This window comes from Kogia breviceps, chromosome X (genome assembly GCF_026419965.1).
Source record: "Kogia breviceps isolate mKogBre1 chromosome X, mKogBre1 haplotype 1, whole genome shotgun sequence".
NCBI classification, from domain to species: domain Eukaryota; kingdom Metazoa; phylum Chordata; class Mammalia; order Artiodactyla; family Physeteridae; genus Kogia; species Kogia breviceps.
In genome coordinates, this window is record NC_081330.1 from 139,093,007 (window position 1) to 139,237,185 (window position 144,179).

Below are 144,179 nucleotides of genomic sequence, written 5' to 3' on the forward strand. Positions count from 1 at the left end.
AACACAGAGAAATTCTTCCAAAATGCGTTCGGGGACTGGCATGCAACCAGGATTGACCACATCTACAGCCCCAGCGGCAGAAGACATAAGGCTGGACACTCTTGGGGCTGAGACGATTGGTGAGGTTGGGAAAGCAAATGCAGACCCTTGAAAGGAATCCTGCGTGCTCCCCATTCCATGGGTCCCAACTCTCCAGGTTCAACGCAATCTTCCGACAGCGAAAGCACTCATTGGAAACCCAGCGGATGCTACACCCTGGGATCGGGAAAGCTTTCTGAAACTCACCTCAGTTTTCATCTCCTGGTGCTCGTGTTCTCCATTCAGGCCCCCTTACTAACAATCTCCCCACTTGGAGACTCGGCGCCTTTCCATGCCTCTTTCGTACCGTCTGCAATTTGTCCGCAGGATGAACTGCAAGAGGGGGAACCAATGAGAGACTCGCTGGAGGTGTTTGGTCGGGCACATGTCACTCTCATTTCCCATCACGAAGAAGAATTCACCAGAGGTTCAGCCTGCCACCGCGGATCGACAATAGGGCGTGAAGCCATCCAGCCGTGTTGCGACCCACTCACAAAAAAGCGACTTGGGAAATGGAGCTCAGGGGCACTGCACTTCCCAAACCTGCAGAGTTCTAAACGATAACTATCGCCCCAAAATATATTGAGGTCAGGCTACGAAGAGGCGCTGAACGCAAGGCAGAACTGCAGGAAACGGATGTCAACGGGTACATCGGAATGGCCCCGATAGCACACGAAAAGCGCCAGAACGTGGACAATGATGCGGTTGGCCAAAAAGGGCGTATGCGTTTTTTCCTGAATATATTCAGGAAAAAACGCATACGCCCTTTTTGGCCAACCAAGCAACCTGGGAGAGCAAATCAGCACTACAAAGAAATCTCTCGCCCCCCACCCCGGGGCAAAAGGGCCAGGCGAAAAAAGTCTAAAAACCAGAAAGGCAGGACAGGCCACGGAGTCAAGGGAGCCTTGTTAAGCTGATGGGCGGGATGTCAATGGCCAACAGCCAATCTTCACAAGTGTATCCTCTTTCCCAAACCATGGAAAACACAGAACCACAGAACATAGGGCACTTCCATACATGGGCGTTGACCTTGGGAAAATGAAAAAATCAACCAGACACAGGGACCCCAAAGTTGAGGGCTGCTGTCTTGACAAGAACCTCCACTCCGGTACACGTTTCATATCCCAGGAAAGAGCCAAGTGGACAGAGACGAGTGGACAAGTGGACAAAGACAAGTGAACAAGTGGACAAGTGGTGCTACGTAGGTCCAATGGAGTGTCACTCAGCCATGAAATCCACGTCATGAGGCTGGTAGCAGCATCCTGAGTGGATTTAGGTACGATCATCCTCAGTGAAATAAGTCCCACAAAAAAAGAAACTTATGATATCACTTATCGAGGGAATGTAAAAATCGCTCCCCATGAACGGAATCCCCAAACAGAACAGAGTCACGCTTTTAGAAAACACACTTATGCCTGCTTCAGGGGAAAGCTGAGGTGGGGTGACGCATAAAACTCGAGTTTGAAATGAGCACAGATACCCTTCCGAAAACCGAATATGGAATGGACACGACCTACTCCTTGCTCAATCAACTGGACTCACCAGACCCTGTTCATCGCACAAGTATCTATCCGACTAGTAAGCATCTTAAAAGCTAAGTCTTGATATCTCTGTGTAAGTGCATCAAGTGTGTGTAAAGCGGCCTAAAACCAGCAGGGAAAATCAGCTCAGACCCATTCTGAGGATACATTTCCAACATAAAGAAGAAACAAGCAGGGCAAAACAGAGAGAAATTCTTCCAAAATGCGTTCAGGGACTGGCATGCAACCAGGATTGACCACATCTACAGCCCCAGCGGCAGAAGACATAAGGCTGGACACTCTTGGGGCTGAGACGATTGGTGAGGTTGGGAAAGCAAATGCAGACCCTTGAAAGGAATCCTGCGTGCTCCCCATTCCATGGGTCCCAACTCTCCAGGTTCAACGCAATCTTCCGACAGCGAAAGCACTCATTGGAAACCCAGCGGATGCTACACCGTGGGATCGGGAAAGCTTTCTGAAACTCACCTCAGTTTTCATCTCCTGGTGCTCGTGTTCTCCATTCAGGCCCCCTTACTAACAATCTCCCCACTTGGAGACTCGGCGCCTTTCCATGCCTCTTTCGTACCGTCTGCAATTTGTCCGCAGGATGAACTGCAAGAGGGGGAACCAATGAGAGACTCGCTGGAGGTGTTTGGTCGGGCACATGTCACTCTCATTTCCCATCACGAAGAAGAATTCACCAGAGGTTCAGCCTGCCACCGCGGATCGACAATAGGGCGTGAAGCCATCCAGCCGTGTTGCGTCCCACTCACAAAAAAGCGACTTGGGAAATGGAGCTCAGGGGCACTGCACTTCCCAAACCTGCAGAGTTCTAAACGATAACTATCGCCCCAAAATATATTGAGGTCAGGCTACGAAGAGGCGCTGAACGCAAGGCAGAACTGCAGGAAACGGATGTCAACGGGTACATCGGAATGGCCCCGATAGCACACGAAAAGCGCCAGAACGTGGACAATGATGCGGTTGGCCAAAAAGGGCGTATGCGTTTTTTCCTGAATATATTCAGGAAAAAACGCATACGCCCTTTTTGGCCAACCAAGCAACCTGGGAGAGCAAATCAGCACTACAAAGAAATCTCTCGCCCCCCACCCCGGGGCAAAAGGGCCAGGCGAAAAAAGTCTAAAAACCAGAAAGGCAGGACAGGCCACAGAGTCAAGGGAGCCTTGTTAAGCTGATGGGCGGGATGTCAATGGCCAACAGCCAATCTTCACAAGTGTATCCTCTTTCCCAAACCATGGAAAACACAGAACCACAGAACATAGGGCACTTCCACACATGGGCGTTGACCTTGGGAAAATGAAAAAATGAACCAGACACAGGGACCCCAAAGTTGAGGGCTGCTGTCTTGACAAGAACCTCCAGTCCGGTACACGTTTCATATCCCAGGAAAGAGCCAAGTGGACAGAGACGAGTGGACAAGTGGACAAGGACAAGTGGACAAGTGGACAAGTGGTGCTACGTAGGTCCAATGGAGTGTCACTCAGCCATGAAATCCACGTCATGAGGCTGGTAGCAGCATCCTGAGTGGATTTAGGTACGATCATCCTCAGTGAAATAAGTCCCACAAAAAAAGAAACTTATGATATCACTTATCGAGGGAATGTAAAAATCGCTCCCCATGAACGGAATCCCCAAACAGAACAGAGTCACGCTTTTAGAAAACACACTTATGCCTGCTTCAGGGGAAAGGTGAGGTGGGGTGACGCATAAAACTCGAGTTTGAAATGAGCACAGATACCCTTCCGAAAACCGAATATGGAATGGACACGACCTACTCCTTGCTCAATCAACTGGACTCACCAGACCCTGTTCATCGCACAAGTATCTATCCGACTAGTAAGCATCTTAAAAGCTAAGTCTTGATATCTCTGTCTAAGTGCATCAAGTGTGTGTAAAGCGGCCTAAAACCAGCAGGGAAAATCAGCTCAGACCCATTCTGAGGATACATTTCCAACATAAAGAAGAAACAAGCAGGGCAAAACACAGAGAAATTCTTCCAAAATGCGTTCGGGGACTGGCATGCAACCAGGATTGACCACATCTACAGCCCCAGCGGCAGAAGACATAAGGCTGGACACTCTTGGGGCTGAGACGATTGGTGAGGTTGGGAAAGCAAATGCAGACCCTTGAAAGGAATCCTGCGTGCTCCCCATTCCATGGGTCCCAACTCTCCAGGTTCAACGCAATCTTCCGACAGCGAAAGCACTCATTGGAAACCCAGCGGATGCTACACCCTGGGATCGGGAAAGCTTTCTGAAACTCACCTCAGTTTTCATCTCCTGGTGCTCGTGTTCTCCATTCAGGCCCCCTTACTAACAATCTCCCCACTTGGAGACTCGGCGCCTTTCCATGCCTCTTTCGTACCGTCTGCAATTTGTCCGCAGGATGAACTGCAAGAGGGGGAACCAATGAGAGACTCGCTGGAGGTGTTTGGTCGGGCACATGTCACTCTCATTTCCCATCACGAAGAAGAATTCACCAGAGGTTCAGCCTGCCACCGCGGATCGACAATAGGGCGTGAAGCCATCCAGCCGTGTTGCGTCCCACTCACAAAAAAGCGACTTGGGAAATGGAGCTCAGGGGCACTGCACTTCCCAAACCTGCAGAGTTCTAAACGATAACTATCGCCCCAAAATATATTGAGGTCAGGCTACGAAGAGGCGTTGAACGCAAGGCAGAACTGCAGGAAACGGATGTCAACGGGTACATCGGAATGGGCCCGATAGCACACGAAAAGCGCCAGAACGTGGACAATGATGCGGTTGGCCAAAGAGGGCGTATGCGTTTTTTCCTGAATATATTCAGGAAAAAACGCATACGCCCTCTTTGGCCAACCAAGCAACCTGGGAGAGCAAATCAGCACTACAAAGAAATCTCTCGCCCCCCCCCCCCCGGGGCAAAAGGGCCAGGCGAAAAAAGTCTAAAAACCAGAAAGGCAGGACAGCCCACGGAGTCAAGGGAGCCTTGTTAAGCTGATGGGCGGGATGTCAATGGCCAACAGCCAATCTTCACAAGTGTATCCTCTTTCCCAAACCATGGAAAACACAGAACCACAGAGCATAGGGCACTTCCACACATGGGCGTTGACCTTGGGAAAATGAAAAAATCAACCAGACACAGGGACCCCAAAGTTGAGGGCTGCTGTCTTGACAAGAACCTCCACTCCGGTACACGTTTCATATCCCAGGAAAGAGCCAAGTGGACAAAGACGAGTGGACACGTGGACAAAGACAAGTGGACAAGTGGACAAGTGGTGCTACGTAGGTCCAATGGAGTGTCACTCAGCCATGAAATCCACGTCATGAGGCTGGTAGCAGCATCCTGAGTGGATTTAGGTACGATCATCCTCAGTGAAATAAGTCCCACAAAAAAAGAAACTTATGATATCACTTATCGAGGGAATGTAAAAATCGCTCCCCATGAACGGAATCCCCAAACAGAACAGAGTCACGCTTTTAGAAAACACACTTATGCCTGCTTCAGGGGAAAGGTGAGGTGGGGTGACGCATAAAACTCGAGTTTGAAATGAGCACAGATACCCTTCCGAAAACCGAATATGGAATGGACACGACCTACTCCTTGCTCAATCAACTGGACTCACCAGACCCTGTTCATCGCACAAGTATCTATCCGACTAGTAAGCATCTTCAAAGCTAAGTCTTGATATCTCTGTGTAAGTGCATCAAGTGTGTGTAAAGCGGCCTAAAACCAGCAGGGAAAATCAGCTCAGACCCATTCTGAGGATACATTTCCAACATAAAGAAGAAACAAGCAGGGCAAAACACAGAGAAATTCTTCCAAAATGCGTTCAGGGACTGGCATGCAACCAGGATTGACCACATCTACAGCCCCAGCGGCAGAAGACATAAGGCTGGACACTCTTGGGGCTGAGACGATTGGTGAGGTTGGGAAAGCAAATGCAGACCCTTGAAAGGAATCCTGCGTGCTCCCCATTCCATGGGTCCCAACTCTCCAGGTTCAACGCAATCTTCCGACAGCGAAAGCACTCATTGGAAACCCAGCGGATGCTACACCCTGGGATCGGGAAAGCTTTCTGAAACTCACCTCAGTTTTCATCTCCTGGTGCTCGTGTTCTCCATTCAGGCCCCCTTACTAACAATCTCCCCACTTGGAGACTCGGCGCCTTTCCATGCCTCTTTCGTACCGTCTGCAATTTGTCCGCAGGATGAACTGCAAGAGGGGGAACCAATGAGAGACTCGCTGGAGGTGTTTGGTCGGGCACATGTCACTCTCATTTCCCATCACGAAGAAGAATTCACCAGCGGTTCAGCCTGCCACCCCGGATCGACAATAGGGCGTGAAGCCATCCAGCCGTGTTGCGTCCCACTCACAAAAAAGCGACTTGGGAAATGGAGCTCAGGGGCACTGCACTTCCCAAACCTGCAGAGTTCTAAACGATAACTATCGCCCCAAAATATATTGAGGTCAGGCTACGAAGAGGCGCTGAACGCAAGGCAGAACTGCAGGAAAGGGATGTCAACGGGTACATCGGAATGGCCCCGATAGCACACGAAAAGCGCCAGAACGTGGACAATGATGCGGTTGGCCAAAGAGGGCGTATGCGTTTTTTCCTGAATATATTCAGGAAAAAACGCATACGCCGTTTTTGGCCAACCAAGCAACCTGGGAGAGCAAATCAGCACTACAAAGAAATCTCTCGCCCCCCCCCCCCCCGGGGGCAAAAGGGCCAGGCGAAAAAAGTCTAAAAACCAGAAAGGCAGGACAGCCCACGGAGTCAAGGGAGCCTTGTTAAGCTGATGGGCGGGATGTCAATGGCCAACAGCCAATCTTCACAAGTGTATCCTCTTTCCCAAACCATGGAAAACACAGAACCACAGAGCATAGGGCACTTCCACACATGGGCGTTGACCTTGGGAAAATGAAAAAATCAACCAGACACAGGGACCCCAAAGTTGAGGGCTGCTGTCTTGACAAGAACCTCCACTCCGGTACACGTTTCATATCCCAGGAAAGAGCCAAGTGGACAAAGACGAGTGGACACGTGGACAAAGACAAGTGGACAAGTGGACAAGTGGTGCTACGTAGGTCCAATGGAGTGTCACTCAGCCATGAAATCCACGTCATGAGGCTGGTAGCAGCATCCTGAGTGGATTTAGGTACGATCATCCTCAGTGAAATAAGTCCCACAAAAAAAGAAACTTATGATATCACTTATCGAGGGAATGTAAAAATCGCTCCCCATGCACTGAATCCCCAAACAGAACAGAGTCACGCTTTTAGAAAACACACTTATGCCTGCTTCAGGGGAAAGGTGAGGTGGGGTGACGCATAAAACTCGAGTTTGAAATGAGCACAGATACCCTTCCGAAAACCGAATATGGAATGGACACGACCTACTCCTTGCTCAATCAACTGGACTCACCAGACCCTGTTCATCGCACAAGTATCTATCCGACTAGTAAGCATCTTAAAAGCTAAGTCTTGATATCTCTGTGTAAGTGCATCAAGTGTGTGTAAAGCGGCCTAAAACCAGCAGGGAAAATCAGCTCAGACCCATTCTGAGGATACATTTCCAACATAAAGAAGAAACAAGCAGGGCAAAACACAGAGAAATTCTTCCAAAATGCGTTCAGGGACTGGCATGCAACCAGGATTGACCACATCTACAGCCCCAGCGGCAGAAGACATAAGGCTGGACACTCTTGGGGCTGAGACGATTGGTGAGGTTGGGAAAGCAAATGCAGACCCTTGAAAGGAATCCTGCGTGCTCCCCATTCCATGGGTCCCAACTCTCCAGGTTCAACGCAATCTTCCGACAGCGAAAGCACTCATTGGAAACCCAGCGGATGCTACACCGTGGGATCGGGAAAGCTTTCTGAAACTCACCTCAGTTTTCATCTCCTGGTGCTCGTGTTCTCCATTCAGGCCCCCTTACTAACAATCTCCCCACTTGGAGACTCGGCGCCTTTCCATGCCTCTTTCGTACCGTCTGCAATTTGTCCGCAGGATGAACTGCAAGAGGGGGAACCAATGAGAGACTCGCTGGAGGTGTTTGGTCGGGCACATGTCACTCTCATTTCCCATCACGAAGAAGAATTCACCAGCGGTTCAGCCTGCCACCCCGGATCGACAATAGGGCGTGAAGCCATCCAGCCGTGTTGCGTCCCACTCACAAAAAAGCGACTTGGGAAATGGAGCTCAGGGGCACTGCACTTCCCAAACCTGCAGAGTTCTAAACGATAACTATCGCCCCCAAATATATTGAGGTCAGGCTACGAAGAGGCGCTGAACGCAAGGCAGAACTGCAGGAAAGGGATGTCAACGGGTACATCGGAATGGCCCCGATAGCACATGAAAAGCGCCAGAACGTGGACAATGATGCGGTTGGCCAAAAAGGGCGTATGCGTTTTTTCCTGAATATATTCAGGAAAAAACGCATACGCCCTTTTTGGCCAACCAAGCAACCTGGGAGAGCAAATCAGCACTACAAAGAAATCTCTCCCCCCCCCCCCCCTGGGCAAAAGGGCCAGGCAAAAAAAGTCTAAAAACCAGAAAGGCAGGACAGGCCACGGAGTCAAGGGAACCTTGTTAAGCTGATGGGCGGGATGTCAATGGCCAACAGCCAATCTTCACAAGTGTATCCTCTTTCCCAAACCATGGAAAACACAGAACCACAGAGCATAGGGCACTTCCACACATGGGCGTTGACCTTGGGAAAATGAAAAAATCAACCAGACACAGGGACCCCAAAGTTGAGGGCTGCTGTCTTGACAAGAACCTCCACTCCGGTACACGTTTCATATCCCAGGAAAGAGCCAAGTGGACAAAGACGAGTGGACAAGTGGACAAAGACAAGTGGACAAGTGGACAAGTGGTGCTACGTAGGTCCAATGGAGTGTCACTCAGCCATGAAATCCACGTCATGAGGCTGGTAGCAGCATCCTGAGTGGATTTAGGTACGATCATCCTCAGTGAAATAAATCCCACAAAAAAAGAAACTTATGATATCACTTATCGAGGGAATGTAAAAATCGCTCCCCATGAACGGAATCCCCAAACAGAACAGAGTCACGCTTTTAGAAAACACACTTATGCCTGCTTCAGGGGAAAGGTGAGGTGGGGTGACGCATAAAACTCGAGTTTGAAATGAGCACAGATACCCTTCCGAAAACCGAATATGGAATGGACACGACCTACTCCTTGCTCAATCAACTGGACTCACCAGACCCTGTTCATCGCACAAGTATCTATCCGACTAGTAAGCATCTTAAAAGCTAAGTCTTGATATCTCTGTGTAAGTGCATCAAGTGTGTGTAAAGCGGCCTAAAACCAGCAGGGAAAATCAGCTCAGACCCATTCTGAGGATACATTTCCAACACAAAGAAGAAACAAGCAGGGCAAAACAGAGAGAAATTCTTCCAAAATGCGTTCAGGGACTGGCATGCAACCAGGATTGACCACATCTACAGCCCCAGCGGCAGAAGACATAAGGCTGGACACTCTTGGGGCTGAGACGATTGGTGAGGTTGGGAAAGCAAATGCAGACCCTTGAAAGGAATCCTGCGTGCTCCCCATTCCATGGGTCCCAACTCTCCAGGTTCAACGCAATCTTCCGACAGCGAAAGCACTCATTGGAAACCCAGCGGATGCTACACCGTGGGATCGGGAAAGCTTTCTGAAACTCACCTCAGTTTTCATCTCCTGGTGCTCGTGTTCTCCATTCAGGCCCCCTTACTAACAATCTCCCCACTTGGAGACTCGGCGCCTTTCCATGCCTCTTTCGTACCGTCTGCAATTTGTCCGCAGGATGAACTGCAAGAGGGGGAACCAATGAGAGACTCGCTGGAGGTGTTTGGTCGGGCACATGTCACTCTCATTTCCCATCACGAAGAAGAATTCACCAGCGGTTCAGCCTGCCACCGCGGATCGACAATAGGGCGTGAAGCCATCCAGCCGTGTTGCGACCCACTCACAAAAAAGCGACTTGGGAAATGGAGCTCAGGGGCACTGCACTTCCCAAACCTGCAGAGTTCTAAACGATAACTATCGCCCCAAAATATATTGAGGTCAGGCTACGAAGAGGCGTTGAACGCAAGGCAGAATTGCAGGAAACGGATGTCAACGGGTACATCGGAATGGCCCCGATAGCACATGAAAAGCGCCAGAACGTGGGCAATGATGCGGTTGGCCAAAAAGGGCGTATGCGTTTTTTCCTGAATATATTCAGGAAAAAACGCATACGCCCTTTTTGGCCAACCAAGCAACCTGGGAGAGCAAATCAGCACTACAAAGAAATCTCTCGCCCCCCCCCCCCGGGGGCAAAAGGGCCAGGCAAAAAAAGTCTAAAAACCAGAAAGGCAGGACAGGCCACGGAGTCAAGGGAGCCTTGTTAAGCTGATGGGCGGGATGTCAATGGCCAACAGCCAATCTTCACAAGTGTATCCTCTTTCCCAAACCATGGAAAACACAGAACCACAGAGCATAGGGCACTTCCACACATGGGCGTTGACCTTGGGAAAATGAAAAAATCAACCAGACACAGGGACCCCAAAGTTGAGGGCTGCTGTCTTGACAAGAACCTCCACTCCGGTACACGTTTCATATCCCAGGAAAGAGCCAAGTGGACAAAGACGAGTGGACAAGTGGACAAAGACAAGTGGACAAGTGGACAAGTGGTGCTACGTAGGTCCAATGGAGTGTCACTCAGCCATGAAATCCACGTCATGAGGCTGGTAGCAGCATCCTGAGTGGATTTAGGTACGATCATCCTCAGTGAAATAAATCCCACAAAAAAAGAAACTTATGATATCACTTATCGAGGGAATGTAAAAATCGCTCCCCATGAACGGAATCCCCAAACAGAACAGAGTCACGCTTTTAGAAAACACACTTATGCCTGCTTCAGGGGAAAGGTGAGGTGGGGTGACGCATAAAACTCGAGTTTGAAATGAGCACAGATACCCTTCCGAAAACCGAATATGGAATGGACACGACCTACTCCTTGCTCAATCAACTGGACTCACCAGACCCTGTTCATCGCACAAGTATCTATCCGACTAGTAAGCATCTTAAAAGCTAAGTCTTGATATCTCTGTGTAAGTGCATCAAGTGTGTGTAAAGCGGCCTAAAACCAGCAGGGAAAATCAGCTCAGACCCATTCTGAGGATACATTTCCAACACAAAGAAGAAACAAGCAGGGCAAAACAGAGAGAAATTCTTCCAAAATGCGTTCAGGGACTGGCATGCAACCAGGATTGACCACATCTACAGCCCCAGCGGCAGAAGACATAAGGCTGGACACTCTTGGGGCTGAGACGATTGGTGAGGTTGGGAAAGCAAATGCAGACCCTTGAAAGGAATCCTGCGTGCTCCCCATTCCATGGGTCCCAACTCTCCAGGTTCAACGCAATCTTCCGACAGCGAAAGCACTCATTGGAAACCCAGCGGATGCTACACCGTGGGATCGGGAAAGCTTTCTGAAACTCACCTCAGTTTTCATCTCCTGGTGCTCGTGTTCTCCATTCAGGCCCCCTTACTAACAATCTCCCCACTTGGAGACTCGGCGCCTTTCCATGCCTCTTTCGTACCGTCTGCAATTTGTCCGCAGGATGAACTGCAAGAGGGGGAACCAATGAGAGACTCGCTGGAGGTGTTTGGTCGGGCACATGTCACTCTCATTTCCCATCGCGAAGAAGAATTCACCAAAGGCTCAGCCTGCCACCCCGGATCGACAATAGGGCGTGAAGCCATCCAGCCGTGTTGCGTCCCACTCACAGAACAGCGACTTGGGAAATGGAGCTCAGGGGCACTGCACTTCTCAAACCTCCAGTGTTCTAAATGATAACTTGGTCCAAAAATATATTGATGTCAGAGTATGAAGAGGATTTGAATTCAAGGCAGAATTGCTGGAAACATCCCTTTAGAAATCGCTACAGATCAACTGAATTACAATATAGAAGAGAGTTAAATATTTGAAAACACACTGATGCCTACTTTAGGGCATTGGTGATGTGGGGTGATGCATAAAACAAGAGTTTGAAATTAGCACAGATACCGTTCCATAAACCAAGTATGTAATCCTCAAGACCTACTCATTGCTCAATGATCTGTACTCAACCCACCCTATTCACCACAGAAGAATATATCTGAGTTGTACAAATATTAAAATGTATTTATTGATATCCCTGTGTAGGTGAATCACGTGAGTGTAAAGCGACATAACCACAGCAGTGAAAATCAGCTAAACCCCATTATAAACATAAACATATTCAGGCAAAACCCATACGCCCTTTTTGGCGAACCAAACAACCACGAAATGCAAATCAGCACTACAAAGTATTCTGACTTCGCATTAGTCAATAGTGCCATCTTGGAAAAGTGTAAACCAGAAATGCAGCTCAGGCCATGGAGCAAAGGAAGCCTCTTTACCCTGATTGGGGGGATGTAAATAGTCAACGGCCACTCTGGAAAAGTGCATTCTGTTTCCTTAACCTTCTAAAAAAATAGAGCTACAGACCATACGGCACTTCCAATCTTGAGCGTATATCGTGGTAAAACCAAAAGTCGACAGGACACAGGCATCCCTACGTTTAATGCTGCTCTGCTTAAAATGCCTCAACTTGGGTACAACATACATGTCCTTGAAGGAAGAAATGGATAAAGAATTTGTGGTACTTATGTACAATGTAATATTCCTGAGCAATTAAATCAATGAAATAAGGCCAGTTGCAGCAACTCGTGGAGACTCACGTACGATCATTCTAAGTGATGTAAGTCATACATTAGTAGAGACTTATCATAAGGTATCAATTATACGTGGTATCTAAAAATAGCTACACATGAACTCACTTACAAAACAGAAACTGAGTCACACATAAAGAAAACACATTTATGACTTCTAAAAGAGAAAGGTGCGGTGGGGGTGATGCATAAACCAGGAGGTTGGAATTAGCATAGATACGGTTCCATAAACAAAATACGTAATCAACAGGACCTGCTGAATAGCTCAAGTAGCTGGACTCAGCACACTGCTGTCACCGGAAAAGCTATATAAGACTGTAAGAATCTGTAAAAGAATTGATTGGTGTCTCTCTTTAAGTGAATCAAGTGGATATATGTAGTGCAGGAAGAATCATAGTATTGAAAATCAGCTCTACCCCATTATAAAATTAAATTAAAAGAACAAAAAAAGACAGTGAGAGAGAGAAATTCTTACAAAATGTGTTCAAGGGCTGTGATGCAACCTGGACTGACCACATCTAGACACACAGCTGGATGGGACCTAAGGCTCTACACTCGTGGGTCTGAGAGGCTTGCTGAGGATGGGACAGCAAATGCAGTACTTTTACAGTAACACTGCCTGGCCCCCATTCCATGGGTCCCATATCTCCAGGTGCAGAGGACCCTTCCTCCAGGTAAAACATGAATGGGACATCCAGAGGATGGTACACCGTCTGTTCGGGAAGAGTGAGGAAGCGGTATCGCTTTGCACCAGTCAGAATGGCCAACCTCACAAAGTGTAAAACCTGAAATGCAGGACAGGGCGTGGATAAAAGGGAACCCTGACAAGCTGATGGTGGGAATGTAAATTGCTAACAGCCACTCTGGAGAAGTGGGTGGTGATTCCTTAAAAATCTAAAAAGCAGAGCTTCAGAGCATATGGCACTTCCACTCCTGGGCCTGTATCTTGGAAAAAACGTAAAGTGACAGTACCCAGGCACTCCAAAATTTATGCAGCCCTGTTTACAAGAGCCCCTACTTGGAAGCTACGTAAACGTCCTTGGAAGGAAGACTGGATAAAGAAATTATGGTAGATATGTACAGTGGAATATTACTCAGCCACGAAATGAATGAAATAAGGCCATTTGCAGCCACTCGGAAGGACCTAGATGCATTCATACTATGTGGCATAAATCAGACAATGATAAATATCATATGATATTACTTATCTGTGGAATCTACATATTGATACAAAGGTACTATCTTACAACACAGAAACAGAGTCCCAGGCTTAGAACACAAACTTATGGTTACCAAACTGGAAAGGTGTGTTGGAGGCACAAATCATGAGGTTGGAGTTAGTATATACATATTTACAGAGAGAAAACTTGTCATCAAACTGGATCTGCTGTAGAGCACTTGGAACTCTTCTCAACACCCTTTAGTAACCTCAATGGGAAAATAATTCCAAAGAGAATGTATAGTCATCTCTGTATAAATGAATCATGTTGGTGTATATCAAAAATGAACACAACATGGTAAATCAACTATACCCCATTATAAATTTAAAATTAAATTATAGAAAAGAAAAATGATCACTAAATCCATTTAGTCACGGTGGACGTGCTAGTGTCACATCCTTGGACACAGACACAATTTGATCCCAAGGCTGGACTGTTGTGGGCCTGAGGACCTCGGAAGGATACGCCAGCTAATTCACCCCCCTTGAACATGTAGTACTTGGTCCCCTCTGCATGGGATCACAATCTCCAGATCGAAGTGTGCCCTCATACTACTAAACCAACCCTCTGACACCCAAAGGATGGTGGGCTCTCTGGGCTGCATGACATTTGGAAAATCACCTGGTCTCAACATACCCTGGTGTTTGGGTTCCGACCTTCTGACTCCTTCGTTAGGGTCATCAGACTCTACACGACAGCCCCCTCAACAGGTGACTCTGCAGGGGTTTATGCTTGTTCGGGGGCTGAAGGGGAAGGGGGAAGGAGGAATGGGACGGAAGCCCTTACATGTTTGGTCAGGCACATCCCGCTCTAAGTTAAAACCCAGGAACAGGACTTTCCCTACAGCTAAGGTTGTGTCATTAACCAGAGAGGGACAGGAGAAATCCTGCCGCCTTCTCTTTCCCATAACAACAATTCTAAACCTGGACCTTATAGGCACTTCATATTCACAATGCCTGGGAAGCTGTAAGTGACAACAGCCCTCAAAAAATGTCTTGGTGGGCTTCCCTGGTGGGACAGTGGTTGAGAGTCCTCCTACCGATGCAGGGGACATGGGTTCGTGCCCCTGTTCAGGAGGATCCCACACGCCATGGACCAGCTGGGCCCGTGAGCCATGGCCGCTGAATCTGTGCATCCGGAGCCCGTGCATCCTGAGCCTGTGCTCTGCAGTAGCAGAGACCACGGCAGTGAGAGACCCGTGTACCACACACAAAAAAAATGTCTTGGGGTAGGTAATCGAAATAGACTTCAAAACAAGGCAACCTTTCAATAACCCTTTTTCAAGGGGTACATTTTACTCACACTGTTCAAAAAAAAGCACACATGAAGATGCTCACCATTGCTTTATGTCAGACAAATGCAAATCAGATGTACAAAGAAGTATCACCTAGAACCACTCAGAATAGCCATCCTCACAATGTCTAGAAACAAGAAATGCTTCAGAAGGTGTGGAAAAAAGAGAAACCTTCTACATATTATTCGTATATTTTAATCTGCTTTGGGTCCCCGTTGCTGCATGCGGCTTTTCTATAGTTGCAGCAAGCGGGGGCTACTCATCGTTGTGGTACGCAGCCTTCTCTTTGCGGTGGCTTCTCTTGTTGTGGAGCACAGGCTCTAAGCACACAGGCTTCAGTAGTTGTGGCACGTGAGCTCAGTAGTTGTGGCTCATGGGCTCTAGAGCGCAGACTCAGTAGTTGTGGCACACAGGCTTAGGTGCTCTGCAGCGTGTGGGATCTTCCTGGGTCAGGGCTCAAACCTGTGTCCCCTTCACTGGTAGGCAGATTCTTAACAACTGTGCCACAAATACTTCACTATTGGTGGCAATGCCAATTGGCAACAGCCACTATGGAGCACAGAATGGAGGTTACCAGAGTAAGGGGAGGCGGGAGGGATAAATTGGGATTGACATATACACACCACTATATATTTTAAAAATAAAAAATACGGGCCTACTGTATAGCACTTGAGGAACTCTACACAATACTCTGTAATGACCTGTGTGGGAAAGGAATCCAAAAAGGATTGGATATATGTATAACTGCTTCACTCTGCTGTGTAGCAGAAAGTAACACAACATTGTAAATCAACTATACTCCAAAGAAATTGAAATGAAATGAAAGAAAAGAAAATAAAATAGAGCTACCGGATGATCCAGCAAGTTTACTCCTGTGTGCATATCTGGAGGAAAGCATAAATCGAAAAGACACATCTTCCCCAATGTTCACTGCAACACTCTTTACAATAGTGAAGACATGGAAGCAACCAAAATGTCCATCAACATACGAATATAGGTAAAGAATATGTGATACATATATATAATGGAATATGACTCAGCCATAAAATAGAAGAAAATAGGGGCTTCCCTGGTGGTGCAGTGGTTGAGAGTCTGCCTGCTGATGCAGGGGACACGGGTTCATGCCCCGGTCTGGGAAGATCCCACATGCCATGGGGCGACTAGGCCCGTGAGCCATGGCCGCTGAACCTGCGCGTCCGGAGCCTGTGTATCCTGAGCCTGTGCTCCGCAATGGGAGAGGCCACGACAGTGAGAGGCCTGTGTACCGCAAAAGAAAAAAAAATAGAAGAAAATAATGTCAATTGCAGTAACATGGATGGACCTAGAGATGATTGTACTAAGTGAAGTAAGTCAGACAGAGTAAGACAAATATTGTATGATATCACTTCTAGGTGGAAACTAAAAATTGATACAAATGAACTAACTTACAAAACAGAGGCAGACTCACAGACTTGGAAAACAAAGTTATGGTTACCAAAGGGGAAAGGTGGGGGGAGGGGTAAATCAAGAACTTGGGGTAAACATACGAATACTACTCTATATAATATAGGTAAGCAACAAGGACCTACTGTATAGCACAGGCAACTCTACTCAATATTCTGGGAATATCTTTATCAGAAAAGACTCTGAAAAAGAATGAATATATGCATATGTGTAACTGAATCACTTTCTGTGCAGCTGAAATGAACACAACATTGTAAATCAATTATACTCCAATAAAATTTAAATTACAAAATAAAGAAAATCACCTCATTTCAAAAGAAAAAAAGAATTCCCATATATTTTTATGGCTTGATAGCTTACTTTCTTAGTGCTCAATATTATCCCATTCCCAGTATATATTAATACTATATCATTTCATTCACCTATTGGAGGACACCTTAGTTTCATTCACATTTTGGCAATATTGAATTAGGTGCTATAAATATCCATATGCAGGTTTTCATCTGGAAGTATGTTTTAAACTACTTTCAGTTAATATCCATGAGAACACTTGCTGGATTGTACAGTAATGGAATGTTCAATATTATAGCAAGTGTCAATCAGACTACCAAAGTAGCTGCATTATTTTTCATTTCCATCAATAACAAATGTCATTTCCTAATGTTCCGCATCCGCTACAGAATTTGTCCTTGTCATTGTACACATTTTAGCCATTCTAAGTGTTACATAGTGGTATGTAATTGTATTTTTAATTTGCTTTTTTATGGTAGCATGTAATCTGGATTATTCTTCTGTATACTTATATGCATGGTGTCTATTTTCTTTGGTGAGGTGCCCATAAAGTATAATGGTCCACATTTTATTTAGGCTGCTTTCATTTTTTTCTAACCAATCTGTACTGTTTTATTTCTTTTTATGCCTTATTGCATTAGTAAGGACTTGGAGTAAAATATGGAAAAGGAGTCATGAAAGGGGACATCCTTGTTTTTACCTGAACTTAGTGACAAAGCTTCATGTTTTTAACCATTAATCATGAGGTAAGATCAAAGTTTCCTGTAGACCTTTATTATCAACTTGAGAAACTTCCAGTCTATTTCTTTAACTAAGAGTTTTTATGAAGAATGGGTTTTAGGTTTTTTCAAAGGTCTTCTGAATCTAGTGATATGTTAATGATTGTCTTTAGGGTGTTGATATGATGAATATAATTATTTGATTTCAGAATGTTGAACAAGCCTTGCATAACTGGGATTATTCCTTCTCATTCATGATATAAAATTCTCTCAAAATATTGTTGGATTTGATTTGTTAATATTTTGTTGACGATTTTTGCATTGATGGTCCTGAGAGATATTGGTCAATTTTCTTTACTATTCATATGTTTCTCTAAGTTTGGATGTTATGGATTTAGTGTGAGACATTAATTTGGGGAGATTCTCAGTCATTTTAAAAAATTCTTTCTGTTCTTTGTTACCTTTATTTTCCTCCTGCTATATCCATTATGTATAGGTCACAGCATTTTCACTGTTCCACAATTATTGATTACTCTGTTCTGCTGATTTCTTTCCTGCCCATTTTTTCTTTTGAGATTTAAAGGTTTCTCTTGATATGTCTTCAAGCTCACAGATATTTCTCCTCAGCCAGCCCCTTCACTGCTAAAACAAAATACGAGAGACTTGGTATTTTATAAACAACAGAATATTTTTGTTTTCTCATAATTGCTGAGGCTGAAAAGTTCAAGAACTAGTTACCAGGGGCTTCCCTGGTGGCACAGTGGTTAAGAATCTCCATACCAATAAAGGGGACACAGGTTTGAGCCCTGTCTGGGAAGATCCCACATGCCATGGAACAACTAAGCCCGTGCACTACAACTACTGAGCCTGCACTCTACAGCCTGCAAGCAATAACTATTGAGCCTGCATGACACAATTACGAAGCCCATGCACCTAGAGTCCATACTCCACAACAAGAGAAACCACTGCAAGGAGAAACCCGTGCGCCGCAACGATGAGTAACCCCTGTGTGACACAACTAGAGAAACCTTGTGCAGCAACGAAGACCCAATGCAACAAAAAATAAATAAAATTAAATCTTTTGACTTCTGAGATGACTCACTCACATGGTTGTAAGTAAGAGGCCTCAGTTCCTTGACACATGGATCTCTCCTTAGGGCTGCTTGAGTGTCCTCATGACATGGAAGCTGGATTACCCCAGGATGAGTGATCTAGCAGAAACCAAAGCAGAAGCTGCAATGTCTTTGATAAACTTGGAAACTGCACTTTGTCATTTCTGCAATTTCTTACTAGTTAAACAGTGAGCTTTTTTCAAGTGTGAGGAGACACACAGGTAGATGAAGACTGGGAGATAATTAGGGGATAATTAGGGCCATCTTGGAGGCTGGCTACCAAAGTGGCTGACTAGACGAAGACTGAATTTTGTTTTCTTCACGTCTGGGGAGAAAGTGGTCAGTGAATCCCATTGGTGGTCTTTGAGATGTACCAAAGCTACCTCTTGCTCTCACCCCCAGCCGTGTGGCTGACAGGATCTTGCTGCTCCGGCCATGTGTCAGGCCTGTGCCTCTGAGGTGAGAGAGCCAAGTTCAGGACATTTATCTACCAGAGACCTCCAGCACCTTATAATATCAAACGATGAAAACTCTCCCAGAGATATCCGTCTCCATGCTGAGACCTGGGGCTCCAGTCAGAGACCAGCAAGATATGGTGCCGGACATCCCATGCCAAACAACTAGCAAGACAGGAATGCAGGCCCACCCATTAGCAAAGGGGCTGACTAAAATCATAATAAGGCCACAGACACCCCAAAACACACCACCGGATGCAGAATTGCCCACCAGAAGGACAAGATCCAGACACACCCACCAGAACACAGGCACCAGTCCCCTCCACCAGAAAGCCTGCACAACCCACTGAACCAACCTTAGTCACTGGAGGCAGACACCAAAACAATGGGAATTACGAATCTGCAGCCTGCAAAAAGGTGACCCCAAACACAGTCCCCAAAGCCAAATGAGAAGACAGAGAAACACACAGCAGATGAAGGAGCAAGGTAAAAACTCACCGGACCAAACAAATGTAGAGAAAACAGGCAGTCTACCTGAAAAAGAATTCAGAGTAATGATAGTAAAGATGATCCCAAATCTTGGAACTGGAATGGAGAATATACAAGAAAAATTTCACAAGGACCTAGAAGAACTAAAGAGCAAACAATGATGAACAACACAATAAATGGAATTTAAAATTCTCAAGAAGGAAACAATAGCAGAATAACTGAGGCAGAAGAATGGATAAATGACCTGGAAGATAAAATAGTGGAAATAACTACTGCAGAGCAGAATAAAGAAAAAAGAATTGAGGACAATCTGAGACACTTCTGGGACCACATTAAACACACCAACATTCGAATATCAGGGTCCCAGAAGTAGAAGAGAAAAAGAAAGAGACTGAGAAAATATTTGAAGAGATTTTCATTGAAAAGTTCCCTAATATGGGAAAGGGAATCATTAATCAAGTCCGGGAAGTGCAGAGAGTCCCATACAAGATAAACCCAAGGAGAAACATGCCAAAACATATATTAATCAAACTATCAAAAATTAAATAACAAAGAAAAAATATTAAAAGCAGCAAGGGAAAAACAACAAATAACAAACAAGGGAATCCCCGTAAGGTTAACAGATGATCTTTCAGCAGAAACTCTGTAAGCCAGAAGGGACTGGCAGGACATATTTAAAGTGATGAAAGGGGAAAAGCTACAACCAAGATTACTCGAACCAGCAAAGATCTCATTCAGATTTGACAGAGAAATTAAAATCTTTACAGACAAGCAAAAACTAAGAGAATTTAGCACCACCAAACCAGCTTTACAAGAAATGCTAAAGGAAATTCTCTAGGCAGGAAACACAAGAGAAGGAAAAGACCTACAATAACAAACCCAAGACAATTAAGAAAATGGTCATAAGAACATACATATCAATAATTACCTTAAATGTAAATGGATTAAATGCTCCAACCAAAAGACATAGACTGGCTGAATGGATCCAAAAACATAACTGGTATATATGTGGTCTACAAGAGACCCACTTGAGACCTGGGGACACATGCAGACTGAAAGTTAGGGGATGGAATAAGATAATCCATGCAAATGGAAATCAAAAGAAAGCTAGAGTAGCAATTCTCATATCCGACAAAAAAGTCTTTAAAATAAAGACTATTACAGGAAACAAAGAAGGACACTACATATCATCAAGGGATCAATCCAAGAAAAAGATATAACAATTCTATATACTTATGCACCCAACATAGGAGCAACTTAATACATAAGGCAAATGCTAACAGCCATAAAAGGGGAAATAGACAGTAACACAATCATAGTAGGGGACTTTAGCACCCCTCTTTCACCAATGAACAGATCATCCAAAATGAAAATAAATAAAGAAACACAAGCTTTAAAATGATACATTAAACAAGATGGACTTAATTGATACTCACAGGACATTCCATCCAAAAACAACAGAATACACTTTTTCTCAAGGGCTCGTGGAACATTCTCCAGGATAGATCATATCTTGGGTCACAAATCAAGCCTTGGTAAATTTAAGAAAATTGAAATCATTATCAAGTATCTTTTCCAACCACAATGCTATCAGACTAGATATCAATTACAGGAAAAAATAATCTGTAAAAAATACAAACACATGGACACTAAACAATACTCTACTTAATAACCAAGGCATCACTGATGAAATCAAAGAGGAAATTTAAAAATACCTAGAAACAAATGACAATGAAAACATGAAGACCCAAAACCTATGGGATGCAGCAAAAGGAGTTCTAAGAGGGAAGTTTATAGCAATAAAATCCTACCTCAAGAAACAAGAAACATCTCAAATAAACAAGCTAACCTTACACCTAAAGCAATTAGAGAAAGAAAGAAAAAAAAACAAAGTCAGCAGAGGAAAGAAATCATAAAGATCATATCAGAAATAAATGAAAAATAAATGAAGGAAACAACAGCAAAGATCAAACAAACTAAAAGCTGGTTCCCTGAGAAGATAGACAAAATTGATAAACTATTAGCCAGACTCATCAAGAAAAGAAGGGACAGGACTCAAATCAATAGAATTACAAATGAAAAAGGAGAAGTAACAACTGACACTGCAGAAATACAAAGGATCATGAGAGATTACTGCAAGCAACTATAGGCCAATAAAATGGACAACCTGGAAGAAATGGACAAATTCTTAGAAAAGCACAGCCTTCCAAGACTGAACCAGGAAGAAATAGAAACTATAAACAAACCAATCCCAAGCACTGAAATTGAGACTGTGATTATAAATATTCCAACAAACAAAAGCCCAGGACCAGATGGCTTCACATGCAAATTCCATCAAACATTTAGAGAAGAGTTAACACCTATCCTTCTCAAACTCTTCCAAAATAGAGCAGAGGGAGGATCTCTCCCAAACTTATTCTATGAGACCACCATCTCCCTGATACCAAAACCAGACAAAGATGTCACAAAGAAAGAAAACTACAGGTCAATATCACTGATTAACATAGATGGAAAAATCCACACCAAAATACTAGCAAACAGAAATCAACAGAGCATTAAAAGGATCATACACCAAGATCAAGTGGGGTTTATCCAAGGGATGCAAGGATTCTTCAATATATGCAAATCAATGTGATACACCATACTAAAATACTGAAGGATAAAAACCATATGATCATCTCAATAGATGCAGAAAATTCTTCTGACAATATTAAATAACCATTTATGATTTTTAAAAAACCCAAGAAAGTAGGCATAGAGGGAACTTTCCTTAACATAATAAAAGCCATATATGACAAACCCACAGCCAACATCATTCTCAATGGTGAAAAAGTGAAACCATTTCCACCAATATTAGAAGCAAGACAAGGTTGCCCACTCTCACCACTATGATTCAACACACTTCTGGAATTTTTAGCTACAGCAACCAGAGAAGAAAAGGAAACAAAAGGAATCCAAATCAGAAAATAAGAAGTTAAGCTCTCACTGTTTGCAGATGACATGATACTATACATAGAGAATCCTAGAGATGCTACCAGAAACCTACTAGACTTAATCAATCAATCTGGTAAGGTTGCAGCATACAAAATTAATGTACACATATCTCTTTCATTCCTATACACTAAAATGAAAAATCTGAAAGAGAAATTAAGGAAACACTCCCATTTACCGCTGCAACAAAAAGAATAAAATACCTAGGAATAAACCTACCTAAGGAGACAAAAGACGTTTACTCAACAAACTATAAGACACTGAGGAAAGAAATCAAAGATGACACAAACAGATAGAGAGATATACCATGTTCTTGGATTGGAAGAATCAACATAGTGAAAATGACTATACTACCCAAAGCAACCTACAGATTCAATGCAATCCATATCAAAGTACCAATGGCATTTTTCAGACAACTGGAACAAAAAAAATTCACAATTTGTATGGAAACACAAAAGACTCTGAACAGCCAAAGCAATCTTGAGAAGAAGAACAGAGCTAGAAATATCAGGATCCCTGACGTCAGACAATACTACAAAGCTACAGTAGTCAAGACAGTATGGTAGTGGCACAAAAACAGAAATATAGATCAATGGAACAGGAGAGAAAACCCAGAGATAAACCTATGCACATATGGTCACTTTAGTTTTGATAAAGGAGACAAGAATATACAATGGAGAAATCATGGCCTCTTCAGTAAGTGGTGCTGGGAAAACTGGACATCTACAGGTAAAAGAATGAAATTAGAAGACTCCCTAACACCATACACAAAAATAAATTCAAAATGGATTAAAGACCTAAATGTAAGCCCAGACACTATAAAACTCTTAGAGGAAAACATAGGCAGAACACTCTATGACATCAATCACAGCAAGATCCTTTTTGACCCACCTCCTAGAGAAATGGAAATAAAAACAAAAATAAACAAATGAGACCTAATGAGACTTAAAAGCTTTTGCACAACAAAGGAAAACGTAAACAAGATGAAAAGACAACCCTCAGAATGAGAGAAAATATTTTCCAATGAAGCAACTGACAAAGGATTAATCTCCAAACTTTACAAGCAGCCCATGCAGATCAATATCAAAAAAACAAACAACCCAATCCATAAATGGGCAGAAGATCTAAATAGACATTTCTCCAAAGAAGTTATACAGATTGCCAACAAACACATGAAAGAATGCTCAACATCACTGATCATCAGAGAAATGCAAATCAAAATTACAATGAGGTATCACCACACACAGGTAAGAATGGTCATCATCCAAAAATCTAGAAACAATAAATGCTGCAGAGGTGTGGAGAAAATAGAACCCTCTTGCCCCGTTGGTGGGAGTGTAAATTGATACACCCACTCTCAAGAATAGTATGGAGGTTCTTTAAAAACCTAAAAATAGAACTACCATATGATACAGCAATCCCAGTACTGGGCATACACCTAGAGAATACCATCATTCAAAAAGAGTCATGTTCCATAGTGTTCATTGGAGCTCTATTTGCAATAGCCAGCACATGGAAGCAATCTAAGTGTCCATCAACTGATGAATGGATCAAGAAGATGTTGCACATCTTCAATATAAAATGGAATATTACTCAGCCATAAAAAGAAATGTAATTGAGTTATTTGTACTGAGGTGGATGGACCTAGAGTCTGTCATACAGAGTGCAGTAAGTCAGAAAGAGAAAAACAAATACTGTATGCTAACACATATATATGGAATCTAAAAAAAAAAGAAAGAAAATGGTTGGGAAGAACCTAGGGGCAGGACAGGAATAAAGACGCAGACATAGAGAATGGACTTGAGGACATGGGGAGGGGGAAGGGTAAGCCTTGACGAAGTGAGAGAGTGACATGGACTTATATATACTACCAAATGTAAAACAGATAACTAGTAGGAAACAGCTGCATAGCACAGGGAGATCAGCTCAGTACTTTGTGACCACTTAGACGGTGGGATACGGAGGGTGGGAGGGAGACGCAAGAGGGAGGAGATAAGGGGATATATGTATATGTAGAGCTTGTTCACTTTGTTATAAAGCAGAAACTAACACACCACTGTAAAGCAATTATAGTCCAATAAAGATGATAAAAATAAATAAATAATTTATGCCCCCCCCAAATTAAATATTTTTAAATAAATAAATAAATAAGAGCACTCAATAACATGGTAACTCTAAACCTAAGTGTTTTCAGTACTATAGTAACTGTAAATGGATTAATATCTCCTATTAAAGTATAATTTTTATATTATGTGCAACTACATTTTTTTCACAATATACAGGTAAAATAAAAGAATTACATTAGAAAGGAGAAAACATTCCATGTATTTTAAAACAATAAAACAATAAGCATATATCATGCCTATAATAAGAATATAATAAGCATATAATAAACATATATAATATATAAGCATATAATATCATGCTTATAATAAGCATATAATAAGCATCTTAGATAGTCTTTTTTTGTGTGTGGTAGGCGGGCTTCTTACTGTTGTGGCCTCTCCCGTTGCGGAGCACAGGCTCCGGACGCGCAGGCTCAGCGGCCATGGCTCACGGGCCCAGCCGCTCCATGGAATGTGGGATCCTCCCAGACCAGGGCATGAACCCGTGTCCCAGGCATCGGCAGACCAGGGCATGAACCCGTGTCCCAGACTCGCAACCACTGCGTTACCAGGGAAGCCCAATAAAGTAGTCTTTAAGTTCAGAACAATTTGTCATTATTGTAATTAGCATTATTATCCCAATTTCTTAAAAATATTTCAATACTTTTTCTATTTGAAAAACTGTTTTAATATTGTTTTCTTCACTCTTTTGTGGTCTAATACATGGTAAGTATTTAGTTGCTAAAATTACGTTAAAATATATGTTGGTTTTTTACAGCCAAACAAAACTGAATCAAGAAGAAATAGATAACTTGAACATACTGATCACTAAAAGCAAAATAGAATCTGTAATTTTAAAAAACTCCTTACCAACAAAAGTCCAGGATCAGATGATTTCACAGACAAATTCTACCAAATATACAAAAAAGAACTTACACTAATTCTTCTCAAACTCTTCAAAACGATTGAAGAGTAAGGGATACTTCCAAAGACATTCTATGAAGCCATCATCACCTTGATATCAAAAACAGGTGGGGTGACTTCTCTGGTGGCACAGTGGTTAAGAATCCATCTGCCAATGCAGGGGATATCGGTTCGAGCCCTGGTCTGGGAAGATCCCACATGCCATGGGACAACTAAGCCTGTGTGCCACAACGACTGTGCCTGCACTCTACATCCCATGAGCCACAATTACTGAGATTGATAGCCACAACTGCTGAAGCCTGCACACCTAGAGCCCATGCTCTGCAAAAAAAGAAGCCACCGAAATGAACAGCCTGCACACCACAATGAAGAGTAGCCCCCGCTCACCACAACTAGAGAGAGCCCGTGCACAGCAACGAACACCCAATGCATCCAAAAATAAAGAAAGAAATTTACTAAAACAAACAAACAAAAAACAGATGAGGACTTTTCTGGTGGTCCAGCAGTTAAGATTTCACCTTCCAGTGCAGGGGGTGTGAGTACAATCCCTGGTGGTGGAGCTGAGATCCCACATGCCTCACAAACAAGAAACCAAAACAAAACAGTAGCAATATTGGAACAAATTCAATAAAGACTTTCAAAAAAAAAGCACAGAGAAAGACACTATCAAAAAAGAAAATTGCAGGCCAATATCTTCGATAAATTTAGATGCAAAAATTCTCATCTGAATATTAGAAAACCGAATCTGACAACACATAAGAGGATCATACACCATGTCCAAATTTGATTCACCCCAGTGTCACAAAGTTGTTTCAACATAGGCAAATCAATCAACATGATACACCCCATCAACAAAGGAAAAAAACAAAACAAATGATCATCTCAATAGATGCTGAAAAAGCATTTGAAAAACTTCAGTATCCATTCATCATAAAAACACTTACCAAAGTGGGTATAGAGGAAACATATCTCAACATAATAGAAGCTATTTATGACAAGCCCACAGGCAATATAATACTCAATGTTCCTAAGGTGAAAGCCTTCCCGCTAAAATCCGGAACAAGACAAGGATTCCCACTCTCACCTCTTCTCTTCAACATAGTACTGGAAGTCCTAGCCACAACAATCAGACAAGAAAAAGAAAAAACTCTAACCAAATTGGAAGGGAAGAGGTAAATTTGTCATTATTTGCAGATGACATGATAATATATATAAAGGAAATCCTAAAAATTCCACCCAAAACCTACTAGAATTGATAAACAAATTTAGCAAAGTAGCAGGATACAAGATTAACATACATAAATTGGTTGCATTTCTTGTTTTTCTTTTTTGTTAATTTATTTTGGCTGCATTGGGTCTTCATTGCTGTGCACAGGTTTTTGCTAGTTGTGGCCACTGGGGACTAGTCTTCATTGTGGTGCACAGGCTTCTCATTGCAGTGGCTTCTCTTGTTGCAGAGCATGGGCTCTAGGCATGCGGGCATAACTAGTTGTGACACACGGGCTCAGTATTTGTGGCTCATGGGCTCTAGTGTGCAGGCTAAGTAGCTGTGGCACACAGGTTTAGTTCCTCCACAGCATGTGAGATCTTCCTGCACCAGGGCTCAAACCCATGTCCCCTGTATTTGCAGGCAGATTCTCAACCATGGAGACACCAGGGAAGTCCCTGGTTGCATTTCTTTACACTAACAATGAAATATCAGAAAGGAAATGTGAACAAACAATCCCTTTTTTAAATGGCATCAAAAAAAATAAAAGACTTACAAATAAAACTCTCATCAAGGAGGTGAAAGATTTATATGCTGAAAACTACAAAACATTAGTAAAGGAAACTGAAGATGATTCAAAGAAATGGAAAGACATCCCATGCTCTTGGATGGGAAGAATTAATACTGTTAAAATGGCTATACTACCCAAAGCAATCTACAGATTTAATGTGATCCCTATCAAAATACCCATGACATTTCCCCCAGAACTAGAATAATCCTAAAATATATCTGGAACCATAAAAAGTCAGAACTGTCAACACAATCCTGAGGAAAAAGAACAAAGCAGGAGGCATAACCCTCCTAAATTTCAGACAATACTACAAAGTTAAAGTAATCAAAGCCGCATGGTATTGCCACAGAAATAGATACATGGATCAATGGAATGGAATAGAGATCCCAGAAATAAACCCACACACCTATGGTCAATTAACCTTCGACAAAGGAGGCAAGAATATACAGTGGAGAAAAGATAGTCTCTTCAGCAAGTGGTGTTTTGAAAGTTGGACAGCCATATGCAAATCAGTGAAGTCAGAACATACCCTCACAGCATACACAAAAATCAACTCCAAACGGCTTATATGCTTAAATATAAGATAAGACACCTGCAAACTCCTAGAAGAGAACATAAGCAAAACATTCTCTGACGTAAATCATACCACAGTTTTCCTAGGTAGTTCTCCCGAGGCAGCAGAAATACAGTAAGTCACCTACATACAAACTTTCAAGTTGAAAACTTTCAAAGATGCAAACGTCCATTCGCGTGTCAAATCATGTAAGTTAGTTTGTGTATCTGGCATACATTGTCACGTGCATGCATCCTCTATAAGTGGTTGTGCTTTTGTGTGCTTTACAGTACTGTATAGAGTACAGTAGTACAGTACCTTTATTTCAAGGCCAAGATGTCTGGAGGCAAGTGTAAAAGCAGTGGTGATGTAGCTGGTACTGTTAAGAAGCGCCAAGCGATAATGATGGAAAGAAAAGTGAAAGTAATTGAGAGAGTGGATCGAGGCAAAAAGATGTTAGACATCGCTCATTCTTATAACATGAATCATTCAATCACTGGCACAAATCTAAAGACCAAGGACAAGATCTTGGAACATGTGAAGTCTGCTGTGCTGACGATGTTGACAAAATATCGAAGAAGCATGGAAAAGTGGTGGAGGAGATGGAGAAACTTCTCAGTGTGCAGATGCAAGACCAACATCAGCGCTGAGTCCTGCTCAGCTTAATGCTGATTCAAGAGAAAGCTAAAGGCCTTTATGAAGACTTGAAGAAGAAACACGGAAAAGAATCAGAGGGCACATCTTTTAATGTCAGCCATGGCTGGTTTCATCGGTTCAAGGCTAGAGCCAAATTTCACAATGTAAAAGTAAGTGGAGAGGCAGCAAGTGCATATAGGGTAGATGTCCAGGAACTTCCGGAAACACTTTAAGAAATGATTGATGATGGTGTGTATTTACCCGACCAGGTTTTTAATGTGGATGAGACACAACTGTACTGGAAGATGCCAGACCAAAATTACATCAGTAAGGAGGAAAAGTTGATGCCGGGCTGTAAAACAGCAAAGGATAGGCTAACTGTTGTTTCGTGGCAATGCTTCTGGTGAATTGAAGCTGAAGCCTCTCTTAGTTTATCATTCAGAGAACCCAAGAACCCTTAAAAACATAGCCAAGGGCTCTCTTCCTGTTGTGTGGAAGCATAACCCTAAATCCTGGATTGCACAGGCCACGTTCCAGGACTGCTTTTACCACCACTTTATCCCAGATGTAGAGAAATATCGCTTGGAGAAGGACATTCCAGCAAAACATTCTTTTGCTGCTCGACAATACTCTGGGCCATCCCCCATCGATGAATGACTTTCATCTCAACGTCAAAGTAGTGCATCTGCCACCGAATACTACATTGCTCATTCAACCTATGGACCAGGGAGTTAAAGTGACTTTCAAGAAATATTACTTATGTCCCACTTTTTGTCAGGCAGTGAAGGTAAGTGACAAATCAGGAACAACCTAGGGACAACTTTGGAAGGACTATAACATCCACAAGACCATAAAAAACACTGACTTTGCACAGTGTGAGGGTATGGTGGGCACCGTGGATGGAGTTTGGAAGAAACTTTGCCCACAGTTTGTTCGTGATTTTTGTGGATTTGAGAAGGTAGATCAGAAGTCTGAAGAGGTCTTCAGCAACGTAGTGACCCACAGCGAGAAGCTGCAGCTAGATCTGCAAGAGGACGACTTCATTGAACTCCTTGCTGTGCAACATGAGGAGCTTGCTGATGGAATTGGAGGTCCAGAGAAAGGATGAAGAGGGACAGGAGGAAGAAGAGGTAACAGAAGAACTGAAGAGATTCACAACACAGAGAATGGCAACGGAATCTTCTTTATTTGAGGAAGCACTGTTCGTTTTTGAGGTATAGGACCCGAACCTAGAATGGTACCCAAAGGTGGCAACCATTCAGAATGCAATCCAGTGCTACGCTACCTTGTCACCTATGATGAGAAAAAAGGAACTACTACCCAGACATCAATGGATCATTTTTTCAAGAGGGTAGATAGAATGAAATCCAGCAAGGAACCAGAACCTCTGCCATCAATGTCAGGCGTGAGTGAAATGGCAGCTTGCCCTCTGTCTCCTACTGCTGATAATCCTCCACCTCTACCTTCTCCCATCTCCTCTGCCTCCTCCAGTCAGTAACTCTTCTTGCCTCTTCCCTCCATGCCAGCCCCAGTATCAAAGCTGTCGTACTGTACTACTGTACTTTTCTACTTACTGTACTATCAGATTAAAAACATTTTCTTTATTTTTGTGTTTGTTTTTTATGTATTGTTTGCATGGAAAGTATTATAAACATATTACGGTACAATACCATAGAGCCGACTGTGTAAGTTGGGTACCTAGGCTAACTTTGTGGGACTTACAAACAAATTGGACTTACAAACGCACTCTTGGAACAGAACTTGTTCATATGGAGGAGACTTACTGTAAAAGCAAAAAAGAAACAAGAACTAACCAAATTTATAAGCTGTTGCACAGCAAAGGAAACCATAATCAAAATGAAAATACACCCTATGGACTGGGAGAAAATATTAGCAAATGATGAGACTGACAAGGGCTTAATTTCCAAACTATACAAACAGCTCATACGACTCAACAACAAAATAACAAATAACTCAGTGGAAAAATGGGTAGAAGACCTAAATAAACATTTCTCCAAAGAAGACGTAAGTATAGCCAACAGGCACATGAAAAGATGCTCATCATCACTAATGATTAGAGAAATGCAAATCCAAATTACAATGAGGTATCACTTCACACAGATCAGAATGGCCATCATTAAAAAAATCTACAATTAACAAATGCTGGAGGGGATATGGAGAAAAAGGAACCCTTCTACACTGTTGGTGGCCATGTAAGTAGGTGCACCCACTATGGAAAACGGTATGGAGGTTCCTCAAAAATGCTATAAAGAGAGTTGCCATATGATCTAGCAATCTCACTTGTGGACATATATCCAGACAAAACTATAATTCAAAAAGACACATGAAACCCTATGTTCATAGCAGCACTATTTATAATAGCCAAGACTTGGAAACAACCTAAATGCTCATTGAAAAATGAATGTATAAAGAAGGTGTGGCATACATATACAACAGATATTACTCAGACATAAAAAGAATGAAATAATGGCATTTGCAGCAACATGGATGGACCTAGAGATAATGATACTAAGTGAAGTAAGTCAGAAACAGAAAGACAAGTAGCATATAATATCACTTATATGTGGAATCGAAAACAGGACACAAATGAATATGTCAGTGAAACAGAAACAAACACACAGATACAGAAAACAGAGTTGTGGTTGCCAAGGAGAGAGCGAAGGAAAGATTGGGAGTTTTGGAATAGCAGAAGCAAACTATTCTACATAGGATGGACAACCCACAAAGACCTACTGTATAGCAGAGGAAACTATATTCAATATCCTGTGTTAAACCATAATGGAAAAGAATACATATATTAATTATATGTATATATAATTAATTATAATTAATTAATTATACAGAAATTAATACAACAATGTATAAAGGCTGCAGAGGGGGTGGAGAAAAGGGAACCCTCCTGCATTGTTGGTGGGAATGTAAACTGATACAGTCACTATGGAGAACAGTATGGAGGTTCCTTAAAAGCTAAAAATAGAACTATCATATGACCCACCAATCCCACTACTGGGCATATACCCGGAGAAAACCATAATTCAAAAAGATACATGGGGCTTCCCTGGTGGCGCAGTGGTTGAGAATCCACCTGCCGATGCAGGGGACACGGGTTCGTGCCCCGGTCCGGGAAGATCTCACATGCCGCAGAGCGGCTGGGCCCGTGAGCCATGGCCGCTGAGCCTGCGCGTCCGGAGCCTGCGCTCTGCAATGGGAGAGGCCACAACAGTGAGAGGCCCGCGTACCACAAAAAAAAAAAAAAAAGATACATGTACCACAATGTTCACTGTAGCACTGTTTACAATAGCCAGGATATAGAAGCAACCTAAATGTCCACTGATGGATGAATATATAAAGAAGATGTAGCCCATATATATAATGGAATATTACTCAGCCATAAAAAGGAACAAAATTGAGTTATTTGTAGTGAGGTCGTTGGACCTAGAGTCTGTCATACAGAGTGAAGTAAGTTAGAAAGAGAAAAGCAAATACCATACATGAACACATATATATGGAATGTAGAAAAATGGTACTGACGAACCTAGTGATAGGACAGGACTAGAGACACAGATGTAGAGAACGGACTTAAGGACACAGGGTGGAAGGGGAGACAGGGACGTAGTGAGAGAGTAGCACTGACATATATACATTACCAAATGTAAAAGAGCTAGTGGTAAGCGGCCACATAGCCAGGGAGATCAGCTCGGTGCTTTATGACCCCCAGAGGGGTGGGATAGGGAGGGTGGAGGGAGGCTCAAGAGGGGGGATAAGGGGAATATACGTATACCTATAGGTGATTCACTTTGTTGTAAAGCACAAAGTAATACAGTGTTAGAAAGCAATTATACTCCAATAAACATGTATTGAAAAACCCACAACATTGTAAATTGACTACACTAGAAAATATTTCTTAAGTGCAAAACATTTTTGAATGTAAGTTTTATTGTGTGTGTGTACCACAGGTTCAATATATATGAATTATGTCAAATTAATTACATTGTTTTTCAAAATAAAGAATTTTGGATATTCTACATCAGCTTCTCAATATAAACGCAGAAAAACTATATTCTTTTTTTCTAAAGTTCAGAAATAGCCATTTTCCTCATTCGGTATACTATAAACCACTAACTATTAAAAAGGGAATCGAGACCTCTTCCTTGCAAAGGATTATTTCTCCACTCACACAAGTTTAATAGAATGTTCCACAATGAACTGACTTCCCACCTTAGAGACATGAGATTTTTGCATCCTGAAATCCCTTTCTTGCAAAAATGTCCAATTAGCATCCTAGCATTACAGAAAATAAATGCTTTTTTCTGGATCTCAAATTCCATACAACTTTATCAAGACATCACGTATGTTTTTTTACACACACAGACTGTATTTTATTTTTACAACAGATAAATCAACTGACACCAAGCATTGTAAATGGATGACCACAACAAAAGCAACAATGACTGCAATTACCAAACACGAATCACACTCAGCCGATGTCAGAATATTGACATCCAGTCCAGTCATCGCTCCACTCTAACAGTTTCTTTACTTTGCAGTGAAAGACATCATGGATTTTTAAATTATCAGCACTCACCTGAGGTCTTTAAAAATCAACAAAAACATACTTTTGTGATCTCTTTCATTTATTCTGGTTCTAAGTGGTCATTTCTAAACGAAAGTATTTAAGTATGTTAACATCATCTTATAACATCATATTTCAAATGACTGACTACTGTCTCTCCAAAGATGAAATATCAGGAACTCATAATTAGGGTCTCCAAAGATTTACTGCCTGAGTCTGTATTACCCTTCTGCTGAACTCCACACTGTTCATTATTCTCTGAGAATATTATTTTTCTTGTATGGCCAGCACACGCTCTTTCATTTCATGAAGTTTCTTCCTACAATTTTATGCTTAGTTTATTTCTGAGAATATGCATTATTTCAGGTTGATATTTATAGACACAAAGACTTCTCTATAATTCCCTGAGAGTTTCAAGAACTCCTTCTTCTTTTATTTTAATACCTAGATTCTGAAGCTCTCCACAAAGCATTACTAAAATTGCTTTTACATAAATATCTACATATTAATCACACATTAATGCATTTACAATTGTATTATGCTTTATTGCTAATTTTGGAGCATATACGTAGCTGTCTTATTTACCACCCTCTTGGAAATCATTTTAATATCTGCACTTAGGACTTGAAAGAGAATGGATAAATAAAAACATGAAGAATATGCAAATACAACTTATATTTTTCTCATAAAATTATCCAGAAAAAAGAAGAGTCCTGATACTCTGCAGGCATGATACTCAAGAATGTGTAGTCGGGCTTCCCTGGTGGCGCAGTGGTTGAGAATCTGCCTGCGGATGCAGGGGGCACGGGTTCGTGCCCCGGTCCGAGAAGATCCCACATGCCGCGGAGCGGCTGGGCCCGTGAGCCATGGCCGCTGGGCCGGTGCGTCCGGAGCCTGTGCTCCGCAACGGGAGAGGCCACAGCAGTGAGAGGCCCGCGTACCACCAAAAAAAAAAAAAAGAATGTGTAGTCTTCCGGCAAGAAAACATGCAGTAATCCATGTGGCAGAGTTTACCTGTGACCAGCTGGGGTTAGTGACCTGTGCATTCCTTACATGCAACATATCAGGAGTGGAAAAAGGGAATTTGTCAGTTGTGGCAATCAGTATCATGAAGATTTATAGCAGGTCATGCTCATATATTCAGCACAGGTACAATCAAAAGTTTGCTCAATTCTGGGAGATCTAAGTCTGTATCTGTTACCTCGTCTTTAACGAGGAAATGTCAGAACTGACTTACCAAAAAAAAAGTGTTTGTTTGTTTTAATTACAGTCACGGTGGGTAAGACATAGCTCAGAACAGCTAATGTGACTTACTGATTCTTTCATCAGGAAATACAGTTTCACCTTTCCTGTTTATTCTCCACATCCTGTAGTAAGTTAAGTTTCAATGAAAGATAAATCTACAGGGTGAAAAGAAAAGAAAACTGACATGTGTTGAAAAGATCATTCTGACAGGTTTGACCACGTATGTCCGTGTTTCTGGCGATGGACACAAGCCAGAGCTCCCGACTCTGACGTTTTCGCTGATGTCATTCCCCTTGATCCTCAATTTGGAAGTGGATAAAAATGTTTTCTATGTTTTCTTCTTTAAGAAATTAAATCAAGAATGCTTTCTAGACATGATCCTCTAAAGATTTTCAGTCAGTGGTCATCAAGAGAAGAAAAGCACAGAATCTCATCCCCACCGAAGAGTGACATTCAGTCAGGCAACAGAATTCTCCCCAGAATCAGAGCTTCATCTTTAACATGCGATCAAAGGTTTTCACAGGTGCTGCCTCACTCTGCAGTCAGCCCTACCATATGGGATTGGCTCTGAGAATCTCACATCAGATGACTGACAAACATGTCATAGGACCCTGATCTGCTACCACATCCTGCCTCGCTTAATGATCTCCTGCAGGGACATTGGAATATTCCAGGATATTTCCTGGAGCCCTCTACTCTATACAGGTAAACTTCCAAGTAGAAACAGAAGCTTTGATTTTCACTGGGACCCCTGCTCTGTCCAACCAACCTCTCTAGAAATATGATGTTCTAACCTCTCCTGATTAGAACATTTCAAGGTCTCTCCCTGTGCTAATTTAGTAAAGGTAAAGGAGAAACAAGAAAGAGCAAACTATGCAGTGAGCAATATATAAGATTCCTTTCCTTAATGTATTTATCTGATATACCCAAATATTGAGAAATATAGATTCATTTCAGAATGGTCAAGAAAAGAGGAGGAGGAACCTCTATGCCAACAGTATATATAAAACGGAATCAATATTGCATAAGCTCCAGCCTAAGTTTAGCTACGAGGTACTAACTCTTCTCATAAAGAAGAAAGAGTTCTCCATCACTTGAAGCACACTGAGGCCTCAGACAGCTGGACACTGAGGGTGTAGTCTCCTCACGCGAATTCTGTACCTGCGTCACAGAGCAATGAAACAGTCCCAAAGAATTATTAAGGATGAGGTGGGGAATCGAAAGAAGAAAGATGAATCCATACTCTCCCCTAGCATCTGTTCTGCTGGATATTACCACCACCGTAGCCCAATATGACCTTCCCACTTTTCTCTGGGCCTCCCTACTTTCCACCTCCATCCTCTCAGTATATCTTACCTACACTTGGAAACGACTCTAGTTTTTCCACTGGTCTTTATCAACAAGTAATCCAAATAGCAACTGTGTATATAACTCCTTAGAGACCTCAGGTCTGACTCATTAATACATGACCTTCGAAGTCCAAAGTTTTCCTAATTCCCTTTATTTTTTTTCTAATTTCCATGTACTTACACTCTCAGGACTTCCACTGTTCTCGGGTTCGTGTTCCCTGCAAAATCTGTCAACCTAGACATAGACTTAAGTACCACCCTTTAATTATCTCCTAGGTTATCCAGTTTTTAAAAAAGCCTCAACAAGCCTTATGGACTTTATTAAAGACTCTTTAAGATAACCCACGGCGGATAGCAGTACACCCACACATATCTATTTAATACACCTTCAGAGTAATGAAGACTCTCAGCTCTTCTCCTTCAACGTATGCAGTGTCTCGCCCATCTGATTACTGTCTGCTGTATCCCAGGTCCACTCCCTTCCCTCGTATTACATTCTTTCCCAATTTTGTATGTTGGTAAAATCAAATAACATAAAATATAACATGTTAATTATTATAAAGTGCAGCGTTCAGTAATATTAAATACATTCATATTATCGGGCGATCAACATCGCCATTTATCTTTCTAATTCTTTTCTACGTTTTAAAACTGTAACTCTATATCTTTTAAACCTAACTTTCCTTTTTGTTCCATAAACACATGAAAAGCATCATTACCCTCCCAGATCTATGGTTTTGACTACACTAAGTACCCCATATAATTGAAATAAGTAGTTGTATTGTTATGACTCACTAAAAGTCACAAAAGTGGCATTTTTGGAAGCTAAATGTCCTCAAGATTCATCCATGTTGTAGCACATTCCTAGATCTTTTCCTTCTTCACACTGAATAATATTGTATTCTATGAGTATACCACACTTTGCTTATCCAGGAACCAGTGAATGAACACGTAGGTTGCTCTCATATTTTAGTTACTCTGATTATTACTGCTCTAAACACTAGAGTACAAATATTTAAGACCCTGATTTCAGTTCCTTTGGGTATACCTCAGAGTAAGATTCCTGGATCATGGAGTAATTCTATTTTTCAATATCTGAAAAACTGCCATACTCTTTTGCAAAGCAGCTGTATCATTCTACATTCCCTCTGACACATCACAATGCTTCCTACTCCCTCACTTCCTCACCAATACTTGTTTTCTGCTTGTGTATGTGTGTGTGTGTGCTTGTGTGTGTATGCATGCACACAAATATATAAACACGCATTTAGTGATATGGAGCATCTATTCAAGTGCTTAGTCGTTTGTACATCTTTTTGAAGAACCATCTATTCAAGTCTTTTATCCATTTTTGAATCAGGGTGTTTGCTTTTTGTTGAGTTGTAGAAGTTCTTGGTATATTCTGAAGAGAAATCTCTTGTCAGATAGATGGCTTTCAAATATTTTCTCCCATCTGTGGGTTGCCATTTTATTCTGTTTACATTTCTTTCATACACATTATTTTTTAATTATGTACTGCAAATTGTTTATTTTTTGTTAGCTGTACATTTGTTTTTCCTTCATTTCGTACTGAGGAAGACACTGCCAAATCCAATGTCATGAAGCTCTTGTCTTGTGTCTTCTTCTAAGACTGTTTAGTTTATTAGGTCTTATATTTAGTTTCTTGATACGTTTTCATTATTTTCTGCATATGATGTTAGGTAAGGGGTCCATCTTCCTTATTTTGCACGTTGACAACAAGACTTCTCAGCACCATTTGTTGAAAATACTATCCTTTTTACTTTGAAAAGTCTGGCAACTTGTCAAAAATCATTTGGCCATATATCAGGGTTTATTTCTAGGTGTTCTATTCTATTCTGTTGGTCTTGAATAGAGGAGAAAATAGTATAACCTATCCCGGTTGATGAAGAACATAAAGAAAGACCAGGACTGAGAATTAGGAGGGCAATATAAAACAGCAGGAAGTAAAAGACAGTGTGAGAGAAGATCTTGTATTTGTGAGTTCATGGAAATATGATCATGCTAAAACCAGTAAACACCTCACTTTGAACAATACGGTAAATGTGCTGGCAAGAAACATAACACTTACCCATCTCTGGGAAATATAGTATGGGTATAAAGATAAACTACACACAGATATATGAAAAAGGGAAGGGTTTTCATGGTGTGAGAATATTGTGGGACCTGAAATACAATTTACTTCTGTTCTAGCATTGTCTCTAAAATTTAGCAAAGTGTATATACAAGCAATTCCAATTCTGGTAATGTGTTTGACAGGTTTATATATGAACTTCAGCAGACCAGTAAATGTACATTCATAGTAGGACCATTCCCTAAACCAAAAAAACAAAACACAAAAACTGGAAAGACTAGAGTTCACGTTGTCAACACACATACAGATGCAGTGATGGTTTACGGTCCAAAAGCAGAAGGTGAGCATGGGTACAAGAGGTTAATCCCCAGGCTGGGCTGGGGTGCAGAGTTTGAGGGTAACACAGGTAGAAAAGGCTTTTGTCCTATCCTTGAGTTTTGAGGTATGGAAATTCACAGGTCACTACCTTCATTTCAAACTGAATGAATGCACTATTCAATTTTTTAAAACAGGCGAAGTAAACATGAGTGATAATAAATTTCAAACTGTCACGAATCAAACAAGATACTAAGAAAAATTAAATAATATGATTTAAGAATGAAGTGGAGAGACTGTCCAAGATGGTAGCATTCAGAAACTCAGAGCTGGATGCCTCTCAGACGCACACCAAAGTCACAATTGTTTACAGAGCAGCAACTGAAGAAAAGAGCGGGACTCACCATGAAAGATGTTTTACAGCTAAAGACATAAGAGGCCCCTCGGCAAGGCAGGAAGGACGGGGCAACATCTCAATAGCATCAAGACCCACACCACCTGGGGGTGGCCCACACATGGGAGAATAATTACAATTTCTGAGGGGCTCCCAGAGAGCAAGGGGTATGAACCCAACATCAGGCTCCCAAGCCCAGGGATCCTGTGCTGGGAAGAAGAGTTCCTAGAAAGTTGGGCTTTGAACACCAGTAGTGCTTATTTTCCAGAGAGCCAGAGGGTTGTGGGAAATAGAGATTCCACTCTTAGAAGATGCTCACAAAATCCCACGTGATCCGAGAATCAGAACAGAAGCAGTCATTTGCAAGGATCCTGCGTTACACCTACCCCCTGATCTTAGAGAGTCTCCCAGAGACGCAAGAGGCATTTACAGCACAGCCTCAGGGACATGGACACTGGCAGCAGCCATCTGGGGGAGCTCATTCTACCTCGCGGCCACTGGCACCAGCAAGCAAAATTTCAGAATCCTCCCTCTATCTATTTAGCCTCAGGACCTAGCCTTACCCATTTCCACCACACTATACACACAAGCACTAGGGGGCTGCAGGCCAAGCAACTAACTGAGCAGGCGCATAGCCACATCCACCAGCGAACACGATGCCTTCAGACCCTCAGTGCACAGCTGCCCCTGGACATGGGCCCAGCCACCAAAAGCCCAAGGACCAGCCTCCAGACCTCAGTGGACAGGCGCCAGCCCCAGAGTCCCCGACCCCTCTGACCGGTGAGCCTCCTCTGGCCTTGGAATCAGCCTCACTGTCGGCAGGTGATTACTGCCCAGGGACTGGATGGAGCTTTGACCTACACAACCGCAAACCTGCTCCAGCAGTGGGATCGGCCTCGTACACCAACAGGTACACACCGGCCCCAGGAATACCACAGCCCAGCAGCCTGTGTGACCAGAACACTCCCTTGCAGGCCAGAAGCAACCACGGGCTCAGCTGGGTCCTGACCCTGCCCGTCAGAATGCCAACACAAGACTAGGGACAGCCCAGACCCTGCAGAGAGCTGTGTCAGGGACAGTGATCCAACACCAACTCTGCGACTCCTGGGGCCTGCAGCCAGAACTCGGGACCTGGGTCTTCCTCCCAGTCACCAGCATAGCCCCAGGACCAGGGACTGGGCACTAGCCCTGATACCACCTGCACTGCAATTCTACCCAGAAGTGAACCAGCACTAGATTTGGTGTCTCCCAGAGCTTTTCAGCGAGCTGCCTCACGATTTAGCCTCAGCAAGTAGCACAGACAGCCTCCACACAAGGCAGGGTCTGGCAAACAAGCACTCTGGGGGCAGCCAAGCCTACCAGACCATCCACAGTAGTCAGCCCACCACAACAGAAGAGCCCAAGCAGCCCACATAGGGGGTACACCTAGAACATATAGTTCTAGTGACCAGGGGACAGTGGGTTGCTGGGACACATAAGACCTCTCCTACAAAAAGCCACTTCTCCAAGGTCAGGAAACGAAATGAACTTACTACATACAGAGCAATAAAAACAGCAAGTTAAGAAAAATGAGGTGATACAGAAACACGATCCAAATGAAGGAACAAGATAAGAACTCAGAAGAAGATCTAAGTGAAGTGGAGAGAGCCAATCTCCTCAACAAAGAGTTCAAGGTAATGACTGTAAAGATGATCAAAAAACTCAGAAGAATGGACATCCAGAGCAAGAAGTTAGAATGTTTTTAGAAAGAGTTAGACCATTAAAGAACAACAAAACAGAGATTAGGAATACAGTAACTGAAATGAAAAATACACTAAAAGGAAACTACTGTAGACTAAATGATACAGAGGAATGCATCCGAAAACAGAAGGACAGAGCACTGGCAGTCACTGAGGATGAACGGGAAAACAATAGATTAAAATGCAATGAGGAAAGTTGAACAGACGTGTGACACAACATCAAGTGTACTAATATTTGCATCATACTGGTCCCAGAAGCAAAAAGGTAAGAGAAAGCAATGTAGAACATACCTGAAGACATAAGAGCTGAAAAGTTCCATAACCTGGGAAAGAAAACAGACATCCAAGTCCAGTAAACACAGTAAGGCCCAAACAGGATCAAGCCAAGGAGGACCACACCAAGACTCATTGTCATTAATCTGGCAACAAAATAAAGAGAAAAAGACACTAGTAAAAGGAGCAAAGGAAAAGCAACAAGTTACAAACATGGGAACTTGCATCAAGTAATCAGCTGACTTTTCAGGATAACCTCTGCATGCCAGAAGGGAGTGGCATGGTATATTTAAAGTCGTGAAAGGGAAAAGCCTATAACCAAAAATACTCTACCCAGCAAGGCTCTCCTTCAGATTTGGTGGTGAGATCTCAAGTTTTACAGAGAAACAAAACTAAAAGAGCTCAGCATCGTCAAACCAGCGGGATGAGAAATCTGAAAGGGGCTTTTCTAAGTGAAAAAGAAAAGGCCACGACTGAAACATAAAAATTAGGAAAGGAAACTTACTAAAGGAAAAACCTCATTGGATAAGGCAAATATTCAACACAGGTAGTAAATCAACCATGAACACAGCTAATAGGAAGGATGAAAGAAAATACTAATAAAATCATCTATATTCACAATAAGAAGGTAAGGGACACACAAAACAAGTAGATGTAAAATATAAGGTCCAATTCAGTAACTGTGGTGGAGCAGAGTAACAGTGCAGGGTTGTTAGTGTCCACGTGAAATTAAGAGCTCAGCAACTTCAATAATCACACACACGCGCACGCACACACACACACACACACACACACATTTAAAAAAACTGAAAGAAATCCAAACATAACATTAAAGATAGTCCTCACATCACAGATGAAGAGAATAAAAGGAGAAGAAAGGAACACTGAAAAAATTAAAGAGGGATTCTAAAAATACCCAAGACAGATGAAAATGAACACACAATGATCCAAAATCTATGGGACACAGCCAACGCAGTTCACAGGGAGAAGTTATAGTGATACAAGCTTATTGTTAGGAAACAAGAAAAACATCAAATAAACAACCTAACATTACACCTGAAGGAATTAGAAAAAGAAGAAGAAAACAAAACTCAAAGCTGTCAGAAAGAAAAAAATTAAGAAAACAATACCATATGCAATCACACCAAAAAGAATAAGATACCTAGGAACAAACACACCTAAGCAGTAAAAGACATGTACTCAGAAATCTATCAGCCGTTGGTGAAAGAAGTTGAAGGCAACAGAAAAAGATGGGGAGAATATAGCATGTGTGTGGATGGCAGAATTAATACTGTGAAAATAAACTTACTACCAAAGACAACCTACAGATTTAATGCAATCCCTATCAGAATACCAAAGCATTTTCACAGAACTTGAAAAAGTAATTTTAAAATTTGTATAGAAACACAAAGACCCCAAATAGCCAAACAATCTTGAGAAAGAACAGAGCTGGAGGCATCACACACCTTGACTTCAGATTAGACTGCAAAGCGACAGTAATCAAAGAGAATCGTACCGGAGCAAAAACAGACACAAAGATCACCGGAATAGAATAGATATCCCAGAAATAAGCCCACACACTTCTATTTAATTGATTTATGATGAAGCAGGAAATATGGAGAAAACACGTCTTTTCAATAAGGGGTACTGGGAAAACTGGTCAGCTACATGGAAAAGAATAAAATTAGATTATTTTAGCACACCATATATAAAATAAATGCAAAACTGAATAAAGACCTAAACGTAGGACCAGAAACCATAAAACCCCTAGAGGAAAATATAGAACATTCTTGAACATAAATGATAGCAACAGTTTTAGGTTCAGTCTACTAAGGCAAATGAAACAAAAGCAAAAATAAACAAGTGGGACTTCACTAAACTTAAAAGATTTTGCATAGCAAAGGAAACCAAAGACAAAATGAAAAGACAACCTGCTGAAGTAGTGACAATATTTGCACATGATAAGACGTGAACATCAAAAAGATGACCAAGCAAGAGTTCATATCTAAACTACAGAAACGGCACATACAACTCAATATCAAAAAAATACCCAAAATCTTTTTTAAAAAATGAGAAGACCTAAATAGACATTTTTCCAAGGAAAAAATACAGATAGACAGACAGAACTCACAAAGATGCTAAACATAGCTAATTGGCAGTAAAATGCAAATCAAAACTATGAGATATATCACCTCAGTCTTGTCAGAATGGCTGTCATCAAAAAGATCACAAATAACAAAGGTTAGTGAGGATGTGGAGAAAGGGAAACACATGTACACTCTTGATGTGGAGGTGAAGTAGTGCAGCTACTGTGGAAAGCAGAATGGAGGTTCCACAAAAAACTAAAAAGAGAACTACCATAATATCCAACAATTTCACTCTTGGGTATATCAGAAGAAAACAAAAACACTATTTCAAAAAAATAACTGCACATCAATATTCGTAACAGTGTTGTTTGCCATAGCCAAGAGACAGAGTCAAACTCAGTGTTCATCACTAGGTTAGGGGATAAAACAGATTTTTTATGATGACTTCAGCAAAAAATGAAATTTTGCCATTTGCAAGAACATGGATGGATTTGGAGGCTATTATGCTTAGTAAAATAGGCCGCAGAGAAAACAAGCATGGTAGGTTATCACTTACATGTGGCATCTAAAAAATTGAATACAACAACAACAACAACAAGAAAAAACAGCCTCACAGGTTAAAGAACAGACTAGTGGTTACCAGCAGGGAGAGATAGGGTGGAGGAGCAAAAGAGTGGTAGGAGATTTGGAGGTATAATCACTAGGTATATAATCAATCATCTACAGTGATGTACTGTATAGCATGGGGAATATAGTCACTCTTTTATAATAAGTATAAATGGAGAAGAACCTAAACTTTTATGAATCGCTATGTTGTACCTCTGAAACTAATATAATAATGTATATTAACTATAGATCAATAAAATATAAAGTAAGGAACAATAAAAGGGAGACACAGATTATTAGATAGAAATCAATTAAATAAACACAAGTTTTGAAAATCAAGGAATTAAAAAACAACATGTAAGACACAACATTGGCATTTGAAGTGTATAATCTATTTATTTAAAAGAAATCATGGGCCTCCCTGGTGGCGCAGTGGTTGAGCATCCGCCGGCTCATGCAGAGGACATGGGTTCGTATCCCGGTCCGGGAGGATCCCACGTGCTGCGGAGCGGCTGGGCCCATGAGCCATGGCCGCTGAACCTGCGCGTCTGGAGCCTGTGCTCCGCAACGGGAGAGGCCACAACGGTGAGAGGCCCATGTACCGCAAAAAAATAATAATAATAAATAAAAATAAATAAAAAATAAAAGAAAGAAAAGAAATCATTTAAGTGGTGAAAAATGTACCCATTTGGTACCCATGGGTACCAAAGAATGGTACCCATTCTCACAATTTTGTATATCTAGGGTAAATTATTATCTACAAAAATATTTTACAAATATTCACTCTAAAAGAAAGAGAAAATTTGGATTAACCCATTTTAGTATACAAATTTAATATCAAAGTCTCCACGTCAAATTGATTTGAATAAGTTCTGTTAGCCACTTCTAGTTTCTTTGTGATGTAAAATCTTTTAAAGCATAAAATCAGCCTTTCTGCATTATTCCATTAGACATACATAGAAGTGAAAAGAAACAAGAAGACAGAACAATCAACCAGGAAGGTGAATTTACTGAGAAACAGCCATTCGTTCTCCCTCCTCCTTTTCTTTCCCTCCTTTTCCAGGTCTCTTTCGGTTCCAATCAAGAGAAGTCTTGAGAGGGCTTCCCTGGTGGCGCAGTGGTTGAGAGTCCGCCTGCGGATGCAGGGGACACGGGTTCGTGCCCTGGTCCGGGAGGATCCCACATGCCGCGGAGCGGCTGGGCCCGTGAGCCATGGCCGCGGAGCCTGTGCGTCCGGAGCCTGTGCTCCGCAACGGGAGAGGCCACAGCAGTGAGAGGCCCGCATACCGCAAAAAAAAAAAAAAAAAAAAAAAAAAAGAGAAGTCTTGAGAGTTCTGAGAATATTTCTTTGAGGGCTTCAAATCACCATACCTACAACTTCTGCCACAACTACACACACACGGGAACAAAAATAAACCTCTGCTATCTACTCATGTAGGAGGGATTCATGCAAAATAAACTCCTACAAGGAGACCAACGGGTGAGTTTTCTACCTGTTCTTTATAATGTCCTTCCATTAGAGTAAATCCCACACATGATGAGGCAGAAGCAGTTATGTGAGCTTTTCCTTGAAGTCAAAACTCTTACATTCATTTCAAGTACCTGGTGATCATAGGGTACAGCCAGGGAAAGTGCCATCCCCCTTGCGGGGGGGGTGGCGGTGAATGGGCTCCCACAACCGTGCACCTCCTGATGTACACATTCTGGAGAAACAAAGGGCGGTCACACCGCAGTCAGTCTGTCAGGCTGTCGGGCCACTGGCAACCCGAGCAGCCTGGAAGTGCCCCATCAGTTGCTGAAAGCGAAACCCTGTCCCCCCTGTGAAGCCAGGCAATTTTGGCCAGAGGATCAGAGGAGACTATTAATCAACTCCTCCTCTCTGCTCAGCTCCTTGGGGTTACAGCAACCCCATCTCCAAGCCCAAATCTGCCCCTGGAGTGCCGAACTGGAAGTGGCAGGCGGGCTGTGCCTGTGCTTCAGCGCCCTCTGGAGGTTGTATGCTCTAACGGCAACTCTCAGCCCTTCCTCCTCCCCCTTCCCTAGTCCTGGGGGCTGCCTTGGCCTCCTGCAGCTGCTGGCCTGATTTCATTCTTCTTTTTTCTCCAATTACAATGAAGTGTCCTACAGAGGTATGGAATCTCTTGAAGAAGGAAGATCTTTTAGCCAATACACCTTAACAGTGAGAAGTTGATTTCAAGAATGAACCTGAAATACTATATTTTTCTCCTGACGATTCCAAGGAGAGACAGCTCAAGTTTTCTAAATCATAAAAAAAACCAAGGTAAATATGATCTTCTGAGCCAGAGATGAAAAAACAGTTTTTAGCATCCTCTCCTCATGTCATATGACTGGGATTTAAATCAATCAACTGCCACTGGTTTTTAAATCACATGACCCAACTTTAAATCAATCAGCTGCTTCCCTGTAACTCAGGTGACTTGGCTTTGAATAGTAAGAAATGAAGAGGTATAAAAATGTTCTGAACAATAAATGGAAAAGCAACATTTTAGAAAGTGTTTTTTCTTTTCGAATGGACCATTCATTGGATACGGAATAAAGGATTCTCTTGTGGATTTCTTGAACTGTAAGCATATACAATGTCTCCGTTGGCGTGATTGACTTAGTTTGGGGTTTTGTTGTTGTTGTTGTTGTTGTTGTTGTTAACATCCTTATTGGAGTACAATTGCTTTACCATGTTGTGTTAGCTTCTGCTGTATAACAAAGTGAATCAGCTATTCGTATACATATATCGCCATATCCCCGCCCTCTTGTGTCTCCCTCCCACCCTCCCTATCCCACCCCTCTAGGTGGTCACAAAGCACCGAGCTGATCCCCCTGTGCTATAGGCAGCTGCTTTCCACTAGCTATCCACTTCACCTTTGCTAGTGTATATATGTCCATGCCACTCTCTCACTTCATTCCAGCTTACCCTTCCCCCTCCCTGTGTCCTCAAGTCCGTTCTCTACGTCTTTATTCCTCTGCAGCGACTCCTGCTAAGGATGGATACTTCCTTTTATGCTCAGGAATATGCCCTAGTTTAAATATGATTTGAGTTTGATCCTGTGAACCATCAGAACTTCCCACGGGAGATAAATGAGGAGATTCGGGCCTTTATTAGTACGCACGGTGAACACGGGTGTCCTGGCTGTACTTGCCAACCCTCCTCATTTACCCACCTATTTTTATCCACCTTTCTCCCTGTGAGTACCTTTGACCAACCCTGAGCTCAGACTCCTGGCCTAGTACAGTGACTTTGTCAGTCTTTCTTTAAAAATGGACAGGTAACAAAATGAATGTAACCTAGAAGCAGCAGCTCAGTAAGGGAAATAAAATCACCAGAAGTTATCTAATCACAGCCACAGCCATCCAGGGCTCAGGTCCCATAAGAATGGGACCTTCCTCAATTTGAAGGGCATCCAATCAAATAAGTAAAGGTGTTGCTCACCTCTGCCACTTGGAGGGATTGCTAGGCAGTCTACCCAGTGTATACTAACTGCAAAACACTGTCATGGTTTTGAAATACCTATTTTCCAGGAAAGCTTTTTGGGGTGCATGGGGAAGGTTTCTTTTTGACATCAAGCAAAAAATAAATCACCAAGCTCTTTAAGCACAGGGGTTTTTAAGAGGGCAGTAGAAGGAAGGAATGGGCAGAAAAGACGATCTCCTCTGAAGTGAAGGTCGTTTTTCCAAAAGAGTAGGATTTAGTCTCAGTTTAAGGAGAACACTTTTAAGTAGCTGGGGCAGCTCCAAACTGCAGTTTAGGGAATGAGTGCTTCAAAAGAACAGGGCTGTAAACGTCCTGGCAAGGCAGCAAGAGGATGAAGAGTTGGTTTTGCATAGTTTTGAACACAGGAGTAAAGAAGCAGAGGCATCTCTGACTAAAGGGCCCTGAGATCCTATGGCATCAGTGGGTCAGTTGCAGGGGGTGTGGGGGCGATATTTCTCTCTCAACGTCTCCCAGAGCAGCCACCCCTCTCTACCCCACCCCGCTACTCCTTTCACCCTTCCTGCCTCCACTGTTGGGTCCCCAGGGACAGCACTTCTTAAGCTGGAGCGCTCAGGCACCATCTCTGCAGTCTGGATTCTTCCTGGAGCCTGGCACGTTCTGGGACAGGAAGGCAGGTCTGCAAGGGCGCTGGGTTGCAGCCGGACCTGGAGGCCTGGAGGGGAACTGGAGTCATGAAGCCCACCCACGTCCTTGAAGCCAGGGAAGGAACACATCTTCCTAACAGTACTTCTCAGGTCTCAGCGGGTTCCCCACCCGACGGTGATCCATACTCACTTGAGGCAGCAAGGACTGCCTCTAACTGGCCCCCTCCATTCCGCCTTAAGGGTCCTCGCACATGTGTGAGAGCACAGGCCCCGAATCTATGCACTCGGCTGAGGCCAGTGCTGCCGGGGTCCCTCCAGTCCCATCCCCCGGCCCCTCCCTCTGGGACTGTATCTAATAGAAGAGAGAGCACAGAGGAATTGGCTGAATCAAGGGACCCGGGAGCCTGGGTATGAGTTTGAAGACCGAGAATCTAAAGCGCAATTACATATTATTGGAAACTCTTGTGGAGTGTGTAGGGGGAGGTTAGGAGATTGAGAGGCTGAGTCGACCTGGTGAGTCCAGCCCCAGGACACCACAAAGCCCCTCCCCCCTTTCCCTGCCATCAGACAAGGGGTGCCGCAACTCCAGCCGGGACTCTGCACTTCCCCCTCCCTGATTCTCCTCCAGAAGAGCAGGTGGCCCCCCTCTGAGGGCAGGGGAAGACAACGGACCAAGTCCCCCTGCACTAAGGCGCTACTGGAGCTCTTCCTGAACAGCAGTGATGGCTTGGAGCGAACCCGTGCACTGCCAAAATTGGTCTCATCCTGCAGCTGAGGGACGCAGACTTTAAGTCAGCTGCCCTGGCTTTAAAACAATCAACCCCCCCCCCTTTAAGTCAGGTGACCCGACTTTAAATCACTGTGTGCCCCTCAAGCCTGCAACTTCCAAAGTTGGGAACTTCACTTTGATCCCACACATGGTATGAGGGTGTACTTCATGTACCAGAAGGGTCTAGGTACTCTGGGGTACAGCAAGCAGTGCAGGACGCAGCAGCTCCCAGGCAAAGCTGGTGATGCACAGGGAGAGCAGGCACAGCCAGGCATGCAGAGGTTCCAGGACGGGAGCTGGGGCACAGCCAGCCGCGAGGCTGTGAAAGCAGAGGATCTGAGCCTTCTTGACAAAGGCAAACCCAGAGGATGGATGAGAAACAAAGACCAGATGAAACATGGATTTGAAAATCACATGCTGCTCTTGAAATTGGGGTGGGGGCACCCCAGATTTGAATCCTCTTACTCAACAGTTGCTAGTGTTTTGGCATTTGTCCAATTCCTTATAAAATTTACTGATAATATCTAACCCATAGAATACTGCATTTGTAGTGGTATTGCATGCTAATGTCTCTATAGTGGAATAATCTTTTCTACGAGAAGAATGTACACTATCCGAATTAAATTAAAACCCCTCTTTATAAAGTACTGTATCGGACTTCCCTGGTGGCGCAGTGGTTAATAATCTGCATGCTAAGGCAGGAGACATGGGTTCGAGCCCTGGTCAGGGAAGATCTCACATGCCACGGAGTAGCTAAGCCCATGTGCCACAACTACTGAGCCTTCAGGCCACAACTACTGAAGCCCGCACTCCTAGAGCCGATGCTCCACCACAGGCACAGCAAGAGAAGCCACTGCAATGAGAAGCCCACGCACTGCAACAAAAAGTAACCCCTGCTTGCTGCAACTAGAGAAAGCCCATGCATAGCAAAGAAGACCCAACGCAGCCAAAAATAAATAAATAAATATTTTTTTTAAGTACTATATCCTTCTGTACAACTTCTCTGGGAAGAACAGAGAGATGGCGTGGGAGAGTGAGAAAGACCAACATTTAGTGCATATGTCTCATGCAGGTGCTCTGCTGGCTCAGATAGTTTTATCCCCACTTTTACAAAGGAGGAAATAATCTCAGAGAGGTTTGGTAATTTTCCCAAAGCCAAACAGCTATTGAGTGGCAGAACCAGGATCTGAACCAAGTCTGTTACCTTAAAGCCTAAGTCCTCATCACAACAAAACTCAATTCATATTGACATTTATCGAATTACATTGCAACCTGGGGAGTTCTTGGCACAATCCTGAATAAGAGTGAGAAAGAAAGAAATAGCATTATTCATACAGTCAATCAAAAATTTTGGAGCAGCTACTAGATGCGTGGCCCTTTTCGGGGTTCAGCAGTGATCAAGACAGGAAGAGTCCTGCTTACACAAACCATGTAGTGGGGAGGAGAGACGGGCGCAACTTGGCTGAGGGATTTCAACTTGCTGGGCCTCTGTTTTCTCCTCTGGAAAACGGGATGGGTGTTCCTCATTTCCTGGGATTGTCCAGCCCTCACATTCTCTGATTCCATAAGAATCATTTGTTTTCCTGTTTCTTTAAAATTCATTCAGGCAATGAGCTGTGATGAATGTTGTCAGCTGCTCCTCAAATCACTCTATTCCCACCCTCTTCCTGTGATCAGGTCTTTCTCCCAACATGACTCACAATCAATCAAGTCACAGAACCTAAGGGGCACCCAGCAGGAAAATTCCAGCCCTTGTTTCTCAGGAGCTCTGAGGTCTACCTGCGAGGTAAACTTAACACACCTGGCACAAGGCGGCCATCCCGGGTTTCACATCAACATGATCTCAGGGCTTCCCTGGTGGCGCAGTGGTTGAGAGTCCGCCTGCCGATGCAGGAGACACGGGTTCGTGCCCTGGTCCGGGAGGATCCCACATGCCGCGGCGCAGCTGGGCCCGTGAGCCATGGCCGCTGGGCCTGTGCGTCCGGAGCCTGTGCTCCGCAACGGGAGAGGCCACAACAGTGAGAGGCCCGCATACCGCAAAAAAAAAAAAAAAAAAAAAAAAAAAAAAAAACATGATCTCAGGCACAAACCTCCTGGCTTTTCCATTGTGTTTTTAAGTTACTTGTTGAAACAACTGCACAACTATGACAAAGATATAAAATCAGGCATCTTCTGCCCCAGTGCCTGCTCATAAATGATTTTCTGCCACTTTAATGATAAAGATAGAACATTTCAACATTCTGCTGCCCTTATTATTTGTCATTTTTCTTGATATTTCTATTGAATACTCTTTCAATATTTTAACAATGGAACATTTATTTACCTTGTTCCAGACCCAGCCTGTAGTGGTAAAGGTTTTGTTGTTATATTTCTATTATGTTTCCTTTAAAAATCATTATGCTATTTAACTGGATTAAGTCAATTCTACAGGCATTTATCTTATGATATTGATGAAATTAATACATAGAGGGCAGTAGTACAAGTTGATTGTACTCCAGAGCCTCTATTAGCACAGTTAAGTAAGTATAACTATTATCTATATGTAAACCAAAGTACATGCCAAGTGAGACTCTCCGACGCTTCTTCACTGTCTGCCCCTCAAGCCTGTGAGAAATGGAATATTTCTTGCCACCTCAGTAAACAAAAGATGCCACAGTCATCCTCTCCAATGTGAGCGGGCAGGCCCTGAGGAACTCAGGATATGCAAATACAGGATGCAGGCCCCAGAGAGCTGAGGTGCATATCAAAGGAAGGAATTCGTGAGCCTGACTCCAGCATCTTCGCATACAAAGGAAAGCCCTGCATTGCTCACCTTGGGAGAGCAGGTTCTCCTTAGCTGACAATCACCTTTTCCCGTCCCCCATCACCTGCGCCAGCCCCCCGCCCTGTCCCCTCCCGCCCCCCGGGTGCTTTAGCTCAGGGAGGATGGGGCGCACAGGGCCTCGGCTGAACAAGAGGCCTGGGAGCCTCGGGAGGAACTTTCGGCCGCTTTCCCCGCCGTCGGGAGGAGGGTCGCTGACGCTGCGGCCGGACCCTGCGCCTCCCTCGCCCCGTGTCCCCTCAGGACGTTCAGCCGCCCTCTCCCCACGCCCCCCGGGCCCCGCGAGCCAGGCCGAGGGCAGGGCCGAGAGGAGGGGCCGAAGTTCCCCGGGACCAGACCCCGAGGCCGCTCGTTCTGCACAGCAGCGGCGGGTGGCCGCGAAACCCTTCCCCTCAGAAGCTGCTCTTGCGCGGCCGCCCGGGCACCAGACCCACTTACCCGGCCCGCCGTCCCCACGACTGTCGCGGCTTCGGCCGCCGGGGCCCCTCCGCAGCCGGCAGCGTCAGTGAGGCCGCCCTCCCCTGGGGCTCCGGGGCAGCTCCGTGACGGCGGACTGAAGAGACCCCGAGCCGGGAACTCCAGCTCTGAGGAAACGCGGGCTCCGTTCTGGACGCAGTGGGTGGGGCCGTTCTGCCCCGAGGCCTCCTGGGAGGGGGCGGGGCGCCGGGGGAGGAGCCGCCAGGAGCTCAGGGCCCCGTCGGGGGTCCTGGAGGGGCGGCCCGGCCTGAGGGCCCCGCCCACTGTGGCCGCAGCACAGGCCTTTTTCCTGCAATCCTACACAAAAAGTCAGAAAGATACACACGGTCTACAGTGAATGTTCACAAACGGTGGTTGCTGCTGTGCTTACTATCCTATTAAACGTGGGAAATCCATAACACACTTGAAGTTAGAAGTTAACTATGAATGTTTACCTTTCCTTATTATGTCTCTGCTATTCACAATTGTCGTTAATGAATCAGAGACTGTGGCATCACTAGTTAAAAATGAGCTCGTTTAAAAAATAGAACTCAGGCCCACCGGCCCTACTGTATCAGAATCTGCAATTTTACACTCTCTCCAGTGTACTTGTGGACCCATGAATAGTTGAAAGGTACATTTCTACCTCGACATGTCTCTTCTGTCTGAGAAATACGCACATTTTATCCAGTTTGATATAAATAAAACACTCAAAAATGCATATGTCCGTGTTGAAACCACCATTTTATCATTTCCTTTCCAGATGACTATAGTCTCTATACTGGTTTTATGGATCACATGACATACTCTTTTTTGTAGTTAGAAATAGAGAAAGTTACTTTGTGAAAAAAAATATATATGTATATATATATATTAGTGGATGATTGAAGACACTCTTCTAAATTAAAACCAGTTCTCTTAATTTGCTCTTTTCTTCTTGCGTCACATTATGAACTCTTCCCGTGGCCACATGTCATGTGTACTTTTAATTTCAGGGACTGCTGACATCCCAGGATGTGCCCATAGATTTCTCTCAAGAGAACTGGGAATGCCTGGACCGAGATCAATGGGAATTGTACAGGGATGTGATGTGACTAAAGTATAGGATCATGCTCTCCTTGAGTGAGGATACCTTCCTTCCAGAATTCCTTATCCACCCACAGGGTTTAGAGGCCTTCATTTGTAGAATGTCTCCTGGAATGTTCTGCTTCCTACAATAGGGTTTCAGATTGCAACGATTCAGGAAATATTGGGAGTTTGTGGGTATAATTTATGTTATTCTTTGAAAATTGCAGCCTTCTTTATAATATACTTTGTAACTGCTTGGGATGTGTCTATATGAACAGTGTACTATATGCTTCTGTTATAGTCCTTACAATATTTTATTCTCTTATTATCTGTAACAATCTTCCATGGATTCTTTGGGCTTAAGGTGTATTAAAAGGGAGACGGCGATTCTGGGACTTCCCTGGTGATGCAGTGGTTAAGACTGCGCCTGCCAATTCAGGGGACACGGGTTCGATCCCTAGTCTGGGAAGATCCCACGTGCAACGGAGCAACTAACCCAGTGGGCCACAACTACTGAGCCTGCGTGCCACAACTACTGAAGCTGGTGCACCTTGAGCCCGTGTGCCATTTATTTTTAGAGAATAAAATCACCTCTGAGTGATTACAATTTAGACCAGCTAGTCAAAATTCTTTATCACCTGTTCTTCTCAAACACTGATCAATGGAACAAGTTTTACTAGGGATAAGAGTGTAATTGTATTCTAGAGTTCATATCGGCAATATGGTTTTTGACCTTGATGCTGGATCACGACATTTCAATGGTATAACTGCTATTAATTGTCTCTTTGTTCAATGATTAAAGTCTCACATGATCTGAGTTCAGACTGGAGCCATCCTGCTTGGTTTCTGTCTATTGCAGATTTCTTCCAGTATGAAAGGACAAGAGCAATACGGCTTACTTTACACAATGTCTTCAAACTAAATGATGACATAATCTACATTCAATTAATTTATACATACCCTACTGTAGAGCAGGGTTTGTTACGGTGGCAGAGCCCGGTAATTATGTAAAACTGAAACTTTTATCTGCACTGGTTCAAGTCCTCTTCCTAAGAATATGTTTATAATCAACACTCTTTCACAAGTTACCCAATTTAATTCACCATAGCATTCCTCATATTAACTAAATGGAAAATCCTAAGCTATATACAAATCCAGAAAGGGCCAAAAATCATCTGCCCACATGGATTATTACAACCCATTGCTGAGGCATTCAAATTACTTATTAAATACCCACTATGTCCATCAACAGCATCAATTTATATATTATTGCCCCAATGCTAGCCTTAACCCTGGCTCTCACAACATGAATTCCTCTTCCCATATCTTAGCCACTAATTAATATAAATGTAGGCATACTCTTTATATTAGCCATATCACACCTAGCCATTTATTCCATCCTCAGTTCTGGATGAGCTTCACATTCAACATACTCACTCACTGGAGCTCTAGGGACAGTAGCATAGACAATCTCATATGAAGTAATGTAGCAGTTATTCTATCCTCAGTCTTACTGATAAATGGATCATTTACACTTTCAACAGTAATTATTACACAGGAACACCTATGACTATTTTCTTCTGACCCCTACTCAGAATTTTATTATCTCCGCAGTAGCAGAAATTCAATGAAGCCCCACTTGATTCAACAGAAGTAGAATCAAAACCTGTATATGACTTCAATGTAGAAGATGTAGCAGGCCCATTCACCTCTTCCTTGCTAGACAATATGTCAATTTCCTTATAATAAACATTTCCACAACAATCCATTTGTAGGAGCATTCGACAATCCCTAGGTGCCAGAATTATATACACCCCAAGTCATCATTAAAACACATCTAACAATCTCCTTTCTATGAATTTGAGCATCCTACCCACAATTTTGATATGATCAACGTCTACATCTCGTATAAAAATTTTTTTTCTACTAACATTAGCCCGATGTATATGAGAGTTTTCACCACCTGTCATCATACCAGCAACCCACCACAAACTTAAGAAATATGTCTGACAAAAGAGTTACTGTGATAGAGTAAATTATAGAGGTTTCAATGCTCTTATTCCTGGAATTGAATTCTTCCTAAGAATTTTATATTCTCCATGTTACCACATTACAGCACATGCTATATACTAAGGTTCACTAGGTAAGCTTCAGGCCCATACCCCCAACATGTTGTCGTAGATCCTTCCTGTACTAATAAACTCTCATTGTTTTTACTATCATTCTACTGACCATTATCACAGGAAATATAATTGTATAAGAAGCTCACACTGGTTAATGGTATCCCCATTCTAATAAAAAACACAAACCCATAAGCTACAGAAGCATCCAACAAATATTTCCTAAAACAATCCACCACACCAATACTACTTATAATGGCTAGTATCATTAATCTAATATACTCTGGTCATGGAACACAATGAATAACAAAAATCTTTCATCCAGCAGCATCCACCCTCATGACAATCGCCCTTGTCACAAAAGTAGGACTTTCCCCATTTCACTTCTGAGTGCCTCACGTCACACAAGGCGTCCCATGAAGAGCAGGCCTGATGCTATTAATATGACAAAAGTGCACCCCTGTCAGTTTTATACCACATGTCACCATCCATCAACCTAAATATACTATTAATCATAGTGATATTATAAATCATAGCTGGAGGCTGAGGGAGATTTAGTCAGACTCACCTGGAAAAAATTACACCCTCCTCATCAAGTGCCCATATAGGATGAATAACAGCCGTTATAAAGTATATTCCGATTATAACAATCCTAAACATACTAATTTATATCATAACAACACTCTCTTCTTATTATTTATGCCCAGAGCCTGTACTACAAGAGTGTCATTATCACACACATGAGGTAAAACACCTCCCATCACAATCCTTTTCCTCACCATTATAGTATCATTAGGACATAGTCCATCACTATCAGGGTTTTTACCCAAATGAATACTTATCCAAGAGATAACGAAAATGACAACATCATTCTACCAACATTAATAGCCATCACAGCAGTGCTCAGCATATATTTCTACTTGCAGCTAACATACTCCACATCACTAACTGTATTCCCTTCATGAAACAACACAAAAACAAATCACATTGAACATTCAAAGAAATAACCTTCCTATCATTACTAATCATAAAACCCAGACAATTATTCCACATAACACCCATTCCATCCGTGCTGGACTAGGAATTTAGGTTAGTTCAGACCAAGAGCTTTCATAACCCAAAACAAGTAAAATTTACTTAATTTCTAAAAATAAGGATTGAAAGACTTCATCCTACATCAATTGAATGTAAAGCAAACATTGTAGTTAAGCCAAATCTTTACGAGACTGATGAGTTTTAACCCCAGGAAACTTTAGTTAACAGGCAAATCCTCTAGTCAACTGGCTTCAATCTGCTTCTTCTTCATTTGAGAAAGAAAAAAAGAAAAAAGGCAGGAAAATCTCTGGCAGAATTGAAGCTGCTTCTCTGAAATTACAATTCAATTTGTTGATTCACCACAGGGTTTGTGAGAAAGAGGGCTCAATCTCTGTCTTCAGATTTACAGTCGAATGCTAGCTCAGTCATTTTACCTCTGTTCATACACTGTTGATTATTTTCAACAAATCACAAAGATATCGGCATCTTATAATTACTATTTGGTGCTTGAGCTGGAGTAGCAGGCAGCACCTTAAGAATATTAATCCAGGCTGAGCTATGCTAACCTGGAGCGCTACTTGGAGATGCACAAATCTGTAACGTGGTCATAACAGTCCCTGCACTTGTAATAATTTTCTTTATTGTTGTACCCCTTATATTGCAGGGTTTGAAAACTCACTTGGGCCACTAATAACTCGCACACCTGAGGTAGCATTTCCCCGAGTAAACCATGTAAATTTTTGACTACTTCCCCCATCGTTCTTACTCCTACTCATGTCACCAATAGTAGAAGCTTGTTCTGGTACCAGTGGACCGTGTATTCAGCTCTAGCCTGCAACCTGGCCCACGCAGGAGCCTCTGTCGACATAACCATTTCCTCCTTACATTTATCAGGTGTCTCCTCAATTCTTGGTGCTATTGCTTTTATTACTATAGTCTTTCATACAAAACCAGCAGTCATAACCCAATACCAAACACCATTATTTGTTTAATCTTCACCAACTATAGCCATATTACTATAATTACCACTCTCAGTCCGAGCAGCCAGAATTGCCATACTCTTAAGAGATAGAAATCTCAACACTACTTTCTCTGACCCTGCAGGAGGAGGCTGAATCCTATACCAACACCTATTTTGATTCTTTGGTCACCCTGAAGTCTGTATTCATGGCCTACCAGGGTTTGTTATAAATTCACACATCATTACACACTATTTAGGACAAAAGGTGCCTTTCAGCTATTTAGGAATAGTATGAGTCATGCCCACTGGCTTTTTAGGATTTCTCTTGTGGGCCCATCATATATTTACCATAGGGAGAGCTGTCCACTCAGGAGCATACTTTGCAAAAGCTACCATAATTGCTTCTATCCCTACAGGAGTGTGCTTTCTCTGGTTGCAGTGAGCAGTAGCGACTCTACGCTGCGGTGCATTGCCTTTTCACTGAAAAGGCTTTCTTTATTGCAGAGCATGGCTTTCACGCTCTAGAGGGCAGGCTCAGTAGTTGTGGCACATGGGCTTTTTGCTCCACGGCAGGTGGAATATTCCCACACGATGGCTCGAACCCGTGTCCCCTGCATTGGCAGGCAAATTCTTAACCACTGCACCACCAGGGAAGTCCCTGGTTAGCAACTGTTCACGGAGGTAATATTATATGACCTCCAATATATTATGAGTTTTAGGCTTTAGTTTTTCTTTTTACAGTAGGAGGTTTCACAGGAATCATCTTAGTGAACTCATCCCCGGACACTATCCTCCAGGATACATACTATGTAGCAGCACACTTCCATGACCTAATGTCCATGGGAGCGGGCTTCACTATTACGGGAGGCTTCCTACACGGATTCCCACTATTCTCAGGTTACACAGTGAACTCAGCATGAGCAAAAAGTCACTTCACGCGTATATTTGTAGTAGTAAATATGACTTCCCGCAGCACTTTCTGGCCTCTCAGGAATGTCATTACTTTAGTCTCACTACTCGGAGGCACACACAACATGAAATATTGTGTCTTTTGGCTCACTCATCTCAATAGCAGCAGTAATGCTAATCATAATCTTCATACTTTGAAAAGCATTTGCATCTAAACAAGAAGGCTAAGCACTAGAAACGGATACTCCTAACCTAGAATTGTTACATAAATGTCCTCCACCATATCCTATGTTTCAAGATCCTACCTATGTAAATATAAAATAAGGAAGGTCTCAAGTCCTTTTCAACCACTTTCAAGCCAACACCATAACAATTATGTCTTTCTCAATAAATGAGAGAAAAGTAAAAAGTGATGTAGCTTTGTCAAACTTAAATCAGAGGCTAAAATCCTGTATATCACGAAGGCATATCAATTTCATCTAGGATCTCAAGATATAACATCACCGATTATGGAAGAACATTTACATTCTCATCATCACACATTAATAGTGATTTTTGAAACTAGTTCTCTATATTATTTCTCTAACATTGACAACTAAACTAACTCATATACATATAATAGATGCACAGGTAGAGAAAATGTGAACAGTTTACCAGCCATTATTGTAATCTTAATTGCTCTATCATCATTGTGAATCCTTTACATGATACATGAAATCAATAACTCTTCCCAAACCATAAAATCGATGGGTCAGTAATGATACTGAAGCTACAAATACACAGATTATGAAGATTTAAATGTTGGCTCCTCTGTAATCCCCACATCAGGGCTAAAACCAGGAGAATAATGACTAATAGAAGTCAACAACCACGGAGTTAGAGAGAGTCATAGAATATTAGTTTCATCTGAAATTGTTGTACACTCCTGAGCTGTTCCTTCTCAGGCCTAAAAAGGGCTGCTATCCCAGGACGCCTAAATTAAAGAATCCTAACACCAACAGGACCAGGCCTATGTTGTAGACAAGAGAGCTCATTTTCCTGAGTTCAAAGACGGGCCAGAGGGATATGGCTGAGATGAGGGGTGAATCTGGAGCCCATGGGGATGCACTCTCCAAGCTCCAGGATAGGAATGGGCCATTATTGGTTTAATGGACGTCTGGGGTCCCAGGCCACCCACACCACACCCTCCCGAGCAGGATCTTGGCACCATTCCCTGTCAGTGATGAGGCAACCTAGCACTTGTCACGCCCCGATGTTGTGTCCTATGTGGGCACCATGCTGTGGGGACCACACCCACACTCTGCAGGTCCATGCTACAGGGTCCTTCTTGCCTCAGGAGTAGAGACCACCCAGCAAGCAGTTCGCTCCCCAACCAGCAGGAGGAGGGGAGGAGAGCAGGGGCACCAGGGGAATCTCACTCAGACAACAACACCCAGGGGTGCCAGCGGGGACAGTGATGATGCAGATGAGGCCCAGACCAAGAGATGCGACCAGAGGACACAAAAGGCAGCTGATCAGGTCCTGACTCAACTGCATCCCGGACACCTTTGTCCCTCCTACGCCCCTTCCTCATACATCCCCTCCTGAAATGCAGATTCTTCAGATGCAAACAGGCAGAGCCTCAGACTGAAAGTCAGCTCTTCCAAAATGACCCGTCAGCAAACACTGCAGGATTGTGCTCCAGTGGGGGCCCTGGAGTCCACAGCTCAGGGACTGAAGGGGACATCGGTGCCAGGGCCAGTGTGAGGGGATGGGGAGGGAGACTTTCATGGTTGTGGAATGTTGGTTTTGCAAGATGAAAAGTTCTAGGCGTGGTGGTGATGGCTCCACGAGAAAGTGAATAGATCTGATGCCTCAGAAACGTGCACTTAAAATGGTGACGATGGTAAAGGGTATGTGACGTGTGTTTTATTTCACTTAAATTCATAAAATAATGTCTTTTTAAATCAGAGTCCATTTCGACTCCCGTTCATCACAAATGTCGGAGACCCAAACACATTCCCCTACCTTAGGGGCCATCACGGTGCCCTCACATGGCACATGGGAGACCGTTCTCACGGGGGCCTAGTCTGTGCTCACCTCACCTCTGTCCAGGGAGACCCAGGCAGTGGTGACCCCCATAGATTAGACATATGATATGCTATGATATTCATATGACACCACCGAACATTGTCACTCAGCAGCACACAGAGCAGCACCCCACTCAAACATGCATGACCTCATATGAATGCGACAAGATTAAGGGAAGAAAAGGAACCACCGGTTAATCAGGGCAACACCCTTAACGCAGAGGTTGGAAATGTCAAAGGGGTAAAGACACACTGCAGGCAAAGAGCACATAGGGGTCTCCCCATACATGTGATCCTGACCCATGCAGATGTGGTGAGACCCATACAGTGCCCGTACCCTATAGCTGGTGTAGCACATCCACACTCACCAGGGTGACCCACCTCCCCAGACCCTGCACCTAAAGTCACACGTTCTCTCTCAACACGTGACCCCACCTCCTCAGACCGCTCCACCTGGGTCACATGTCCACAGTCCCAGGGTGAACCGCCCTCTGCAGACGTCCCCAACTGGGGTCACACGTGCACATCCTCCAGGGTGACCTCACCTCACCAGACCGTGCACCTGGGGTCACATGTCCCCTTGGTCAGGGCACCATGGCTCTGCTGCTTGCTCCCCTAATGTAGAAACAACCTGGGTTCCTGGGCTCTGCTGGGATGAGAAAAAGTGTAAGGTGGGTCTCCTGTCCCCACACTTGTCCCACAGAAGTCCTCCTCTTTTCACTTTGGTTCTGTGTGATTTTACCTCTTTTTAAAGCTTTCATGCTAGAGTTGAACATATTACTTGGTTCTGGCAGGCACAGTCTCACTTTCTTGTCTCACTTACTTGTTGAGAAAACTCACAGGACAGCAGGGCTGAAAGCCGAAGGGCAGCTCTGGACGCTGCTGACTAGGGACGGCAGACAGGAAGGAGAGCTCAGCGGCAGCCTCAGCTGTTACCCATCGGCCTTTTGCCCGATCTGCGTGCCCTGCAATCAATTCACCAGCTAAACCTGCCTCCCTTCGCACCATGCACGTGCTGGTAAATTGGAATAATCAGCAGGTAGCCCTCCTGAGGATTATCCACGAGCCCCAAGGAAGGTGAACCTTGCAGGAATAAAGACAAAGGCCCTGCCCATAGCACTGCCCTTGGGAGGACCAGGTCACCACACTCAGAAGAGAGGGTGTTACCTAGACAAGCCCACCTCGGCTCCAGACCCAGACATCTAAGCACTGACTTTCAAATGCAGGCACGGAGCTTCCCAGTACTGAGGCCAGGCCGGCTCTCTTCTCAGCTCTCCATACTCTTAGCGTACACGGAACATGGTCAGGTCTAAATCTTCTTATTATAGACAACACATGGTCAGCTCTAAACATAAACAGTAGTCAGCACATGGAGAGGTCTAAATTTACCGTGTAGACAGAACTTGATCATGTTTCAACTAGCTTAGGGCTGAGCTCATAGGAGGTACAGATCACACATATGGGTCTCTCATCTTTGGACACCCACATCAGGAAACTGAACGATATCATTGTCATTAAACATTTCAACAGGCAAAACAGAAATGTTACCAGTGTCTCTGGCCACCTGGTGGTCAGGATCCACATGTGATGCAAGAACTTCTTAGAGTGCAGCCCAGTCTGCGGCCAGGCCAGACAAGAAGTGGCCTGATTCCAGCCTCCCAGGCTTCCAGAAGGAGGCGGCCGCACAGGAGGCCCAGGCAGGACAGTTCTGCATGGTGCGGGCCAGGAGAGCCTGTCTGTCCATTCCACTGGCCGATTCCGCGTGGGGTGCTCAGGGCTGCTGAGAGCCCCGCGCTCAAGTCCTGCCTCCCTGAAGCATGTGCGTGTGCGTGTGCGTGTGCGTGTGTGTGTGTGTGTGTGTGTGTGTGTGTGTAGAGGGGGCAGTGGCTGACGGCTCCCACGGCTCCCGTCCCGGGCACCGTGATGTCTTCGAGGGTAGGTACGGGGAGAGGTAGGGGCACAGAAGCCATTGGAGAGGAGAACCCACCACGGAGCTCCTTGCACACTGGCTCGCCCCACCCGGGGACCAGCCTACCCATCGTGGGCCACATGCCACCCCCCAGCCCCGCACCCCCAAAGGCAGGGCGCCTGCTCTTTCAACAGCACAGGGTCTCACATGAAGGAGACTCAGTGGGGAATGTCACCCACTCCCCCACTCCTGATGCTCAGTTTGGGGAGAATGAACCCCCTTGACTGGGCGATGGGACCCTGTGAAGAAACATGTGGTGCCCCATCCAAGTCGGGGTCTGGCTGACAGATGGGAACACAGGAGCCACGTGCAGGGCCTGGAGGCCAGGCCAACAGGACAAGCACCTCCAGCCTTGGTCTAGCTCTCCAACTGTGACATTGTAGCATTAAGGGACCTGAGGCAGGTGACTGAATGTAATGGGGTCTAAACTGGACCCTGAATGGGGCTTAAAGAACGTGTGAAGGATGTCACTCAGACAGTGACAGTCACTGGAAGACAGACGCTGTGTGAGGACATCCTGCTCCATCCATTTAAATCCCTGCGATCTCTGAACTTTACGTGGCTACGCAGGATTGTTAGAGCAGGTGCGTGCGGACATATCTGGGGCACAATTCAGTCTGCAATCAACTTGCAAGTGGTTCCAGAAAACACACAGGTGTGCGCAAAGGTAGACACAGCACACACACAAACATACGCATGCTCACAGCACAAATATATTCACACACTAGCCTATGAACACACACGCTCGCGTGTACCCACGCACACACTAACGTGTGCCGGTGCACATACCTATGCACATGCACAGCACATGTACGCATACAGGCACATGCACACACGTAGCGCACACACAGGGAATAAAGTGAATCCATAAAGCATTAATTCCTGAAAGCAAGTGAAGCTGACATGTATTTTTCCCTTTTTCTTAGCTTTGATGTTTTTCACAATAAAAACTTTAAGAAAAGAGTTAATGGCGAATGACTTTTTTTTTTTGCACAGGTGTCGCGGACTCCTCAGAGGCAGTGACCCAGGACTGAGGCCCCCGAGCGTCCTTCTGAGGGTCGTGGCCCCGGTGTCCCTCTCACGGGAGTTGCTGTCAGCCTTGATGGTCGAAGCAGCCATGGTATCTAGATTTCACTGGTAGAAACTATTCCTTTTCTTCCCTGGGAGGAGCAGGTCTCCTTCTACTTTGTTGGGGAGACTCCCTTTTTACTAAACAAAAATGATAAGCTGTAAGTACATATTAAGGTTTAGGTTATATACATGTAAAGAATAATCATAAAGATCAAGGAACAGAACACGATGAGTGGACACCCAGGAGTGCCCTTCCCTCGTCACAGCCTCCTCCCCACCGTGAGGGAGCTGTTCTCCTGATTTTGTGCCAGTGACTTGTCCTCAGAGTTTTCGCCCAGGGACGCATCTCTGCGCAACGCAGCCCAGCTTTGCCTAGTTCCAAAGTCGGTAAATGCGTGTACCCTGCATGCTGCCTTATTGCTCTTGATGGCGCAGCATCGTGTCCATGGGATTCCTTCACCTTGTGAATAGAGATTTTTAAAAAATAATTTTTATAGTTTTACGAACTTTAAACAAAATGTACTCCATTGCTGTGGAATATTCCTTCATAGGAGCGTGCATGGTTCATTTCTGCATCCGCTTGTGATGGCCTTCATGTTCTTTCCAGTTTGGCTCCTGTGGCTGCGGAGTCCATGTCCGTGTGTCCTGGTGCAGTGCCGGTAGGTTTGTGTTCAGCTGGGAGGAGCCCTGCGGGTCTGCGTGCGTGCGCGGACTTCGCTCTTTGAGGCCCGATTGTTTCAGAAGCGGTTGCATCGGCCCGCTGCGTGCCAGGCTTTCCATTGCCCCACAGCCTGCTGATAATTGATACTATGTCTTTCATGTCTGCATTCTGGTAGGTGTATGCACAGTATTTTTCTTATGGTTTTAATCCCTCGGTGGTTAGTGAAGTTGTGCATCTAGTAGTATTCATACACTATTTCCTGTTCGTTTTTAAAAAGTTTTAAAAATTGTGGTTCAATACACATAACATAAAATTTAGTATCTTAACCATTTTTAAATGCCATTTCAGGGTCAAGAAGTAATTGGTGCTGTTGTGCAAACCTTACCGCCATCGTCCTCCAGAACTTTCTCATCTTGCAACATTGAAACAGTCCCCATTAAACACGAACTCCCCATGCTCCCTCCCTCAGCCCCTGGCACTCAACATGCTACTTTCTGTCTCTATGTTTCTGACTGCTCTAGGGGCCTCGTGTGAATGAAGCCAGCACTGCGTGTTGTTTTGTGTCTAGCTTACATCACTGAGCATAATGCCCTCGAGGCTCATCCCTGCTGAAGGCTGTGTCAGAATTGCCTTCCTTTTTAGGCTGAACAACATTCCCTTGTATCGATGGACCGTGTTTTTCTTCTCCATTCATCCATTAGTGGACACGTGTAATATCTACATTCATTTCTCATGTCATAATAATTGTGGAATAACGTCAGAAAGTCCTTTGAATCTAAAGTCATCTGCCATTAACTCTTTTCTTAAACTTTTTACTGTGAACAACATCAAAGCTAAGAAAAAGGGAAAATACATGTCAGCTTCACCTGTGTTCAGGAATTAATGCTTTACGGATTCACTTTATTCCCTGTGTGTATGCTACGTGTGTGCATGTGCCTGTTTGCCTACATATGCTGTGCATGTGCATAGGTATGTGCACTGGCACACGTTAGTGTGTGCATGGGTACATGCGTGCGTGTGTGTTCATATGCTAGTGTGTGAATATATTTGTGCTGTGCACGTGCGTATGTTTGTGTGTGTGCTGTGTCTACCTGTGTGCACACCTGTGTGTTTTCTGCAACCACTTGGAAGTTGGTTGCAGACTGAATTGTGCCCCAGATATGTCTGCACGCATCTGCTCTAACATTCCTGCTTTTCCACATAAAGATCAGAGCTGTCAGGGATTTAAATGGATGAAGCAGGATGTCCTGACACAGGGTCTGTCTTCCAATGACTGTCACTGTCTGAGTGACATCCTTCCCACCTTCTCTAAGTCCCATTCAGGGTCCACCTGAGGCCCCCATTACATTCAGTCACCTGCCCCAGGTCCCCTATAAACTACAATGTCACAGTTGGAGAGCTAGACCAAGGCTGGAGGTGCTCGTCCTGTTGGCCTGGCCTCCAGGCCCTGCACGTGGCTCCTGTGTTCCCATCTGTCAGCCAGACCCCGACTTGGATGGGGCACCACATGTTTCATCACAGGGTCCCATCGCCCAGTCAAGGGGGTTCATTCTCCCCAAACTGAGCATTAGGAGTGGGAGGGGTGAAGTCCCCACTGAGTCTACTTCATGTGAGACCCTGTGCTGTTGAAAGAGCAGGTGCCCTGCCCTCGGGGGTGGGGGCTGGGGGGGACATTTAGCCCACGATGGGCTCTCGGGTCCCCGGGTGGGGCCAGCCAGTGTGCAAGCGTTTCCACGGTGGGTTCTCCTCTCCAACGGCTTCTGTGCCCCTACCTCTCCCCGTGCCTCCCGTCGAAGACAGCACGGTGCCCGGGACGGGAGCCGTGGGAGCCGTCAGCCACTGCCCCCTCTACACACACACACACACACACACACACACACACACACACACGCACACGCACACGCACACGCACACGCACACGCACATGCTTCAGGGAGGCAGGACTTGAGCGCGGGGCTCTCAGCAGCCCTGAGCACCCCACGCGGAATCGGCCAGTGGAATGGACAGACAGGCTCTCCTGGCCCGCACCATGCAGAACTGTCCTGCCTGGGCCTCCTGTGCGGCCGCCTCCTTCTGGAAGCCTGGGAGGCTGGAATCAGGCCACTTCTTGTCTGGCCTGGCCGCAGACTGGGCTGCACTCTAAGAAGTTCTTGCATCACATGTGGATCCTGACCACCAGGTGGCCAGAGACACTGGTAACATTTCTGTTTTGCCTGTTGAAATGTTTAATGACAATGATATCGTTCAGTTTCCTGATGTGGGTGTCCAAAGATGAGAGACCCATATGTGTGATCTGTACCTCCTATGAGCTCAGCCCTAAGCTAGTTGAAACATGATCAAGTTCTGTCTACACGGTAAATTTAGACCTCTCCATGTGCTGACTACTGTTTATGTTTAGAGCTGACCATGTGTTGTCTATAATAAGAAGATTTAGACCTGACCATGTTCCGTGTACGCTAAGAGTATGGAGAGCTGAGAAGAGAGCCGGCCTGGCCTCAGTACTGGGAAGCTCCGTGCCTGCATTTGAAAGTCAGTGCTTAGATGTCTGGGTCTGGAGCCGAGGTGGGCTTGTCTAGGTAACACCCTCTCTTCTGAGTGTGGTGACCTGGTCCTCCCAAGGGCAGTGCTATGGGCAGGGCCTTTGTCTTTATTCCTGCAAGGTTCACCTTCCTTGGGGCTCGTGGATAATCCTCAGGAGGGCTACCTGCTGATTATTCCAATTTACCAGCACGTGCATGGTGCGAAGGGAGGCAGGTTTAGCTGGTGAATTGATTGCAGGGCACGCAGATCGGGCAAAAGGCCGATGGGTAACAGCTGAGGCTGCCGCTGAGCTCTCCTTCCTGTCTGCCGTCCCTAGTCAGCAGCGTCCAGAGCTGCCCTTCGGCTTTCAGCCCTGCTGTCCTGTGAGTTTTCTCAACAAGTAAGTGAGACAAGAAAGTGAGACTGTGCCTGCCAGAACCAAGTAATATGTTCAACTCTAGCATGAAAGCTTTAAAAAGAGGTAAAATCACACAGAACCAAAGTGAAAAGAGGAGGACTTCTGTGGGACAAGTGTGGGGACAGGAGACCCACCTTACACTTTTTCTCATCCCAGCAGAGCCCAGGAACCCAGGTTGTTTCTACATTAGGGGAGCAAGCAGCAGAGCCATGGTGCCCTGACCAAGGGGACATGTGACCCCAGGTGCACGGTCTGGTGAGGTGAGGTCACCCTGGAGGATGTGCACGTGTGACCCCAGTTGGGGACGTCTGCAGAGGGCGGTTCACCCTGGGACTGTGGACATGTGACCCAGGTGGAGCGGTCTGAGGAGGTGGGGTCACGTGTTGAGAGAGAACGTGTGACTTTAGGTGCAGGGTCTGGGGAGGTGGGTCACCCTGGTGAGTGTGGATGTGCTACACCAGCTATAGGGTACGGGCACTGTATGGGTCTCACCACATCTGCATGGGTCAGGATCACATGTATGGGGAGACCCCTATGTGCTCTTTGCCTGCAGTGTGTCTTTACCCCTTTGACATTTCCAACCTCTGCGTTAAGGGTGTTGCCCTGATTAACCGGTGGTTCCTTTTCTTCCCTTAATCTTGTCGCATTCATATGAGGTCATGCATGTTTGAGTGGGGTGCTGCTCTGTGTGCTGCTGAGTGACAATGTTCGGTGGTGTCATATGAATATCATAGCATATCATATGTCTAATCTATGGGGGTCACCACTGCCTGGGTCTCCCTGGACAGAGGTGAGGTGAGCACAGACTAGGCCCCCGTGAGAACGGTCTCCCATGTGCCATGTGAGGGCACCGTGATGGCCCCTAAGGTAGGGGAATGTGTTTGGGTCTCCGACATTTGTGATGAACGGGAGTCGAAATGGACTCTGATTTAAAAAGACATTATTTTATGAATTTAAGTGAAATAAAACACACGTCACATACCCTTTACCATCGTCACCATTTTAAGTGCACGTTTCTGAGGCATCAGATCTATTCACTTTCTCGTGGAGCCATCACCACCACGCCTAGAACTTTTCATCTTGCAAAACCAACATTCCACAACCATGAAAGTCTCCCTCCCCATCCCCTCACACTGGCCCTGGCACCGATGTCCCCTTCAGTCCCTGAGCTGTGGACTCCAGGGCCCCCACTGGAGCACAATCCTGCAGTGTTTGCTGACGGGTCATTTTGGAAGAGCTGACTTTCAGTCTGAGGCTCTGCCTGTTTGCATCTGAAGAATCTGCATTTCAGGAGGGGATGTATGAGGAAGGGGCGTAGGAGGGACAAAGGTGTCCGGGATGCAGTTGAGTCAGGACCTGATCAGCTGCCTTTTGTGTCCTCTGGTCGCATCTCTTGGTCTGGGCCTCATCTGCATCATCACTGTCCCCGCTGGCACCCCTGGGTGTTGTTGTCTGAGTGAGATTCCCCTGGTGCCCCTGCTCTCCTCCCCTCCTCCTGCTGGTTGGGGAGCGAACTGCTTGCTGGGTGGTCTCTACTCCTGAGGCAAGAAGGACCCTGTAGCATGGACCTGCAGAGTGTGGGTGTGGTCCCCACAGCATGGTGCCCACATAGGACACAACATCGGGGCGTGACAAGTGCTAGGTTGCCTCATCACTGACAGGGAATGGTGCCAAGATCCTGCTCGGGAGGGTGTGGTGTGGGTGGCCTGGGACCCCAGACGTCCATTAAACCAATAATGGCCCATTCCTATCCTGGAGCTTGGAGAGTGCATCCCCATGGGCTCCAGATTCACCCCTCATCTCAGCCATATCCCTCTGGCCCGTCTTTGAACTCAGGAAAATGAGCTCTCTTGTCTACAACATAGGCCTGGTCCTGTTGGTATTAGGATTCTTTAATTTAGGCGTCCTGGGATAGCAGCCCTTTTTAGGCCTGAGAAGGAACAGCTCAGGAGTGTACAACAATTTCAGATGAAACTAATATTCTATGACTCTCTCTAACTCCGTGGTTGTTGACTTCTATTAGTCATTATTCTCCTGGTTTTAGCCCTGATGTGGGGATTACAGAGGAGCCAACATTTAAATCTTCATAATCTGTGTATTTGTAGCTTCAGTATCATTACTGACCCATCGATTTTATGGTTTGGGAAGAGTTATTGATTTCATGTATCATGTAAAGGATTCACAATGATGATAGAGCAATTAAGATTACAATAATGGCTGGTAAACTGTTCACATTTTCTCTACCTGTGCATCTATTATATGTATATGAGTTAGTTTAGTTGTCAATGTTAGAGAAATAATATAGAGAACTAGTTTCAAAAATCACTATTAATGTGTGATGATGAGAATGTAAATGTTCTTCCATAATCGGTGATGTTATATCTTGAGATCCTAGATGAAATTGATATGCCTTCGTGATATACAGGATTTTAGCCTCTGATTTAAGTTTGACAAAGCTACATCACTTTTTACTTTTCTCTCATTTATTGAGAAAGACATAATTGTTATGGTGTTGGCTTGAAAGTGGTTGAAAAGGACTTGAGACCTTCCTTATTTTATATTTACATAGGTAGGATCTTGAAACATAGGATATGGTGGAGGACATTTATGTAACAATTCTAGGTTAGGAGTATCCGTTTCTAGTGCTTAGCCTTCTTGTTTAGATGCAAATGCTTTTCAAAGTATGAAGATTATGATTAGCATTACTGCTGCTATTGAGATGAGTGAGCCAAAAGACACAATATTTCATGTTGTGTGTGCCTCCGAGTAGTGAGACTAAAGTAATGACATTCCTGAGAGGCCAGAAAGTGCTGCGGGAAGTCATATTTACTACTACAAATATACGCGTGAAGTGACTTTTTGCTCATGCTGAGTTCACTGTGTAACCTGAGAATAGTGGGAATCCGTGTAGGAAGCCTCCCGTAATAGTGAAGCCCGCTCCCATGGACATTAGGTCATGGAAGTGTGCTGCTACATAGTATGTATCCTGGAGGATAGTGTCCGGGGATGAGTTCACTAAGATGATTCCTGTGAAACCTCCTACTGTAAAAAGAAAAACTCAAGCCTAAAGCTCATAATATAGTGGGAGGTCATATAATATGACCTCCGTGAACAGTTGCTAACCAGGGACTTCCCTGGTGGTGCAGTGGTTAAGAATTTGCCTGCCAATGCAGGGGACACGGGTTCGAGCCATCGTGTGGGAATATTCCACCTGCCGTGGAGCAAAAAGCCCATGTGCCACAACTACTGAGCCTGCCCTCTAGAGCGTGAAAGCCATGCTCTGCAATAAAGAAAGCCTTTTCAGTGAAAAGGCAATGCACCGCAGCGTAGAGTCGCTACTGCTCACTGCAACCAGAGAAAGCACACTCCTGTAGGGATAGAAGCAATTATGGTAGCTTTTGCAAAGTATGCTCCTGAGTGGACAGCTCTCCCTATGGTAAATATATGATGGGCCCACAAGAGAAATCCTAAAAAGCCAGTGGGCATGACTCATACTATTCCTAAATAGCTGAAAGGCACCTTTTGTCCTAAATAGTGTGTAATGATGTGTGAATTTATAACAAACCCTGGTAGGCCATGAATACAGACTTCAGGGTGACCAAAGAATCAAAATAGGTGTTGGTATAGGATTCAGCCTCCTCCTGCAGGGTCAGAGAAAGTAGTGTTGAGATTTCTATCTCTTAAGAGTATGGCAATTCTGGCTGCTCGGACTGAGAGTGGTAATTATAGTAATATGGCTATAGTTGGTGAAGATTAAACAAATAATGGTGTTTGGTATTGGGTTATGACTGCTGGTTTTGTATGAAAGACTATAGTAATAAAAGCAATAGCACCAAGAATTGAGGAGACACCTGATAAATGTAAGGAGGAAATGGTTATGTCGACAGAGGCTCCTGCGTGGGCCAGGTTGCAGGCTAGAGCTGAATACACGGTCCACTGGTACCAGAACAAGCTTCTACTATTGGTGACATGAGTAGGAGTAAGAACGATGGGGGAAGTAGTCAAAAATTTACATGGTTTACTCGGGGAAATGCTACCTCAGGTGTGCGAGTTATTAGTGGCCCAAGTGAGTTTTCAAACCCTGCAATATAAGGGGTACAACAATAAAGAAAATTATTACAAGTGCAGGGACTGTTATGACCACGTTACAGATTTGTGCATCTCCAAGTAGCGCTCCAGGTTAGCATAGCTCAGCCTGGATTAATATTCTTAAGGTGCTGCCTGCTACTCCAGCTCAAGCACCAAATAGTAATTATAAGATGCCGATATCTTTGTGATTTGTTGAAAATAATCAACAGTGTATGAACAGAGGTAAAATGACTGAGCTAGCATTCGACTGTAAATCTGAAGACAGAGATTGAGCCCTCTTTCTCACAAACCCTGTGGTGAATCAACAAATTGAATTGTAATTTCAGAGAAGCAGCTTCAATTCTGCCAGAGATTTTCCTGCCTTTTTTCTTTTTTTCTTTCTCAAATGAAGAAGAAGCAGATTGAAGCCAGTTGACTAGAGGATTTGCCTGTTAACTAAAGTTTCCTGGGGTTAAAACTCATCAGTCTCGTAAAGATTTGGCTTAACTACAATGTTTGCTTTACATTCAATTGATGTAGGATGAAGTCTTTCAATCCTTATTTTTAGAAATTAAGTAAATTTTACTTGTTTTGGGTTATGAAAGCTCTTGGTCTGAACTAACCTAAATTCCTAGTCCAGCACGGATGGAATGGGTGTTATGTGGAATAATTGTCTGGGTTTTATGATTAGTAATGATAGGAAGGTTATTTCTTTGAATGTTCAATGTGATTTGTTTTTGTGTTGTTTCATGAAGGGAATACAGTTAGTGATGTGGAGTATGTTAGCTGCAAGTAGAAATATATGCTGAGCACTGCTGTGATGGCTATTAATGTTGGTAGAATGATGTTGTCATTTTCGTTATCTCTTGGATAAGTATTCATTTGGGTAAAAACCCTGATAGTGATGGACTATGTCCTAATGATACTATAATGGTGAGGAAAAGGATTGTGATGGGAGGTGTTTTACCTCATGTGTGTGATAATGACACTCTTGTAGTACAGGCTCTGGGCATAAATAATAAGAAGAGAGTGTTGTTATGATATAAATTAGTATGTTTAGGATTGTTATAATCGGAATATACTTTATAACGGCTGTTATTCATCCTATATGGGCACTTGATGAGGAGGGTGTAATTTTTTCCAGGTGAGTCTGACTAAATCTCCCTCAGCCTCCAGCTATGATTTATAATATCACTATGATTAATAGTATATTTAGGTTGATGGATGGTGACATGTGGTATAAAACTGACAGGGGTGCACTTTTGTCATATTAATAGCATCAGGCCTGCTCTTCATGGGACGCCTTGTGTGACGTGAGGCACTCAGAAGTGAAATGGGGAAAGTCCTACTTTTGTGACAAGGGCGATTGTCATGAGGGTGGATGCTGCTGGATGAAAGATTTTTGTTATTCATTGTGTTCCATGACCAGAGTATATTAGATTAATGATACTAGCCATTATAAGTAGTATTGGTGTGGTGGATTGTTTTAGGAAATATTTGTTGGATGCTTCTGTAGCTTATGGGTTTGTGTTTTTTATTAGAATGGGGATACCATTAACCAGTGTGAGCTTCTTATACAATTATATTTCCTGTGATAATGGTCAGTAGAATGATAGTAAAAACAATGAGAGTTTATTAGTACAGGAAGGATCTACGACAACATGTTGGGGGTATGGGCCTGAAGCTTACCTAGTGAACCTTAGTATATAGCATGTGCTGTAATGTGGTAACATGGAGAATATAAAATTCTTAGGAAGAATTCAATTCCAGGAATAAGAGCATTGAAACCTCTATAATTTACTCTATCACAGTAACTCTTTTGTCAGACATATTTCTTAAGTTTGTGGTGGGTTGCTGGTATGATGACAGGTGGTGAAAACTCTCATATACATCGGGCTAATGTTAGTAGAAAAAAATTTTTTATACGAGATGTAGACGTTGATCATATCAAAATTGTGGGTAGGATGCTCAAATTCATAGAAAGGAGATTGTTAGATGTGTTTTAATGATGACTTGGGGTGTATATAATTCTGGCACCTAGGGATTGTCGAATGCTCCTACAAATGGATTGTTGTGGAAATGTTTATTATAAGGAAATTGACATATTGTCTAGCAAGGAAGAGGTGAATGGGCCTGCTACATCTTCTACATTGAAGTCATATACAGGTTTTGATTCTACTTCTGTTGAATCAAGTGGGGCTTCATTGAATTTCTGCTACTGCGGAGATAATAAAATTCTGAGTAGGGGTCAGAAGAAAATAGTCATAGGTGTTCCTGTGTAATAATTACTGTTGAAAGTGTAAATGATCCATTTATCAGTAAGACTGAGGATAGAATAACTGCTACATTACTTCATATGAGATTGTCTATGCTACTGTCCCTAGAGCTCCAGTGAGTGAGTATGTTGAATGTGAAGCTCATCCAGAACTGAGGATGGAATAAATGGCTAGGTGTGATATGGCTAATATAAAGAGTATGCCTACATTTATATTAATTAGTGGCTAAGATATGGGAAGAGGAATTCATGTTGTGAGAGCCAGGGTTAAGGCTAGCATTGGGGCAATAATATATAAATTGATGCTGTTGATGGACATAGTGGGTATTTAATAAGTAATTTGAATGCCTCAGCAATGGGTTGTAATAATCCATGTGGGCAGATGATTTTTGGCCCTTTCTGGATTTGTATATAGCTTAGGATTTTCCATTTAGTTAATATGAGGAATGCTATGGTGAATTAAATTGGGTAACTTGTGAAAGAGTGTTGATTATAAACATATTCTTAGGAAGAGGACTTGAACCAGTGCAGATAAAAGTTTCAGTTTTACATAATTACCGGGCTCTGCCACCGTAACAAACCCTGCTCTACAGTAGGGTATGTATAAATTAATTGAATGTAGATTATGTCATCATTTAGTTTGAAGACATTGTGTAAAGTAAGCCGTATTGCTCTTGTCCTTTCATACTGGAAGAAATCTGCAATAGACAGAAACCAAGCAGGATGGCTCCAGTCTGAACTCAGATCATGTGAGACTTTAATCATTGAACAAAGAGACAATTAATAGCAGTTATACCATTGAAATGTCGTGATCCAGCATCAAGGTCAAAAACCATATTGCCGATATGAACTCTAGAATACAATTACACTCTTATCCCTAGTAAAACTTGTTCCATTGATCAGTGTTTGAGAAGAACAGGTGATAAAGAATTTTGACTAGCTGGTCTAAATTGTAATCACTCAGAGGTGATTTTATTCTCTAAAAATAAATGGCACACGGGCTCAAGGTGCACCAGCTTCAGTAGTTGTGGCACGCAGGCTCAGTAGTTGTGGCCCACTGGGTTAGTTGCTCCGTTGCACGTGGGATCTTCCCAGACTAGGGATCGAACCCGTGTCCCCTGAATTGGCAGGCGCAGTCTTAACCACTGCATCACCAGGGAAGTCCCAGAATCGCCGTCTCCCTTTTAATACACCTTAAGCCCAAAGAATCCATGGAAGATTGTTACAGATAATAAGAGAATAAAATATTGTAAGGACTATAACAGAAGCATATAGTACACTGTTCATATAGACACATCCCAAGCAGTTACAAAGTATATTATAAAGAAGGCTGCAATTTTCAAAGAATAACATAAATTATACCCACAAACTCCCAATATTTCCTGAATCGTTGCAATCTGAAACCCTATTGTAGGAAGCAGAACATTCCAGGAGACATTCTACAAATGAAGGCCTCTAAACCCTGTGGGTGGATAAGGAATTCTGGAAGGAAGGTATCCTCACTCAAGGAGAGCATGATCCTATACTTTAGTCACATCACATCCCTGTACAATTCCCATTGATCTCGGTCCAGGCATTCCCAGTTCTCTTGAGAGAAATCTATGGGCACATCCTGGGATGTCAGCAGTCCCTGAAATTAAAAGTACACATGACATGTGGCCACGGGAAGAGTTCATAATGTGACGCAAGAAGAAAAGAGCAAATTAAGAGAACTGGTTTTAATTTAGAAGAGTGTCTTCAATCATCCACTAATATATATATATACATATATATTTTTTTTCACAAAGTAACTTTCTCTATTTCTAACTACAAAAAAGAGTATGTCATGTGATCCATAAAACCAGTATAGAGACTATAGTCATCTGGAAAGGAAATGATAAAATGGTGGTTTCAACACGGACATATGCATTTTTGAGTGTTTTATTTATATCAAACTGGATAAAATGTGCGTATTTCTCAGACAGAAGAGACATGTCGAGGTAGAAATGTACCTTTCAACTATTCATGGGTCCACAAGTACACTGGAGAGAGTGTAAAATTGCAGATTCTGATACAGTAGGGCCGGTGGGCCTGAGTTCTATTTTTTAAACGAGCTCATTTTTAACTAGTGATGCCACAGTCTCTGATTCATTAACGACAATTGTGAATAGCAGAGACATAATAAGGAAAGGTAAACATTCATAGTTAACTTCTAACTTCAAGTGTGTTATGGATTTCCCACGTTTAATAGGATAGTAAGCACAGCAGCAACCACCGTTTGTGAACATTCACTGTAGACCGTGTGTATCTTTCTGACTTTTTGTGTAGGATTGCAGGAAAAAGGCCTGTGCTGCGGCCACAGTGGGCGGGGCCCTCAGGCCGGGCCGCCCCTCCAGGACCCCCGACGGGGCCCTGAGCTCCTGGCGGCTCCTCCCCCGGCGCCCCGCCCCCTCCCAGGAGGCCTCGGGGCAGAACGGCCCCACCCACTGCGTCCAGAACGGAGCCCGCGTTTCCTCAGAGCTGGAGTTCCCGGCTCGGGGTCTCTTCAGTCCGCCGTCACGGAGCTGCCCCGGAGCCCCAGGGGAGGGCGGCCTCACTGACGCTGCCGGCTGCGGAGGGGACCCGGCGGCCGAAGCCGCGACAGTCGTGGGGACGGCGGGCCGGGTAAGTGGGTCTGGTGCCCGGGCGGCCGCGCAAGAGCAGCTTCTGAGGGGAAGGGTTTCGCGGCCACCCGCCGCTGCTGTGCAGAACGAGCGGCCTCGGGGTCTGGTCCCGGGGAACTTCGGCCCCTCCTCTCGGCCCTGCCCTCGGCCTGGCTCGCGGGGCCCGGGGGGCGTGGGGAGAGGGCGGCTGAACGTCCTGAGGGGACACGGGGCGAGGGAGGCGCAGGGTCCGGCCGCAGCGTCAGCGACCCTCCTCCCGACGGCGGGGAAAGCGGCCGAAAGTTCCTCCCGAGGCTCCCAGGCCTCTTGTTCAGCCGAGGCCCTGTGCGCCCCATCCTCCCTGAGCTAAAGCACCCGGGGGGCGGGAGGGGACAGGGCGGGGGGCTGGCGCAGGTGATGGGGGACGGGAAAAGGTGATTGTCAGCTAAGGAGAACCTGCTCTCCCAAGGTGAGCAATGCAGGGCTTTCCTTTGTATGCGAAGATGCTGGAGTCAGGCTCACGAATTCCTTCCTTTGATATGCACCTCAGCTCTCTGGGGCCTGCATCCTGTATTTGCATATCCTGAGTTCCTCAGGGCCTGCCCGCTCACATTGGAGAGGATGACTGTGGCATCTTTTGTTTACTGAGGTGGCAAGAAATATTCCATTTCTCACAGGCTTGAGGGGCAGACAGTGAAGAAGCGTCGGAGAGTCTCACTTGGCATGTACTTTGGTTTACATATAGATAATAGTTATACTTACTTAACTGTGCTAATAGAGGCTCTGGAGTACAATCAACTTGTACTACTGCCCTCTATGTATTAATTTCATCAATATCATAAGATAAATGCCTGTAGAATTGACTTAATCCAGTTAAATAGCATAATGATTTTTAAAGGAAACATAATAGAAATATAACAACAAAACCTTTACCACTACAGGCTGGGTCTGGAACAAGGTAAATAAATGTTCCATTGTTAAAATATTGAAAGAGTATTCAATAGAAATATCAAGAAAAATGACAAATAATAAGGGCAGCAGAATGTTGAAATGTTCTATCTTTATCATTAAAGTGGCAGAAAATCATTTATGAGCAGGCACTGGGGCAGAAGATGCCTGATTTTATATCTTTGTCATATTTGTGCAGTTGTTTCAACAAGTAACTTAAAGACACAATGGAAAAGCCAGGAGGTTTGTGCCTGAGATCATGTTGATGTGAAACCCGGGATGGCCGCCTTGTGCCAGGTGAGTTAAGTTTACCTCGCAGGTAGACCCCAGAGCTCCTGAGAAACAAGGGCTGGAATTTTTCTTCTGCGATGAATAGGAGCTGTTGAGTCCAGTTCATTGAGCAAGGAGTAGGTCTTGTCTATTACATATTTGGTTTTTGGAACGGTATCTGTGCTAATTTCAAACTCTTGTTTTATGAAAACCCCCCCTCACCTTTCCCCTGAAGCAGGCATAAGTGTGTTTTCTAAAAGCGTGACTCTGTTCTGTTTTAATTCAGTTCTTTGTAGCCATGTTTACATTCCCTCTATAAGTGATATGTTTTGATAAATTTCTTTTTCTGTGTGACCTTTTTCACTTTGAATTATCGTACCTAAATCCACTCATTATGCTGCTACTAGCCTTATGACATTGATTTCATGGCTGAGTGATATTCCATTGTACATAAGTTTCACAACTTCTGTATCCATTTTTCTCTTTCCTGGGATATGGAACGGGTACCGAAGTCGAGGTTCTTGTAAACAGAGCAGCCCTAAGCTTTGGGGTGCCTGTGTCTTGTTGATTTTTAGTCTTCCCAAGATATACGCCCATGAGTGGAAGTGCCCTATGCTCTGTAGCTCTGTTGTTTAGATGTTTTAGGAAACACCATACACTTTTGTAGAGTGTCTGCGGCAATTTTCATCCCGCCCGTCAGCATAACAAGGTTTCCTGTTCTCCATGGCCTGTCCTGCATTTGTGGTTTTTTACACTTTTTTCAGATGGCCGTTTTGACCGGGGGGAAGTGAGACTTCTTTGTAGTGCTGATTTGCTCTCCCAGCTTGCTTGGTTGGCCAAAACGTGTGTATGCTTTTTTACCTGAATATATTCAGGAAGGAACACATACTCCCTTTTTGGCCAACTGCATCATTGTCCAAGTTCTGCCGCTTTTCATGTGCTTTCAAGGAAACTCCAATCTACCTCTTGAAATCTGTTTCCTGCAATTCTGCCTTGCTTTCAAATCCTCTTCGTTGCCTTAACTCAATGTATTTTTGGATGGTAGTTGTCATTTATCACTGTGCAGGTTTGTGAGTTGCAGTGCCCCTGAGCTCCATGTTTCAACTGCCCTTTTTGTGAGCTGGCCCAGAAAACCACAGCATCGCCTCAGGCCCTATCCTGGTTTCGGGGCGTCAGGCTGAGCCTTTGGTGAATTCTTCTTCGTGATGGGAAATGAGAGTAACATGTGCCCGACCAAACACCTCCAGCGAGTCTCTCATTGGTTCCCCCTTTTCCCGTTCATCCTCGGCACATATTGCAAACTGTTCGAAACAGGAGGTTAAAGGTACTGATTCTCCAAGTGGGGAGATTGTTAGTAAAGCGGCTGGAATGGTGAACCCGAGCACCAGGAGATGAAAAATGAGGTGCGCTGTCGAAACCTTTCATGATCACACGGTGTATCATCCTCTGGGCTTCCCATGCAGCTTTTAGCTGTAGGAAGGTTGCGTTGCACCTGGAGAGTTGGGACCCATGGAATGGGTAGCACACAGTATTACTTTAAAGGGTCTGCATTTGCTCACTCAACCTCACCAATCCTCTCAGTCCCAAGAGTGTCCAACCTTATGTCTCATCCTGCTGTGTGTCTAGGTGTGTTCAATCCATGTTGCATCATAGCCCCTGAGCAAAAGTTATAAGGGTTTTTATGTCTGTCACTGTCTTTTTCTACTATTGTTATATTGGTTACAGCTGATTTTCAACGCTGTTTGTTGCTGTTCTACATCCACTTGATTCACATAGAAACAGACATCAATAAATTCTTTTTCAGATTCTTAACAGTCGTATAGAATTTTTTCTGGTGACTTGAGTGTGCTGAGTGCAGTTCTTTGAGGTTCTGTGTAGGCCTCGTCTATTATCAATTTGGTATTTGGAACGGTATCTTTGCTAATTTCAACCTCCTGGATAATGCCTCACCCCTCCCCACCTTTCCCCTTTGGCAGCCTTATGTGTGTTTTCTACATATTTGACTATGTTTCTGTTTTGTAATTTGTTTCATGTGTAGCCATTGTTGATTCTACCTTTAAGTTATATCTTACGATATGTGTCTTTTTCTTTCTGACTTATGTTACCTAGAATGATCTTACATAACTCCTCCTGAGTTGATGCAACTGGCCTTATTTCATTGATTTCCTGGCTGAGTTATATTTCACTCTACATATGTACCACATCTCTTTTATCCATTTTTTCCTTCCAGGTATATTTAGGTTTTATCCAAGTCGAGGCTCTTTTAAACAGAGAGGCGGTAAACGTTGGGGTGCCTGTATCCTGACGATTTTTGTTTTTCCCAAGATATTCGCCCATGAGTGCAAGTGCCCTATGCTCTGTAGCTCATCTGTTTAGATGTTTTAGTAAACACAGTACACTTCTTCAGTGTGCCCGTTGGCAATTTACATTTCCACTATCAGCCTCACAGGGCTCCCTTCACTCCTCGCCCTGTCCTGCATTTCTGGTGTTTACACTTTATGAGGATGGCTCTTCTGACTGATGCGAAGTGTGATACTTTTTGTAGTATTGATTTGCAATGCCCACTGTTTGGTTGGCTAAAAAGGGTGTATGCCCTTTTCTTTAATATATTCAGGAAAAAAGCATACGCCCTTTTTGGCTAACTGCACCGTTGGCGATGTTCAGCCCCGTTTTTGTGCTTTCATGATGAGTCCTTTTTACCTCTTCAAATCCCTTTCCTGCCATTCTCCCTTGTTTACAATTCCTTTTCGGTGACTTCCCTCAAGACATTTTTCAATGATAGATATTTTCAACTCTGCAGTTTCGTGAATTTTAGTGATCCTGAGTTCCATTTTTCAACTTGTGTTTTTTGGAACTGGCCACAAAATAGTGGGATTTCCTCAAACCGTATTCTTTTTCCATGGGCAATCTTAGCCTTTGGTCATTTCGTCTTCCTGATTGGAAATGAGAGTGACATGTGCCTGTCCGAACACCTAGGACTTTTCTCTCATTGTTTCTCATCCTTCCGCTTCATCCTCTGGACAAATTCCAAACTGTGCGCAACAGGAGGTTGAAGGTGCTGACATCCCCAAGTGGGGAGATTGTTAGGAAAGACGCTGGAGGGGTGAACCCGACTCCCTGGAGATGAGGAGATGAGATGCCTTTTCCAAACTCTTCCCGATCAAATGGTGTACCACCTTCTGGGTGTCAGAGTCATGTTTTAGCTGTAGGAAGGGTCCCGTGCATGGTAAGAGAACACCAGGGATGTTTCCAAATCAGTGTCTCCCTGAACCCTAAACTGGGGAATTTTACGCTATGGCTACACGTATGTTCATTAAGGGCCTTGGGCAGTAGGCAGAGTCCGAACTTAAGATGATTAAAGTCTTCAGGGTCAGAAGCGCTGACCATCGGCCTCCCTTAGGGTACATTGTATCTGTCATTGATAGATGATGTCAATAAAAATATCTATTCGTTTTCAGATTATTTCCGCTTCTAGGTTATTACAAAATATTGAGTGTAGTTCCCTGTGCTGTACAGTAGTTCTGTGTTGATGATCTATTTATACATAGCAGTGTGTACGTGTTAATCCCAAACTGTTCATTTATCCCTCCCTGCACCTTTCCCCTTTGGTAATAATAAATTATAAGATTTTATGCTTCTCAGAAATGGGGGAGCTGAAAGAGAGGTATCATTTTCAATGGAAAAGCATTCAAAACTATATTGAAGCTTCAGTCAAGATTATTCGATGTACATCCTTGGAAAGAAATCACTTCATTTCTCCAATGTTGACCTGACAAATAAGACAATCCCCTTCACTGAACTTGCCTATACTAAAGTGATGGAAATATCAAATGGAAGTGTTGGAAACATCTTATTTTACCCGAGCCTTATACACGGCTCTAGGTTAATTACAGTTTGGCTCACACATCTGTTCATTGAAGTTACAATGTTCTCAATTTCTGTCACTGATCCTGCAGAGTGGGCCCCAACAAGGGTCCCCTGCCCCGTGTCATTGGAGCCAAGAGAACGAGACTGAGTTTGGTTCAGAAGCAAAGGAAACTTTAGATTCTGATCAGAGAACGGGGAGAGGTGAGAGCGTGCGCTCCCCCGAGGGCTGTGGGCGGGGCTGCTGTGTGGGGATCCCGGCAGCGTCAGCGGGACAGAAGGGGCGGAGTCTCGAGGGCCGGGTTGGCTGGAGCTCAGGCTCCATGTCGCGGAGTCTGCATGGGGCCCCGCGAGCTGAGGTGTCGGCCCAGCCATTTTGCACCAGGAAATAGGTTCTGAAGTGCCGGGTGTGGGACCTCTGCATGTGGAAACCTAGGAGCAAGTGAAATTAGACAAAGCACAAAGGAATCAACGTTAGACTTTACTTTATTGCCCGGATTCTATTTTTATCTCCCAGGATTTTTTCATGGGCTCTGCCGGTGACAAACCCCTCCTCTGCCTTTTGTCCCATTCCTCATTGTTGGGGCGCTGAGGGTGCAGACCCCGCTTCTGTAACTGCTTCGTGCTGAGTCGGGAGGCCTCATACTCGGGGGGAGGGGCAGAACTTCTCCCCAGCAGCCTCCAGGTGAGGTTGACTGTCCCCAGGGCTCTTCCCTCACTGCTCGTCCGCCTGAGCCCCAGCATTTGAAGTGTTACAGATTCTAATGACCTTTAAGGGTGCAGGAAAGAGATGCGCAGAGACGCTGGGGGGGCCGGTTTTACCCCGCCCACATTTGTTCGGCCACCTTAGGCAGACGGTTTCTGCCAGCCTAGATGCTCTGACCAGTAGTCTGCGCTTTCTTCAATTAGGCCCCTGAATTAACGTACAAACAGCACCAGGTGTCAGAACCCTGCCTGCTCAACTCCCACACAGTCCAGGGCCGGTGGTGATCCAGACCCATGACGGCCACTGAGTCAACGGCCTTTTCAAGTAGCCAGGAGTGCAGCCGGTCTCATCGGCCGCCGCCGTCACCGCGGTGTCTGTAGGCGTTTCTATGGTGACAGCGTTATTTAGGGTTCCCCCGCCAAGCTTATGAGCTCCGCTCTGGGTGCAGTAAGTCCTGCAAGCAGTAGTCTGCTCTTTTGGGGCACGCTCTTGTTGTTTTCTGAGAGAAGATCCACGTCAAGTGATGGTCACACGGGTCATCATGGGGACCCGTTGCCCCCAGTTGTCCCTCTGGAGGTTGGAGTTGGAGGGCTTCCTCACTCGAGGTCAGTGTGCCCACGGAGCGATGCCTGCAACTTCAGGGCATGGTGGGTGGTTAGGATCACCGTGTGCGGTCCTTTCCCCTTAGGAGGGAGTTGGCCTTGCGGGCTGCGGATTCCAGGTTTTTAGATACCCCCAGTATCTTGGCTGGATGGGGCGGCGGGCCAAGCCCTTGGTGACCGTACTTTCTCCTACCTGGAGGGCATTCTTGCATTGTTCCATTTCAAGAGGTCCCAGTTTTTGCACTAATACTCCAAGGGCGATTCACTTTCTACCCAGAATGTAAAGGTCAAAGGGTTTAGCTAAATTAGGGAGGTCCAGGGCAAGGGTCTGAATTAACTGCTCTTTCCATTCTTGAAAGACCGCTTCTGGATTCTATTCGAACAGATCATCATCTTTTCCTTTCAATGTTTCCTATAGAGGCCCAGCTATTAGACTGTAGTTAGGGATCCAGATGCAGCAAACCCCGACCTCCCTAGGAACCCTTAAGCTGTCTTCTAGGTTTAGAAGGGGTAAGGCTGCAAATGACTTCTTCCCTTTCCTGGGATGGGCTTCTCTGACCTTCTGTGAGAATGAAGCCCAGGCAGGTCACCTTAGTCTGTGATATTTGAGCCTTTGTCTTGGACACCTTCTATCCTTTATTGGCTAGGTAGTTCAGAGGCCTCCTTAGTAGGGCTGGGGATCAGAATGTCGTCTGCATATTGAAGGAGGGTTCCCTTCTCCAGAGGTAGATCTTTGAGGTTTTAGTTAAGTTTCCCCAAAGGTGGTGCGGGAAGTTTTGAACCCTTGGGGGAGGACGGCCCAGCAGTACTGTCTTCCTTGTATGTTGAGTCCTGCCAGTCACAAGCCAAAATTTCTGTGACCTCTGGGACTAATGGAATACAGAAGAAAGCATCATGTACGTCTCATACAGAATACTATGTCCTGGGGGATGGTACAATGACCAGCAGGGTGTAGGAATTAGGAACTATTGGATGCATATCCTCAGTGGCTTCACTGACTGTCCCGACATCTTTACCAGTTCCCCAGTAGCCCACGGGGCTCTCGTGGTCAGGCCCCTCGCAGGATATACAGCTCACCTGGGCAGGTACCCAGCAGCCCACGGGGCTCTCGTGGTCAGGCCCCTCCTTGGATACGGAACACCCTTGTGCAGGTACCACGGCAGGGCTGGGCACACAGGAACCGTGCGCATAGCCCTCATTGCAGAGCACCCCCATCTCACCTGTCCCTCAGAGCTGACACAGAGCACCTCAGAGCAGGACTTGAACTAACAAACAGCAGCTCCGACAGGTCTGTGACCCTGGGCTTCACTCTGTGTGGCCTCCCTCCGCCTGGTCTTCCAGAGACTTCCACTGCAGCCGGGGCACCAGGTCTCTGTCTCCACCCACCACCCCTCCTCTCCCTGACTCCTGGGTTCCTCTTATTAGGAGAGGGTCTTCTTGAAGTTGTCTCCCACTCATGGGCCAGATAAAATGGTTAGAAAACAAGCCAGGGCTGCAGCCCCTTGTCTATCCTGACCCTCAGGACCTACACGTGTTCCTTGGAACTGACCGGTGCAGCAAGGTCCATTTTATGCAACTGTGAGCCCCTGAGGGGCGAGGAGTGGCTGACCTGGGCAGTCTGACCCGGCCGGCCAGTCCTCCCCAGGTGTGCCTGGGCTGAGGTCAATATAAACACCGCTCCAGGCAGCAAGAGCCCCTGCAGCTGTGCCTGACGCCATATTCTCTGCCCCATCGGCAGTCTCGGGGCTGGGCTGGTGGGAGGGAGTAGGGCCCACGGCTCTGTGCGTGGCCCGGTGCGAGTGGGGCTCTGGTGGACTTTCTGCAGGAGTTGCCGCGCTGCCACCTGCTAAAGAAGAGGATGTGTCACCCATACCTGCCGCTGGAATTTCTCCCCGGGCAGAGGTGAGGACGGAGAAAAGCGGTGGGGGCCGGGACAGGAGGGGTACATTGGGCAGGGAGATGGAAAGCTTCCAGAAGAGCGCCCGGGGCCAGGACCATGCTGGCTGGCCTGCAGGCCCCAAGTCGGCCTCCGTGCTGGTGTGGCTCCATGGCCCTTCCTCTAGGCTTTCAAGTCCTTGCACACATTCAGGTGTTTTAGCTGGGAAGGGTGGGAACAGTTCAGCAGCAGCTGGCCTGGGGGTCAGCTCATGTTTACTCAGGGACGCCTTGACATGGTCCCCCAGCTTTGCAATGAGGACGTTCCTTGCGGGGGGGCTGCTGGCTGCATGAGAGATGATTCCCCACCTCTGACCAACTTCAGAATTGTTTACCACTGGAGCAAGGGTTTTCCTGATAGGGTTTTCCTCTGTGTAACTAGTGGGTTCTTAATTGGCAGCGTGAACGGTGATATCAGAGGTCCCGAATCAGGATGGAAATACTTATCCCCAACTTGTACAGGCAGGCATAAAAACCTGGGGAGGCCGTGTGCAGCCGGCACCCTTAGGGATTGGCTTCCGACTGACCCCTCAACGTTCTGGTGTCCAGCCACTGCTTTAGAATTTCTGGGGCCCAGTGCTGACTCTAAGGGTTCTGTAACCCAGCCTCTGTTGGTCTTTAATGAGACCCGCACTTCCAGGGTCCCACAGAGCAGGGTCCGTGTGACTGTTCTGTGGCTTCTGTAACAAATGACCACAAGCTGGGTGGTTTAAAACAACAGGAATTCATCCTCCCCCAGTCCTGGAGACCAGACATCTGAGATCAAGGTGTTCCAGGATGGACGTCCCTCCAGAGGCTCCAGGATAGGGCTCTTCCTGCCTTTTCCAGCTTTGGGGGGCTCCAGGCATCCCCAGGCTTGCGGCTGCAGCCCTCCTGTCTCTGCCTTCACGTGGCTTCTCCTCTATGTTTGTGTTTCTCCTCTTTTGTCTCATAAGGACTCTCTCAATTGGATTGGGGGCCACGCTAACCCCAGATGGCCTCACCTTGAGACCCTTAACTACATATACAAAGACGCTTTTCCCAGATATGGTCCGGTTCCTGTGTTCTGGGGGGAACATATTTTGGGACCAGCATTCAACCCATTACCTGTGTATAAAATAACCCTAATTTTAGGAGATTACCAAGGTCCCGTATAGATAGCAGCCAGCAGCCATGTGGGTGGGGGTCTGGGGAGAATGAGGACCCTGGAATCACCTGGAAAGGATGAAGTCCTGGCTGCATTAGGTGAGCTCTTCCACCACGGGGCCCGTGGAAACAGCCACTCCACTCTGTCCGTGGAAAGGGACCCAGTGCCGAGTCCAGAAATGGTGATATTGCAAAGCTGGCTCTTCTGGGATGTCATCATCAGTAGCATCATGTAACCAGTAACTACGGGCTTGGAGGAGTCACCCTGTGGCACGTGATGACAGCACTGTCACTTTAGGCTCATCAAGCTTAGAATAGGAATGTTTGAAGGAGAAGAGTTTGGGAGATTGCGAAGCTTGGTTGTTAAGGAAACTGAGCAGGTTTGTCAAGGTTGTCAAGGAAACTTCTCGTTTAAACTGAAGGCAGGGCTGGGAGAGCTGAAATCCAGGGATCTTTTAAAGGGGCTGCTCTGAAACACCATCACCTGAGAGGTGGTCTCAGCGTGAGCTGGTGTTTGAGAAACGTGTGATGAGATGAAGCCTGACTTTCTGTGACAGCTGGGGAGGGGTTTGTAAAGCAACTTAGCGTTTAAGGCCAAGTTTGTTGCTGGAACATAGTGTCTCCCAAGACTGGGCTGAAGCTCAAGATGTCTCTGTCCCCTTCCTGTGAGAGTCCAGGGCAGGTGGGTGTCAGTTCCCAGGCTCTGCCCCCACTTTGTTTCTCCTCCCTGCTTCCAGGTGAGTGTTTCAACCAGCGGGGTGGGGTGACCACAGGGACATCGTGCCCTCCGTCCTAGGATGCAGGCTGGCCAAGGCCCTCACCACCTCCACCCCTTCCCCTTGGTAACACAAGACACTGTGCCCCAGCTGTAAGGGGTGGGAAGGCTGGGATGTGCAGGGTAGCTGTGCACAGGAAAAAGGGAAATGGGTTCTGATGGGCAGCTGTGCGGCTCTGTTGTGAGGGTCGCCCAGACACTAGCGCACAGATTCTGGGTTCTGTGAAGCTTCGATGCTCTGTGGTTCTGGAAATCCTATAGGAGATGGTCCACAGCAGGTGAAGCTAATGCTCGCAGTGGAGGTGGTGAAGCCAAAGGTCTGCAGTTCAGACTAAAGGTGCCGATGTACATGCAGGACAAAACCATCTCAGGTGAATGGACTTCAGGCACGTTTAACATGAATGCAGTCGTGTTAATGCCTAGCATCTTCTATCTTGTGCCTCCTCAGGGACCCCCTCCTCAGTGCCTGGGGCTCCTGTAACTCACGTACAAGGGGATGGAGAGCGGGGTCTGTCCAGTCTGAGCCCTGAGTTACCCTGTGAGTCTGCTCGGGACCACCGTAACAAATACCACAGAATGCGCAGCTTGAATAACAGGCCTATCTCCCAGTCCTGGATGCTGTCGGAGATCAAGGTGTCTGCACACTGGCTTCTCCTGAGGCCTCGCTCCTTGGTGCTTAGACAGCCACCTTCTCCCCAGGTCCTCACATGGTCTCCCCCTGTGCCTATCTGTGTCCTAATCTCTTCTTTTTTTTTTTTTTTTTTTTTTTTTTTCGGTATGCGGGCCTCTCACTGTTGTGGCCTCTCCCGTTGCGGAGCACAGGCTCCGGACGCACAGGCTCAGCGGCCATGGCTCACGGGCTTAGTTGCTCCGCGGCATGTGGGATCTTCCCGGACCAGGGCACGAACCCGTGTCTCCTGCATCGGCAGGCAGATTCTCAACCACTGCGCCACCAGGGAAGCCCCCCTAATCTCTTCTTGTAGGACATCAATCCTATTGGATTAGGATCCACCCTAGTGACGTCATTTTTACTTTGATCATCTCTTTAAAAATCCCATCTCCAAATACAGACACATCCTGGGGTCCTGGGGGTTAGGCATTCAGCATGTGGATTTGGGGAGACATGACTGAGCCTATAGCATCCTCCTTAGGAACCAAGTGTGCCTCGGTCCTTCCTTCCCTCAAGTCATACGAGGTGAGCTAATGGCTCAAGGAGAGGCCACTCGTGCAGAGTTCGTGTCCCAGCTGGGGAACCCTTCTCTGCTCTCTTTGATCAGGCAGTGGCAGTGCCAGCCCCCTCCTGAGGTGAGCAGTTCTGGGGTTTCCTGCCGTGTCACCTGGCCTGCTGAGGTGCTCAGTGTCTGGGAACCCAGGAGTCAGCAGCCTAGTGGGGCTGCCGGGGACTCTCAGGGCCTTGGCAGATACCCTAGCGAAAGTGGGGAAACTTTGGGGGATTACAGGAGGGAGAGAGTCACAGTCTCGTTTATGCTTCAGAAAGACCACGTTGGGGTGGGATGTGAGACGCACCGTGGGGCAGGGAGGTTTGTCAGGTCTGATGGAGGAACCAGGCACAAGATCGGGCTTGGGCCACGGCTGTGGGCGTAGAGGGGAATTAGTGTGGGAACTGGCCACAGGCTGTTGTCGAAATATCGGTTTCCCTGTGCACCGAGGCCGAACAGAAATACGGAGACAGGGGTTTTGGAGGAAGAGACAGATGGCTTTATTTTTCTGCCAGGCAGCAGGGAAGACACAGCTGGCTAGCACCTCAAGAACTGGGCACCCCTCTTTGAGAATCAGGGAAGATTTTATATGTGGGGCTTCTGCAGTCCAGGGTAGAGGATAAGGATCAAAGTAGTGAAGGTCTTGCATTCCTCCTTTCCTTTGCATTATTTCAAAACAGTCATCGCTGGCATCAGGTCGCCGGTAATTGGGGTCCAGCAGACTGGTAATTGCGTCCGTTTGCCTCTGGTTTATTGGCCAGTGACCTTGTTTCTGAAATGAAAAACTAGGGGGTGATTTGTTATGAGGAGCGTATAGAATCTAAGTGCGTTACATAATAAGGTTAGGGAGTGAGAAGCAGGGGCTGTAACACACACAGTGAGGGGTGATGGGTGCCGAAGGTAAATTCCATAGTGTCGGAGTGAGGTTAGCTTTGTAGAGTACAAATCTAGTTACTACAAATGAATGACAAAGTGAAACAAGGAGTGATGAGCTCTTTCAGGCCAGGTTACGTTTCTTCTCTAGTCTTTTCGCTGTCCCCTTGTTCTCAGGGCAGGGAAACTTCGTTTCTGTTTTTGCTGCAACAAGACTGTGGAGGAGGAGCTGACAGTCACTGGGGCACAAGGCGAGTGGGAGCCTGGGAGGCCCCAGTGTTACCGAGCCGAACGTGGGTCCGCTCGCCCGAGGGCAGCAGAGCCAGTCTACTGACACCGGGGGTGGTGGAGGAAGGTGCAGCCTAAATTGTCAAAGTGCGGATACAAGGAGGCCAGGTGGCCTGTGCTCTAAAACCCCGAGCTCCCTGAAGGATTTCAGCAAAGCAATTTTCAAGGCCAAGTGAAGGAGGGGGGTCGCAGGGTATGTGATCAGCTGGTGCACAATTCTCTGATTGATGGTGAGGTAACGGGCGGTTAACGTTATAAATTCTTAAGCACCAGGAGCTCCGGGGTTACCTGTTCCTGATCATCAAGTAGTTAATTTCTTCCACTTGGTGGTGGAGGAAGCATGCATCGGGCACTGTTATCCAGGTACTTCAGAGAGGAGCTACAGCAGAGGGTGTGGGGGAGGGCTCTGTCCTGCGAAGGCCCCACAGGGTCCTGCTCGGTTACACCTGGTGCCTGGGCTCAGCAACCTGGGAAGGTGGGGCTGCTCCTGGGTGTGGGGAGCTGCGGGATCCCAGTCCTCTGAAACCCTGCTAAGCCCCCAAGGTGAGATGGGTGTGCAGTGACTGGACGGAGGCGTCTGGCCTGGGAGAGGGGTCCGGGCTGGAAATGTCACTGGAATCATGGCAGGGAGGGAGAGGAAAGGCAAAGTGGGGGCAGATGGGTCACAGCAGACTAATGCAGGTGACTGCGGTCTTGTTGGAAGCAACTCAGAGCCAGAAAGGAGTGGCCGTCAGGGGCTCAGCTCCATTCTCTTGTTCCTTTGTAAAACCACTGTGTCAGAGTTTGAGACGCCGCCAGGAGACGTCTGGGCCCAGTGCTGCCATGGCTTCATCAAAGGGCCCAGGGGGAACACAGAACCACTGCAGGCCCCACCCATGTCCTCCCTGGGAATGAGTCCCATCGGGGCTCCTGGGCTCACAGACTTCAGGGCACCTCTGTCCTCAGGACTGGTCTTCCTCCTTCCTCTCACCTGCTGGTCAGAGGCCCAGGAACCCCCAACCTGGCTCCACCCCCAGGGCCTGGATTCAGAGGCCCAGGAGCCCCCAACTTGGCTCCACCCCCAGAGCCTGGATTCAGTGTCCCAGGAATCCCCAAACTGTCTCCACCCAGGGCCTAGATTCTGGGACAGCTTAGGGGTAAGCAAGACCTTCACGCTCCTTTATTTGCTTAGGGGTGAGAATGTCTTAAACGCTGCAGTTGACTGATTACGGAGTGCTGAGTGTTTCCAGCAGGTGTGGATGGAAAGATGGGGTGCGAAGTTCCTATGTCTGCAGGGTCTTCCCGGCGTGAAGATCTGTGTGTTCCCCCCGGCCAGTCGGCATCCTCCCAGGAAGCCCAGATCCAGGATTACGAGGGCAGAGGCTCTCCCCTTGCGTACCTGTAACTTCGCACTCCCACAGCAAGGAGCCTGGCTCCCACCATCTGCCATTCATCTATGCATTGCTCCTTTCCACATTACATGTGCAGAGGTTTCAGAATTGTTAGCTACTACACCCTGGAAAGAACTTCATAAAACAAAGCCCACTGTATATATACGGGCCATTTTGCCTTTAGCCTACAGATTCCATTCATTTCCAAAGGTAACTTAAGTCAGCAGCTTTTACCCCATCCCCTACAGTGAGTTGTTTCCATATATTTCTAATACAGTTAGATTCTGTCACATGACGTATTCCATCGTGCAACATCCTACACCCTAAATAACTAAATTTGAGTAGATTATGATTGGCCCCTTGGGCTACACACATCTATGGGCTTAGACAAATGCATAGTGACAGGTATCCATCCTAGAGTATCACATGGACTACTTCAAACCCCCCACCCCATGATCTGCTTATCATCTATGTAGCTTTGCCTTTCCCGGGATGTCATCAATGGGGTCATACTGTGTGCAGCCTGCTCAGGCTGGATTTTTCACTTAGCAGTACACGCTGAAGGTTTATCCATGTCTTTCCATAGGTGGATGGTGCATTCCTTTCTGCTGAGTAGTATTCCACTGCATGTGTATGGGAGGAAAAACAATTTTCCCTCTACTTTTCTAGGTTCTTGGTTGAGGCCCCCCCCCGCCCCTGTAATAAAAGACAGATTACCAGGAGAAAAGCAGAAGTTTAATAACATGTATACCTTCTGAATAGAGGGGGGATACCACGGAAAACTGAGTCACTCCCCAAACCATCCCCTTCAATACCGTCTTCAGCTAAACACAGAAAAGATGCTGGGGAAGGGGGGAAGGCCAGTTATGGAAGGTTATCATGCAAAGCACAGTAAACAAGGGTATGGCTGTGTGCACATTTAAGTCAGGACTTCCCCATTGAAAAGAGTTACTTAAGATTTAATTATCCTTCTATGTTTGGTGCAAAGAGGGACATACCCTTATAAATGGAGATTTCTCTATTGTAAATGCCCTTCATAAAACGGCAATCTCAGTTTTCTGAGATTTTTTAAAAAAATAAATTTATTATTTTATTTTTGGCTTCATTGGGTCTTCGTTGCTGCGTGCAGTCTTTTCTCTGGGTGTTGGCGAGCAGGGGCTTCTCATTGTGGTGGCTTTTCTTGTCACGGAGCACAGGCTCTAGGCATGCAGGCTTCAGTAGTTGTGGCACACGGGCTCAGTAGTTGTGGCTCGCGGGCTCTAGAGCACAGGCTCAGTAGTTGTGGCGCACAGGCTTAGTTGCTCTGCGGCATGTGGGATCTTCCCAGACCGGGCCTCGAACCTGTGTCCCCTGAATCGGCAGGTGGACTCTTACTCACTGAGCCACCAGGGAAGCCCTATTCTTTTTAAAGCAGACCAATAACCCTTATGCCAGAGAGACATATTTTGAGGTGGCATATTCTACTCGCCTTGACATGGATGTATCCCAATTTGCTTATGCATTCATCTTTTGAAGGATATCCTGATTTCAAGTTTTTAGCCATTATGGAAGTGCTGCTGTGCATAATTGCATCCTTGTTTGCATTTGGACATAGATTTTCAAAGCAGTTGCCTAAATACTGGAAGTATGATTGTTGGATCCCAACGTGAGACTTGTTTAGCTTTGGAAAAAACTGCCAAATTGTCTTACAAAGTGGCTGCACAGGCATCCCCCCAGCTATGAGGGAGAGTTCCTTTTGTTCCTCACCCTCTAGCAATTGGTATTGTCATATTTTTGGAGCTTAGCAGTCCCAATTGGTGTGCTATGGTGTCTCATGATTTTAATTTGTAGTTCCCTAATGGTATATGATGTTGAGCTTTTTTCTGTATGACTTTTACTATCTGTAACTTTTTTGGCAGGATGTCTGTTCAGATCACGCTGTTCATGTCCATGCTGGGAGGAGCCCTGTCTCCTCGGGACCTGCTGGGGCTTTGGCTTCAGGAACACGCGGGGCTGAGTCCACGCTGATGGCCTGGCTTCGGTACAACCCGGGGTCAAGTCCACACTAACGGAAACCGGGTCTCCTCAGGACCCGCCGAGGCTTCAGCTCTGGGACACTGGGGGGTCCAGTTCAGGCTGACATGAGCCTGATCTCCTCAGGACCTGCTAGGAGGTGATGCCGCTGAGGGAGAAGGTGAGGAAAAGTGGGGAGAAGGTTCCTGTGCAGGGCTGACCGCTGTGGGTGTCTGTCTCCAGAGGACCCAGGAGAGGAAGGGCTTGATGTGGAAAACTGGGTTTTTGGCCCATTTTGTGTGGGGTGTAGACAGTTGAATGTTGTTCTTTGGCGTGTAGTGTCTGGTTTTCCCAGCACCGTTTATTGAGGGGCCTGTCCTTTCCCTGGTGTATGTTCTTGGCTCCTTTCTTGTGAATTAACTGATCACATACCTGTAGGTTGATTCCTGGGCTCTCTGCTCTATTCCTCTGGTCTGTGTGCCTGTTTTTCTGCCAATGCCACAATTTTGGGGGACTAGCTTCATAATGAAGTGTGAAGTCAGGGAACGAGATGCCTCCACACATTCCCCTGCCTCAGGGTCGCTTTGGTTCTTCTGGGTCCTTTGTGGTTCCACACACAACCTAAGATGGTTCGTCCTGTTTCTATGGAAAATGTCATTGGACTTTTGGTAAGGATTGCGTTGAATGTGTACATTAACAGGATCTTAGCTGGAGAAACTGTCAGGGCATGACTTAAGAGCAGCATCAGGGCCTTTGTTGGGTCAACATTATGGTCTCAGTGAAAGATATGATCAGAACCTGAGTTACTAAGAACATCAAGGCTTCATTTAGGAAAAGCTTCAGGGCCTGAGTTAGGCACAGCCTCAGGACTTCACTTAAGGACACTGACAGGGCTTTCTTTGGGACAGAGTCAGGAACGTGCATAGAAATGTGGCAGGAAATTATCTCAGGAGAGTGTCCAGATTTTAGTTATTGATTTCAACAGGTCCCATGTTAGGGACAGATTCCGGGCCTTAGTGAGAGCGAGTGTGAAGGACTTATTTAGGGTTAGTCAGGGCTTAGTTAGGGAGACTATTAGGGTTTCAGTTAGGATAAGATGCAGGATATTAGCTTGGGACAGAGTCAGGTTGCGGGCCAGGGATAGCGTCACGAAATGACCCAGGAGAAGCGTGAAGACCTTCGTTATTGAGAGCCTCAGGGCCGTAGTTAGGACCAGCGTGAGGGCCTAAATCAGGACCACTGCCAGGGCTTCCTATACAGACACCGTCAGAGCATAAGGAAGGTACAACCAAAGGGCCTAAGTGAGGCTTATCTTTAGGGCCTGAGTTCGGGACACTGTCAGGGCATGACTTAGGAGCAGCAGAAGGTCCTCTGTGGGATCAGCGTCAGGTTCTTCATTAAAGACATTATCAGGGCCTCTGTTAGGGAGAGCCTCAGGGCCTCATTTATGGACAGCATCAAGGCTAACTTTGGGTAAGTTTCAGGACCTTGGTAAGACCTGGGTCAAGATATTAACTCAGGATAGTATCAGGACTCTAGATATTGGCGGCACTAGTGCCTTAGTTAGACACAGTGTCAGGGCCTGAGTTAGGAGTAGCATTATAGCCTTTGTTAGGTATAGTGTCAGGGACTGAGCTAGGAGGAGCCTCCAGGCCTAAGTTTGGGACAGATTCACAGCCTCCGGACTAATTTCAGGGCGTTATTTAGGGACAGCATCAGGGATTTAGTTAGCATAACAGGAGGAATTCCTACAAGCACCTTTTAAGCCAACACACTCAGATGCAGAAGTAAACCATGCACGCTGGTATAAAGGAATATTCCACAGAAGTTGAGTACATTTTGTTTAAGGTGCGTAAGAGTTTAAACATTATTTTTTTCAGAAAACTATATTCAGAAGATGAAGGAATTTCATCCTAAAGAATCTCTTTAGCTAAATTTAACATTAGCAAATGAGAAGTTTACGTTCAGGTCTAGGGCTAGTGTCAGGTAATGACCTAGGTTTGGAAACAAGCCCTTAGTTACGTAGAGAATCAGGGGCTAATTTAGGACCTGTGCCAGGGCTTCGGGTAGGGACAGTGTCAGAGCCTGATATAGGGAGAATGTGAGAGCCTGAGTGAGGCCTAGCGTCAGGCACCTAGATGCAGACACTGTCAGGGCATGACTTAGGAGCAGCATCAGGGCGTTTGTGGAGTCAGCATTCAGATCATAGTGAAAGACATGAGCAGGGCTTGAGTGAGTCACAGAATCAAGGCCTCGGTTAAGGAATGCTTCAGGGCCTGAGTTAGGCACAGCCTCACGTCTTCAGTTAAGGAGAGCGACAGGGCTCTCTTTGGGACAGTGTCAGAACCTTGGATAGAAATGTGTCAGCATATTAGCTCAGGATAGTGTCCGGATTTTAGTTATTGATTGCAGCAGGACCCATGTTAGGGACAGATTCCAGGCCTTAGTGAGAGATAGTGTCAAGACCTTAGTTACTGAGAGCATCAGGGCCTTCTTTAGAAGCAATGTTAGGGCTTCGTGTAAAAATAGCATCACGGACTGGCTTCGGGCAAGCGACAGGGCCTGAGTGAGGCCTAGCGTCATTCCTGTAGGTGGGGACACTGTCAGGGCGTGACACAGGAGCAGCATCAGTGCCGTTGTTGGATCAGCATTATGGTCTTCGTTAAAGACATGAGCAGGCCTTCTGTTAGGGACAGCGTCACGGCTTACTTAGCGATATTTTCAGGACCTTAGTAAGAGATGGGATAGTAAATTAGCTGAGGATAGTGTGAGGACTTTAGATATTGATGGCATCAGGGACTTAGTTAGGGACAGTGTCAGGCTGTGAGTTAGGCCTAACATCCAGGCCTTAGTTAGGGACAGTGTCACGGCATGGGGACTCAATTCAGGTCCTGACATGGGCACAGCATAAGGGCTTCAGTTAGCATAAGAGGCAGGACATTAGCTAGGGACAGGGTTAGGGTAAAGTCTAGGGATTGTGTCAGCAAATGACCTCGGGATAGTGTCAAGACCTTAGTTACTGAGAACCTGAGGGCCTTATTTAGGACCAGCATCAGGGCCGGAATTGGGCAAGAAACAGGGCCTGAGTGAGGCCCAGCTTCAGGCCCCTAGCTGGAGACAGTGTCAGGGCATGACGTCGAAGCAGCATCAGGGCCTTTGTTGGGTCAGAATTCGGGTCATAGTTAAAGATATGAGCAGGGCCTGAGTGAGTCAGAGAATCGAGGCCTCCGTTAGGGAAAGCTTCAGGGTCTGAGTTAGGCACAGCCTCTCGTCTTCATTTAAGGACAGCGACAGGCCTTTCTTTGGGACTGTGTCAGGTCCGTGGATAGAAATGTGTCAGGATATTAGCTCAGGATAGTGTCGGGATTTTCATTATTGACTGGAGCACGGCCCATGTCAGGGACCAATTCTGGGCCTTAATGAGAGATAAGGTGAAAGTCTTAGTTAGGATCCGTGAGCGCCTTAGTTAGGGAGAGTATTAGGGTTTCAATTAGGATAAGATGCAGGACATTACCTTGGGACAGACTCATGATCCGAGCCAGGGATAGTGTCAGCCAATGACCTGGGTTGGTGTCAAGACCTTAGTTACTTAGAGAATCGGGGCCTAATTTAGGACCTGTGTCAGGGCTTCGGGTAGGGACAGCATCAGAGCCTGACTTAGGGAGAACGTCTAGGCCTGAGTGAGGCCTAGTGCCAGCCCACTAGCTGGAGATTCAGTCAGGGCATGACGTAGGAACAGCATCAGGGCCTTTGCTGGGTCAGCATTCGGGTCATAGTGAAAGACATGAGCAGGGCCTGTGTTAGTCACAGAATCAAGGCCTCAGTTAGGGAAAGTTTCAGGGCTTGAGTTAGGCACAGCCTCAGGTCTTCACTTAAGGACTGCAACAGGCTTTCTTTTGGAAAGTATCAGGACAGTGGATAGAAATGAGTCAGGGTAATAGCTCAGGACAGTGTCCGGATTTTAGTTATTGATTGCAGCAGGGACCATTAGGGATAGATTCTGGGTGTTGGTGACAGATAGTGTGAAGGCCTTTGTTAGGTTTAGTCGGGGCTTAGTTAGGGAGAGTACTAGGGTTTCATTTAGGATAAGATGCAGGACATGAGCTTGGGACAGAGTCAGGTTCCGGGCCAGGGATAGCGTCGCGAAATGACCCAGGAAAACCGTGAAGACCTTCGTTATTGAGAGCATCAGGGCCTTACTTAGGACCAGCGTGAGGGCCTAAATCAGGACCACTGCCAGGGCTTCCTATACAGACAGCGTCAGAGCATAAGGAAGGTACAGCCAAAGGGCCTAAGTGAGGCTTATCTTTAGGGCCTGAGTTCGGGACACTGTCAGGGCATGACTTAGGAGCAGCAGAAGGGCCTCTGTGGGATCAGTGTCAGGTTCTTCATTAAAGACATTATCAGGGTCTCTGTTAGGGAGAGCCTCAGGTCCTTATTTATGGACAGCATCAAGGCTTACTTTTAGTCAGTTTCAGGACCTTGGTAAGACCTGGGTCAGGATATTAACTCAGGATAGTATCAGGATTTTAGATATTGGCGGCAGCTGGGCTTTAGTTAGAAACAGTGTCAGGGCCTGAGTTAGGACTAGCATTATAGCCTTTGTTAGGTATAGTCAGGGCCTTTTCTAGGGACAATGTCAGGTTCCGGGCCTTAGTGAGAAGTCGTGTCAAGGCCTTAGGCAGGATTATTCAGGGCCCTAGTTACGGAGAGTGTTAGGGTTTCATTTAGGATAAGATGCAGGACATGAGCTTGGGACAGAGTCAGGTTCCGGGCCAGGGATAGTGTCAGGAAACGACCAAGAGAAAGCGTTAAAGCCTTAGTTATTGAGAGCATCGGGGCCTGACTTAGGACCAGAGTCAGGCCCTAAATCACGACCACTGCCCTGGCTTCATATAAGGACAGCATCAGAGCCTAAGTAAGGTACAGCCCAAGTGCCTAAGTGAGGCCTATCTTTAGGATCTGAGTTAGGGAAAGTGTCAGGGCATGACTTAGGAGAAGCAGAAGGGCCTCTGTGGGATCAGCCTGAGGGTCTTCATTAAAGACATTATGAGGGCCTCTGTTAGGGAGAGCCTCAGGACCTCATTTTCGGACAGCATCAAGGCTTACTTTGGGTCAGTTTCAGGACCTTGGTAAGACCTGGGTCAGGATATTAACTCAGGATAGTATCAGGACTTTAGATATTGGCGGCAGTAGGGCCTTAGTTAGAGTCAGTGTCAGGGTCTGAGTTAGGAATATCATTATGGCCTTTGTCAGGTATAGTGTCAGGGAGTGAGCTAGGAGTAGTGTCAGGGTCCGAGTTACGTGTAATGTCAGGGTCTTGGTTAGGGACAGTGTCAGCGCCTGGGTTAGCACGAGTCTCCAGGCCGTAGTTAGGGAGCGGTTCAGAGCATCGGGAGTAATTTCAGCGCCTTATTTATGTTCAGCATCAGGGATGATTTAGTTAGCATAAGAGGAACCATTCCTGCAAGAACCCTGAAGGCCAACACACAAGAATGTAAGAGTGAACCATGCACGCTGCTATGAAGGAATATTCCACAGCAGTTGAGTACACTTTGTTTAAGGTTAACAAGAGTTTAAAAATTATTGTTTTAAGAAACCAATATTCATATGATGAAAGAATTTCATCGTAAAGAATCTCTTTCCCTAAACTTGACATTAGCTAAAGTCAAGATTAGATTAAGGTCTAGGGGTAGTGTCAGTTAATGACCTAGATTTGGTGTCAAGACCTTAGTTACTTAGAGAATCAAGGCCTAAAATTTAGGACCTGCGTCAAGATTTTCGGTAGGGACAGATTCAGACCTGACTTATGGAGAACGTCAAGGCCTGAGTGAGGCCTAGCGTCAGCCCCCTAGCTGCAGACACAGTCAGGGTACGACTTAGGAGCAGCATAAACACCTTGGTTGGGTCAGCGAAAGGTCATAGTGAAAGACATGAGCAGGCCTTGAGTGAGTCACAGAATCAAGGCCTCACTTAAGGAAAGCTTCAGGGCCTGAGTTAGGCACAGTGTCAGGTCTTCACTTAAAGACACCGACAGGTTTGGGACAGTGTCAGGATCGTGCATAGAAATGTGTCAGGAAATTATCTCAGGACAGTGTCCGGATTTTAGTTATTGATTGCAACAGGAGCCATGTTAGGGACAGATTCCGGGCTTTAGTGAGATATAGTGTCAAGGCCTTTGTTCGGATTGGTCAGGGCTTAGTTAGGGATACTATTAGGGTTTCATTTAGGATAAGATGCAGGACATGAGCTTGGGACAGAGTCAGGTTCCGGGCCAGGGATAACGTCACGTAATGACCCAGGAAAAGCGTGAAGACCTTCGTTATTGAGAGCCTCAGGGCCTTACTTAGGACCAGCGTGAGGGCCTAAATCAGGACCACTGCCAGGGCTTCCTATACAGACAGCGTCAGAGCATAAGGAAGGTACAGCCAAAGGGCCTAAGTGAGGCTTATGTTTAGGGCCTGAGTTCGGGACACTGTCAGGGCATGACTTAGGAGCAGCAGAAGGGCCTCTGTGGGATCAGCGTGAGGGTCTTCACTAAAGACATTCTCAGGGCCTCTGTTAGGGAGAGCCTCAGGGCCTCATTTTCAGACAGCATCAAGGCTTACTTTGGGTCAGTTTCAGGACCTTGGTAAGACCTGGGTCAGGATATTAACTCAGGATAGCATCAGGACTTTAGATATTGGCGGCAGTAGGGCCTTAGTTAGAGTCAGTGTCAGGGTCTGAGTTAGGAATATCATTATGGGCTTTGTTAGGTAATAGTGTCAGGGACTGAGCTAGGAGTAGTGTCAGGGTCCGAGTTACGTGTAATGTCAGGGTCTTGGTTTGGGACAGTGTCAGGGCCTGGTTTAGCACGAGTCTCCAGGCCGTAGTTAGGGAGCGGTTCACAGCATCGGGAGTAATTTCAGCGCCTTATTTATGTTCAGCATCAGGGATGATTTAGTTAGCATAAGAGGAACCATTCCTGCAAGAACCCTGAAGGCCAACACACAAGAATGTAAGAGTGAACCATGCACGCTGCTATGAAGGAATATTCCACAGCAGTTGAGTACACTTTGTTTAAGGTTAACAAGAATTTAAAAATTATTGTTTTAAGAAACCAATATTCATATGATGAAAGAATTTCATCGTAAAGAATCTCTTTCCCTAAACTTGACATTAGCTAAAGTCAAGATTAGATTAAGGTCTAGGGGTAGTGTCAGTTAATGACCTAGATTTGGTGTCAAGACCTTAGTTACTTAGAGAATCAAGGCCTAAAATTTAGGACCTGCGTCAAGATTTTCGGTAGGGACAGATTCAGACCTGACTTATGGAGAACGTCAAGGCCTGAGTGAGGCCTAGCGTCAGCCCCCTAGCTGCAGACACAGTCAGGGTACGACTTAGGAGCAGCATAAACACCTTGGTTGGGTCAGCGAAAGGTCATAGTGAAAGACATGAGCAGGCCTTGAGTGAGTCACAGAATCAAGGCCTCACTTAAGGAAAGCTTCAGGGCCTGAGTTAGGCACAGTGTCAGGTCTTCACTTAAAGACACCGACAGGTTTGGGACAGTGTCAGGATCGTGCATAGAAATGTGTCAGGAAATTATCTCAGGACAGTGTCCGGATTTTAGTTATTGATTGCAACAGGAGCCATGTTAGGGACAGATTCCGGGCTTTAGTGAGATATAGTGTCAAGGCCTTTGTTCGGATTGGTCAGGGCTTAGTTAGGGATACTATTAGGGTTTCATTTAGGATAAGATGCAGGACATGAGCTTGGGACAGAGTCAGGTTCCGGGCCAGGGATAACGTCACGTAATGACCCAGGAAAAGCGTGAAGACCTTCGTTATTGAGAGCCTCAGGGCCTTACTTAGGACCAGCGTGAGGGCCTAAATCAGGACCACTGCCAGGGCTTCCTATACAGACAGCGTCAGAGCATAAGGAAGGTACAGCCAAAGGGCCTAAGTGAGGCTTATGTTTAGGGCCTGAGTTCGGGACACTGTCAGGGCATGACTTAGGAGCAGCAGAAGGGCCTCTGTGGGATCAGCGTGAGGGTCTTCACTAAAGACATTCTCAGGGCCTCTGTTAGGGAGAGCCTCAGGGCCTCATTTTCAGACAGCATCAAGGCTTACTTTGGGTCAGTTTCAGGACCTTGGTAAGACCTGGGTCAGGATATTAACTCAGGATAGCATCAGGACTTTAGATATTGGCGGCAGTAGGGCCTTAGTTAGAGTCAGTGTCAGGGTCTGAGTTAGGAATATCATTATGGGCTTTGTTAGGTAATAGTGTCAGGGACTGAGCTAGGAGTAGTGTCAGGGTCCGAGTTACGTGTAATGTCAGGGTCTTGGTTTGGGACAGTGTCAGGGCCTGGTTTAGCACGAGTCTCCAGGCCGTAGTTAGGGACAGGTTCAGAGCATCGGGAGTAATTTCAGCGCCTTATTTATGTTCAGCATCAGGGATGATTTAGTTAGCATAAGAGGAGCCATTCCTGCAAGAACACTGAAGGCCAACACACAAGAATGTAAAAGTAAACCATGCACGCTGCTATGAAGGAATATTCCACAGCAGTTGAGTACACTTTGTTTAAGGTTAACAAGAGTTTAAAAATTATTGTTTTAAGAAACCAATATTCATATGATGAAAGAATTTCATCGTAAAGAATCTCTTTCCCTAAACTTGACATTAGCTAAAGTCAAGATTAGATTAAGGTCTAGGGGTAGTGTCAGTTAATGACCTAGATTTGGTGTCAAGACCTTAGTTACTTAGAGAATCAAGGCCTAAAATTTAGGACCTGCGTCAAGATTTTCGGTAGGGACAGCGTCAGACCTGACTTATGGAGAACGTCAGGGCCTGAGTGAGGCCTAGCGTCAGCCCCCTAGCTGCAGACACAGTCAGGGTACGACTTAGGAGCAGCATAAACACCTTGGTTGGGTCAGCGAAAGGTCATAGTGAAAGACATGAGCAGGCGTTGAGTGAGTCACAGAATCAAGGCCGCACTTAGGGAAAGCTTCAGGGCCTGAGTTAGGCACAGTGTCAGGTCTTCACTTACAGACACCGACCGGTTTGGGACAGTGTCAGGATCGTGCATAGAAATGTGTCAGGAAATTACCTCAGGACAGTGTCCGGATTTTAGTTATTGATTGCAACAGGTGCCATGTTAGGGACAGATTCCGGGCTTTAGTGAGAGATAGTGTCAAGGCCTTTGTTCGGATTGGTCAGGGCTTAGTTAGGGATACTATTAGGGTTTCATTTAGGATAAGATGCAGGACATGAGCTTGGGACAGAGTCAGGTTCCAGGCCAGGGATAGCGTCACGAAATGACCCAGGAAAAGCGTGAAGACCTTCGTTATTGAGAGCCTCAGCGCCTTACTTAGGACCAGCGTGAGGGTCTAAATCAGGACCACTGCCAGGGCTTCCTATACAGACAGCGTCAGAGCATAAGGAAGGTACAGCCAAAGGGCCTAAGTGAGGCTTATCTTTAGGGCCTGAGTTCGGGACACTGTCAGGGCATGACTTAGGAGCAGCAGAAGGGCCTCTGTGGGATCAGCGTGAGGGTCTTCACTAAAGACATTATCAGGGCCTCTGTTAGGGAGAGCCTCAGGGCCTCATTTTCAGACAGCATCAAGGCTTACTTTGGGTCAGTTTCAGGACCTTGGTAAGACCTGGGTCAGGATATTAACTCAGGATAATATGAGGATTTTAAATATTGGCGGCAGCTGGGCTTTAGTTAGAAACAGTGTCAGGGCCTGAGTTAGGACTAGCATTATAGCCTTTGTTAGGTATAGTCAGGGCCTTTTCTAGGGACAATGTCAGGTTCCGGGCCTTAGTGAGAAGTCGTGTCAAGGCCTTAGGCAGGATTATTCAGGGCCCTAGTTATGGAGAGTGTTAGGGTTTCATTTAGGATAAGATGCAGGACATGAGCTTGGGACAGAGTCAGGTTCCGGGCCAGGGATAGTGTCAGGAAACGACCAAGAGAAAGCGTTAAAGCCTTAGTTATTGAGAGCATCGGGGCCTGACTTAGGACCAGAGTCAGGCCCTAAATCACGACCACTGCCCTGGCTTCATATAAGGACAGCATCAGAGCCTAAGTAAGGTACAGCCCAAGTGCCTAAGTGAGGCCTATCTTTAGGATCTGAGTTAGGGAAAGTTTCAGGGCATGACTTAGGAGCAGCAGAAGGGCCTCTGTGGGATCAGCCTGAGGGTCTTCATTAAAGACATTATCAGGGCCTCTGTTAGGGAGAGCCTCAGGACCTCATTTTCGGACAGCATCAAGGCTTACTTTGGGTCAGTTTCAGGACCTTGGTAAGACCTGGGTCAGGATATTAACTCAGGATAGTATCAGGACTTTAGATATTGGCGGCAGTAGGGCCTTAGTTAGAGTCAGTGTCAGGGTCTGAGTTAGGAATATCATTATGGCCTTTGTCAGGTATAGTGTCAGGGAGTGAGCTAGGAGTAGTGTCAGGGTCCGAGTTACGTGTAATGTCAGGGTCTTGGTTAGGGACAGTGTCAGCGCCTGGGTTAGCACGAGTCTCCAGGCCGTAGTTAGGGAGCGGTTCACAGCATCGGGAGTAATTTCAGCGCCTTATTTATGTTCAGCATCAGGGATGATTTAGTTAGCATAAGAGGAACCATTCCTGCAAGAACCCTGAAGGCCAACACACAAGAATGTAAAAGTGAACCATGCACGCTGCTATGAAGGAATATTCCACAGCAGTTGAGTACACTTTGTTTAAGGTTAACAAGAGTTTAAAAATTATTGTTTTAAGAAACCAATATTCATATGATGAAAGAATTTCATCGTAAAGAATCTCTTTCCTGGGGCTTCCCTGGTGGCGCAGTGGTTGAGAGTCCGCCTGCCAATGCAGGGGACACGGGTTCGTGCCCCGGTCCGGGAAGATCCCACATGCCGCGGAGCGGCTGGGCCCGTGAGCCATGGCCGCTGAGCCTGCGCGTCCGGAACCTGTGCTCCGAAAGGGAGAGGCCACAACAGTGAGAGGCCCGCGTACCACAAAAAAAAAAAAAAAAAAGAATCTCTTTCCCTAAACTTGACATTAGCTAAAGTCAAGATTAGATTAAGGTCTCAGGGTAGTGTCAGTTAATGACCTAGATTTGGTGTCAAGACCTTAGTTACTTAGAGAATCAAGGCCTAAAATTTAGGACCTGCGTCAAGATTTTCGGTAGGGACAGATTGAGACCTGACTTATGGAGAACGTCAAGGCCTGAGTGAGGCCTAGCGTCAGCCCCCTAGCTGCAGACACAGTCAGGGTACGACTTAGGAGCAGCATAAACACCTTGGTTGGGTCAGCGAAAGGTCATAGTGAAAGACATGAGAAGGCCTTGAGTGAGTCACAGAATCAAGGCCGCATTTAGGGAAAGCTTCAGGGCCTGAGTTAGGCACAGTGTCAGGTCTTCACTTAAAGACACCGACAGGTTTGGGACAGTGTCAGGATCGTGCATAGAAATGTGTCAGGAAATTATCTCAAGACAGTGTCCGGATTTTAGTTATTGATTGCAACAGTTGCCATGTTAGGGACAGATTCCGGGCTTTAGTGAGAGATAGTGTCAAGGCCTTTGTTCGGATTGGTCAGGGCTTAGTTAGGGATACTATTAGGGTTTCATTTAGGATAAGATGCAGGACATGAGCTTGGGACAGAGTCAGGTTCCGGGCCAGGGATAGCGTCACGAAATGACCCAGGAAAAGCGTGAAGACCTTCGTTATTGAGAGCCTCAGGGCCTTACTTAGGAACAGCGTGAGGGCCTAAATCAGGACCACTGCCAGGGCTTCCTATACAGACAGCGTCAGAGCATAAGGAAGGTACAGCCAAAGGGCCTAAGTGAGGCTTATCTTTAGGGCCTGAGTTCGGGACACTGTCAGGGCATGACTTAGGAGCAGCAGAAGGGCCTCTGTGGGATCAGCGTGAGGGTCTTCACTAAAGACATTATCAGGGCCTCTGTTAGGGAGAGCCTCAGGGCCTCATTTTCAGACAGCATCAAGGCTTACTTTGGGTCAGTTTCAGGACCTTGGTAAGACCTGGGTCAGGATATTAACTCAGGATAGTATCAGGATTTTAGATATTGGCGGCAGCTGGGCTGTAGTTAGAAACAGTGTCAGGGCCTGAGTTAGGACTAGCATTATAGCCTTTGTTAGGTATAGTGTCAGGGACTGAGCTAGGAGTTGTGTCAGGGCCTGAGCTAGGATGAGCCTCCAGGCCTCAGTTTGGGAAGGGTTCACAGCCTTGGGAGGAGTTTCCTGAATTTAATTAGGGAAAACATCAGGGATTTAGCATAATAAGAGTTAGTTCGTTAGCATAAGAGGAGGTATTCCTACAAGCACCCTGAAAGCCAACACAGGCAAATGCAGAAGTAAACCAGGCAGGCTGGTATAAAGGAATATTCCACAGAAGTTGAGTACATTTTGTTTAAGTTCAGTAAGAGTTTAAACATTATTTTTTTCAGAAAACTCTATTCAGAAGATGAAAGAATTTCATCCTAAAGAATCTCTTTAGCTAAATTTAACATTAGCAAAAGAGAAGTTTACGTTCAGGTCTAGGGCTAGTGTCAGGTAATGACCTAGGTTTGGAATCAAGCCCTTAGTTACTTATAGAATCAGGGCCTAATTTAGGATCTGTGCCAGGGCTTCGGGTAGGGACAGTGTCAGAGCCTGGTATAGGGAGAAAGTGAGGGCCTGAGTGAGGCCTAGCATCAGGCCCCTAGATGCAGACACTGTCAGGGCATGACTTAGGAGCAGCATCAGGGCGTTTGTGGAGTCAGCATTCGGGTCATAGTGAAAGACATGAGCAGGGCTTGAGTGAGTCACAGAATCAAGGCCTGGGTTAAGGAAAGCTTCAGGGCCTGAGTTAGGCACAGCCTCACGTCTTCAGTTAAGGAGAGCGACAGGGCTCTCTTTGGGACAGTGTCAGAACCTTGGATAGAAATGTGTCAGCATATTAGCTCAGGATAGTGTCCGGATTTTAGTTATTGATTGCAGCAGGACCCATGTTAGGGACAGATTCCAGGCCTTAGTGAGAGATAGTGTCAAGACCTTAGTTACTGAGAGCATCAGGGCCTTCTTTAGAAGCAATGTTAGGGCTTCATGTAAAAATCGCATCCCGGACTGGCTTGGGGTGAGCGACAGGGCCTGAGTGAGGCCTAGCGTCATTCCTGTAGGTGGGGACACTGTCAGGGCGTGACACAGGAGCAGCATCAGTGCCGTTGTTGGATCAGCATTATGGTCTTCGTTAAAGACATGAGCAGGCCTTCTGTTAGGGACAGCGTCACGGCTTACTTAGCGACATTTTCAGGACCTTAGTAAGAGATGGGATAGTAAATTAGCTGAGGATAGTGTGAGGACTTTAGATATTGATGGCATCAGGGCCTTAGTTAGGGACAGTGTCAGGCCTTGAGTTAGGCCTAACATCCAGGCCTTAGTTAGGGACAGTGTCAGGGCATGGGGACTCAATTCAGGTCCTGACATGGGCACAGCATAAGGGCTTCAGTTAGCATAAGAGGCAGGACATTAGCTAGGGACAGGGTTAGGGTAAAGTCTAGGGATTGTGTCAGCAAATGACCTCGGGATAGTGTCAAGACCTTAGTTACTGAGAACCTGAGGGCCTTATTTAGGACCAGCATCAGGGCCGGAATTGGGCAAGAAACAGGGCCTGAGTGAGGCCCAGCTTCAGGCCCCTAGCTGGAGACAGTGTCAGGGCATGACGTCGAAGCGGCATCCGGGCCTTTGTTGGGTCAGCATTCGGGTCATAGTTAAGGACATGAGCAGGGCCTGAGTGAGTCAGAGAATCGAGGCCTCCGTTAGGGAAAGCTTCAGGGCCTGAGTTAGGCACAGCCTCAGGTCTTCATTTAAGGACAGCGACAGGCCTTTCTTTGGGACTGTGTCAGGTCCGTGGATAGAAATGTGTCAGCATATTAGCTCAGGATAGTGTCCGGATTTTCATTATTGATTGCAGCAGGGCCCATGTTAGGGATAGATTCTGGGCCTTAGTGAGAGATAGGGTCAATGCCTTAATTAGGATTAGTCCGGGCCTTAGTTAGGGAGAGTATTAGGGTTTCAATTAGGATAAGATGCAGGACATTACCTTGGGACAGAGTCATGATCCGAGCCAGGGATAGTGTCAGAAAATGACCTGGGTTGGTGTCAAGACCTTAGTTATTTAGAGAATCAGGGCCTAATTTAGGACCTGTGTCAGGGCTTCAGGTAGGGACATCGTCAGAGCCTGACTTAGGGAGAACGTCTAGGCCTGAGTGAGGCCTAGTGCCAGCCCACCTGCTGGAGACACAGTCAGGGCATGACGTAGGAACAGCATCAGGGCCTTTGTGGGGTCAGCATGCAGGTCATAGTGAAAGACATGAACAGGGCCTGTGTTAGTCACAGAATCAAGGCCTCAGTTAGGGAAAGCTTCAGGGCCTGAGTTAGGCACAGCCTCAGGTCTTCACTTAAGGACGGCAACAGGCTTTCTTTTGGAAAGTATCAGGACAGTGGCTAGAAATGTGTCAGGATATTAGCTCAGGACAATGTCCTTTTTTTAGTTATTAATTGCAGCAGGGACCATTAGGGACAGATTCCGGGCGCTCGTGAGAGATAGTGTGAAGGCCTTTGTTAGGTTTCTTCAGGGCTTAGTTAGGGAGAGTATTAGGGTTTCATTTAGGATAAGATGCAGGACATGAGCTTGGGACAGAGTCAGGTTCCGGGCCAGGGATAGCGTCACGAAATGACCCAGGAAAAGCGTGAAGACCTTCGTTATTGAGAGCCTCAGGGCCTTACTTAGGACCAGCGTGAGGGCCTAAATCAGGACCACTGCCAGGGCTTCCTATACAGACAGCGTCAGAGCATAAGGAAGGTACAGCCAAAGGGCCTAAGTGAGGCTTATGTTTAGGGCCTGAGTTCGGGACACTGTCAGGGCATGACATAGGAGCAGCAGAAGGGCCTCTGTGGGATCAGCGTGAGGGTCTTCACTAAAGACATTCTCAGGGCCTCTGTTAGGGAGAGCCTCAGGGCCTCATTTATGGACAGCATCAAGGCTTACTTTGGGTCAGTTTCAGGACCTTGGTAAGACCTGGGTCAGGATATTAACTCAGGATAGCATCAGGACTTTAGATATTGGCGGCAGTAGGGCCTTAGGTTAGAGTCAGTGTCAGGGTCTGAGTTAGGAATATCATTATGGGCTTTGTTAGGTAATAGTGTCAGGGACTGAGCTAGGAGTAGTGTCGGGGTCCGAGTTACGTGTAATGTCAGGGTCTTGGTTTGGGACAGTGTCAGGGCCTGGTTTAGCACGAGTCTCCAGGCCGTAGTTAGGGACAGGTTCAGAGCATCAGGAGTAATTTCAGCGCCTTATTTATGTTCAGCATCAGGGATGATTTAGTTAGCATAAGAGGAGCCATTCCTGCAAGAACACTGAAGGCCAACACACAAGAATGTAAAAGTAAACCATGCACGCTGCTATGAAGGACTATTCCACAGCAGTTGAGTACACTTTGTTTAAGGTTAACAAGAGTTTAAAAATTATTGTTTTAAGAAACCAATATTCATATGATGAAAGAATTTCATCGTAAAGAATCTCTTTCCCTAAACTTGACATTAGCTAAAGTCAAGATTAGATTAAGGTCTAGGGGTAGTGTCAGGTAATGACCTAGATTTGGTGTCAAGACCTTAGTTACTTAGAGAATCAAGGCCTAAAATTTAGGACCTGCGTCAAGATTTTCGGTAGGGACAGCGTCAGACCTGACTTATGGAGAACGTCAGGGCCTGAGTGAGGCCTAGCGTCAGCCCCCTAGCTGCAGACACAGTCAGGGTACGACTTAGGAGCAGCATAAACACCTTGGTTGGGTCAGCGAAAGGTCATAGTGAAAGACATGAGCAGGCGTTGAGTGAGTCACAGAATCAAGGCCGCACTTAGGGAAAGCTTCAGGGCCTGAGTTAGGCACAGTGTCAGGTCTTCACTTACAGACACCGACCGGTTTGGGACAGTGTCAGGATCGTGCATAGAAATGTGTCAGGAAATTATCTCAGGACAGTGTCCGGATTTTAGTTATTGATTGCAACAGGAGCCATGTTAGGGACAGATTCCGGGCTTTAGTGAGATATAGTGTCAAGGCCTTTGTTCGGATTGGTCAGGGCTTAGTTAGGGATACTATTAGGGTTTCATTTAGGATAAGATGCAGGACATGAGCTTGGGACAGAGTCAGGTTCCGGGCCAGGGATAACGTCACGTAATGACCCAGGAAAAGCGTGAAGACCTTCGTTATTGAGAGCCTCAGGGCCTTACTTAGGACCAGCGTGAGGGCCTAAATCAGGACCACTGCCAGGGCTTCCTATACAGACAGCGTCAGAGCATAAGGAAGGTACAGCCAAAGGGCCTAAGTGAGGCTTATGTTTAGGGCCTGAGTTCGGGACACTGTCAGGGCATGACTTAGGAGCAGCAGAAGGGCCTCTGTGGGATCAGCGTGAGGGTCTTCACTAAAGACATTATCAGGGCCTCTGTTAGGGAGAGCCTCAGGGCCTCATTTTCAGACAGCATCAAGGCTTACTTTGGGTCAGTTTCAGGACCTTGGTAAGACCTGGGTCAGGATATTAACTCAGGATAATATGAGGATTTTAAATATTGGCGGCAGCTGGGCTTTAGTTAGAAACAGTGTCAGGGCCTGAGTTAGGACTAGCATTATAGCCTTTGTTAGGTATAGTCAGGGCCTTTTCTAGGGACAATGTCAGGTTCCGGGCCTTAGTGAGAAGTCGTGTCAAGGCCTTAGGCAGGATTATTCAGGGCCCTAGTTACGGAGAGTGTTAGGGTTTCATTTAGGATAAGATGCAGGACATGAGCTTGGGACAGAGTCAGGTTCCGGGCCAGGGATAGTGTCAGGAAACGACCAAGAGAAAGCGTTAAAGCCTTAGTTATTGAGAGCATCGGGGCCTGACTTAGGACCAGAGTCAGGCCCTAAATCACGACCACTGCCCTGGCTTCATATAAGGACAGCATCAGAGCCTAAGTAAGGTACAGCCCAAGTGCCTAAGTGAGGCCTATCTTTAGGATCTGAGTTAGGGAAAGTGTCAGGGCATGACTTAGGAGAAGCAGAAGGGCCTCTGTGGGATCAGCCTGAGGGTCTTCATTAAAGACATTATGAGGGCCTCTGTTAGGGAGAGCCTCAGGACCTCATTTTCGGACAGCATCAAGGCTTACTTTGGGTCAGTTTCAGGACCTTGGTAAGACCTGGGTCAGGATATTAACTCAGGATAGTATCAGGACTTTAGATATTGGCGGCAGTAGGGCCTTAGTTAGAGTCAGTGTCAGGGTCTGAGTTAGGAATATCATTATGGCCTTTGTCAGGTATAGTGTCAGGGAGTGAGCTAGGAGTAGTGTCAGGGTCCGAGTTACGTGTAATGTCAGGGTCTTGGTTAGGGACAGTGTCAGCGCCTGGGTTAGCACGAGTCTCCAGGCCGTAGTTAGGGAGCGGTTCAGAGCATCGGGAGTAATTTCAGCGCCTTATTTATGTTCAGCATCAGGGATGATTTAGTTAGCATAAGAGGAACCATTCCTGCAAGAACCCTGAAGGCCAACACACAAGAATGTAAGAGTGAACCATGCACGCTGCTATGAAGGAATATTCCACAGCAGTTGAGTACACTTTGTTTAAGGTTAACAAGAGTTTAAAAATTATTGTTTTAAGAAACCAATATTCATATGATGAAAGAATTTCATCGTAAAGAATCTCTTTCCCTAAACTTGACATTAGCTAAAGTCAAGATTAGATTAAGGTCTAGGGGTAGTGTCAGTTAATGACCTAGATTTGGTGTCAAGACCTTAGTTACTTAGAGAATCAAGGCCTAAAATTTAGGACCTGCGTCAAGATTTTCGGTAGGGACAGATTCAGACCTGACTTATGGAGAACGTCAAGGCCTGAGTGAGGCCTAGCGTCAGCCCCCTAGCTGCAGACACAGTCAGGGTACGACTTAGGAGCAGCATAAACACCTTGGTTGGGTCAGCGAAAGGTCATAGTGAAAGACATGAGCAGGCCTTGAGTGAGTCACAGAATCAAGGCCTCACTTAAGGAAAGCTTCAGGGCCTGAGTTAGGCACAGTGTCAGGTCTTCACTTAAAGACACCGACAGGTTTGGGACAGTGTCAGGATCGTGCATAGAAATGTGTCAGGAAATTATCTCAGGACAGTGTCCGGATTTTAGTTATTGATTGCAACAGGAGCCATGTTAGGGACAGATTCCGGGCTTTAGTGAGATATAGTGTCAAGGCCTTTGTTCGGATTGGTCAGGGCTTAGTTAGGGATACTATTAGGGTTTCATTTAGGATAAGATGCAGGACATGAGCTTGGGACAGAGTCAGGTTCCGGGCCAGGGATAACGTCACGTAATGACCCAGGAAAAGCGTGAAGACCTTCGTTATTGAGAGCCTCAGGGCCTTACTTAGGACCAGCGTGAGGGCCTAAATCAGGACCACTGCCAGGGCTTCCTATACAGACAGCGTCAGAGCATAAGGAAGGTACAGCCAAAGGGCCTAAGTGAGGCTTATGTTTAGGGCCTGAGTTCGGGACACTGTCAGGGCATGACTTAGGAGCAGCAGAAGGGCCTCTGTGGGATCAGCGTGAGGGTCTTCACTAAAGACATTCTCAGGGCCTCTGTTAGGGAGAGCCTCAGGGCCTCATTTTCAGACAGCATCAAGGCTTACTTTGGGTCAGTTTCAGGACCTTGGTAAGACCTGGGTCAGGATATTAACTCAGGATAGCATCAGGACTTTAGATATTGGCGGCAGTAGGGCCTTAGTTAGAGTCAGTGTCAGGGTCTGAGTTAGGAATATCATTATGGGCTTTGTTAGGTAATAGTGTCAGGGACTGAGCTAGGAGTAGTGTCAGGGTCCGAGTTACGTGTAATGTCAGGGTCTTGGTTTGGGACAGTGTCAGGGCCTGGTTTAGCACGAGTCTCCAGGCCGTAGTTAGGGAGCGGTTCACAGCATCGGGAGTAATTTCAGCGCCTTATTTATGTTCAGCATCAGGGATGATTTAGTTAGCATAAGAGGAACCATTCCTGCAAGAACCCTGAAGGCCAACACACAAGAATGTAAGAGTGAACCATGCACGCTGCTATGAAGGAATATTCCACAGCAGTTGAGTACACTTTGTTTAAGGTTAACAAGAATTTAAAAATTATTGTTTTAAGAAACCAATATTCATATGATGAAAGAATTTCATCGTAAAGAATCTCTTTCCCTAAACTTGACATTAGCTAAAGTCAAGATTAGATTAAGGTCTAGGGGTAGTGTCAGTTAATGACCTAGATTTGGTGTCAAGACCTTAGTTACTTAGAGAATCAAGGCCTAAAATTTAGGACCTGCGTCAAGATTTTCGGTAGGGACAGCGTCAGACCTGACTTATGGAGAACGTCAGGGCCTGAGTGAGGCCTAGCGTCAGCCCCCTAGCTGCAGACACAGTCAGGGTACGACTTAGGAGCAGCATAAACACCTTGGTTGGGTCAGCGAAAGGTCATAGTGAAAGACATGAGCAGGCCTTGAGTGAGTCACAGAATCAAGGCCTCACTTAGGGAAAGCTTCAGGGCCTGAATTAGGCACAGTGTCAGGTCTTCACTTACAGACACCGACCGGTTTGGGACAGTGTCAGGATCGTGCATAGAAATGTGTCAGGAAATTACCTCAGGACAGTATCCGGATTTTAGTTATTGATTGCAACAGGTGCCATGTTAGGGACAGATTCCGGGCTTTAGTGAGAGATAGTGTCAAGGCCTTTGTTCGGATTGGTCAGGGCTTAGTTAGGGATACTATTAGGGTTTCATTTAGGATAAGATGCAGGACATGAGCTTGGGACAGACTCATGATCCGAGCCAGGGATAGTGTCAGAAAATGACCTGGGTTGGTGTCAAGACCTTAGTTATTTAGAGAATCAGGGCCTAATTTAGGACCTGTGTCAGGGCTTCGGGTAGGGACAGCGTCAGAGCCTGACTTAGGGAGAACGTCTAGGCCTGAGTGAGGCCTAGTGCCAGCCCACCTTCTGGAGACACAGTCAGGGCATGACGTAGGAACAGCATCAGGGCCTTTGTGGGGTCAGCATGCAGGTCATAGAGAAAGACATGAACAGGGCCTGTGTTAGTCACAGAATCAAGGCCTCAGTTAGGGAAAGCTTCAGGGCCTGAGTTAGGCACAGCCTCAGGTCTTCACTTAAGGACGGCAACAGGCTTTCTTTTGGAAAGTATCAGAACAGTGGATAGAAATGAGTCAGGATATTAGCTCAGGACAGTGTCCGGATTTTAGTTATTGATTGCAACAGGTCCCATGTTAGGGACAGATTCCGGGCTTTAGTGAGAGATAGTGTCAAGGCCTTTGTTCGGATTAGTCAGGGCTTAGTTAGGGATACTATTAGGGTTTCTTTTAGGATAAGATGCAGGACATGAGCTTGGGACAGAGTCAGGTTCCAGGCCAGGGATAGCGTCACGAAATGACCCAGGAAAAGTGTGAAGACCTTCGTTATTGAGAGCCTCAGGGCCTTACTTCGGACCAGCGTGAGGGTCTAAATCAGGACCACTGCCAGGGCTTCCTATACAGACAGCGTCAGAGCATAAGGAAGGTACAGCCAAAGGGCCTAAGTGAGGCTTATCTTTAGGGCCTGAGTTCGGGACACTGTCAGGGCATGACTTAGGAGCAGCAGAAGGGCCTCTGTGGGATCAGCGTGAGGGTCTTCACTAAAGACATTATCAGGGCCTCTGTTAGGGAGAGCCTCAGGGCCTCATTTTCAGACAGCATCAAGGCTTACTTTGGGTCAGTTTCAGGACCTTGGTAAGACCTGGGTCAGGATATTAACTCAGGATAATATCAGGATTTTAGATATTGGCGGCAGCTGGGCTTTAGTTAGAAACAGTGTCAGGGCCTGAGTTAGGACTAGCATTATAGCCTTTGTTAGGTATAGTCAGGGCCTTTTCTAGGGACAATGTCAGGTTCCGGGCCTTAGTGAGAAGTCGTGTCAAGGCCTTAGGCAGGATTATTCAGGGCCCTAGTTACGGAGAGTGTTAGGGTTTCATTTAGGATAAGATGCAGGACATGAGCTTGGGACAGAGTCAGGTTCCGGGCCAGGGATAGTGTCAGGAAACGACCAAGAGAAAGCGTTAAAACCTTAGTTATTGAGAGCATCGGGGCCTGACTTAGGACCAGAGTCAGGCCCTAAATCACGACCACTGCCCTGGCTTCATATAAGGACAGCATCAGAGCCTAAGTAAGGTACAGCCCAAGTGCCTAAGTGAGGCCTATCTTTAGGATCTGAGTTAGGGAAAGTTTCAGGGCATGACTTAGGAGCAGCAGAAGGGCCTCTGTGGGATCAGCCTGAGGGTCTTCATTAAAGACATTCTCAGGGCCTCTGTTAGGGAGAGCCTCAGGACCTCATTTTCGGACAGCATCAAGGCTTACTTTGGGTCAGTTTCAGGACCTTGGTAAGACCTGGGTCAGGATATTAACTCAGGATAGTATCAGGACTTTAGATATTGGCGGCAGTAGGGCCTTAGTTAGAGTCAGTGTCAGGGTCTGAGTTAGGAATATCATTATGGCCTTTGTTAGGTATAGTGTCAGGGAGTGAGCTAGGAGTAGTGTCAGGGTCCGAGTTACGTGTAATGTCAGGGTCTTGGTTAGGGACAGTGTCAGCGCCTGGGTTAGCACGAGTCTCCAGGCCGTAGTTAGGGAGCGGTTCAGAGCATCGGGAGTAATTTCAGCGCCTTATTTATGTTCAGCATCAGGGATGATTTAGTTAGCATAAGAGGAGCCATTCCTGCAAGAACCCTGAAGGCCAACACACAAGAATGTAAAAGTGAACCATGCACGCTGCTATGAAGGAATATTCCACAGCAGTTGAGTACACTTTGTTTAAGGTTAACAAGAGTTTAAAAATTATTGTTTTAAGAAACCAATATTCATATGATGAAAGAATTTCATCGTAAAGAATCTCTTTCCCTAAACTTGACATTAGCTAAAGTCAAGATTAGATTAAGGTCTAGGGGTAGTGTCAGTTAATGACCTGGATTTGGTGTCAAGACCTTAGTTACTTAGAGAATCAAGGCCTAAAATTTAGGACCTGCGTCAAGATTTTCGGTAGGGACAGATTCAGACCTGACTTATGGAGAACGTCAAGGCCTGAGTGAGGCCTAGCGTCAGCCCCCTAGCTGCAGACACAGTCAGGGTACGACTTAGGAGCAGCATAAACACCTTCGTTGGGTCAGCGAAAGGTCATAGTGAAAGACATGAGCAGGCCTTGAGTGAGTCACAGAATCAAGGCCTCACTTAGGGAAAGCTTCAGGGCCTGAGTTAGGCACAGTGTCAGGTCTTCACTTACAGACACCGACCGGTTTGGGACAGTGTCAGGATCGTGCATAGAAATGTGTCAGGAAATTACCTCAGGACAGTGTCCGGATTTTAGTTATTGATTGCAACAGGTCCCATGTTAGGGACAGATTCCGGGCTTTAGTGAGAGATAGTGTGAACGCCTTTGTTCGGATTGCTCAGGGCTCAGTTAGGGATACTAGTAGGGTTTCATTTAGGATAAGATGCAGGATATGAGCTTGGGACAGACTCATGGTCCGAGCCAGGGATAGTGTCAGAAAATGACCTGGGTTGTTGTCATGACCTTAGTTATTTAGAGAATCAGGGCCTAATTTAGGACCTGTGTCAGGGCTTCGGGTAGGGACAGCGTCAGAGCCTGACTTAGGGAGAACGTCTAGGCCTGAGTGAGGCCTAGTGCCAGCCCACCTGCTGGAGACACAGTCAGGGCATGACGTAGGAACAGCATCAGGGCCTTTGTGGGGTCAGCATGCAGGTCATAGTGAAAGACATGAACAGGGCCTGTGTTAGTCACAGAATCAAGGCCTCAGTTAGGGAAAGCTTCAGGGCCTGAGTTAGGCACAGCCTCAGGTCTTCACTTAAGGACGGCAACAGGCTTTCTTTTGGAAAGTATCAGAACAGTGGATAGAAATGAGTCAGGATATTAGCTCAGGACAGTGTCCGGGTTTTAGTTATTGATTGCAACAGGTCCCATGTTAGGGACAGATTCCGGGCTTTAGTGAGAGATAGTGTCAAGGCCTTTGTTCGGATTAGTCAGGGCTTAGTTAGGGATACTATTAGGGTTTCATTTAAGATAAGTTGCAGGACATGAGCTTGGGACAGAGTCAGGTTCCGGGCCAGGGATAGCGTCACGAAATGACCCAGGAAAAGCGTGAAGACCTTCGTTATTGAGAGCCTCAGGGCCTTACTTAGGACCAGCGTGAGGGCCTAAATCAGGACCACTGCCAGGGCTTCCTATACAGACAGCGTCAGAGCATAAGGAAGGTACAGCCAAAGGGCCTAAGTGAGGCTTATGTTTAGGGCCTGAGTTCGGGACACTGTCAGGGCATGACTTAGGAGCAGCAGAAGGGCCTCTGTGGGATCAGCGTGAGGGTCTTCACTAAAGACATTCTCAGGGCCTCTGTTAGGGAGAGCCTCAGGGCCTCATTTTCAGACAGCATCAAGGCTTACTTTGGGTCAGTTTCGGGACCTTGGTAAGACCTGGGTCAGGATATTAACTCAGGATAGCATCAGGACTTTAGATATTGGCGGCAGTAGGGCCTTAGTTAGAGTCAGTGTCAGGGTCTGAGTTAGGAATATCATTATGGGCTTTGTTAGGTAATAGTGTCAGGGACTGAGCTAGGAGTAGTGTCAGGGTCCGAGTTACGTGTAATGTCAGGGTCTTGGTTTGGGACAGTGTCAGGGCCTGGTTTAGCACGAGTCTCCAGGCCGTAGTTAGGGACAGGTTCAGAGCATCGGGAGTAATTTCAGCACCTTATTTATGTTCAGCATCAGGGATGATTTAGTTAGCATAAGAGGAGCCATTCCTGCAAGAACCCTGAAGGCCAACACACAAGAATGTAAAAGTGAACCATGCACGCTGCTATGAAGGAATATTCCACAGCAGTTGAGTACACTTTGTTTAAGGTTAACAAGAGTTTAAAAATTATTGTTTTAAGAAACCAATATTCATATGATGAAAGAATTTCGTCATAAAGAATCTCTTTCCCTAAACTTGACATTAGCTAAAGTCAAGATTAGATTAAGGTCTAGGGGTAGTGTCAGTTAATGACCTAGATTTAGTGTCAAGACCTTACTTACTTAGAGAATCAAGGCCTAAAATTTAGGACCTGCGTCAAGATTTTCGGTAGGGACAGCGTCAGACCTGACTTATGGAGAACGTCAGGGCCTGAGTGAGGCCTATCGTCAGCCCCGTAGCTGTAGACACAGTCAGGGCATGACTTAGGAGCAGCATAAACACCTTGGTTGGGTCAGCGAAAGGTCATAGTGAAAGACATGAGCAGGCCTTGAGTGAGTCACAGAATCAAGGCCTCCGTTAGGGAAAGCTTCAGGGCCTGAGTTAGGCACAGTGTCTGGTCTTCACTTAAAGACACCGACCGGTTTGGGACAGTGTCAGGATCGTGCATAGAAATGTGTCAGGAAATTATCTCAGGACAGTGTCCGGATTTTAGTTATTGATTGCAACAGGTGCCATGTTAGGGACAGATTCCGGGCTTTAGTGAGAGATAGTGTCAAGGCCTTTGTTCGGATTGGTCAGGGCTTAGTTAGGCATACTATTAGGGTTTCATTTAGGATAAGATGCAGGACATGAGCTTGGGACAGAGTCAGGTTCCGGGCCAGGGATAACGTCACGAAATGACCCAGGAAAAGCGTGAAGACCTTCGTTATTGAGAGCCTCAGGGCCTTACTTAGGACCAGCGTGAGGGCCTAAATCAGGACCACTGCCAGGGCTTCCTATACAGACAGCGTCAGAGCATAAGGAAGGTACAGCCAAAGGGCCTAAGTGAGGCTTATCTTTAGGGCCTGAGTTCGGGACACTGTCAGGGCATGACTTAGGAGTAGCAGAAGGGCCTCTGTGGGATCAGCGTCAGGTTCTTCATTAAAGACATTATCAGGGCCTCTGTTAGGGAGAGCCTCAGGGCCTCATTTATGGACAGCATCAAGGCTTACTTTGGGTCAGTTTCAGGACCTTGGTAAGACCTGGGTCAGGATATTAACTCAGGATAGTATCAGGATTTTAGATATTGGCGGCAGCTGGGCTTTAGTTAGAAACAGTGTCAGGGCCTGAGTTAGGACTAGCATTATAGCCTTTGTTAGGTATAGTGTCAGGGACTGAGCTAGGAGTTGTGTGAGGGCCTTTGCTAGGGACAGTGTCAGGGCCTGAGCTAGGATGAGCCTCCAGGCCTCAGTTTGGGACAGGTTCACAGCCTTGAGACTAATTTCAGGACGTTATTTAGGGACAGCATCAGGGATTTAGTTAGCATAACAGTAGGCATTCCTACAAGCACCCTTTAAGCCAACACACGCAGATGCAGAAGGAAACCATACACGCTGGTATAAAGGAATATTCCGCAGAAGTTGAGTACATTTTGTTTAAGGTCAGTAAGAGTTTAAACATTATTTTTTTCAGAAAACTCTATTCAGAAGATGAAAGAATTTCATCCTAAAGAATCTCTTTAGATAAATTTGACATTAGCAACGGACAAGGTTACATTCAGGTCTAGGGCTAGTGTCAGGTAATAACCTAGGTTTGGAATCAAGCCCTTAGGTACTTAGAGAATCAGGGCCTAATTTAAGACCTGTGCCAGGGCTTCGGGTAGGGACAGCGTCAGAGCCTGATATAGGGAGAAGGTGAGGGCCTGAGTGAGGCCCCTAGATGCAGACACTGTCAGGGCATGACTTAGGAGCAGCATTCAGGGCGTTTGTGGAGTCAGCATTCGGGTCATAGTGAAAGACATGAGCAGGGCCTGAGTGAGTCAGAGAATCGAGGCCTCAGTTAGGGAAATCTTGAGGTCCTGAGTTAGGCACAGCCTCTCGTCTTCAGTTAAGGACAGCGACAGGCCTTTCTTTGGGACTGTGTCTGGTGGGTGGATAGAAATGTGTCAGGATATTAGCTCAGGATAGTGTCCGGATTTTCATTATTGACTGCAGAAGGTCCCATGTTAGGGACAGATTCTGGGCCTTAGTGAGAGATAGGGTGAAAGTCTTAGTTAGGATCAGTGAGCGACTTAGTTAGGGAGAGTATTAGGGTTTCAATTAGGATAAGATGCAGGACATTAGCTTGGGACAGAGTCACGATCCGAGCCAGGGATAGTGTCAGCCAATGACCTGGGTTGGTGTCAAGACCTTAGTTACTTAGAGAATCAGGGCCTAATTTAGGACCTGTGTCAGGGTTTCGGGTAGGGACAGCGTCAGAGCCTGACTTAGGGAGAACATCTAGGCCTGAGTGCGGCCTAGTGTCAGCCCACTAGCTGGAGACACAGGGCATGACGTAGGAATAGCATCAGGGCCTTTGTTGGGTCAGCATTCGGGTCATAGTGAAAGAAATGAGCAGGGCCTGTGTTAGTCACAGAATCAAGGCCTCAGTTAGGGAAAGTTTCAGGGCCTGAGTTAGGCACAGCCTCAGGTCTTCACCTAAGGACGGCAACAGGCTTTCTTTTGGAAAGTATCAGGACAGTGGATAGAAAGGAGTCAGGGTAATAGCTCAGGACAGTGTCCGGATTTTAGTTATTGATTGCAGCAGGGACCATTAGGGATATATTCTGGGTGTTGGTGAGAGATAGTGTGAAGGCCCTTGTTAGGTTTAATCAGGGCTTAGTTAGGGATACTATTAGGGTTTCATTTAGGATAAGATGCAGGACATGAGCTTGGGACAGAGTCAGGTTCCGGGCCAGGGATAGCGTCGCGAAATGACCCAGGAAATGCGTGAAGACCTTCGTTATTGAGAGCATCAGGGCCTTACTTAGGACCAGCATCAGGGCCTAAATCAGGACCACTGCCAGGTCTTCCTATACAGACAGCGTCAGAGCATAAGGAAGGTATAGCCCAAGTGCCTAAGTGAGGTCTATCTTTAGGATCTGAGTTAGGGAAAGAGTCAGGGCATGACTTAGGAGCAGCAGAAGGGCCTCTGTGGGATCAGCCTGAGGGTCTTCATTAAAGACATTATCAGGGCCTCTGTTAGGGAGAGCCTCAGGACCTCATTTTCGGACAGCATCAAGGCTTACTTTGGGTCAGTTTCAGGACCTTGGTAAGACCTGGGTCAGGATATTAACTCAGGATAGTATCAGGACTTTAGATATTGGCGGCAGTAGGGCCTTAGTTAGAGTCAGTGTCAGGGTCTGAGTTAGGAATATCATTATGGCCTTTGTTAGGTATAGTGTCAGGGAGTGAGCTAGGAGTAGTGTCAGGGTCCGAGTTACGTGTAATGTCAGGGTCTTGGTTAGGGACAGTGTCAGCGCCTGGGTTAGCACGAGTCTCCAGGCCGTAGTTAGGGAGCGGTTCACAGCATCGGGAGTAATTTCAGCGCCTTATTTATGTGCAGCATCAGGGATGATTTAGTTAGCATAAGAGGAGCCATTCCTGCAAGAACCCTGAAGGCCAACACACAAGAATGTAAAAGTGAACCATGCACGCTGCTATGAAGGAATATTCCACAGCAGTTGAGTACACTTTGTTTAAGGTTAACAAGAGTTTAAAAATTATTGTTTTAAGAAACCAATATTCATATGATGAAAGAATTTCATCGTAAAGAATCTCTTTCCCTAAACTTGACATTAGCTAAAGTCAAGATTAGATTAAGGTCTAGGGGTAGTGTCAGTTAATGACCTGGATTTGGTGTCAAGACCTTAGTTACTTAGAGAATCAAGGCCTAAAATTTAGGACCTGCGTCAAGATTTTCGGTAGGGACAGATTCAGACCTGACTTATGGAGAACGTCAAGGCCTGAGTGAGGCCTAGCGTCAGCCCCCTAGCTGCAGACACAGTCAGGGTACGACTTAGGAGCAGCATAAACACCTTCGTTGGATCAGCGAAAGGTCATAGTGAAAGTCATGAGCAGGCCTTGAGTGAGTCACAGAATCAAGGCCTCACTTAGGGAAAGCTTCAGGGCCTGAGTTAGGCACAGCGTCAGGTCTTCATTTAATTACACCGACAGGTTTGGGACAGTGTCAGGATCGTGCATAGAAATGTGTCAGGAAATTACCTCAGGACAGTTTCCGGATTTTAGTTATTGATTGCAACAGGTCCCATGTTAGGGACAGATTCCGGGCTTTAGTGAGAGATAGTATCAAGGCCTTTGTTCGGATTAGTCAGGGCTTAGTTAGGGATACTATTAGGGTTTCATTTAGGATAAGATGCAGGACATGAGCTTGGGACAGACTCATGGTCCGAGCCAGGGATAGTGTCAGAAAATGACCTGGGTTGGTGTCATGACCTTAGTTATTTAGAGAATCAGGGCCTAATTTAGGACCTGTGTCAGGGCTTCGGGTAGGGACAGCGTCAGAGCCTGACTTAGGGAGAACGTCTAGGCCTGAGTGAGGCCTAGTGCCAGCCCACCTGCTGGAGACACAGTCAGGGCATGACGTAGGAACAGCATCAGGGCCTTTGTGGGGTCAGCATGCAGGTCATAGTGAAAGACATGAACAGGGCCTGTGTTAGTCACAGAATCAAGGCCTCAGTTAGGGAAAGCTTCAGGGCCTGAGTTAGGCACAGCCTCAGGTCTTCACTTAAGGACGGCAACAGGCTTTCTTTTGGAAAGTATCAGAACAGTGGATAGAAATGAGTCAGGATATTAGCTCAGGACAGTGTCCGGGTTTTAGTTATTGATTGCAACAGGTCCCATGTTAGGGACAGATTCCGGGCTTTAGTGAGAGATAGTGTCAAGGCCTTTGTTAGGTTTCTTCAGGGCTTAGTTAGGGAGAGTATTAGGGTTTCATTTAGGATAAGATGCAGGACATGAGCTTGGGACAGAGTCAGGTTCCGGGCCAGGGATAGCGTCACGAAATGACCCAGGAAAAGCGTGAAGACCTTCGTTATTGAGAGCCTCAGGGCCTTACTTAGGACCAGCGTGAGGGCCTAAATCAGGACCACTGCCAGGGCTTCCTATACAGACAGCGTCAGAGCATAAGGAAGGTACAGCCAAAGGGCCTAAGTGAGGCTTATGTTTAGGGCCTGAGTTCGGGACACTGTCAGGGCATGACTTAGGAGCAGCAGAAGGGCCTCTTTGGGATCAGCGTGAGGGTCTTCACTAAAGACATTCTCAGGGCCTCTGTTAGGGAGAGCCTCACGGCCTCATTTTCAGACAGCATCAAGGCTTACTTTGGGTCAGTTTCAGGACCTTGGTAAGACCTGGGTCAGGATATTAACTCAGGATAGCATCAGGACTTTAGATATTGGCGGCAGTAGGGCCTTAGTTAGAGTCAGTGTCAGGGTCTGAGTTAGGAATATCATTATGGGCTTTGTTAGGTAATAGTGTCAGGGACTGAGCTAGGAGTAGTGTCAGGGTCCGAGTTACGTGTAATGTCAGGGTCTTGGTTTGGGACAGTGTCAGGGCCTGGTTTAGCACGAGTCTCCAGGCCGTAGTTAGGGACAGGTTCAGAGCATCGGGAGTAATTTCAGCGCCTTATTTATGTTCAGCATCAGGGATGATTTAGTTAGCATAAGAGGAGCCATTCCTGCAAGAACCCTGAAGGCCAACACACAAGAATGTAAAAGTGAACCATGCACGCTGCTATGAAGGAATATTCCACAGCAGTTGAGTACACTTTGTTTAAGGTTAACAAGAGTTTAAAAATTATTGTTTTAAGAAACCAATATTCATATGATGAAAGAATTTCGTCATAAAGAATCTCTTTCCCTAAACTTGACATTAGCTAAAGTCAAGATTAGATTAAGGTCTAGGGGTAGTGTCAGTTAATGACCTAGATTTAGTGTCAAGACCTTACTTACTTAGAGAATCAAGGCCTAAAATTTAGGACCTGCGTCAAGATTTTCGGTAGGGACAGCGTCAGACCTGACTTATGGAGAACGTCAGGGCCTGAGTGAGGCCTATCGTCAGCCCCGTAGCTGTAGACACAGTCAGGGCATGACTTAGGAGCAGCATAAACACCTTGGTTGGGTCAGCGAAAGGTCATAGTGAAAGACATGAGCAGGCCTTGAGTGAGTCACAGAATCAAGGCCTCCGTTAGGGAAAGCTTCAGGGCCTGAGTTAGGCACAGTGTCTGGTCTTCACTTAAAGACACCGACCGGTTTGGGACAGTGTCAGGATCGTGCATAGAAATGTGTCAGGAAATTATCTCAGGACAGTGTCCGGATTTTAGTTATTGATTGCAACAGGTGCCATGTTAGGGACAGATTCCGGGCTTTAGTGAGAGATAGTGTCAAGGCCTTTGTTCGGATTGGTCAGGGCTTAGTTAGGCATACTATTAGGGTTTCATTTAGGATAAGATGCAGGACATGAGCTTGGGACAGAGTCAGGTTCCGGGCCAGGGATAACGTCACGAAATGACCCAGGAAAAGCGTGAAGACCTTCGTTATTGAGAGCCTCAGGGCCTTACTTAGGACCAGCGTGAGGGCCTAAATCAGGACCACTGCCAGGGCTTCCTATACAGACAGCGTCAGAGCATAAGGAAGGTACAGCCAAAGGGCCTAAGTGAGGCTTATCTTTAGGGCCTGAGTTCGGGACACTGTCAGGGCATGACTTAGGAGTAGCAGAAGGGCCTCTGTGGGATCAGCGACAGGTTCTTCATTAAAGACATTATCAGGGCCTCTGTTAGGGAGAGCCTCAGGGCCTCATTTATGGACAGCATCAAGGCTTACTTTGGGTCAGTTTCAGGACCTTGGTAAGACCTGGGTCAGGATATTAACTCAGGATAGTATCAGGATTTTAGATATTGGCGGCAGCTGGGCTTTAGTTAGAAACAGTGTCAGGGCCTGAGTTAGGACTAGCATTATAGCCTTTGTTAGGTATAGTGTCAGGGACTGAGCTAGGAGTTGTGTGAGGGCCTTTGCTAGGGACAGTGTCAGGGCCTGAGCTAGGATGAGCCTCCAGGCCTCAGTTTGGGACAGGTTCACAGCCTTGAGACTAATTTCAGGACGTTATTTAGGGACAGCATCAGGGATTTAGTTAGCATAACAGTAGGCATTCCTACAAGCACCCTTTAAGCCAACGCACGCAGATGCAGAAGGAAACCATACACGCTGGTATAAAGGAATATTCCGCAGAAGTTGAGTACATTTTGTTTAAGGTCAGTAAGAGTTTAAACATTATTTTTTTCAGAAAACTCTATTCAGAAGATGAAAGAATTTCATCCTAAAGAATCTCTTTAGATAAATTTGACATTAGCAACGGACAAGGTTACATTCAGGTCTAGGGCTAGTGTCAGGTAATAACCTAGGTTTGGAATCAAGCCCTTAGGTACTTAGAGAATCAGGGCCTAATTTAAGACCTGTGCCAGGGCTTCGGGTAGGGACAGCGTCAGAGCCTGATATAGGGAGAAGGTGAGGGCCTGAGTGAGGCCCCTAGATGCAGACACTGTCAGGGCATGACTTAGGAGCAGCATTCAGGGCGTTTGTGGAGTCAGCATTCGGGTCATAGTGAAAGACATGAGCAGGGCCTGAGTGAGTCAGAGAATCGAGGCCTCAGTTAGGGAAATCTTGAGGTCCTGAGTTAGGCACAGCCTCTCGTCTTCAGTTAAGGACAGCGACAGGCCTTTCTTTGGGACTGTGTCTGGTGGGTGGATAGAAATGTGTCAGGATATTAGCTCAGGATAGTGTCCGGATTTTCATTATTGACTGCAGAAGGTCCCATGTTAGGGACAGATTCTGGGCCTTAGTGAGAGATAGGGTGAAAGTCTTAGTTAGGATCAGTGAGCGACTTAGTTAGGGAGAGTATTAGGGTTTCAATTAGGATAAGATGCAGGACATTAGCTTGGGACAGAGTCACGATCCGAGCCAGGGATAGTGTCAGCCAATGACCTGGGTTGGTGTCAAGACCTTAGTTACTTAGAGAATCAGGGCCTAATTTAGGACCTGTGTCAGGGTTTCGGGTAGGGACAGCGTCAGAGCCTGACTTAGGGAGAACATCTAGGCCTGAGTGCGGCCTAGTGTCAGCCCACTAGCTGGAGACACAGGGCATGACGTAGGAATAGCATCAGGGCCTTTGTTGGGTCAGCATTCGGGTCATAGTGAAAGAAATGAGCAGGGCCTGTGTTAGTCACAGAATCAAGGCCTCAGTTAGGGAAAGTTTCAGGGCCTGAGTTAGGCACAGCCTCAGGTCTTCACCTAAGGACGGCAACAGGCTTTCTTTTGGAAAGTATCAGGACAGTGGATAGAAAGGAGTCAGGGTAATAGCTCAGGACAGTGTCCGGATTTTAGTTATTGATTGCAGCAGGGACCATTAGGGATATATTCTGGGTGTTGGTGAGAGATAGTGTGAAGGCCCTTGTTAGGTTTAATCAGGGCTTAGTTAGGGATACTATTAGGGTTTCATTTAGGATAAGATGCAGGACATGAGCTTGGGACAGAGTCAGGTTCCGGGCCAGGGATAGCGTCGCGAAATGACCCAGGAAATGCGTGAAGACCTTCGTTATTGAGAGCATCAGGGCCTTACTTAGGACCAGCATCAGGGCCTAAATCAGGACCACTGCCAGGTCTTCCTATACAGACAGCGTCAGAGCATAAGGAAGGTATAGCCCAAGTGCCTAAGTGAGGTCTATCTTTAGGATCTGAGTTAGGGAAAGAGTCAGGGCATGACTTAGGAGCAGCAGAAGGGCCTCTGTGGGATCAGCCTGAGGGTCTTCATTAAAGACATTATCAGGGCCTCTGTTAGGGAGAGCCTCAGGACCTCATTTTCGGACAGCATCAAGGCTTACTTTGGGTCAGTTTCAGGACCTTGGTAAGACCTGGGTCAGGATATTAACTCAGGATAGTATCAGGACTTTAGATATTGGCGGCAGTAGGGCCTTAGTTAGAGTCAGTGTCAGGGTCTGAGTTAGGAATATCATTATGGCCTTTGTTAGGTATAGTGTCAGGGAGTGAGCTAGGAGTAGTGTCAGGGTCCGAGTTACGTGTAATGTCAGGGTCTTGGTTAGGGACAGTGTCAGCGCCTGGGTTAGCACGAGTCTCCAGGCCGTAGTTAGGGAGCGGTTCAGAGCATCGGGAGTAATTTCAGCGCCTTATTTATGTGCAGCATCAGGGATGATTTAGTTAGCATAAGAGGAGCCATTCCTGCAAGAACCCTGAAGGCCAACACACAAGAATGTAAAAGTAAACCATGCACGCTGCTATGAAGGAATATTCCACAGCAGTTGAGTACACTTTGTTTAAGGTTAACAAGAGTTTAAAAATTATTGTTTTAAGAAACCAATATTCATATGATGAAAGAATTTCATCGTAAAGAATCTCTTTCCCTAAACTTGACATTAGCTAAAGTCAAGATTAGATTAAGGTCTAGGGGTAGTGTCAGTTAATGACCTGGATTTGGTGTCAAGACCTTAGTTACTTAGAGAATCAAGGCCTAAAATTTAGGACCTGCGTCAAGATTTTCGGTAGGGACAGATTCAGACCTGACTTATGGAGAACGTCAAGGCCTGAGTGAGGCCTAGCGTCAGCCCCCTAGCTGCAGACACAGTCAGGGTACGACTTAGGAGCAGCATAAACACCTTCGTTGGATCAGCGAAAGGTCATAGTGAAAGTCATGAGCAGGCCTTGAGTGAGTCACAGAATCAAGGCCTCACTTAGGGAAAGCTTCAGGGCCTGAGTTAGGCACAGCGTCAGGTCTTCATTTAATTACACCGACAGGTTTGGGACAGTGTCAGGATCGTGCATAGAAATGTGTCAGGAAATTACCTCAGGACAGTTTCCGGATTTTAGTTATTGATTGCAACAGGTCCCATGTTAGGGACAGATTCCGGGCTTTAGTGAGAGATAGTATCAAGGCCTTTGTTCGGATTAGTCAGGGCTTAGTTAGGGATACTATTAGGGTTTCATTTAGGATAAGATGCAGGACATGAGCTTGGGACAGACTCATGGTCCGAGCCAGGGATAGTGTCAGAAAATGACCTGGGTTGGTGTCATGACCTTAGTTATTTAGAGAATCAGGGCCTAATTTAGGACCTGTGTCAGGGCTTCGGGTAGGGACAGCGTCAGAGCCTGACTTAGGGAGAACGTCTAGGCCTGAGTGAGGCCTAGTGCCAGCCCACCTGCTGGAGACACAGTCAGGGCATGACGTAGGAACAGCATCAGGGCCTTTGTGGGGTCAGCATGCAGGTCATAGTGAAAGACATGAACAGGGCCTGTGTTAGTCACAGAATCAAGGCCTCAGTTAGGGAAAGCTTCAGGGCCTGAGTTAGGCACAGCCTCAGGTCTTCACTTAAGGACGGCAACAGGCTTTCTTTTGGAAAGTATCAGAACAGTGGATAGAAATGAGTCAGGATATTAGCTCAGGACAGTGTCCGGGTTTTAGTTATTGATTGCAACAGGTCCCATGTTAGGGACAGATTCCGGGCTTTAGTGAGAGATAGTGTCAAGGCCTTTGTTAGGTTTCTTCAGGGCTTAGTTAGGGAGAGTATTAGGGTTTCATTTAGGATAAGATGCAGGACATGAGCTTGGGACAGAGTCAGGTTCCGGGCCAGGGATAGCGTCACGAAATGACCCAGGAAAAGCGTGAAGACCTTCGTTATTGAGAGCCTCAGGGCCTTACTTAGGACCAGCGTGAGGGCCTAAATCAGGACCACTGCCAGGGCTTCCTATACAGACAGCGTCAGAGCATAAGGAAGGTACAGCCAAAGGGCCTAAGTGAGGCTTATGTTTAGGGCCTGAGTTCGGGACACTGTCAGGGCATGACTTAGGAGCAGCAGAAGGGCCTCTTTGGGATCAGCGTGAGGGTCTTCACTAAAGACATTCTCAGGGCCTCTGTTAGGGAGAGCCTCAGGGCCTCATTTTCAGACAGCATCAAGGCTTACTTTGGGTCAGTTTCAGGACCTTGGTAAGACCTGGGTCAGGATATTAACTCAGGATAGCATCAGGACTTTAGATATTGGCGGCAGTAGGGCCTTAGTTAGAGTCAGTGTCAGGGTCTGAGTTAGGAATATCATTATGGGCTTTGTTAGGTAATAGTGTCAGGGACTGAGCTAGGAGTAGTGTCAGGGTCCGAGTTACGTGTAATGTCAGGGTCTTGGTTTGGGACAGTGTCAGGGCCTGGTTTAGCACGAGTCTCCAGGCCGTAGTTAGGGACAGGTTCAGAGCATCGGGAGTAATTTCAGCGCCTTATTTATGTTCAGCATCAGGGATGATTTAGTTAGCATAAGAGGAGCCATTCCTGCAAGAACCCTGAAGGCCAACACACAAGAATGTAAAAGTGAACCATGCACGCTGCTATGAAGGAATATTCCACAGCAGTTGAGTACACTTTGTTTAAGGTTAACAAGAGTTTAAAAATTATTGTTTTAAGAAACCAATATTCATATGATGAAAGAATTTCGTCATAAAGAATCTCTTTCCCTAAACTTGACATTAGCTAAAGTCAAGATTAGATTAAGGTCTAGGGGTAGTGTCAGTTAATGACCTAGATTTAGTGTCAAGACCTTACTTACTTAGAGAATCAAGGCCTAAAATTTAGGACCTGCGTCAAGATTTTCGGTAGGGACAGCGTCAGACCTGACTTATGGAGAACGTCAGGGCCTGAGTGAGGCCTATCGTCAGCCCCGTAGCTGTAGACACAGTCAGGGCATGACTTAGGAGCAGCATAAACACCTTGGTTGGGTCAGCGAAAGGTCATAGTGAAAGACATGAGCAGGCCTTGAGTGAGTCACAGAATCAAGGCCTCCGTTAGGGAAAGCTTCAGGGCCTGAGTTAGGCACAGTGTCTGGTCTTCACTTAAAGACACCGACCGGTTTGGGACAGTGTCAGGATCGTGCATAGAAATGTGTCAGGAAATTATCTCAGGACAGTGTCCGGATTTTAGTTATTGATTGCAACAGGTGCCATGTTAGGGACAGATTCCGGGCTTTAGTGAGAGATAGTGTCAAGGCCTTTGTTCGGATTGGTCAGGGCTTAGTTAGGCATACTATTAGGGTTTCATTTAGGATAAGATGCAGGACATGAGCTTGGGACAGAGTCAGGTTCCGGGCCAGGGATAACGTCACGAAATGACCCAGGAAAAGCGTGAAGACCTTCGTTATTGAGAGCCTCAGGGCCTTACTTAGGACCAGCGTGAGGGCCTAAATCAGGACCACTGCCAGGGCTTCCTATACAGACAGCGTCAGAGCATAAGGAAGGTACAGCCAAAGGGCCTAAGTGAGGCTTATCTTTAGGGCCTGAGTTCGGGACACTGTCAGGGCATGACTTAGGAGTAGCAGAAGGGCCTCTGTGGGATCAGCGTCAGGTTCTTCATTAAAGACATTATCAGGGCCTCTGTTAGGGAGAGCCTCAGGGCCTCATTTATGGACAGCATCAAGGCTTACTTTGGGTCAGTTTCAGGACCTTGGTAAGACCTGGGTCAGGATATTAACTCAGGATAGTATCAGGATTTTAGATATTGGCGGCAGCTGGGCTTTAGTTAGAAACAGTGTCAGGGCCTGAGTTAGGACTAGCATTATAGCCTTTGTTAGGTATAGTGTCAGGGACTGAGCTAGGAGTTGTGTGAGGGCCTTTGCTAGGGACAGTGTCAGGGCCTGAGCTAGGATGAGCCTCCAGGCCTCAGTTTGGGACAGGTTCACAGCCTTGAGACTAATTTCAGGACGTTATTTAGGGACAGCATCAGGGATTTAGTTAGCATAACAGTAGGCATTCCTACAAGCACCCTTTAAGCCAACACACGCAGATGCAGAAGGAAACCATACACGCTGGTATAAAGGAATATTCCGCAGAAGTTGAGTACATTTTGTTTAAGGTCAGTAAGAGTTTAAACATTATTTTTTTCAGAAAACTCTATTCAGAAGATGAAAGAATTTCATCCTAAAGAATCTCTTTAGATAAATTTGACATTAGCAACGGACAAGGTTACATTCAGGTCTAGGGCTAGTGTCAGGTAATAACCTAGGTTTGGAATCAAGCCCTTAGGTACTTAGAGAATCAGGGCCTAATTTAAGACCTGTGCCAGGGCTTCGGGTAGGGACAGCGTCAGAGCCTGATATAGGGAGAAGGTGAGGGCCTGAGTGAGGCCCCTAGATGCAGACACTGTCAGGGCATGACTTAGGAGCAGCATTCAGGGCGTTTGTGGAGTCAGCATTCGGGTCATAGTGAAAGACATGAGCAGGGCCTGAGTGAGTCAGAGAATCGAGGCCTCAGTTAGGGAAATCTTGAGGTCCTGAGTTAGGCACAGCCTCTCGTCTTCAGTTAAGGACAGCGACAGGCCTTTCTTTGGGACTGTGTCTGGTGGGTGGATAGAAATGTGTCAGGATATTAGCTCAGGATAGTGTCCGGATTTTCATTATTGACTGCAGAAGGTCCCATGTTAGGGACAGATTCTGGGCCTTAGTGAGAGATAGGGTGAAAGTCTTAGTTAGGATCAGTGAGCGACTTAGTTAGGGAGAGTATTAGGGTTTCAATTAGGATAAGATGCAGGACATTAGCTTGGGACAGAGTCACGATCCGAGCCAGGGATAGTGTCAGCCAATGACCTGGGTTGGTGTCAAGACCTTAGTTACTTAGAGAATCAGGGCCTAATTTAGGACCTGTGTCAGGGTTTCGGGTAGGGACAGCGTCAGAGCCTGACTTAGGGAGAACATCTAGGCCTGAGTGCGGCCTAGTGTCAGCCCACTAGCTGGAGACACAGGGCATGACGTAGGAATAGCATCAGGGCCTTTGTTGGGTCAGCATTCGGGTCATAGTGAAAGAAATGAGCAGGGCCTGTGTTAGTCACAGAATCAAGGCCTCAGTTAGGGAAAGTTTCAGGGCCTGAGTTAGGCACAGCCTCAGGTCTTCACCTAAGGACGGCAACAGGCTTTCTTTTGGAAAGTATCAGGACAGTGGATAGAAAGGAGTCAGGGTAATAGCTCAGGACAGTGTCCGGATTTTAGTTATTGATTGCAGCAGGGACCATTAGGGATATATTCTGGGTGTTGGTGAGAGATAGTGTGAAGGCCCTTGTTAGGTTTAATCAGGGCTTAGTTAGGGATACTATTAGGGTTTCATTTAGGATAAGATGCAGGACATGAGCTTGGGACAGAGTCAGGTTCCGGGCCAGGGATAGCGTCGCGAAATGACCCAGGAAATGCGTGAAGACCTTCGTTATTGAGAGCATCAGGGCCTTACTTAGGACCAGCATCAGGGCCTAAATCAGGACCACTGCCAGGTCTTCCTATACAGACAGCGTCAGAGCATAAGGAAGGTATAGCCCAAGTGCCTAAGTGAGGTCTATCTTTAGGATCTGAGTTAGGGAAAGAGTCAGGGCATGACTTAGGAGCAGCAGAAGGGCCTCTGTGGGATCAGCCTGAGGGTCTTCATTAAAGACATTATCAGGGCCTCTGTTAGGGAGAGCCTCAGGACCTCATTTTCGGACAGCATCAAGGCTTACTTTGGGTCAGTTTCAGGACCTTGGTAAGACCTGGGTCAGGATATTAACTCAGGATAGTATCAGGACTTTAGATATTGGCGGCAGTAGGGCCTTAGTTAGAGTCAGTGTCAGGGTCTGAGTTAGGAATATCATTATGGCCTTTGTTAGGTATAGTGTCAGGGAGTGAGCTAGGAGTAGTGTCAGGGTCCGAGTTACGTGTAATGTCAGGGTCTTGGTTAGGGACAGTGTCAGCGCCTGGGTTAGCACGAGTCTCCAGGCCGTAGTTAGGGAGCGGTTCACAGCATCGGGAGTAATTTCAGCGCCTTATTTATGTTCAGCATCAGGGATGATTTAGTTAGCATAAGAGGAGCCATTCCTGCAAGAACCCTGAAGGCCAACACACAAGAATGTAAAAGTAAACCATGCACGCTGCTATGAAGGAATATTCCACAGCAGTTGAGTACACTTTGTTTAAGGTTAACAAGAGTTTAAAAATTATTGTTTTAAGAAACCAATATTCATATGATGAAAGAATTTCATCGTAAAGAATCTCTTTCCCTAAACTTGACATTAGCTAAAGTCAAGATTAGATTAAGGTCTAGGGGTAGTGTCAGTTAATGACCTGGATTTGGTGTCAAGACCTTAGTTACTTAGAGAATCAAGGCCTAAAATTTAGGACCTGCGTCAAGATTTTCGGTAGGGACAGATTCAGACCTGACTTATGGAGAACGTCAAGGCCTGAGTGAGGCCTAGCGTCAGCCCCCTAGCTGCAGACACAGTCAGGGTACGACTTAGGAGCAGCATAAACACCTTCGTTGGATCAGCGAAAGGTCATAGTGAAAGTCATGAGCAGGCCTTGAGTGAGTCACAGAATCAAGGCCTCACTTAGGGAAAGCTTCAGGGCCTGAGTTAGGCACAGCGTCAGGTCTTCATTTAATTACACCGACAGGTTTGGGACAGTGTCAGGATCGTGCATAGAAATGTGTCAGGAAATTACCTCAGGACAGTTTCCGGATTTTAGTTATTGATTGCAACAGGTCCCATGTTAGGGACAGATTCCGGGCTTTAGTGAGAGATAGTATCAAGGCCTTTGTTCGGATTAGTCAGGGCTTAGTTAGGGATACTATTAGGGTTTCATTTAGGATAAGATGCAGGACATGAGCTTGGGACAGACTCATGGTCCGAGCCAGGGATAGTGTCAGAAAATGACCTGGGTTGGTGTCATGACCTTAGTTATTTAGAGAATCAGGGCCTAATTTAGGACCTGTGTCAGGGCTTCGGGTAGGGACAGCGTCAGAGCCTGACTTAGGGAGAACGTCTAGGCCTGAGTGAGGCCTAGTGCCAGCCCACCTGCTGGAGACACAGTCAGGGCATGACGTAGGAACAGCATCAGGGCCTTTGTGGGGTCAGCATGCAGGTCATAGTGAAAGACATGAACAGGGCCTGTGTTAGTCACAGAATCAAGGCCTCAGTTAGGGAAAGCTTCAGGGCCTGAGTTAGGCACAGCCTCAGGTCTTCACTTAAGGACGGCAACAGGCTTTCTTTTGGAAAGTATCAGAACAGTGGATAGAAATGAGTCAGGATATTAGCTCAGGACAGTGTCCGGGTTTTAGTTATTGATTGCAACAGGTCCCATGTTAGGGACAGATTCCGGGCTTTAGTGAGAGATAGTGTCAAGGCCTTTGTTAGGTTTCTTCAGGGCTTAGTTAGGGAGAGTATTAGGGTTTCATTTAGGATAAGATGCAGGACATGAGCTTGGGACAGAGTCAGGTTCCGGGCCAGGGATAGCGTCACGAAATGACCCAGGAAAAGCGTGAAGACCTTCGTTATTGAGAGCCTCAGGGCCTTACTTAGGACCAGCGTGAGGGCCTAAATCAGGACCACTGCCAGGGCTTCCTATACAGACAGCGTCAGAGCATAAGGAAGGTACAGCCAAAGGGCCTAAGTGAGGCTTATGTTTAGGGCCTGAGTTCGGGACACTGTCAGGGCATGACTTAGGAGCAGCAGAAGGGCCTCTTTGGGATCAGCGTGAGGGTCTTCACTAAAGACATTCTCAGGGCCTCTGTTAGGGAGAGCCTCAGGGCCTCATTTTCAGACAGCATCAAGGCTTACTTTGGGTCAGTTTCAGGACCTTGGTAAGACCTGGGTCAGGATATTAACTCAGGATAGCATCAGGACTTTAGATATTGGCGGCAGTAGGGCCTTAGTTAGAGTCAGTGTCAGGGTCTGAGTTAGGAATATCATTATGGGCTTTGTTAGGTAATAGTGTCAGGGACTGAGCTAGGAGTAGTGTCAGGGTCCGAGTTACGTGTAATGTCAGGGTCTTGGTTTGGGACAGTGTCAGGGCCTGGTTTAGCACGAGTCTCCAGGCCGTAGTTAGGGACAGGTTCAGAGCATCGGGAGTAATTTCAGCGCCTTATTTATGTTCAGCATCAGGGATGATTTAGTTAGCATAAGAGGAGCCATTCCTGCAAGAACCCTGAAGGCCAACACACAAGAATGTAAAAGTGAACCATGCACGCTGCTATGAAGGAATATTCCACAGCAGTTGAGTACACTTTGTTTAAGGTTAACAAGAGTTTAAAAATTATTGTTTTAAGAAACCAATATTCATATGATGAAAGAATTTCGTCATAAAGAATCTCTTTCCCTAAACTTGACATTAGCTAAAGTCAAGATTAGATTAAGGTCTAGGGGTAGTGTCAGTTAATGACCTAGATTTAGTGTCAAGACCTTACTTACTTAGAGAATCAAGGCCTAAAATTTAGGACCTGCGTCAAGATTTTCGGTAGGGACAGCGTCAGACCTGACTTATGGAGAACGTCAGGGCCTGAGTGAGGCCTATCGTCAGCCCCGTAGCTGTAGACACAGTCAGGGCATGACTTAGGAGCAGCATAAACACCTTGGTTGGGTCAGCGAAAGGTCATAGTGAAAGACATGAGCAGGCCTTGAGTGAGTCACAGAATCAAGGCCTCCGTTAGGGAAAGCTTCAGGGCCTGAGTTAGGCACAGTGTCTGGTCTTCACTTAAAGACACCGACCGGTTTGGGACAGTGTCAGGATCGTGCATAGAAATGTGTCAGGAAATTATCTCAGGACAGTGTCCGGATTTTAGTTATTGATTGCAACAGGTGCCATGTTAGGGACAGATTCCGGGCTTTAGTGAGAGATAGTGTCAAGGCCTTTGTTCGGATTGGTCAGGGCTTAGTTAGGCATACTATTAGGGTTTCATTTAGGATAAGATGCAGGACATGAGCTTGGGACAGAGTCAGGTTCCGGGCCAGGGATAACGTCACGAAATGACCCAGGAAAAGCGTGAAGACCTTCGTTATTGAGAGCCTCAGGGCCTTACTTAGGACCAGCGTGAGGGCCTAAATCAGGACCACTGCCAGGGCTTCCTATACAGACAGCGTCAGAGCATAAGGAAGGTACAGCCAAAGGGCCTAAGTGAGGCTTATCTTTAGGGCCTGAGTTCGGGACACTGTCAGGGCATGACTTAGGAGTAGCAGAAGGGCCTCTGTGGGATCAGCGTCAGGTTCTTCATTAAAGACATTATCAGGGCCTCTGTTAGGGAGAGCCTCAGGGCCTCATTTATGGACAGCATCAAGGCTTACTTTGGGTCAGTTTCAGGACCTTGGTAAGACCTGGGTCAGGATATTAACTCAGGATAGTATCAGGATTTTAGATATTGGCGGCAGCTGGGCTTTAGTTAGAAACAGTGTCAGGGCCTGAGTTAGGACTAGCATTATAGCCTTTGTTAGGTATAGTGTCAGGGACTGAGCTAGGAGTTGTGTGAGGGCCTTTGCTAGGGACAGTGTCAGGGCCTGAGCTAGGATGAGCCTCCAGGCCTCAGTTTGGGACAGGTTCACAGCCTTGAGACTAATTTCAGGACGTTATTTAGGGACAGCATCAGGGATTTAGTTAGCATAACAGTAGGCATTCCTACAAGCACCCTTTAAGCCAACGCACGCAGATGCAGAAGGAAACCATACACGCTGGTATAAAGGAATATTCCGCAGAAGTTGAGTACATTTTGTTTAAGGTCAGTAAGAGTTTAAACATTATTTTTTTCAGAAAACTCTATTCAGAAGATGAAAGAATTTCATCCTAAAGAATCTCTTTAGATAAATTTGACATTAGCAACGGACAAGGTTACATTCAGGTCTAGGGCTAGTGTCAGGTAATAACCTAGGTTTGGAATCAAGCCCTTAGGTACTTAGAGAATCAGGGCCTAATTTAAGACCTGTGCCAGGGCTTCGGGTAGGGACAGCGTCAGAGCCTGATATAGGGAGAAGGTGAGGGCCTGAGTGAGGCCCCTAGATGCAGACACTGTCAGGGCATGACTTAGGAGCAGCATTCAGGGCGTTTGTGGAGTCAGCATTCGGGTCATAGTGAAAGACATGAGCAGGGCCTGAGTGAGTCAGAGAATCGAGGCCTCAGTTAGGGAAATCTTGAGGTCCTGAGTTAGGCACAGCCTCTCGTCTTCAGTTAAGGACAGCGACAGGCCTTTCTTTGGGACTGTGTCTGGTGGGTGGATAGAAATGTGTCAGGATATTAGCTCAGGATAGTGTCCGGATTTTCATTATTGACTGCAGAAGGTCCCATGTTAGGGACAGATTCTGGGCCTTAGTGAGAGATAGGGTGAAAGTCTTAGTTAGGATCAGTGAGCGACTTAGTTAGGGAGAGTATTAGGGTTTCAATTAGGATAAGATGCAGGACATTAGCTTGGGACAGAGTCACGATCCGAGCCAGGGATAGTGTCAGCCAATGACCTGGGTTGGTGTCAAGACCTTAGTTACTTAGAGAATCAGGGCCTAATTTAGGACCTGTGTCAGGGTTTCGGGTAGGGACAGCGTCAGAGCCTGACTTAGGGAGAACATCTAGGCCTGAGTGCGGCCTAGTGTCAGCCCACTAGCTGGAGACACAGGGCATGACGTAGGAATAGCATCAGGGCCTTTGTTGGGTCAGCATTCGGGTCATAGTGAAAGAAATGAGCAGGGCCTGTGTTAGTCACAGAATCAAGGCCTCAGTTAGGGAAAGTTTCAGGGCCTGAGTTAGGCACAGCCTCAGGTCTTCACCTAAGGACGGCAACAGGCTTTCTTTTGGAAAGTATCAGGACAGTGGATAGAAAGGAGTCAGGGTAATAGCTCAGGACAGTGTCCGGATTTTAGTTATTGATTGCAGCAGGGACCATTAGGGATATATTCTGGGTGTTGGTGAGAGATAGTGTGAAGGCCCTTGTTAGGTTTAATCAGGGCTTAGTTAGGGATACTATTAGGGTTTCATTTAGGATAAGATGCAGGACATGAGCTTGGGACAGAGTCAGGTTCCGGGCCAGGGATAGCGTCGCGAAATGACCCAGGAAATGCGTGAAGACCTTCGTTATTGAGAGCCTCAGGGCCTTACTTAGGACCAGCGTGAGGGCCTAAATCAGGACCACTGCCAGGGCTTCCTATACAGACAGCGTCAGAGCATAAGGAAGGTACAGCCAAAGGGCCTAAGTGAGGCTTATCTTTAGGGCCTGAGTTCGGGACACTGTCAGGGCATGACTTAGGAGTAGCAGAAGGGCCTCTGTGGGATCAGCGACAGGTTCTTCATTAAAGACATTATCAGGGCCTCTGTTAGGGAGAGCCTCAGGGCCTCATTTATGGACTGCATCAAGGCTTACTTTGGGTCAGTTTCAGGACCTTGGTAAGACCTGGGTCAGGATATTAACTCAGGATAGTATCAGGATTTTAGATATTGGCGGCAGCTGGGCTTTAGTTAGAAACAGTGTCAGGGCCTGAGTTAGGACTAGCATTATAGCCTTTGTTAGGTATAGTGTCAGGGACTGAGCTAGGAGTTGTGTGAGGGCCTTTGCTAGGGACAGTGTCAGGGCCTGAGCTAGGATGAGCCTCCAGGCCTCAGTTTGGGACAGGTTCACAGCCTTGAGACTAATTTCAGGACGTTATTTAGGGACAGCATCAGGGATTTAGTTAGCATAACAGTAGGCATTCCTACAAGCACCCTTTAAGCCAACGCACGCAGATGCAGAAGGAAACCATACACGCTGGTATAAAGGAATATTCCGCAGAAGTTGAGTACATTTTGTTTAAGGTCAGTAAGAGTTTAAACATTATTTTTTTCAGAAAACTCTATTCAGAAGATGAAAGAATTTCATCCTAAAGAATCTCTTTAGATAAATTTGACATTAGCAACGGACAAGGTTACATTCAGGTCTAGGGCTAGTGTCAGGTAATAACCTAGGTTTGGAATCAAGCCCTTAGGTACTTAGAGAATCAGGGCCTAATTTAAGACCTGTGCCAGGGCTTCGGGTAGGGACAGCGTCAGAGCCTGATATAGGGAGAAGGTGAGGGCCTGAGTGAGGCCCCTAGATGCAGACACTGTCAGGGCATGACTTAGGAGCAGCATTCAGGGCGTTTGTGGAGTCAGCATTCGGGTCATAGTGAAAGACATGAGCAGGGCCTGAGTGAGTCAGAGAATCGAGGCCTCAGTTAGGGAAATCTTGAGGTCCTGAGTTAGGCACAGCCTCTCGTCTTCAGTTAAGGACAGCGACAGGCCTTTCTTTGGGACTGTGTCTGGTGGGTGGATAGAAATGTGTCAGGATATTAGCTCAGGATAGTGTCCGGATTTTCATTATTGACTGCAGAAGGTCCCATGTTAGGGACAGATTCTGGGCCTTAGTGAGAGATAGGGTGAAAGTCTTAGTTAGGATCAGTGAGCGACTTAGTTAGGGAGAGTATTAGGGTTTCAATTAGGATAAGATGCAGGACATTAGCTTGGGACAGAGTCACGATCCGAGCCAGGGATAGTGTCAGCCAATGACCTGGGTTGGTGTCAAGACCTTAGTTACTTAGAGAATCAGGGCCTAATTTAGGACCTGTGTCAGGGTTTCGGGTAGGGACAGCGTCAGAGCCTGACTTAGGGAGAACATCTAGGCCTGAGTGCGGCCTAGTGTCAGCCCACTAGCTGGAGACACAGGGCATGACGTAGGAATAGCATCAGGGCCTTTGTTGGGTCAGCATTCGGGTCATAGTGAAAGAAATGAGCAGGGCCTGTGTTAGTCACAGAATCAAGGCCTCAGTTAGGGAAAGTTTCAGGGCCTGAGTTAGGCACAGCCTCAGGTCTTCACCTAAGGACGGCAACAGGCTTTCTTTTGGAAAGTATCAGGACAGTGGATAGAAAGGAGTCAGGGTAATAGCTCAGGACAGTGTCCGGATTTTAGTTATTGATTGCAGCAGGGACCATTAGGGATATATTCTGGGTGTTGGTGAGAGATAGTGTGAAGGCCCTTGTTAGGTTTAATCAGGGCTTAGTTAGGGATACTATTAGGGTTTCATTTAGGATAAGATGCAGGACATGAGCTTGGGACAGAGTCAGGTTCCGGGCCAGGGATAGCGTCGCGAAATGACCCAGGAAATGCGTGAAGACCTTCGTTATTGAGAGCATCAGGGCCTTACTTAGGACCAGCATCAGGGCCTAAATCAGGACCACTGCCAGGTCTTCCTATACAGACAGCGTCAGAGCATAAGGAAGGTATAGCCCAAGTGCCTAAGTGAGGTCTATCTTTAGGATCTGAGTTAGGGAAAGAGTCAGGGCATGACTTAGGAGCAGCAGAAGGGCCTCTGTGGGATCAGCCTGAGGGTCTTCATTAAAGACATTATCAGGGCCTCTGTTAGGGAGAGCCTCAGGACCTCATTTTCGGACAGCATCAAGGCTTACTTTGGGTCAGTTTCAGGACCTTGGTAAGACCTGGGTCAGGATATTAACTCAGGATAGTATCAGGACTTTAGATATTGGCGGCAGTAGGGCCTTAGTTAGAGTCAGTGTCAGGGTCTGAGTTAGGAATATCATTATGGCCTTTGTTAGGTATAGTGTCAGGGAGTGAGCTAGGAGTAGTGTCAGGGTCCGAGTTACGTGTAATGTCAGGGTCTTGGTTAGGGACAGTGTCAGCGCCTGGGTTAGCACGAGTCTCCAGGCCGTAGTTAGGGAGCGGTTCACAGCATCGGGAGTAATTTCAGCGCCTTATTTATGTTCAGCATCAGGGATGATTTAGTTAGCATAAGAGGAGCCATTCCTGCAAGAACCCTGAAGGCCAACACACAAGAATGTAAAAGTAAACCATGCACGCTGCTATGAAGGAATATTCCACAGCAGTTGAGTACACTTTGTTTAAGGTTAACAAGAGTTTAAAAATTATTGTTTTAAGAAACCAATATTCATATGATGAAAGAATTTCATCGTAAAGAATCTCTTTCCCTAAACTTGACATTAGCTAAAGTCAAGATTAGATTAAGGTCTAGGGGTAGTGTCAGTTAATGACCTGGATTTGGTGTCAAGACCTTAGTTACTTAGAGAATCAAGGCCTAAAATTTAGGACCTGCGTCAAGATTTTCGGTAGGGACAGATTCAGACCTGACTTATGGAGAACGTCAAGGCCTGAGTGAGGCCTAGCGTCAGCCCCCTAGCTGCAGACACAGTCAGGGTACGACTTAGGAGCAGCATAAACACCTTCGTTGGATCAGCGAAAGGTCATAGTGAAAGTCATGAGCAGGCCTTGAGTGAGTCACAGAATCAAGGCCTCACTTAGGGAAAGCTTCAGGGCCTGAGTTAGGCACAGCGTCAGGTCTTCATTTAATTACACCGACAGGTTTGGGACAGTGTCAGGATCGTGCATAGAAATGTGTCAGGAAATTACCTCAGGACAGTTTCCGGATTTTAGTTATTGATTGCAACAGGTCCCATGTTAGGGACAGATTCCGGGCTTTAGTGAGAGATAGTATCAAGGCCTTTGTTCGGATTAGTCAGGGCTTAGTTAGGGATACTATTAGGGTTTCATTTAGGATAAGATGCAGGACATGAGCTTGGGACAGACTCATGGTCCGAGCCAGGGATAGTGTCAGAAAATGACCTGGGTTGGTGTCATGACCTTAGTTATTTAGAGAATCAGGGCCTAATTTAGGACCTGTGTCAGGGCTTCGGGTAGGGACAGCGTCAGAGCCTGACTTAGGGAGAACGTCTAGGCCTGAGTGAGGCCTAGTGCCAGCCCACCTGCTGGAGACACAGTCAGGGCATGACGTAGGAACAGCATCAGGGCCTTTGTGGGGTCAGCATGCAGGTCATAGTGAAAGACATGAACAGGGCCTGTGTTAGTCACAGAATCAAGGCCTCAGTTAGGGAAAGCTTCAGGGCCTGAGTTAGGCACAGCCTCAGGTCTTCACTTAAGGACGGCAACAGGCTTTCTTTTGGAAAGTATCAGAACAGTGGATAGAAATGAGTCAGGATATTAGCTCAGGACAGTGTCCGGGTTTTAGTTATTGATTGCAACAGGTCCCATGTTAGGGACAGATTCCGGGCTTTAGTGAGAGATAGTGTCAAGGCCTTTGTTAGGTTTCTTCAGGGCTTAGTTAGGGAGAGTATTAGGGTTTCATTTAGGATAAGATGCAGGACATGAGCTTGGGACAGAGTCAGGTTCCGGGCCAGGGATAGCGTCACGAAATGACCCAGGAAAAGCGTGAAGACCTTCGTTATTGAGAGCCTCAGGGCCTTACTTAGGACCAGCGTGAGGGCCTAAATCAGGACCACTGCCAGGGCTTCCTATACAGACAGCGTCAGGGCATAAGGAAGGTACAGCCAAAGGGCCTAAGTGAGGCTTATGTTTAGGGCCTGAGTTCGGGACACTGTCAGGGCATGACTTAGGAGCAGCAGAAGGGCCTCTTTGGGATCAGCGTGAGGGTCTTCACTAAAGACATTCTCAGGGCCTCTGTTAGGGAGAGCCTCAGGGCCTCATTTTCAGACAGCATCAAGGCTTACTTTGGGTCAGTTTCAGGACCTTGGTAAGACCTGGGTCAGGATATTAACTCAGGATAGCATCAGGACTTTAGATATTGGCGGCAGTAGGGCCTTAGTTAGAGTCAGTGTCAGGGTCTGAGTTAGGAATATCATTATGGGCTTTGTTAGGTAATAGTGTCAGGGACTGAGCTAGGAGTAGTGTCAGGGTCCGAGTTACGTGTAATGTCAGGGTCTTGGTTTGGGACAGTGTCAGGGCCTGGTTTAGCACGAGTCTCCAGGCCGTAGTTAGGGACAGGTTCAGAGCATCGGGAGTAATTTCAGCGCCTTATTTATGTTCAGCATCAGGGATGATTTAGTTAGCATAAGAGGAGCCATTCCTGCAAGAACCCTGAAGGCCAACACACAAGAATGTAAAAGTGAACCATGCACGCTGCTATGAAGGAATATTCCACAGCAGTTGAGTACACTTTGTTTAAGGTTAACAAGAGTTTAAAAATTATTGTTTTAAGAAACCAATATTCATATGATGAAAGAATTTCGTCATAAAGAATCTCTTTCCCTAAACTTGACATTAGCTAAAGTCAAGATTAGATTAAGGTCTAGGGGTAGTGTCAGTTAATGACCTAGATTTAGTGTCAAGACCTTACTTACTTAGAGAATCAAGGCCTAAAATTTAGGACCTGCGTCAAGATTTTCGGTAGGGACAGCGTCAGACCTGACTTATGGAGAACGTCAGGGCCTGAGTGAGGCCTATCGTCAGCCCCGTAGCTGTAGACACAGTCAGGGCATGACTTAGGAGCAGCATAAACACCTTGGTTGGGTCAGCGAAAGGTCATAGTGAAAGGCATGAGCAGGCCTTGAGTGAGTCACAGAATCAAGGCCTCCGTTAGGGAAAGCTTCAGGGCCTGAGTTAGGCACAGTGTCTGGTCTTCACTTAAAGACACCGACCGGTTTGGGACAGTGTCAGGATCGTGCATAGAAATGTGTCAGGAAATTATCTCAGGACAGTGTCCGGATTTTAGTTATTGATTGCAACAGGTGCCATGTTAGGGACAGATTCCGGGCTTTAGTGAGAGATAGTGTCAAGGCCTTTGTTCGGATTGGTCAGGGCTTAGTTAGGCATACTATTAGGGTTTCATTTAGGATAAGATGCAGGACATGAGCTTGGGACAGAGTCAGGTTCCGGGCCAGGGATAACGTCACGAAATGACCCAGGAAAAGCGTGAAGACCTTCGTTATTGAGAGCCTCAGGGCCTTACTTAGGACCAGCGTGAGGGCCTAAATCAGGACCACTGCCAGGGCTTCCTATACAGACAGCGTCAGAGCATAAGGAAGGTACAGCCAAAGGGCCTAAGTGAGGCTTATCTTTAGGGCCTGAGTTCGGGACACTGTCAGGGCATGACTTAGGAGTAGCAGAAGGGCCTCTGTGGGATCAGCGTCAGGTTCTTCATTAAAGACATTATCAGGGCCTCTGTTAGGGAGAGCCTCAGGGCCTCATTTATGGACAGCATCAAGGCTTACTTTGGGTCAGTTTCAGGACCTTGGTAAGACCTGGGTCAGGATATTAACTCAGGATAGTATCAGGATTTTAGATATTGGCGGCAGCTGGGCTTTAGTTAGAAACAGTGTCAGGGCCTGAGTTAGGACTAGCATTATAGCCTTTGTTAGGTATAGTGTCAGGGACTGAGCTAGGAGTTGTGTGAGGGCCTTTGCTAGGGACAGTGTCAGGGCCTGAGCTAGGATGAGCCTCCAGGCCTCAGTTTGGGACAGGTTCACAGCCTTGAGACTAATTTCAGGACGTTATTTAGGGACAGCATCAGGGATTTAGTTAGCATAACAGTAGGCATTCCTACAAGCACCCTTTAAGCCAACACACGCAGATGCAGAAGGAAACCATACACGCTGGTATAAAGGAATATTCCGCAGAAGTTGAGTACATTTTGTTTAAGGTCAGTAAGAGTTTAAACATTATTTTTTTCAGAAAACTCTATTCAGAAGATGAAAGAATTTCATCCTAAAGAATCTCTTTAGATAAATTTGACATTAGCAACGGACAAGGTTACATTCAGGTCTAGGGCTAGTGTCAGGTAATAACCTAGGTTTGGAATCAAGCCCTTAGGTACTTAGAGAATCAGGGCCTAATTTAAGACCTGTGCCAGGGCTTCGGGTAGGGACAGCGTCAGAGCCTGATATAGGGAGAAGGTGAGGGCCTGAGTGAGGCCCCTAGATGCAGACACTGTCAGGGCATGACTTAGGAGCAGCATTCAGGGCGTTTGTGGAGTCAGCATTCGGGTCATAGTGAAAGACATGAGCAGGGCCTGAGTGAGTCAGAGAATCGAGGCCTCAGTTAGGGAAATCTTGAGGTCCTGAGTTAGGCACAGCCTCTCGTCTTCAGTTAAGGACAGCGACAGGCCTTTCTTTGGGACTGTGTCTGGTGGGTGGATAGAAATGTGTCAGGATATTAGCTCAGGATAGTGTCCGGATTTTCATTATTGACTGCAGAAGGTCCCATGTTAGGGACAGATTCTGGGCCTTAGTGAGAGATAGGGTGAAAGTCTTAGTTAGGATCAGTGAGCGACTTAGTTAGGGAGAGTATTAGGGTTTCAATTAGGATAAGATGCAGGACATTAGCTTGGGACAGAGTCACGATCCGAGCCAGGGATAGTGTCAGCCAATGACCTGGGTTGGTGTCAAGACCTTAGTTACTTAGAGAATCAGGGCCTAATTTAGGACCTGTGTCAGGGTTTCGGGTAGGGACAGCGTCAGAGCCTGACTTAGGGAGAACATCTAGGCCTGAGTGCGGCCTAGTGTCAGCCCACTAGCTGGAGACACAGGGCATGACGTAGGAATAGCATCAGGGCCTTTGTTGGGTCAGCATTCGGGTCATAGTGAAAGAAATGAGCAGGGCCTGTGTTAGTCACAGAATCAAGGCCTCAGTTAGGGAAAGTTTCAGGGCCTGAGTTAGGCACAGCCTCAGGTCTTCACCTAAGGACGGCAACAGGCTTTCTTTTGGAAAGTATCAGGACAGTGGATAGAAAGGAGTCAGGGTAATAGCTCAGGACAGTGTCCGGATTTTAGTTATTGATTGCAGCAGGGACCATTAGGGATATATTCTGGGTGTTGGTGAGAGATAGTGTGAAGGCCCTTGTTAGGTTTAATCAGGGCTTAGTTAGGGATACTATTAGGGTTTCATTTAGGATAAGATGCAGGACATGAGCTTGGGACAGAGTCAGGTTCCGGGCCAGGGATAGCGTCGCGAAATGACCCAGGAAATGCGTGAAGACCTTCGTTATTGAGAGCATCAGGGCCTTACTTAGGACCAGCATCAGGGCCTAAATCAGGACCACTGCCAGGTCTTCCTATACAGACAGCGTCAGAGCATAAGGAAGGTATAGCCCAAGTGCCTAAGTGAGGTCTATCTTTAGGATCTGAGTTAGGGAAAGAGTCAGGGCATGACTTAGGAGCAGCAGAAGGGCCTCTGTGGGATCAGCCTGAGGGTCTTCATTAAAGACATTATCAGGGCCTCTGTTAGGGAGAGCCTCAGGACCTCATTTTCGGACAGCATCAAGGCTTACTTTGGGTCAGTTTCAGGACCTTGGTAAGACCTGGGTCAGGATATTAACTCAGGATAGTATCAGGACTTTAGATATTGGCGGCAGTAGGGCCTTAGTTAGAGTCAGTGTCAGGGTCTGAGTTAGGAATATCATTATGGCCTTTGTTAGGTATAGTGTCAGGGAGTGAGCTAGGAGTAGTGTCAGGGTCCGAGTTACGTGTAATGTCAGGGTCTTGGTTAGGGACAGTGTCAGCGCCTGGGTTAGCACGAGTCTCCAGGCCGTAGTTAGGGAGCGGTTCACAGCATCGGGAGTAATTTCAGCGCCTTATTTATGTTCAGCATCAGGGATGATTTAGTTAGCATAAGAGGAGCCATTCCTGCAAGAACCCTGAAGGCCAACACACAAGAATGTAAAAGTAAACCATGCACGCTGCTATGAAGGAATATTCCACAGCAGTTGAGTACACTTTGTTTAAGGTTAACAAGAGTTTAAAAATTATTGTTTTAAGAAACCAATATTCATATGATGAAAGAATTTCATCGTAAAGAATCTCTTTCCCTAAACTTGACATTAGCTAAAGTCAAGATTAGATTAAGGTCTAGGGGTAGTGTCAGTTAATGACCTGGATTTGGTGTCAAGACCTTAGTTACTTAGAGAATCAAGGCCTAAAATTTAGGACCTGCGTCAAGATTTTCGGTAGGGACAGATTCAGACCTGACTTATGGAGAACGTCAAGGCCTGAGTGAGGCCTAGCGTCAGCCCCCTAGCTGCAGACACAGTCAGGGTACGACTTAGGAGCAGCATAAACACCTTCGTTGGATCAGCGAAAGGTCATAGTGAAAGTCATGAGCAGGCCTTGAGTGAGTCACAGAATCAAGGCCTCACTTAGGGAAAGCTTCAGGGCCTGAGTTAGGCACAGCGTCAGGTCTTCATTTAATTACACCGACAGGTTTGGGACAGTGTCAGGATCGTGCATAGAAATGTGTCAGGAAATTACCTCAGGACAGTTTCCGGATTTTAGTTATTGATTGCAACAGGTCCCATGTTAGGGACAGATTCCGGGCTTTAGTGAGAGATAGTATCAAGGCCTTTGTTCGGATTAGTCAGGGCTTAGTTAGGGATACTATTAGGGTTTCATTTAGGATAAGATGCAGGACATGAGCTTGGGACAGACTCATGGTCCGAGCCAGGGATAGTGTCAGAAAATGACCTGGGTTGGTGTCATGACCTTAGTTATTTAGAGAATCAGGGCCTAATTTAGGACCTGTGTCAGGGCTTCGGGTAGGGACAGCGTCAGAGCCTGACTTAGGGAGAACGTCTAGGCCTGAGTGAGGCCTAGTGCCAGCCCACCTGCTGGAGACACAGTCAGGGCATGACGTAGGAACAGCATCAGGGCCTTTGTGGGGTCAGCATGCAGGTCATAGTGAAAGACATGAACAGGGCCTGTGTTAGTCACAGAATCAAGGCCTCAGTTAGGGAAAGCTTCAGGGCCTGAGTTAGGCACAGCCTCAGGTCTTCACTTAAGGACGGCAACAGGCTTTCTTTTGGAAAGTATCAGAACAGTGGATAGAAATGAGTCAGGATATTAGCTCAGGACAGTGTCCG